A 144,179-nucleotide genomic window follows, 5' to 3' on the forward strand; every position below is an offset into this window, starting at 1 on the left:
TACTCACACTGTGGTATTTCAGTGGCGTAGTGAATGCGTTTTATGTCATGATAGTTCAAATATATCATTTAATTCAAAACTGATACTATGCTTGATATTGTTTGTAATAAAACCTGTGTGTGTGTCTGAACACTTTCAGGGTTCCTGCTCCTGGCACTGCAGTAAAAGCTCTTTGGCACTGACTCACTCACTTAATATGCATGTATTTCCCCCTACTGGCCATGACATAATACTGCACAACCACCTCGCCCCTTTTATTTCCCAGCTTGTGATACAAATCTAAGTTACTGCTGCAAAATAGAGATTTTGGCAGATAGTGGACATGCAAGTAACATTTTAGCATATTTATATAATGGATTGCAGTCAGTGGAGCATATCACTGGCAGCCTCTGGGGTTTATAGCTGTCATCAAAACAGGCTGAGACAGGCTGGCGTTGATTTGTGCCTCTGTTGTCAGGTGTCCCTGCATGTAATTTCTCCAGGATGTCCCTGTTTGATCCATGCTGCAAATTTGTACTCAAATAGGACGACATAGCATGCAAGCCATTCTTGTAGTGCATTTTACATTAAGCCTGTCATCCTGCTCTGATGTTAAGCTATTGGGAATAAAACAAGTGGGGCCTCCCCCTCTTGTGGTTTGATGCAATATTACATTGGCTTGAAGTTGCAGCTTTTATAACCGTGCCAGGTCATTAGAGCTCTTCATAACCATATTGAAGCTGAAACTGAGCTTGGGCTATGCATCACAATCTGAGATTCATGAAAAAGATGTGTGAAGTGCATGGGTATGACAGAGCAGAATATCACAGACACTCCTTTCTGTGAGTATAATGTGGAGTAATGTGATTGCCCGTGATCATGAAGACAATGTGTGAAAGGAAAGTGAAAGAAATCAATGTCAGGATTGAAGTGGTTGCCTTATTTCCTTTGGAGTGCACTGTATTGCTGATTGAGCGTTCAGACCCTTTCAGAACCAAGATTGCCTCTCCTCTTCACAGGCAGCTCCACAGCTTGGATTGACTCAGTCTCATGATGCTGGTAAAGATAGCTTTATTCTCAACAGGCTATATTAATTTAGCAGGCCCGTGTCTTCACCGAATAGCGGATGGAAAGAAGTTTATTCATAACAAAGGAGTTGGGGAATCAGAGTTTTATTATTTTTCATCAAAAACAGCCATTTTCAACCTCGCCTTGGTACAAAACAGCACAATAGCTAATGTAGGATTTTGCATTCTTAGCATTTGTGTGCATGTGAACAATTCCCTTCTTCCATCATACATGTATTTTCCTTTGACAGTAAAGGCAAGTGTTCAGAGTGGTGAATCTTTCTCCATGAGTTTCGATGTTTCTTCTTTAATCTCCTAGAAGGAAGCTCCTGGCGTCGGCTGCACAGCATGGGTGGCTGTGTGAGTTATAGCATGCAAGCTTTTTGGAAGAAATAAAGGATTTCACCCAATAGTGAAAAATACTCACTTTCAGAGCAATAGCATTCCTCCCAGATACTAACAAGATATGAAAAAGCTACAATAAAGAACATACAGTATCGTGCACAAGGGAGTATTGGTCCCTCAGGGCGACAGTAAAAAAGCCAGGGGAAAATGGGTTCTCTCCGCAAATGAAATTGTGAGCAAGGAAGTCTGGATCCATTTTTCCTCACCTTCCTAAGGGCAGTGAATTCATGCCTCGTTTTATTTTTCTCTCCCTCCTCTTGTGTTCTTACGTCATTGTGCATGCTACATTCTGCTGTGTGTTTGTGTGTATACAGACTATCATTGGGTTGAAGTTATGAGGGATGGAATTTATCAAAGTCAGTGGAGCATTGTGATGAAGGCTTTGTGAGGGAGTTTCAACCATGACTATAGCCAGGATTCCATGCAAAGTGGATAGTTTTCTCTTGCTTTTTAATGAAAATTCTCCCCAGCTATTTTGGTTCACGGGGTCTCAATATAGCGTTTACCTTTGCTGTTACTATCAGCTGAATTGGCCTGTGCCACCAACTGGAAAGGTTGCAAGAATTAAAAATCATCTAAAAGTTGTTTAGCACGCTGAGAATTTCATCAGGCTGTTTCCCTAAAGGTAGATTTTCTCTATTCAATTTGTATTTGTTCTATCCAATTTCCATTTTGAAACTGATTGACTCAGTGCTTCCCCATCCACCATAATCACCAAATAATGTACCTTGTTGTTATCAAGAGCCAGATAATGGAAAATAAAACAAATCTCAGCTTTGTTAGGCCAGAACATTACAATCATATGCTTGAGTTGTTTGTGAGGGAAACAATAGGGAAAAGGAAGAAAATATTATCTATGTAATAGCCTACTTATTCATGTGATTGCTTTTGTGTTTCTTTACCAGTGCTCTGCATCTCTGTGTCCAAATGACTTCTCATACCCAAGGACAGTCATTTATTCACAATAACCCAGCACATTACTGAAGATGGCACGGCTGAGACCGGCTATGATGTCCTCTGCTCCTCGCAGAATGAGCACAGCCCATTGCCTATGCATTTACAACCTCCAGGTAGAGCACATGATATACAATTGACATTAATTCACCACCACTGGAAATGGACCACGGCAAACACATTCATGATTGCAGCACAATGGCCTTGCGTCGCTGCATGACTGATGATACGCCATCAAAACTATTTTTTGATGACAGATCTGCTCTAACAGTTTTTATGCTGCAGGTTTGTCAGTGTTGGGAGGGTGGTAGACATGAGTTAAAAAAATAAGTATGCATCAGTACTGCACTGCTAGCAGTCATGTGTCAGTTAACAGATCATTTACATTCATTTTTTTAGGTAATGTTCAATTTGACACTTTGGAATTTCATTTTAAACTGGCAGTGGTTAATGACATTCACACTGCGACCACAATATGATTAGGTGGGATATAACTGCAGTTTCCTCAGGAGTGCAGCTGAGATTGTTGAGACAGAAAAAACCATTTAGTTCTGCATACGGAGAAATCTTCCTTTCACACAAACAGAAATGAGAGCACACCCTTAGGTTTAATATAGCACACTCATGCCAGGCCCCAGACAGATTTCACAACACATCATTGACTGCTGTCTAAAACCCCAGTAATATATTTTCACATTTATATAAGACTTGCACAACGTGATGGATAACATTATTAGACAAATACTCCACATCATTACTTTCATTATAATAGGAAATGCCAATCATCTCATACTACATTCTTCCACTTTCTCCTATACGTTTAAAACTAACAGATTTTTGCAACCCATTAGCAGCTTGTTGTAACACCGATAGCATCGTTCTCACCCACTCACACCTCTGGCTATCATCTCTGTATTTGTAAACTCTGGTCCTCTGCTGCTCAACATTCCTGACCACTCTGCCTTGCATTTCAGTGCAGAGTTGGGAGGAAGGTCAGCATACATAAAGCCTGTCAATGAGCAAACTGTCAGAGGTATTCTTTTCAGCTCATTTTGCTCATCTGGTTTATAGTTATGATGCACTTGGCACAATTTTGTTAAAGTTCCCTCCACACACTCCCTGCCTGTCTCCATTTGAGGCTCCTGCAGCATAGTGTCATCACTTTGTAACACTCACACTTCTATTGGCTAGCATTTCAATACATTTTACGTGATAGGCTAAGGGACAGGACATCTCAAAGTGGTTTACCAATCACAACAGAGCAGAGAAAAATGATCTGAAAGGCTAAAGCATAAAATGAACACTCATTTTACAGACATGCCGGATATTCACACCTCCAAATAGCAAGCCTATCTTTATGTGGAATAACATTTTACGCAGTTAGAGTACATAAATATAATGTTGCAAGGTTTATTACAGGCCTGAATGCTTATTACCTCAGTTTATTCAAACATTACCACATGTATTTTTAATCATGCATTGCTCCCAACAACACTGGCCAAGTTAATAGCAGTGCATAATAACCTCCATGATTAATACTTGATGAGTTTGTAGACACACACGCACAGAAGGTGCATTTAGCTTTATGTTTTCCTCTCAGTCACACTAAAAGGCATTTACATTTTAATCAACCCAAACAAATGGAACTGGAAACATATATTCTGATCAGCAGAAACCTGACCTCATGAGGTACTGAGTCACTTAGAGTAACTGTGCAAATTGGAGGCTGACCACATTAGAGGGCAATACATAACATGTTCAGCCATGGCTTAAAGGAGATCTAAAGAGCCTTAAACAGACAGCCCGATCTTATGCAATGGAGTATTGTTAAGGCTAGCCGCTGGCATTGATTGATAGTAATGACTCTGTGAGGCAGTGTATTTGATTAACAATATCTGATAAACAGGACCATGGTAATCCTAGTAATATTTCATATGCTAATGGAGGCACTATTATGCTTTTAATTTTTTCTCTCTCCTGTAGTGTGTTATATAGGTTTGGTCCTCCAGAGGAAGGATGTTGTAGGTTAGGGTTAAGATAAGGCTAAGAGTAGAAATGATTGCTTAAAGTGAGGGATAGAATATGACAATCCATATTCAAGCCAGCAAATTGCAAAATAGAGAGTCTAACTGTGACGTCAGATCCTATCAGGACACACTGACATACTTTATATTCTCTTATTATGCACTTTGTGTGACTTTCGATATCAAGAAAAAACCTTGAGCAAATAAAAGGAGGAATAGAGAAGAGTCATCATCGCAGAACAGAGGTTTATTGAGCTTTAAGGTCATGCCTTTTTATACTCCTTCACTGCCTTCCAGCTGTTCAGCATCACTGTGGGCAAGTTTCTTCAGCCTTGTAGAGGAACTTATGAGTCATGCATTAACAAATAATGGTTGAGAAAACCAGGCATATGTTTGAGACTTTCCAGGTGTTGATGGCTTTCACACTTCATATACATCTAAAGCACAATTTATACATAATATACTACGTGAACTATGGTAGATAGGGTGTTGACAACAATATATTTTTCATGGTGTGTTTTAAAGTTTAAAGAGTGAGGAAGGATATAAATGCTGAAATAATTAAATAACTGAGGAATCTGTCAAGAGTATTAACCGTCCTTCTACTTTTTCATTAAGAGATTAGGTGGCGGCTCATCTTTCTGTGTAGAATGGCATCTGCTGACGAGTGAAGGGCACTTATTATGAAAAATGTGTTGACTCAATCTACCAGCTCACAAGACGCCCACACACACACACACACACACACACACACACACACACACACACACACACACACACACACACACACACACACACACACACACACACACACACACACACACACACATACACACACACACAAAACATATATATTACTGACGTTGTTAATGAAGCTGGTATTGAATCATTTTTAAACAATAAGTGAGGAAATGTTAATATATTGTACACATCCATATGGAATGTCATAGTGTGCAACCCACTAATGAAATTGAAGCTACTCATGCTACTTTGCCATAAATCCATATCAAATGAATTAATGCTGACTTTTGCCAGTAGGGGGCAGACAATCAGTAACTGCCACACATTCAGTCACAAATTATGGCCTTACAGTACATATTAGCCAACAATTGCTACGCACATATTAATCAGACAAAGGACTACACAAGGAGCTATTTAAAACATTGTTATTTTGAGAATAACTGATGCTTTTAAGTCTCATATTAAATTGCCATTCAGCTCTATTTTAAACTGCTCAGAAATATTTGTAGCTGCTAGGTGTTACATTTTCCTCACCAGCTAGTAGCTACTTTTTTTCCTGTGTTAAATGCGAGCGGCTCCTACTTAACCTCTCACGTGTGGGCTGATAAACCAAAGAAATGAGCAAAAACAGCCTAAAAAGATCGACCGAGCTGAAGAGTATAGATTTTTCATGAATTTGAGCAACACCCTTTCATATTAAGCATATTTTGATGAATGTTACTATCCGAAACGTTGATTTATTCATGTTTAGAAAAAATATCTTTACTGTATGCATTATTAGCCCAATTAGCCCATTCATGTGCTTGGAAAGCAACTGGATGCAAGGCAGCGTTTGAATAATGTGTATCCTCATAGTGAGCATCGATAGCTTTTTGATCAATTCTCTGTTGGCTTGAATGAGCGTTACGTGGCAGTGTAGGCAGACCTAGACATCTGTTGGGATACATATTTTATAAGGAAGCCCTTCTTGCGGGCATAAACTCTCCAATAGTTTATGAAACATTTACCACAATCAGTGAAATGAAGCTGAGCAATCAGCAGGAAATGAGGGGAAAGGTGAGGGCTGGGGCCCTGCATATGAGAAAGGGGCCAACCAAAGCTCTTTGACACACACGCAACAGGGGACCTGACGCTGCAACACCCAGACTGTCTGCAGATTCTTCACATACTCCGGTGCTTTGATAAGTGGCTGCTCTTAACTAGCCCCATCTCTCACTTTGTGATTACTTTTATTCTGCCCCTTCAAACCCATTTTCCCTTGAGGATTCTGTAACAACACAGCTGGGTCATTCCTCTCATCACACTTGTTATTCTCCTCTTTTCATGCTTCTTGCTTAATGGTTTCATTATACTTAAAGAATGACACATTTTTGGATAAGTGGCATTATATTCGTCACAGGCAGGCTGTATTTTGTCAGGCTTGTCTCCTGTCACTAGATAACCTTGGTATTTTAGATGGAGCAACAATAGTTCTTTCTCGGATGAAATTGCAATATGACAGTCTCTTTTATTATCACTTTGTCTTGTCTTTGTCTCTCTTCAAAGACATGTCAGTGCAACAGTCTGTAGTTTAACCCTGGGATTAGTTTCCACTGCCATGTATCCTGCTGTGGACATCAACTCTGTCACACAACATGTAAACTGACAGGGTGCTTTTTCCGGACACTTATCCTTTTCCTCCAGTTGTTTGCACATCAGAGTGCGATTAGAGGACATTCAATACCAGGTCACTAAGTAAAATGTCCTTTTGCAACACTAATTACTGGACAAATAATTACAGTTTGTCAGTGTCAGAACCTTGTATTGGAATACAATATTAGAGATGTATCATTACAACAGAAAATGCCATATCATTTTCTTACACGATCTGACTTAATGTGTTTTGTATGTTTGAAATAAAAAGTTATTTTCCACCTCTACATCTCCCTCTGGTCAGATAATGAAATGAACTGTAGTCCCTGTAAAACGACTGTCTTTATCTTCCACTTCATCGTAGACTACAGATTACTATTATTACATTTCAAGTTGTAACACTCACACATTATCACTTACGACCTTGGCAGCAAACAGTGGCTTTTAGCTCTGGTATTGGTCTCTTTCAGCTCCTGAGGGAAATATCAGGCTCATGAGTGGTTAAATGCTCCACTAGTTACTAACTGTGTCAGTCTGCAGTTTGATCCCAAAAGGACAGGGTACAGAGGTTTTTTAGAGATTTCTGTCTGAAAAAAGATGCCTGCTGCAGCTGAATACGACGCTATAAGAGTAATGAGAGTGAACCAAACAGTGAAGCTGTTTGTCAGACAGCTAAACAATAAGCCGGAACCTTCTATAAAGCCCCGTAGAGCCGAGAAGAGCTCCAGATTAAGAAGATAATTCCCAGTCGGTTCTTTACTACAAGCTACCCCTTTCACAATGGCACATTGTTATTATTAAAAATATCGATTAGAGTTGCTTAAAGTGTCTCAGTAAATTACTGAAACTATTGTGACTCCATGGCTGTGTACTGTGTACAATATGCATTAGAGCTGAATCAATAAGTCCATTGATTGAAAATGTATCTGCAAATTTGACAATAGATTAATCATTTGAGTCAGTTTTTAAGGCAAAGATGAAAACAATTCACTGGTTCCAGATTTACAAATGTGAGTATTTCATGAATGAACTGAATAACTTTATTTATTTATTAACATTATTACAGTATGTTGGCCAAAACAAGACATTTTGAGACATCATTCTAGTCTAAAAACTGTATGATGGGCATTTTTCATTTTTTGCTACACAGACCAAACACTAAAAATAAAGGTTAGTAGATGAAAGACAAAGTACATTACATTTCAGCACTAACATACTAATTTCACTTATATGCTGTGGAGAAGGCAATCTGGTGTTAAAATATTGATGAATAAAAAATGGCCAATCTAGGAAATCTGTCCATTGATTTTATGCCATACAAGAATGTCTCTTCTTATTAAATATCATGAGCTTTTGATAACAAACGCATGGGATTCCCCGTTATTGGCAACATTGACGCGTCAAAATAGAAATCCATAAACCTCCCTTGACAGTGCATTAAACTGGACACATCCCCATGATTGATTAGACATCCAGCTGACAGATACCCAGCGATTGTTTACTGTGGTGGACCCTGGCAACGACCGGGCATTTATTGCTGTCTGGTCCAGCCGTATTTCAACATTGTATCTCACTCCTCAGAGCATGCTCAGAGCCATCAGCAAGCAGCTTCACAGCAAACAAACACTTCCAAGCAAGCGGTGATGGTTTGTTACCAAACTGCAGCACAGACCTGCTTGCCTCCGTTTCGGTTCTTGAAACTGATGTTTTCACTTGCAGTTATATTGAATTTGCAGAGAAAGCAATGGAAAGAAATGTCACTCTGGATAATTTATGAGTAATTATGCATCGCACTCTGACGATCAACATTTGTGTTGAATTCCCTTCAGGTTTGCAAGTACTCTTAGAGGAATAAAATCGACTATTTACCATGTTGTTATTGGGAAATGGTAGGCACGTACAACATTCAATGGATAATCACTTTGTAGTTAGTGTATATTTTATTTCGTACAAGATTTTTGCATATGAGTGGCTCAGCTTTTCACCAATCTCGTATTCATTATTCAAAATATAGAAATTTTCCCGAGATGCTTCTTGAATGTTAAAGCCTTTTAGATGGGAGATGCATTTCCTACCATCAGGTGCTGCTTAAACTCTTACACGACCTCATTATCCGTTTATATCACAGCAGCACATCAGGTGAAAGTGTCCCACAACATTTCCAGATGGAAACCACAAATAAACGATGATAACGGTGACATATACGCACCAGGAGTCCTTCCATCGGAAAGAATCAACGTCAGGCCGATGGAGCACCGCTTTCCCTCGCTGCGGTTTCTTAAATGTGCTATAATTTAATGCTTTCAATGACAGTGCTTTGCACTGTATCAAAAACAAGGCGCTGCCAAGAACACAGAAAGAGCAACATTACTTCCCCCCTTTTTCCTCCATTTTGTTGTCTGAAGAAAACATGTGAGTGTGATTAAATTTGTGATTTGAAGAATATTTGATTGTAAAATAGATTGTGTGAGGTTGTTTTTCGGAATGCCAGAAAACAAACAAATGTTTGTGGGTATCAGTTCTGCTTGAGCAACAGAAAAAAGGAAAGAAATACTGCATTTCAACAAGACATCTTTAGCTGTGTGGAGAGTGGGAGGATGTGCTCATTGAATTACTACACTTCTGCTGCTGCATTAAATAAAGAGCTTAGAGCATCGTTGTTGGTTTGAAACATTTGTATTCAACTAAATATGGCGTAAATGGGGCTGTGGGTGAGCTGGTACTCGTGAACAGTCACATCTTTTCATTTCCAATGAATCACATGGACCCACACAGGTCCTGATGATGTCATGGCTCTCCGCATCATTAATATTGAAAGGTCATTTCCCCCTACTTGGAAGTCGTGTCCATCACATGCAGGGTTCAATTTCCAATTTGCCACAAGACTGCCTGAGTCATTCCTACTATTTATCTGGAAAAAGACTTCCTAACAGTGTTATACAATTCCTTTGGAAATTAGCTGACTACTTCTTTTATTTTTTCATATGGAGCCTTTTACTTGGACAGGCAGCACAATGTACCATCTACTGTTGTACTGCGGTAGCCTGACATACTCTCATTATTATAGTGGAGTTTAAAATTGACTGACAATGTCACTAATTTAATAAATCCTAACTTCGTATGTGCTTTGATTTAATAAAAACACAATCCACTCCATATGTAATGTAACATGCTCTGACTTCAATAGTATATTATAGAGTAATAATCTTATTTCTCATAGGTGACCTGTAGTTCAGCTCATTTGGTACATTTCAAGTCACAAGCAACAACAAAAGACTGATTTCATTTTTATGAATCCAAAACTAACCCAAAAAATATGAGTGTTTCCTTTGCTTTGTAGTCTTCTAATTAGGAACCTAAGACTCCAGAGAAAGGCATAATGAGTTTTGAAACCCCAAATAACTCAATCTAACAGCCCTAAATCCTTCTATGCATTGTATTTGATTTTATTTCCATACCAGTTTCATTTGAAAAATATCTGATAACGTTTGATGGTATGCTTTTTATTCAAAGCTCAACAGACGCATTTATATCTACATATGCAGACTCTGTGAAAAGAAAAACATTACTTGGCTTCCAATAATCACAGATGACATTTGTTTGCCTGTGGCACAGATGTTCTCAGAGGTTGTTTAAAGAATATAGAAAAACCATACAGGAATTTCTGTCTGATGTTTTATTTATTGCCTTCAGTGCAAGTTATATTGTGACCTTGTGCATGTTTACTACTGACATCTACAAAGAGCACTCTGTAATGTCTATGCGCAGCACATAGACCATGGTTTTAAAGCTTTTGATTGCAATGCTTTATGATTCATTTTGTAGCTTCCTCCACATTCTTCACCTTCCTTTTAGCTTGAATCCCATTTTGAAAGCAAGAAATTAGGGCAGTAGCTCCCTGGAGAATTTTGGAATAAAACAAGGTTTCTGGAATAGTGTGTGCACTGTTAGTGACTCACCGGTGGGTTTTCAGTCTGTGGTCTGCTGGTAATTGCATTTCAGTCAGTGATCATTGATTATGTAAAGCAGTGACCACCAAATGTCTGGCACATCCGGCCCGCCAGACATTCTCATCCGGCCCGCACGACGGGGGTGACTGTGGCGTTGGCGGAGTGGTTACTGCGTTCGCCTCCCACCCATTTTTTTTTTTTACAACGTCGTGAGTAAGGTGCAGTACCGGAGTCCAACAGAGAGGCAGCAGCTGCGGGACAGTAGACTGCGTACTGCGAAACCTTCCCTCCCTTGAAGAAGAAGTGATCCTTCGTTGTGAAGAGTCTGCTTTGTGCGCTTCGCACCACAGCAGTAGCCCCGCTGCGACGGAGTCCAACAGAGAGGCAGGAGCTGCGGGACAGTAGCCTAGAAGCAGGGTTGGGTTGTAACCATAGACTGGTTGTAACGGAATACATGTAACGGCGTTACGCAGAATATAAAAATCAAGTAGGCTAACTGTATTCAGCTGGTGTTACATTTGAAAAACGAGTAATCTGATTAAAGTTACTTTCGTAAGCCTGAAGTGAATACATTTTGGAATAGTTATTGGAATTATTGGTGGAAAAGTTTCCTCACAAAATGTAATATTCATTACAGGCAGAACTGTGTGCACACTGCACAGCGCTGCAGCATGTCTGTGAGCGAGAGAGAGATGCAGCGTGTCTGTGAGGCCCCGCCCCCGCACGCAGTGAGAGAGAGATCTCTTTTAAAATATATTGAAAGTTAGAAACGGAGATGGTTGGATAAAATGTGCAAGATAACGTTTATGTAGCATTTATTTATTGTCGAAATTATGACATTTCATAACTGGATCAAATCAAAGTGAATGGCCTGCTGCTGCTGAATGCATGGGGCAAGTGACTGGAACAAGTTTTGAAAGTTATTACATCGTTTCAGATAATAAATTAAAGGTCCGCAGTAGCTGAGCGTGCTCCACTAGCATTGTGGACTATATGAAAATCGCTGGCCCGCGATTGTGTCTATTGGATACATTTTGGCCCTTGGACAAATGTAGTTGGTGATCCCTGATTAAAGATTATTATAAACATACAATTGTCTTCCCATCTATGAAACAGATCCGGAAACAGAGGTGATATGATCACCAAAAGATTGCAGGGAGTGCAGAAAGACAAATCACACAGAAAAGTCTACATCACATCTTTAATCAGTCAATCAATTTCATTCAGAGCACTGAATCACCATGCTGGATGGTCGCAGTACATTTCATGACAAGCCAATAAAATAATGAACTTTAAAATATAAAAGAACCCCATACAACCATAAACGTTTAACGGATGTTAATAGTGTAATGATCTGACTTTGTTATGTGGTAGGCTGCAATAAATATGAAGGACAGAACACAGAGCAATATCCTTTATAATAAAACAACCACATTAAGAACATCAGTGTTAAAGGGATGTTAAAAAGGTTGGAGGCTTGACAATGTTGGATAGCTGCATTGAAGTCAATAAAGGTAAGTTATTAGTCTTGATTTAAAGATTTGAACTGAAAGAGCTGATTTTTGTAATGAAGTTGGACTCGAAGCAGGACTTCAGCCAACTCAAACATTTCCAACCTCCCACTAGAAAAGTCAATGCCACTAAAAGTCGGTTGTATACTCTGTGTAAATCCGTCTACCCTGGCTTCATGAAGAAGCAGTTGTCTGACGTCAGACAACAATGGAAGCACACATTGTAAATGGTAAAACATCAACTTAGTATTTTCATGTGTTTAATATCACATATTTAAACCATTTCGCGTTTAAAGTGATATGTTTATTTGGTAACTAGTAATGATAAACAATCCTTGAAAGTTATCTTCTCTGCTCCAAATGTAATTATCGGAAAAAAAATTCCCCCAACATAATGTGGAGGCTCTACTGCTTAGAGTTCAATTGTGTGTGCACTTGCCAAAGAAACATCACTTTGTCACAGTCAGCCATAGTTTTTTGTTTGGCAACATTTCAACTGGGAAAATGCCAATCCTCATTTGTGTGGAATGTAGCATAAAAACTTGAGATGGCCACTTATAGATCTGAGTTTCCCGAGTAACAACAAAATCTAAGAGGAAATTATTCTCTATCAAGGTTACTCAGTGGTCCCACAATGGCATGTGATTGAAATACTGTGGGGGAGAGACCCCACACCAGAGCAGAGGGCAGCAGTTGGATACCTTGGCGTAAACCGGCAGGAGGAGCTCTCACTGCCGACAATGGGTTAGCAGCAGTTGAGAGCTGCGACCTTCTCCATGGTCCAATCAGATAAGCAACGCTTCCTTCTGACACCACGACATCACTGTCCCAACGTCTAACTGTAAACATGTCTGATGTGTCCTCCCATGGGACTTTTTGTGAAATCACTGCAATAATGTATGTTTCTTTTCACCTCTGTAAGAAAGTCACAGTGAACGGCTGCTATTGAGGGTAATCATCAGTGCTGCTGGCCTGTTGACTTTCCTTTCCACCCCTTGGGTATTGCCGTGGGAGATTGACGCCTACATTGCACCACACACATTTCCAATCATTGAGGTACAAGGTCTTCTTCGGGACGGGAGAGTCAGCAGATGACATCATGCAGCTTCATGGACAGCTGTCAGGATGAGTCAGGTTAATGGGGGCAGACTGAAAGTGGCTGTGTTTGTTTTGTCAGGGCTCAGAATCCTCCTTAAGTAAGGCAACTTCCAGTTTAGTCAATGTCAAAGAATGAGTAACTCTGACAGGAAGCACAACTGTACAGTAACTTCCATGTCTGCCAAACAATAGATAACACAATTATGAAAGAAGCTCACCTGTGGCTCTACTCAGGAGTGTTTCTCTTATCAGCATGGAGCACTGCCAGGACTGCAATTCAATAGGACATTGTGTTTCCTGAATAGAAATGTAAAACTAATCTATAGTATAACTTAGCAGAAAGATTAGAAAAAAACCTTTAATAACATAAAAAAAATATATTTTATCTTTTGGAACATTACATTATGACTACAAATACGAAGATAACATATATATGCCATCTTTTCTACTGTTTGATGCACCATAGTGCCATACACAGCAAACAGATTTGCTCATTATACATTCAGTGTGTGACAAACATGTGCACTTCCTCATAATGAGAAAGAATTATTTATAGCATGCTGTGCTCCTATCATTTGTCGGCCCAACAGGTACAAAAAGATTGAAGTTCAAGGGCACCCAAACTTGTCCTCTCAGCAAGCTGTTACTTGGACAAACATTCATAATTCAAGCACACAATTGCACCAAATATAATCCCTCTTCACTATTAATTGGATAAACAAATCTCTGCACTGTGGAAGGAGCAGGTCCCTCTGTGTATCTGAGTGAAATTAATATTGCACACAAGATAGTTCACTGATGTTACTCAGTTTGCAGGGAATTTGATATGCCCATTTAATGCATGACCCTTCCGTTTTGGCATGGTCAAAACTCTGTTGGGAAAACAATTAGTTGGCGAATTATTACTGCACAAAAAAAATATTCAGGAGCATCTTTCCAGAGGACAATTATATTCTGAGGCCTTTGTTAAGAGCTCTGTGAGTACATTTGTAAGCTTGTTCTCTTCAGGACTGTAATTCATGATGCACTGGTGCAGCTTCTTAATTAACACCTACTCCAGCCAACAAATAGAAGTGTTTGAGTTGTACTTGCTTGCAGAAACACCATTGTTGTTTATAATGTTTTGTCTGGCCACAGCTCTGAATTGTCTGCTCTTTTTCTTTGCCATTTCTCCACATATATAATTAGCATTATAACATTTCTACTTTCATTGCCTTGTCATATTTGATTACATGTGTTGGTCTGTAAATAGACTTATCTCTGCACAATAAAAAGAAAAGTTGACTGAACACCCACCAAAATGGAAAGGTGCTAAAAGGATGCAGGCTGAAAAAAAATGACGTGCCAATTTAAAAAGCAATCCAGTTACTTCATGAGGTAAAATCTATTAGCATGCTATGACTGTTTAAAGAGACAGTAAATCCATTGTGTGTGTGTGTGTGTTGTTTGTTTGTTTGTGTGTGTGTGTGTGTGTGTGTGTGTGTGTGTGTGTGTGTGTGTGTGTGTGTGTGTGTGTGTGTGTGTGTGTGTGTGTGTGTGTGTGTGTGTGTGTGTGTGTGTGTGTGTGTGTGTGTGTGTGTGTGTGTGTGTGTGTGTGTGTGTGTGTGTGTGTGTGTGTGTGTGTGTGTAAAAGTGAGGAGGGAGGGGTGGCACCTGGTCTCTTTAGATAATCTATTTATGGCTTCCACACTTCATTAGACCCCAAACCAAAATTACTTGGCTCCTGAATATGTTTATTAAATGTCTCAATGTTATTGGTCACAGCTGCAAACCATAAACGTGTGACTATATACTGGTCAGCTTATATGGTTTTTTCTTGACCTTGAAATTGTAACATGTGTGGCATCTGCAAGCCATTTCTAGCAATCTGAATAAAAGTATTATCTGAAATGTCAGTGCTGCTGAAGTTGGATGTTTATTATATAGTATATTAATAAAATATGAGAACCCAAAGCTTCAACCTGCTCATCGGGTGTTTGCACACGATGATGCAGCAGCTGACTTTTGAGCACCTTCTGTGGTCTGGCCTGTGGTCGTGTACTGAATTTGTTAAACCACATTTGAACCCAGTGACTTTAAAACACATTTTATCTTAGTTGATGAAAGTCATCAGATGAATGCAAAACAAAATATTATATTGGAGAAGGTGTTTATTTACAAACTAAAAAGAAAGAAACAGATCAAACTGAATTTGTCCTATGAAGAATTATGAAATTAGTTAATAAAAGATAAACTACCTAATAGTTTTGAAAGCACATCTGATTATTTGAAATTGACAGTGGATAAAATGCACCTCAAAGATAAAAGTCACAACATTTAAAAAGAGAAGTAACAGAAAAAATAAAATAGTTTCCCCAAGTGGATCCATGTTGCCTGAGAATGACATCCTTAACCTAAATCATTATTATTGTGGTGGACAAATGCTGTGTCATGGGGGTTTAAGCATATTATGAATGATCCCATTATTCCAAGGTTGTAATAATGGGATGATATTAATACATATTAATTTGTGTTGTGTCATGGTACAGCTAGACATTATTAGAAAAACTGAAGAGACATTTAATTTCCCTCCAACTGAAAGTATTACAATCCCTAACCATGAAATGAAAATAGGGTACTTTCTATGTTGCCTTGTGAAGATGACCAAAAATGAGTTCTGGATCAAACATTTCTCAATGAAATTAAATGACTAGACACAATGTGAATTTCAAAGAGTTTAGAAATACATCTTTAATAGTGTTATTTTACATACAACTTCAGTATTACATTGAACATGAACACATGAACATGTTCCATGATTATGAAATAGCATTTGTTATCACATTTTCAAATAAGCAATACTATATATATTTTTTATCTTTATAGAACATTGTGAACATACAGACATAAACTATTTTTGTGAAAAAAATAGATGTCAATTAAATGAAATAGGAAAAGTACATTTTATACATAATTTAACAAGTAAACGAAAAACTTAAAAACCTAATATTCCTTAAATCTGGGGCTACAGAAAATACATGTTTAAAATATATATATTTTAAATAAGGATAAACAATAAAACAATCATTTGTATTACATTTAACGTTGTAATATTTATTATATTATATTGTATTATATCATCCGGTAGCTATTGGGTAAACACACTTTTGGGAGTGAATTTGGAAATCTTGTCTACTGTGAAATCTATTCCAATACATTTGCTAAGGAACTCCCTCATTTTCAGGCATTTTAACTAGTTCTTCTACGAACTAAATGTTAATAAGGTGAAACTGTTATCCCACAGCTTGGCCCGGTGGTACACTAAAGACATAATTAAACCTTATATGGACACATACAGTTAGTGCCACGCCCTGAACACCTCCTTGTTTGCGGGCCTGCTGTGTCCTGTGGTCGCCCTGCCCCGCTGCCAGGAAGTTCAGGAACTCGGTCACCGCCCCAGCCTCTGCCTCGTCCATTGTTGGGCAATATTCTGCGACATCGAAACATTCTTCACCGAAACTTTCCAGGTAACTAACTGCTAAATATCTGCTCTTGTCTTTACTTATTGGAAAGTTTTTCGAGAGTAAATCCAGTGTGCGGTTAGTCACAACTAACCGGTCAGAGAGAGGAGGAAAAGGGAGGAAAACTTTTGAGGCAAGCAACTCCGTAATTCCCATTCCTCCATTTTGAACTTTTAAACTCCCAGTTTTGCTTGTGGATTGTTTTCGGTAAGTTTATAGCGTTAACTTAATACCCTATTTACAACATGATAAAAGTCACCTGGGCATCGCATTAACACGACAGTAAAGTGTTCAGTCGTGTTTGAATAGGCGTATGGAGTTAGCGTTAGTGTTTGTTGTGTCGGTTAGCATTAGCATTAGCAAGGTGCCGTGTTTGTACGTTAGCAGGTAACGTTTCCATACCGTACGGTGAACTAAATTGGCGTAACATGACCTATTAATTAGACCATTCCTGGTCAAAATCGGTTCATTCACTCAACACCAGTCTTTATTTCTGCAAGTCACAACGTTCACTTTTTTAAAAGTTAGACTAGTGTTACTTTAACTGGATAAAACCAATGTTAACTTGGGTAAAGTTAGCTACAACAGGTGCTACTTAACTTCAGTATAAGCGCCTGGCTATCGTTCGTTAACCTGAAACCCATATTGTTGCTTCTCCAGTTGTAATGAGTTTTATGTTAAGTATAGTATCACATCAAGTTTTATTTATATAGCACATTTATAAACGATTTTTGGTCGAGCCAAAGTGCTGTACATATAATAAAAATAGCCTACAGTAGAGACACTTTACAGCTAATACAATAGCACAGATTGTTCAGAATATCAGTATGAGAAAAAACGACACCCTTATCCTTAGTATCATTGTAGTAAGGGCGTATCTTGTTACGAAAAGGCATTTCAATGTTCATAAATACGCCATTTTGCTTGTTTCTTAGGAGAAATAATTGAGGTTAATTTGCTGAGAAATTAAAGATGTATATCACCCAGGTCATATGCATATACCCCCAGCTGTGTCTAGCCTTAAAGAACGTTTTGGTTTCTGTTGACCAGATTTTCAGATAACAGTCTCTGCCACACCCATACACAGGAAGTGAACGAGATATCACATGCGTTGTCCCAGTTACATGTTAGTAAACCAGTTTTGAATTACTTCCTTGGTAGAATCCGTTTTATTGAACATGGGCCATACTTCAGCAAATATCACAACCACTATCTGTATGGTTAGATGCTGACATAGACATTATTTTTGGTTGATTTGTGTGAGGTGAACTTTACTCGATGAAAAACCCTGCAGTAGTTGACAAGTCATTGTAAAATAAAATGTCTGAGTAGTAGTGAAGGGCTTTAACATTTGTTCCATGATAAAATGAGTTACAACTGTGCCAGACAATTTGCATCCATCCATACTGGCTCCCTTTTTTGATTAAAAGTTAAAAGGGGCCATAGCTCACAAGTATACCCCATCCAAATGTTAACTTTAGTCAAGATCTTTTGGCAAAATTGAAAGCACACCCATTCATAAATATCACAGTTCAATATTACTACTTTTAGCATTTGGTAGTCATCATTCACATGTTCTCCTGAGGCTTCTAATATGTAGGCCTCTATGGTGACAATGTAGGTTAGTGGCTGTCTACGACATTCTTCTCATAATGCTGCTGACCAACTTTCAGCTGAGGCCCCTCAGGGCTGGCTGATTATCCCTGGCCCTCCATGTTAGAAAGCTAATCAATGGAGTTGCAGTGCTGCCTGAAAAGAGAAATTGAAATTGGGCCATAGTTAGGGATGGGTATCGTTTGAAATTTATCGATTTCGATTCCGGTTCTGCTTATCGATTCCGGTTCTTATCGATTCCCCCGTTTCGATTCCAAAATTGTAAAATAAAGAGGTCAAACGTTTAGATAACAAAAATATATTTATTCTTAAAAGCTTTAACTGAAATTGTTACTAAAAAATATACATGCAATACAAATGTATTGCACAATAGCTGTGCTTTATTTGAACTGAGCTATGCCTGTGGCAAGCTATTAACAGGCATTACACTTTGCCTTTTATTTTTATTTTTTAGTGTAGTGGAGCCTCACTTCAGAGTGTTTACCGCGACCTATCTTTGGTGTTATGAAGTGACTGAGCTCGTGAAATGTCTACGGGAGGGCGGGGGAGCATCGCTGCGGGGCAACTGTGGACCTCTGTCGCCTGTCAGCGCAATTTATATGATGCCGTTTAAAAAAATGAAGGGCGGTGCCGGCCGTCAGCGTACCGAGCCGGCCGTCAACGGCCCGCTGACGACCGGCCGTTCTGTGATTCTCCAGGTCCGCCCTGTATTCCACCGGGTCACCGCAGCACCGCGGTGCAGACGGACCCGCTGGAATACAGGGTCTACCGCGTTTAGGAACCGTTAAGCAGAACCGAAATTGTGTATTTTGTATGGGTACCCGGTACCCGGCATTTTCTTATCGGTTCTCATCTAGAACCGAGTTTCGGTTCCCAACCCTAGCCATAGTGCTACTTTGCTCTACCTCTGGCAGGCATTCTGCAAGGAGTGGGGCATGGCTGGCTCAAAGAACGACCTTTATGTGGATTATGTCTACAGACCTTTTGGAGACTAGTCTAAACATCTTAAATAATGCTTTTATTTAGTAAGCAAACATTGTTCTCTTGGCCACCTAGCCTTCAATGTATAAAGTATAGCCACAATCATCTTGGCTAGATAGTCAGTGTTTTGCAAGGCAGAGGTGTTCATGCATGATGCAGTCTAAAAAGTGTTTTATCTTAGCATCTGGAGAATTAAAATGTACTCTTCCATCCTACTCATAGGTTTCAAACCTTTTTCTAAATTGTCAATTTGTTTATCCCTAGAGTTCCAGACACCATGACAAACATCAACACGGCTAACATCAACTTTAAATGGGACCCAAAGAGTCTGGAGATCCGTACTCTGGCAGTGGAGAGGCTGCTGGAGCCCCTAGTGACCCAGGTAATGAAAAACAATGTGCATTTTTATTTTGAATAATTACTCAGGGTCAGATTTAAAACAATAGCAAGTGATATATTATCCCACTTCTATTCCTGTCATAGGTCACCACTTTGGTAAACTCCAGCAACAAAGGCCCCTCCAACAAGAAGAAAGGACGCTCTAAGAAGGCTCATGTTTTAGCAGCATCTGTGGAGAATGCCACTGAGAACTTCCTGGAGAAAGGAGAGAAGATTGCAAAGGAAAGTCAGTTCCTGAAGGATGAACTGACTGCCGCTGTGGAAGATGTCCGCAAGCAAGGTATATTGAAAATGCATATTGCAACAGTGTGTGGTTTCCAGCATGTACAGAGTGCTTCTTTTGATAGGCGGGATGATAAATAAATCATAAAGTATGTACATATCATCTTCCCCAGTGGACGACCTTGAAGTAAGGATATGCTTTGAGCGTGATGGATTTCTCTTTTGCTATGGGGAATTCAGAGAGCCCATTAATAGAGGCTTTCATTTAAGCATGTAGACGGTTCACATTTATATTAAGCTATGCACCATTGTCCGTGCCTTGCCTTCTACCGTGATCAAATGTAGCCAGTAGTTTGGTATGACTGCCCTTGTAGAACATATTGTGCATTTATTTTATTTAACTGGTTCAGAACCGGACTATATTGTAAATAGAGCAACATTTAAATTGCGATGTTGGTCAGAAAATAAAGATATTTCACACTTAGGGCTGGGAAATATTATTAAATATAATCGTTTATCATAACAGTGTATTTGAAAAATACAAACAAAACATTCATTTTTGTTGTGTTATATGTTCTAAAATCCCACAATAAGTGTTCATTTGAGGATGTATGACATTAAAAAGATACTGGTGATTTAAATCTGTAATGGGAGCCTTTTCTTAACAATATTGTGATCATGATTTCAACCATATTGTCCAGCCCTACCCTATATCACTCAGCCCTGCAGTATAATCCCACTATAGTCATCCATTATAATATGAACCTGCCTTCACCCCATGCGTTTGAGCAGCATCTGACATTTGAAAGACATTTGTCATGAGCATACAGTCGGCTTGATTTATCCGTTATCCCATTCACAACAGTGGCAACAATGGATATTGAGTCGGCCTAAAAATACATTTGTTTTAGCCTATTTTCCGCAGCTAAAGATGGCTATACTGTCGATGACGAAATAAAGTAATCATATTTATGCACAGTATTGAGGGAAGGCTTTCGTGATCCGGGTATTGTTTAAGATGATCTGTTGAGAGATCAGATGAGTAGTCCCAGATAATTGTTTGACAAATTAACAACTTGTGAATCTCAAAACCAGAATGTACCCTCGAACTACCAGCCGGTTACCCAATTAAATGACCATTTGGCTTGCGATAGCATATTCCTTCATTCAACAACCACACTTGATAGTCTCATTTATTCCCCTCTGCTCCAGATATCTGAATGTCTTTTGACACGCCAGCAGACCGTTGAGACTGGGGAGCTCTGACTTGAGGGTGGCTGTTATCACCTTGTGAAGCGACATCTGTGTCACTGTGTCTTTCTCCCCAGATGCCCAGCGAGTTAGATGTCCCCTGCTCGAGCTGCGCTCTGAGTAGTTGGGAGGTAGATGACATGTTGCTTGATAGCCTGTGCAGTGCTCAGTGCCCAGGAATGTTACTGTAGTTGTGGTAAGCTGTCACTGGGCTGGAATTCACTCACTGTTGTTAGCTGGTGCCGAGGCCTGGCTGTCCGCTATGCCATGCTGCTCGGTGGAGCGTGCTTGGACTGATAATACGGCTATTGAGTGGAGTAACACCCCCCCACCAACCCCTCGATTCAGAAAGCATTTTCCACCCAGCTGTGGCTTGCCAGCTGTTTTAAAATGGTAGAAAAAAAGTCTGACATGATCATTATCAATGAGGTGCTGTACCCAGTAGTTTGAGTTAAAGCTTTGTGGACATGGACAGTTGAATTCAAAGTCAACATTTGAATGGTGCCCTCAGTGTTAAGTGTAAACCTACATGCATTTATGTCAAATATGTTGACGGATATTCAAAGCGTCCTTCAAATACCCTAATCAATGTTTTTAAATCAAATTAACGTTAAGAACTTTTTTTCTGAAATGTAGTGGATGTTTTTCCCCAGTTAACATATTCTGTTAATATCTTAAATCCAATTGATTTACCTCATAAAAAATCCGCAGACATTTTCTCCCTTTTTTGCAGATTATATTTCTATGCGCATCCCTTTCTGTCTGCCTCTGTCCTATCGGTCTTGCCCTTCCCTCCCTCCTCGTCTGTGTTTTTGTTGTCCTTCTGCTTTGTGTGCTTAATGTGTGATATACATTTGAATCATTTCATCAAGCACCTGGTGGGTTGCAGGTTAGCGTTAGATGGATGGAAGTTTATTAAAGGAGCACTGATCACTATCTGCCCCCTGAAAATGGCCTTATTGATTTTGTTCACAGGGGGGAATAACAGCCTGAAGGTGCAGACTGTGTTTGTGGTTTGTGTTGTCGATCATTTGCACAAACTGCTTTCGCTCTCTGTCGGGACAAAATGATCAGGATCTGTGTGATGTGAACAACTTTTTTGATGGCAAAAATGTTAGGATTCAATATAATTTCTGTCATGAATGATAACAATATATTCGGGTTTTGGACTGGTAAACCGGTGGAAAGATTAAAATAACACCATTTTGGTTTCTAAAAGAATATTATGGAAATGTGACACTATTTTTCATTATACATACAAAGAGATTATATGAATATTTGACTGATTTCTTAATAAGAATCAGTAGTAAATTGCACCCAAAGCTGCTGATGTTGAACTACTAAAGCCACAGACACTTATTTTTCACAGCTGTTTGTCCATTGGAAGGAATAGACATGCTTCAATGTAAAAAATAATCTTTTTAGGGAGAGAATGACATATATCTCTCTGTTTTGCAGCAATGCTTGCACACATCTGAACCACTGTTCGTTGAGTATAGAGTTTCAGTGCTAGTGGGCATGCATGTTGCTGGCGTAAGCTAACGTTGGGTGTATTAGCACAACAAGCAACATTTATCAGGGTTACTCACAGGTTGTCAGTTTACCTACCTCGGGGGGGGGGGGGGCCGCCCATGGCTTGTTATTGATGTTTCATTTACGAAGCCTAAGAGTTTATATTTTTCCAGACACTGAATTCTTCCGGTACAGTCAATACACTAACATTAACTTACTCTTATACCGCTCAGTGAGGTTGCATTTCAGACAAACTTCATGTGTCAGACAATTCATTTTGAATATCATTTGAAGTCGTCATTAACAAGAACTATCTTTATGCAATGTTTTGCCAGTAATAAACAGTCTTAAAACCAGCGTTATAATGCTTCATCTGTAAGATCTTTTTGTACATTGCATTAATATGTCTGCTATTGGATATCCAAAATAATTGACTGAAAGCAGGGAAAAGCCTAGATACGCTTCATATTGGAAGCAGGGAGGTTGAATAGTCTGGCTAGAACATGATGTTCTTACAAAGGTTATGAGCAAATGTATATATATATATATACTAGCTTGGACTGCTGTTATATAAACGCAGTCCAATTGACCAACACATATCTTTTGAGTATGTACTGGAGCTCAGTTAAGATTTGACCTAGATCTTAGTTAAAGGGGGCATTAATACAATTCAGTGCATGAATAAAAACATGGACATGGACAAAGCACATTTGTTTTGCAAATTACTTCAAGTTAGACATTTTGCTACTGATGTTAAAATATGTAGTTATTCTGAGTTGCATGACTCAATGGATGTTCAGACGCGAGGGCGGAAGAGTGGTGCGGTGGAGGGAAATAAGAGGAGCTGTAGTTCCAGATACATTTGGAAAACAATCTATCTAAGTTGTCAGTGGTCGCCTTTTGTTTTTACAGCACACATCATTTTGGGGGACTCAAATGTCCGCATGTGGCCAGAACACGGAAAACATTATAGAGGTCAAATCCAAGAAGTCACTTAGCCTTGTTTCTAAATATAGCTTCCTCGTTATCGCGGAGTGATAGAGTACACTGACACTTTAGCATCCACAGCACTCAGCTCTTACTCAGCGTTCACATAGCCAGTATATAAGATTTAATTCATAAACAAGTTTTCGGTGCTGCCTTTTTGCTTTGTAAAATGACACACCACGGCATTTGTTATATGCCTGTAATGTCACCATTGTTGGTCTCTGATTGGTTCCCATGCGTGGGAACTTGCCAGTCCCACAAATACCTATTGCCGTTACAAGACCAAAGGACGTGATGCGGGCTTTAGATGGCTGAAACCAGGTTGCTATTATTATTTTAGGCATTTGTATTAGCCAATTAGATCAAGTCATTTGATAGGCCTATTAGATCAAGACCTCATTAGAATCCAGTCCAATATATAATTATTGTCAAAGTGACGTAAAAAGGTCCTAATGGTTATGATTCACTACAACGTTATTGATGTCATTTAGTCTAGGAATAAACACATTTATTTCTGCCCTATCAAATAAATGTTTATAGTCCGTGCGGTTATTTCATATATGCTACTTATTTTTTTAATGAACGGAAAACATACTCTAGTTTATACCATATCAGGATGTATATCGGTGCCAAGACAAAGCTTTTCCCTTCATAGGAAAGTGAACAAGAGAAAAACAATTGTTCTTTTCTTTTGATCCCTGATACAGAAAAAGCCGTTATATAGGACTTTTTAGAATCTGAATTTGGCTATCTCTCAGCTGAAGTAAACTATTTACGGATGTACTGTCTTGTGCATAATGCGAGCTTACAAAGTTTATTTGTGTGTCCCGTCAACTGTGCAGGGCCATCCAATGTAGGACAAAGCATAGTGCTGGACAAACCAGACAGTGAGCCCTTTGTAGGGGCTGTGACCTCTTTTTTTCATTTGAAGGGGGCTGTGTGTGCAAGCAGAAATTATAACTAGACATTGAAGAGGTGTTTGTGTTTGTGTGTGTCTTTGTCGCTCTGTGTGTCACATGCTGACCTCTAAGCAGGCAGGGGGAACGTGTCACACTGTTGCCTGTTTCCCCACACTTCTCTTTGTCTTGGATGAAGACTTCAAAGCAATTAACTGTAGCCTGAAAGGAGTGTGACTGCTCTCAGACTTGTGCTGTCAGCTCCGGTAGAGTATTACTACGACTATTAGGAATAAATGGATTTTATACGTGAAGAATTTGCTCTGATCTAATGGGTAACAAAGGAAGATTCATTGCATTTGGTAAAAAACAAAGAGTTATGTGATATTGTGCTTTCTTTCGATCTAGTTTTTGTGTCGTATCAACACATCACATCCTTTTGCTGAGATATATATATTTTTGTTTTTATTGCAAAAGATTGAAAGTCTGTTTCCTATTTAAAGACTACTAAAGCTTTGAAGGCTAGTTCATAGTGCAGTGTTTAATTTGACAAGTTCAAAAGTGAGTCTTTGAACGTGTTTTCATCTGAAGTTTCATTTTCAACCTTGCATTTACATCAGACATTTTGTTTTGTCACTCATTCTCAGGTGATTCAATGCGGCAGGCTTCTGGAGACTTTGCAGAAGACCCCTGCTCATCTGTGAAGAGGGGCAATATGGTTCGTGCTGCTAGAGCCCTGCTGTCAGCCGTCACACATCTGCTCGTGCTGGCAGACATGTCTGATGTCTACAAGCTTCTACTGCAGCTTAAACTGGTGAGATAGCTTCATTCTTTTGATCATGTCAACAATCTTAATATAATATAAACAAACATTTGAATTAAAGGTGGGGTACGTAATTCAGAAACACTTTTTGTTATATTCCATGGAATGCTCTTAACATCCCGATAGCAATGAATATATTAAATGCTTTGACTTTAAATACATAAAAAAATGTCATCTGTGGAAGCCGTAGCGCTGTAAAAAGCACGACCAATCATCTGAGCCGGCCCGGCTAAAGTAACTGGACGGCCTACCTGCCTGTCAGCCTTCCATCTGTGCACAAACTTATCTCTGCCCTCATTGGTCATGTGCGTGTTCGTGTGTGTTGGAGGAGGGGCTCTGTAAGAACGTCTGAAGGAAGGGGCAGGTTTTTTCCGGCTGCGCACTTTCAAATTCTAGCACACTTGAGCTGGTTTCTCCATTCTTACCTACCCCACCTTTAAGTCATATTTGATCAGCTATCATTAAGAACACAATTACCAACTAAGACATTATTTTGAACACTGAAATAGCATTTAATGAATTATAGGTGCAATTTTTTTCCTATCCAATTTGAATCCAAAATGTTCGTAACTTTTATTTAAGAACTGTATTGTCTAACTTTCTCCTTCCTGGCTCAGGTGGAGGAAAATCTTGTGAAAGTGCGAAATGCAGGAACAGATCAGGACCTTGGGATCCAATATAAGGCCTTGAAACCAGAGGTGGACAAGCTGAACATGATGGCCGCCAAGAGACAGCAGGTAATATACCATTAGTAGAATTAATGATTTAAATAAACCTTATGATTATTAACAGGGGCTAGAAGGTTATTTGGTAACTGAATGGGCATTAGTGGTTATGTCACTCATAACAAAATAGGCCTTTCAACCCTAACGGTAAGTACATCAGTGGGAGGGAGCAAGCAGTGCTTAAGATGGATGATTAGATGCTGTAAGCATGAACAATCTTCTTATTACCACTTGCAATGAGGTGGACCGGTAGAGCAAGAAAAGTGCATATAGGCTTCATTCTAAATCTGACAAAACCCATTACCTTGTGATGAGAAATAGCGCATCGTTTTTCTCCACTATGGTGTAAGTGGTAGTCAACAGGAAAGTGTGTTTCATAATGCATTTTCAAGATGAAACAACTTCATAAGATTCTTGGTGCAGATCCTTGAGATGCATATGCCTAACCAATGGAGAAAGCGTACTGAAGGCTTTTTTTATCAGGACTGCACCCTTAAGGTCGATGATTGGAATCGGCCGGCGACCCCTCAGTTGGTGTGATGTTCTTCAAAACAAGTCATTCTTTTGTTTATGTTTAAAATCATTCAAGTCAATCAAATAAAGATTCAGTCATAAAGTTGTGTCATTGATTTTAATAGCACTTAAATAGCAAATAACTTCCTGGACTATTCCTAAAAAAAAACCCTCCAAGACCAGACAATTATTGTTATACAAAACACCCCCCTCTTAAATGGAGAACCTGCCAAAATGATCACTGATTATCCTGGGAGGAAATTGCTTTTACTTTTTTTATGAATGGGAAGATATGTTTAACCAAAGTGAAGGCAGGAAGTAATGAGGCTTAAAGACTGCTTTTTTCCTAAACGTATGTCTTAAGCAATGCTGGATGAAAGCTCTGGGAGAGTTCCATTTAGAGGGGAGGATTTTGTTTTGTGTATGCAAGCGGCTTTTTTTAATGCAATGAATCTATGCCAGCGATCTCTTCTCTTCTAGATGTATTTGTAATATAATGCTGAAGTCTGAATAGCAACGCATTAATTTGCAAAGGCATATTATAATGGCCTGATTATGACTGTTGTTATGCCGCAGGGGACAGAAATAAATCTGGGTCATTCTGAACAAACTCTGTCACACTTAGTGTCTCTATAAGGGCATGACAGGCCCATTCTGAATCTAAAGTACATTACCATCCAGCTCCCTGCAAGAATTCCATCCTCCAGTTCAACCCATTACTTTTTTCATCCTTTTCTACTTTGCTTTTCATCTCAATCCGCTAGGAGCTCAAGGACGTCCACCACAAGGACCAAATGGCTGCTGCTCGCGGCGTGCTACAGAGGAACATCCCCATGCTGTACACGGCGTCCCGTGCCTGCCTCCAGCACCCTGACGTGGCAGCCTACAAGGCAAACCGTGACCTGATCTACAAGCAGCTGCAGAGCGCCGTCTCTAGCATCTCCAACGCCGCTCAGGCCACCGCCACTGAGGACTCAGCGCTCAATCACCCAGCAGGGGGTGGAGAGCTCGCCTATGCCCTCAACAATTTTGATGTAAGTCAAATGAGTGGCTTACAAGTCACAACCCATTTCACGAGTCCAACCTGGCATGCAGGTATCTGCAACAACAGCATGGCTCAGTTCCAAATGTATGATAAACTATTTATTAACATGAGGTGGATGAGGTCTCGTTCAGAAAGGTTATATTAAGGTCAGAATGTTAGTTCATGGACTTAACCCAACTGAATCATAAAATGACCAAAAACCCTCCAAGGGCTCGGCTCGGGGTCGAGGTGGAAATTAGGACGAGATATGCGGACAAATTGGGACATGGCTTTGGGGTACATTGAATATGTTCCTGAGTCACTACCTATTCATTCCTTGATTTGCTTCTAAGTCAAATGAAGGATGTCTACACAGCTCTAGCTTTCATACGGACACATCACATGGTCTTATAAATATATCCTGTAAATAAAGAGTTAACCACTTCTCTGCTGGTAGCTGCTAAGCTCTGCTCAACTGTTGCTAGGTTGCCAGCTTCTAAAGCATACCGCTGGAGTACAGCTTGGAAACTCAATAAGTACCTCAATGTAGGAAATGTTGACATTTAGTACAGGGAGGAACCCTAATTTACTAAAAACACTTTCCGTGTTGCCGTCTAGTTTTTCATAAATTCATGCTCAAAACCTTAAACCCCTGTTTTATTCATTATTGGCCTAGCAAATTGTAACATGGTTGAGATTGAATTTGGTTAAAGATAGCTTACTATTTATAATAACATTTAACTATGAACTTATATAAGAGCAATATGACATTTATTTGTATCATAATATTGACATGAAACAACATCAAGGTAGCAGCTGGGTAAAAACGTTAAGCTAATCGTCTTAATGCTGCCTGGGGTGATAAATGCAAACATGATTACCCTGATTTTGTTTTCTTCTTCCTCTGACTTCTGTCAGACCTGCAACGCACCTTTTTTATTTACACAAGATGTTTAATATTCTGACAAATTCCAAAGACATTGAACAGATCCACAACAGCAAGATAAGTCTTGCTCAATGAGCTCTATAGAAGAACAGGTTTCTACTGTACCACTTTACCGCTAGACACATCACTCATCTTTAGTTGATCAGCAATTTAGTCATTTAGCGAGGAGCTGTGTGACTTGATGTGTTTATCCTGCAGCAAAAAGAAAAGTCTCACGTGACTGATGCAATCTGCATGCTAATGTTTTCCGTGCCCCTAGCCATATGATGCAATGTTTCATTACTCTTAGCCTTTGTTACTCTGTTGGTGCAGCACGGGATGGAATTTGGTATTTGTTTTATATATACAAAAGGAGAAACAACCATTGAAGTAAATAGATGTGTTTGATGATTACCTAATGATAGGATCTCAAGCAATTATCCGGATGCGCAGTTACACACATGTCATTTGCACTTAACATGTGTAATCCCTCTGTGGACATTGACAACATGAGTGCTGTGATAGGATCTCCCAGGAAAAGGAAACGCTGCACCCGAAGTGAGCACACGGGCAAAAACTAAATGCTTTGGAGAATATTATTTTATTTAATCTTTAATTTAGCCAAAATGGCAGCGTAGAATGGGTAATGTATAGTTGAATGTTGATATACTTTACCCTTTAGGCCCACCTTTTAGACTCTCCATTAGAGTCAGTAGCTCTTAACGAAAGTTAATCAAAAATGTACTTAAGCTTTTTAGGAAGCAAATGGAGTATTTCATCAAGTGAACATTCCTTTCCAAAGTAGTCTCAGTACTGAGTAGACAAAAACACGCCACTTCTGTTTTCAACAAATTAGTATTTTTAACGAATGGTAACCTGATGATTGTAGGTACAGAAATTCGATGGACTTGATAATGCAATAAGCCTCACTCACTAGATGTTCAATTCAATTCAAAACCTTTATTTATACAGATAAAACCCATTGAGATCATAGACCTCTTTTACAATGGTGACCTGCTTCAATTAGTTCCAAACATTAATACAAACATGACAGAAAACAAAGGACATTATATGATACTACAGTTTGTATACTAGTAGCATTTACAGACACCAATATTTTCTGATTGTATAGCGTCTATCCTAGCTTTAAAAACATGAAATGGAATCAAACTGCTTAGCTTCCATTCCTTTTGTAGACTGTTCCATGCTAGCGGCGCTGCGCATCTAAAAGCTGTATTTCCTAATACAGTCCTAGCAGTTGGCACATGTAATACAACCACAGCTTTAGATCTCAGGCAGTAGCCATTTACAATACGCTGTGAGATCAGGGAACAGATGTAAGACGGAAGTTTCCCTAACATTGCTTTATAAATAAAAAGATACCAGTGATTTAGCCGCCGTACAGTAAGTGAAAGCAACCCTGCCCTTGTATACAGGGTACAATGATGAGTCAAAGTCTTACAGTCTGTCACAAACCTTAGTGCACTATGATAGGCGGCATCTATCTTGGTGAGGTAATTGGCCGGCGCATTCATATAAAATAGATCACCATAGTCCAGCACAGGTAAAAAGGTCACAGAGCCTTTTCCTGGCCTCAAGAGAGAAACAGGACTTGTTTCTATAAAAAAAACCTAGCCTAACCCTCAGTTTTTTAAGCAGGTTATTTACATGCAGTTTAAAAGAAAGACAGTCATCAAGCCAGATACCAAGGTATTTGTTTGTATGTTCCTGTTTGCAGTGTTGAAACAACAATTTGCAAGATTTTGTTTTCAGGATCAGACTGATGTCTGGCCACTCGGGCTGAGTCGATTTACAGCCCTGGAAATGTACGTGACACTGTTATAAACTATAAAAGCATTTCCGTCTGACAGATGGTCTGCCAAATGATTAATCTATAAAACAAGTGTCAACAATGCAGTCTCAAACTGTTGCCTCAGTGATTATTTTACAGGTAGCCATGCCTTTCCCAGAGTAGCTCCCTTCTGTTGCCCAATTTCAAGTGCAAGGCAAAATTAGCAAATGAGTCAACCCCCCCCAATTCTCTCTATCTCTCTCACTCTCTTACTGTGTTTCCTCCTCCGTGTCTCTCGTGTGCCTGTTGCCATGGTGATGTGAAACGCAAGCAGAGGAGATCAGATGAGACGGAAAAGAGGGGGCTGAAGTTGGCTGTGATAGAGGGAGGGCTGCCTAATAAACCTCACTTCTAACAGATGAATTGTTTAATATTTAGTTGCAGCAAGGAGTCTGCTGAAGCCCAGAGTTGGTTTGGCATTGGGGATTTTTTACTTTAATTCTTTAACCGCCCCAAGTGTCATGTGGATACCTTAACCCTCTGCAGTGCCTCTCCAGCATGTCAACTAGTTGCCTCTCAGCACGCTTGCCCCTGTAAAATCACACATTCAAGTGTCCTCTCTCATGCTGCAGATATTAAAGAGAGGGCAGTGGTTTACTACGGCAATTCTGTGAAGAAAAGTAGAAAAGGATATGAAATTTAAAAATCCTTTCACATAAGGGATTATATAATTTAATATTCATAGGCACATCTGTTGTTTGAAATAGATCTTGTAGTCTACATTCCAGACATGATGGAGCTTTCTTTTCTGATTTATTCATCAGACCCTCAGAAGAACTTTCCTTTGCTGTGTGTTGCACTATTCCAGATGATTGGTTACATTTTATGACTTGTTTTTCTCTAGTCAGCGCACTGAGAAAGTGCGTTTTTGAAGCTGTATTCATCTTTAATGATTCAAAACACTGATTATCAGCAGAGCAGAAGAGCAAGCCTAGTCTTAAAGAGGATATAGTAAAACGGTCCCTCACCTTACTGACTAAAGTATTTGAATAACCACTTATCCTTTTCTCTGTGTGACACAGATTAAAAAGGGGCGGTCCTGAGTCTAATTTGGAGAGGCCACTAAGGATTTTCCACGAGCCAATCAGATATTCCGCTGACAAAGTATATGTGCTGAATGCGAGGCAATTCTTTTTAATTAAAGGAAAAAGTGACCACGCCTTCATTTCCTGGTCATACCATAGTTAGTCATAAAACGTACATTATTGCAGAGCTATTAAAACATTAGGCAAGTTGTGGTCGTTTGGCCCATAGGCAAAAATGAGACCGCTTAAAACATTCTTCTCTTCAGCTTCCCAGCCCCCCGTCAGTCTGTCAGATCAGCCCTTCCCCTGCCTGCCAGATTTCTCTCTTCGTGGCTTGTAGAAGGAAAGATCAATGTCCTATGATGACTTTTATCTTTTTTTCCCTCCCTGTGTAATTTCCCCTCTGACTCTTTCCTTACAGAAACAAATCATTGTGGACCCCCTTGCGTTCAGTGAGGAGCGCTTCCGCCCCTCCCTGGAGGAGCGCCTTGAGAGCATTATCAGTGGAGCTGCCCTCATGGCCGACTCTTCCTGCACACGTGACGACCGCAGGGAGCGCATCGTGGCCGAATGCAATTCTGTGCGCCAGGCTCTTCAGGACCTTCTGTCGGAGTACATGGGCAATGTAAGTACACCTTTCCATTTCCTACACCTTTCCATCACAGCCAACTCCACACTTTGTATCCTCAACACAGCGCCTCTCTCATTTCACTTTTAGATTTTGCATAGCCCCTCTGTTTAAGCAAGACTTATAAATACTTTAGTTTCTTGGATCCAAGTATATCCTAGTATGTAAAGACAGTAATGTTTATATTTGCAATCCATCTAATCACTTCCCATACTAAATGTCCTGAAAAGAACAATACCAAGAGTCTTCTAATTCTAAAGAGAAACATCACCTATTTGCATTTAAATCTTGTTTTCTTTTTTATAACCTCAGTTAAAATGGTTGATGTTGTTTTGGAGCGAATCAAAGTACCCCTCTCAGGTTATCGTGTGGGCAAAAGGTCCATAATCTATAGAAACAGGTCTGCGATCAAGCAGTCTTTTGTTAATCAAGTCTTCGTAGTTTATATATGTCTCGTAGTTAGGCTTTTGTCAGTTATGTTGTACAAGTTCTCTTAAAGTAATAGGGGCCAAAGGTTTTATATAAATACGTCCTGGTTTTATATTTATGGTGCTTGGTTTAAAGAGCCTTATATGTCAAACTGTAAGTAAATAAAGGCCCAAATCACAATGCGGTGGGCTCTCTGGGACACCGCATTGCTGCAAATGCTTAGCAAAACATTTGAATAATGATTGTTACTATTTAACTATGAATTAATATCAAAATGACCATGATTTGTTTTATGACGGTGCATACATTGTAATGGTCTTGCTTCAGTTAAAGAATACTCTACCCTAGAATCACTCTGTCTATTTCTCAGTCCTTCCTTCAACAAGCTCCACCCATCAAATGCTTTAGGCCAGGGGTAGGCAAGTACATTTCGCCGTGGGCCAATTTTTTGCTGAGCCGCAAGATGGCGGGCCAGAACATAATCAAAGCCTAATTCAAGGAATTGATGTTGGTAAAAGGGCGCAGCGCCCCTGTTCCCCGGTTCAGAAAAAACTCTATTGCTGATGACCCTCCCCATCAACACTCTGATGCGCAGTCAGATCCGCTGATTGGTTCACTGATGATATAGGCGCCCAATCCAGAGCCTCTGGCTAGACCCGCCCAAAGGGAGGCTCGTCCTCTCTAGCCCCATTTCAGTCCCAAAGCCAGGGCTATTATCTGTATTTTAACAGACTTATCTTTTAAATTGAGGTGTATTTATTGTTCTCTTCAAAGTTTATTTTTCTCTGAAATTGTAGGGAGGATGGTCCTCCCTTTCCTCAATGGACGAGCCTCCACTGAGTAAAGTAGAGTTATTAACTGGCAGTGTTATTTAACATACTTTTATTCTGATAAGTATTGTCAAGTTCTCTGGGTTTTTGGCATTTATTTGAGTGTTTGCCCACATTTGAGAGGCTTGAGGGACAACTGGAATCCTTTTTCCTTTTCTTTATTTCAACTTTTCAAGGACACATTAGGATTCTTTCAGGTTGAAAACCTTTAAAAAAATACCAAAGGACAAAATAAATCAATTACAGCAGTTTTGCTTTGCAATTTCATATATTATAAATTAATCAGTAACCAAGTATTTTACTCAAACTCAATGTATTTAATAGTTAAATAAGTACTTTAATTGACCTGGTTCCCCCCAACCACACATTTGCATATGTGACCCGCTCTATCGATATCAGTCGAAAGTCGCAACGGCTCATTTCAAAATAAACGTGGATCTGCGTAAAAAAATAGTTTTTCGGGGATCGGGTGTTTTGTTTGATTTTAAATAAACAAAGTCTTGGCTTTCAGAATATGACATTTTTATTTCCAAAATCACACGATAAATACATGTTTGAAGCTTGTAAAGGGAAGATGACAGCTCTCCCTCTTCCACAGCGCCGCTTCCCCTCCCTCCACTGACATTATGAATGTAAGCGGATATGTCGGAACAGAATTTATTTTACCGGACACATTTGAAACTTACCGGTCATGTTTCAATAATAATAATAAGAATTGTGTAGCAGTTTCCGTTAGCAGGTAATCACCGGACTAGGACCAGATATGCTGATGTTTAAAACTCAGTTAATGGGGCTCATTTTTATATTGCTTCAGTTTATAATCGTTACAGATAAAAAAATTCAGATTCATTTTTCAATAAATAATTCCACAAACAACATAATTATTACATTCAAACAAACTACTTGTAGTAGATGAAGTAGCCTACATTATTCAAAAGTTTACATTAACTTTGAATAATAACACGGGAGAAACGGATGCTCTCTTTTTCCCTCTCCCTCCCTCTCTCTCCTGACAGCCCGTCAGTTTCTCAAGCAGCTCGCTAAACAGTGGGCGGGGCTTCAGGTGATCATGCAGAGCTGCGTGTCTCTGTTAGACTCAGCAGCTGATCTGATCTCTCTCTCTACGGTCCGGTTATACTTCACTCTCGTTTATGTCCATATCGATCAGATCCAGCTCTCCTGATCGGCCTTTATAGAGAGCACCGATCAAACTATTAAGAGTGAATATCGGCCGCCGGTCATTATCGGCCGATATTCACTCTTAATAGTTTGATCGGTGCTCTCTATAAAGGCGGCCGATCGATCAGCGGCTTTTATGTTGTAAAAAAAATAATCTCAAAATAATATTTTATTAGTGATTCTCAAAATTACGGGCCAAATATTATTGCCTGTTGCCGACCCATGCTTTAGGCTATAGTATGTCAGCTTAGGGCCATATCCGGGTATAGGCTCAGCAAATTCCAGAAAAAGGAGATGGGATTTGTATTCAGAAAAATGCAGTCACTGGTCTGCCCGGGAGGCTAAAACCAGGAGCCAACACTCCCCTGGGCAACACCTTAGCATGCAGAAGTCCTACACACACTTCGTAATGCCTCTGTGTTAGTGGGCTGTGTGACCTGTGTGCTTTGTGATTGTGTTTTCAACTGGAAAACAATATTCCTTGGATTTGATGTGGACTGTTGGAGTTTTTGATCCAAATTTTGTATTCCTTTCATAATCTTCACAACCCTAACTCGCACTCTTCCCTCACCCAAATATATAATTTAGTGGTAGAAATTATAAAGTATAAGAATGTTTCATGTGTTATGGACAATGAGACAGAGAACAAGGGCTAACTTCAGTATAATGTTAAGGCAATGGAAGATGCCTTTTATCACAAGGACAGAGCAGACATGGATGTAATAAGAGCATAAGATGGGGAGTTTCCACAGCTGCATAAACATAAAGTACCCTTCACTACAGGCCAATCCTTCAGGGATTCCATTTTCAAACTTTTCTGCCAAATAAATCAAGTCTGGTGTGACAGTGGGTATCAAGTTCTGTAGTTTCTCAAGTACTGAACCTAGCAAACAAAAACAAAACACTTTGTATACACCATGGAAGATAACTTATTATGGAAAAAGTGAAATATGCTTTTATGCTTAACTTACTTTTGACATTTATCTTCATAAATAAAGTAATACTAAACAATTGGGTTTCAGCAACATACAAAAACTGTTTTCTTTTTGTCAGAATTAAATGTGGCATGAGGCCCACACTGCACTCCCTGAAGAATTGTCTTTTGTTCGAAAAAAACTAAAAAGCAAATTCATAGAGAAAACATACAGACTGGTCTTCAATATGCATTTTAAGAGTACAGGTGGGAACTTGTGTTCATATTACCTCAGGTAACAAGATAACATATGTATAAGTTAGTTCAGTATTGGACTATTTGTTTCCCATCTGAAAATCTGTTCCTGTAATCAGTGTAGACAATTTGACTTTAATGTTTGAATAATGACTGTTAGGACTTTATCTCTTACTAGTTCTTCCCCAAGATATCATTTTAGTAGAAAATGATAATGTCGCATGGGCTTTTTTGTTAAGAAGCAGCAATGACACTGAAAAACTATTATAATGTATCCATTCTGTCCCTCCACTGATCTCATTTTATTTTACAATATCTTTCTTCTGTCTGTTTGGAACGGCTCTGTTCGGCTGAATATCCTCACTGTAACGGCAGCCTTTCAGTGTGAGCCACTCACCCAGAGAAATGTCCTACTGTGGTGATTTCTTATTTAGTACCGTCTATAAGCCTGAACTTTATCCGTTTCCTGCTGTACTCGCTGTCTTCGGAGGTAACATTTTAAAGGGCACAGCTTTTCTATTTCATTAGTGAATTCTTACAGTGGTCCTGTGGCTGTTTTGGATGTTATGCCAGGTAGGGTGTGATGCTAGTGCATATTCAAGCTGTTATTCACACACTGCAGCAATCCTGCCAGAGCACAATTATCTTAATAATGCAAATTGGTTTACAATTTGTACAGATACCTACTATAGGCTTAAAGGGTGACTTCTAATTTTAGCATTACTGTCTAACTTGCCAAATAACAAACTTGTCTAACTTGCCTATAACTTAGTCAATAACCTTCCTAAGCCAAGAGGTTACTATAATGATTTAAATACAGTATTTTATGTGTATAGGTTATATTATAAATAGGCCAATTTAGCGCTGGTACATCCGCAGCATGGCTTCAGAGCCTGGTTATTTACTATAGCAGAGCATTTGGCGATGTCCTTAGCCTGCCTGCTTAATAAGTAGGCACATCTGCATCCAAAATCTGTGTCTTGGCTATTTACCAAACTCTCCATGAAGAGTCTGAAATCTCCAATGTAGGTTTTGAGGGATTTAGCTAAAATACACTTAAACATACAGGACCAAAAACACAACCTTTCTGGCTGATATGATATGAACTGCACATCGAGGTAGCACTTAAACATTTATGAATATTGCATTAACTCAGCGGTCTGGAGAAAGTGGCTTTGGTTTCTTATGGTAAAGTAGTATTACAGTAGTAGTCTGGCTGAGCTTGGTTGTCCTTTGGGGGAAGGCATTTGATACTTAATGGATATATATTGATTCATAGCTAAATCCCTAATATTTGTTTATGCTCTATGTGGAAAAGCTTTTTCTCTTTTAAGCTGTAATAATGTCTTATTCGCTTTCATGGGATGCACTAGATATGAGAAATAGAATAAAGGTACCGAGTACCTGTTTTCAATAGCATGTTCATAAAGGTTTTCAAGCATTTACGCGCTGATGGCTATTTTATTTGTAACCAGATAATTATAACAAAGTCATTGACTGTTGACAAATATTTTTCACTGGGCATTGACGGACAAAATGCTGTCGGATGTCAACTAAGTTTACATGTCATTTTGTCTCAATACTCTCCTGTCCATGCTCAGGCATTACAGCCAGGGTCTGCTCTCATTGCTCATCCAGAACACTGCCAGTTTATTTTAAGGTTCAGGCCATTCATGCAGCATCTCTGTTTTGCTTCAAAACAAGTTTTCTACTTGACTGGACTCCTCCAGCCCTTGAAGACTTAGGAACTCAGATTTACAGAGGAACACATTTCATCACCGCAGTGACGATGAGTGGACATGACAGGGACTTGGTTGCTCATTTGGCCAAATGAAGGGAACCAATGAGAAGCATAATATGTCCACCTTGTGCATTAAATGACCTTGGATAACCTCTTACAAGAGCAGCTGGCACGTGGTTATCATGGTGAGATGGCTGGTGTCTCAACCTCAAGCCTTAAAGCAAGGGCAGACAATGTGACAGGTAACCTGACTGCATCTGTGATTAAGCGTGGCAGACTAAACAAACCTCACATTGGCCTGATGAGGATGTGTTCGCTCTCATTCTAGAGCAGAGCTGAAGAGGTGCAATGCAATATGTAATTCATGCAGGAAAAGAAAAACACTATAGTGCCATACTTACCTCTGATTTGGCTGTATGTGTTTTGATGGCCATGATTTCCTGCGCGTATACAGTGGGGCAAAAAAGTATTTAGTCAGCCACCAATTGTGCAAGTTCTCCCACTTAAAAAGATGAGAGAGGCCTGTAATTTTCTTCCTAGGTACACTTCAACTATGAGAGACAAAATGGGGGGAAAGAATCCAGGAAATCACATTGTAGGATTTTTAATGAATTAATTGGTAAATTCCTCGGTAAAATAAGTATTTGGTCACCTACAAACAAACAAGATTTCTGGCTCTCACAGACCTGTAACTTCTTCTTTAAGAACCTCCTCTGTCCTCCACGCGTTAACTGTATTAATGGCACCTGTTTGAACTCGTTATCAGTATAAAAGACACCTGTCCACAACCTCAAACAGTCACGCTCCAAACTCCACTATGGCCAAGACCAAAGAGCTGTCAAAGGACACCAGAAACAAAATGGTAGACCTGCACCAGGCTGGGAAGACTGAATCTGCAATAGGTAAGCAGCTTGGTGTGAAGAAATCAACTGTGGGAGTAATTATTAGAAAATGGAAGACATACAAGACCACTGATAATCTCCCTCGATCTGGGGCTCCACGCAAGATCTCACCCCGTGGGGTCAAAATGATCACAAGAACGGTGAGCAAAAATCCCAGAACCACACGGGGGGACCTAGTCAATGACCTGCAGAGAGCTGGGACCAAAGTAACAAAGGCTACCATCAGTAACACACTACGCCGCCAGGGACTCAAATCCAGCAGTGCCAGACGTGTCCCCCTGCTTAAGCCAGTACATGTCCAGGCCCGTCTGAAGTTTGCTAGAGAGCATTTAGATGATCCAGAAGAGGATTGGGAGAATGTCATATGGTCAGATGAAACCAAAATAGATGTGTTTGGAGGAGAAAGAATGCTGAGTTGCATCCAAAGAACACCATGCCTACTGTGAAACATGGGGGTGGAAACATCATGCTTTGGGGCTGTTTTTCTGCAAAGGGACCAGGACGACTGATCCGTGTAAAGGAAAGAATGAATGGGGCCATGTATCGTGAGATTTTGAGTGACAACCTCCTTCCATCAGCAAGGGCATTGAAGATGAAACGTGGCTAGGTCTTTCAGCATGACAATGATCCCAAACACACCGCCCGGGCAACAAAGGAGTGGCTTCGTAAGAAGCATTTCAAGGTCCTGGAGTGGCCTAGCCAGTCTCCAGATCTCAACCCCATAGAAAATCTTTGGAGGGAGTTGAAAGTCCGTGTTGCCCAGCGACAGCCCCAAAACATCACTGCTCTAGAGGAGATCTGCATGGAGGAATGGGCCAAAATACCAGCAACAGTGTGTGAAAACCTCGTGAAGACTTACAGAAAACGTTTGACCTCTGTCATTGCTAACAAAGGGTATATAACAAAGTATTGAGATTAACTTTTGTTATTGACCAAATACTTATTTTCCACCATCATTTGCAAATAAATTCTTTAAAAATGTGATTTTCTGGATTTTTTTTTTTCTCATTTTGTCTCTCATAGTTGAGGTATATCTAGGATGAAAATTACAGGCCTCGTCTTTTTAAGTGGGAGAACTTGCACAATTGGTGGCTGACTAAATACTTTTTTGCCCCACTGTATTTCTGATTTTAAATGGCACACTGCAAGTCATTAAACAGTATCTAGCCATTACAGCATATGGGTTTGCACTCACAGCTGAGGCTGTTGGATGGACTCCTAACTCATTCTCTTTCTCGCTCCAATCCCTTCTGCTTCTTCAGGCCCTCCAGCTACAAGTTATGTTTACCCTGCTTTTCATTTCCTCTTCCTCTCCCTCAGAGTCTTTGACAAGCATTCGGCTGGATGTCCTTACCTGACCATCTTTTGAGTAAAACATGTCAAGGACTAAAACATGGGCTTTGTTCAAAATCAATCACTTAGTGTTTAGTGTGTTGGTCATGCTTTAGTATACACTTTCTGTACAGGTAAAAATTATCTATACAATGCAGTTAAAGTATCCTTGATTGTTATTTTAAAAATGATTGAGCCAACAGTGGTCACGAGTGCCAGCTTCTGTGTTACAACCTCAATAGTGTCACATGCATTTTTTTAGATTTTGAAGACGTCCCACTAAATAGTTTGCCACCATTATAGTATAGGAAATGTATCTCCCTTGAATGAATGCTGGTGAATAGAACATTTTCTTTCCGTTCAGAATGTTTCTCACAAGGATATTTTAAATAAGATCCAAGTATTACTTGACAAAGAAGAAAGTCATTTGAGTCAGCCAATGGAAGTGTATTAGTTTCGTATCAAAGTAGATTTGTTGCCATGGCAGGATGAAGGCTATGTTAAGACCACGATCAGATGAGACCACAGTTCTACAGATCTGACACACCTGCTCGCATCCTTATGGTCCATTAAATAAGACTGAGGACAAATCGTTGAATACAAAAGGTATTTGAAACCTACATATATTGTTTGAATAGGAGTATTCAATGGTTATATAAATAGTACTTTTGAAACGGCTCACAAATAAATGTCCTCATTATTTAAAAGTAGTTGTATAAGACAAATGAAAGCAGTCAGTACAGTGGATCAAAAGCAGTATTTTTGTCTTGTGTGGAACCCTCTTCCAAATATGCCAGATTAATTGTATCTAAAGAATAATGTAATACATTTTAGAATATATAGAAAGCGTGTATGTTAATGTATTACTTAGATAGGGCCAAGTGTTGAATTACCCAAGTCCTGTAGTGCAAAGTGTGTACTGTTATGATGATCATTTAACAAGACTAGAGCTTGTTTACTCAGCCGGTGAAGGGGAAAGGCGGCAGGGGCAATGTAGCCCCAGCACTGACGCGTAGCGTGGCCTCAATTATTCTATATTGTCATGACAGTTTGGCATGGCACGTGTTGAGTATAACTGTTTCTGCCACTTTGGATTAATAATGCATCTCAAGTTCCCAGCATCTGTCAGGGTTTTCTTTCACATAAGAGAGTGATGCTAGGTAGCTTTGACATATTAAGCCTCTGACATTTAGATTCCTTTAATGTGAAGTGATACATTATTATCTGGACCCGCATGTAAAGGACCCCTGCATCTCCCTTCACTGGTGGTTTTTTTCTGTGTATCTCAATAAAGTCCTGCCACTCTTGCGGCTTTCACACCAGCGCTCTTCCCATTCTAGATCCGTGCTAGAGCTTTTCTGATTCAGCTCTGGTTTCCCTTTTCTGCTCCCGCTTTGTTCACACCACACAGAGCCGGGGTGGTACTGCGTCATTGCCTCATCGCTTGCGTCATGACGTAACCGTTTACGTGCCTGCTTCATAGAAGCCAAACCGCGCGGAAATCCCTCACATCGACAACAATAACAATGGCCGATTGTATTGAAGCGCTGCTCGCTTTGGTTATTCGAAACGATATGGAAGGCATGGGACGACTTTACATGGGACGACTTTACTTGGAATTTTACAAACATCACATGCGAAATTCAAGACTTCTTTGCGGTCTTCCGGGGGGTTGATCCCGCCCATGCCCCTCCACCCGGCCTCGACATAAGAGAGACATAAGCGGGCGCCGCCTCTTAGCTCCGGAATCTTGCTTGCTAGACCGTACATTTTTTGGAGCTGGAAACGAACCGGATTCCGGAGCTAAGAGGCGGCGCCGCTGCGGTGTGAAGAGGAAAAACAGGTACTTTTCAGGCTCTAGCTCCGAGCCGGCCCTGAAAACACGTTGGTGTGAAAGTGGCATCTGAGCTCTTTAGCATTTCCCTTATGGTGCGTTCACACCGGACGCATTGCGATTTTTGGGGGCGACGTGCTTACATGTAAAGTCAATGCAGAGACGCATTGTATTGCGTCTCTGCATTGACTTTACATGTAAGCACGTCGCCCCCAAAAATCGCAATGCGTCCGGTGTGAACGCACCATAAGGGAAATGCTAAAGAGCTCAGATGCCACTTTCACACCAACGCGTTTTCAGGGCCGGCTCGGAGCTAGAGCCTGAAAAGTACCTGTTTTTCCTCTTCACACCGCAGCGGCTCTGCAGACACAAATTCGCTCCGGCGGTGCGGATGCAGCGAATGCCGCGGCGCAATTGAGGCGATTCAAGGGGGCCGCGATTGAAGAGGGCTGCGATAACTGCTCGAGTTCAATCTTTTCAACTCGAGCGTCAAATTCGCCTGACGCGTTCTCGCGGTAGCCAATCAGCGGTAAGGATCTCAGCCTGCTTTCACTGACGTTGGAATCAGGAAACCAAAACATCAGCCGTTAGCTGTTAGCACTCAGAGCTCACAGCTCCTCATATCTTTTCACAAACTTGACAAAAGTGAAACAAGTACAAACCAGACTGTCTGTGTCATGTAGGGATGCATACCGGTATCCGGTATTACCGAAATACCGGTTACTGGTGGCTACGGTATACCGTACCAAAATCAGATCCGGTTTCGATACTTTAAAAAAAAAAAAAAAAAGTTTTATCAAATTTTTTTTTAATACATTTTTTACATTTTAAAAGTGAGTCCGTGGCCCGTGATGGCGGGTGTTATAAATTAGATTGCATAATCGTTTTTCTTCATATTTTATGTATTTTTCATTGTTTGTTCAATACTAGAAAGGTAAAAGTCCCACAAATGAACTTTGATGGGATTTGTTTTCTCTCACCAGTGAAGGTAAATGTTGATTTTAAAGATGAGATTTGTTTGTTTGTATTTGTTCTCTAGTCGAATCTCAGGTTTAACATTAATTATAACGGTCTGTTTGCATTGACAAGATGTGCTATTCACGCGGCACACCTGATGGCGGGTGTTATAAAAGATATTCCATAATCGGTTTTCTTCATATTTTTTATGTATTTTTCATTGTTTGTTCAGTACTAAAAGGTCCAAGAAGTCCCACAATTGAATTTAATATTCATTTGACATGTTAACTATATCGTAAAGCGCTTCATGGGAGTAATTGTGGGATGATACATTTTCAAAGTATCACGATATGTATCGGTTGAGTATCGGTATCGTTCAGTGGTATCGGTATCGTAAAAAAGTCAACGATATGCATCCCTAGTGTCATGGCGAATACAGTCGCTGGTTTATTTACAGTTGCAAGAAAAAGCATGTGAACCCTTTGGATTCCTCACACATAGCGTTGTGTGTTCCTTCCAAACAACTCAACTTTAGTTTCATCTGTCCACAGAATATGTTGCCAGTAGTGCTGTGGAACATCCAGGTGCTCTTTTGCAAACTTCAAACGTGCAGCAATGTTTTTTCTGGACAACAGTGGCTTCCTCCGTGGTGTCCTCCCATGAACTCCATTCTTGTTCAGTGTTTTACGTATCGTAGATTCGTCAACAGAGATGTTAGCATGTGCCAGAGATTTCTTTAAGTCTCTAGCTGACACTCTAGGATTCTTCTTCACCTCATTGAGCATTCTGCGCTGTGCTCTTGCAGTCATCTTTACAAGACGGCCACTCCTAGGGAGAGTAGCAACAGTGCTGAACTTTCTCCATTTATAGACAATTTGTCTTACCGTGGACTGATGAACATCAAGGCTTTTATAGATACTTTTGTAACCCTTTCCAGCTTTATGCAAGTCAACTATTCTTAATCGTAGGTCTTCTGAGAGCTCTTTTGTGCGAGGCATGGTTCACATCTGGCAATGCTTCTTAAGAATAGCAATTTCAAAATTGGTGTGTATTTTTTATAGGGCAGGGCAGCTTTAACCAACACCTCCAATCTCGTCTCATTGATTGGACTCCAGGTTGGCTGACTCCTGACTCCAATTAGCTCTTGAAGAAGTCTTTAGCCTAGGGGTTCACATACTTTTCCCACCCTGCACTGTGAATGTTTACATGGTGTGTTCAATAAAAACATGAAAACATATAATAGTTTTTGTGGTATTAGTTTAAGCAGACTGTGTTTGTCTATTGTTGTGACTTAGATGAAGATCAGAACACATTTTATGACCAACTTATGCAGAAATCCAGGTAATTCCAAAGGGTTCACATACTTTTTCTTGCAACTGTATGTCCGTAGGCCGTTGTTGTGAGTGTGGACGGAGCATATACAACGTTAGCTTAGCCTGGTCGATCCGATCTCCATTCAGAAAACACGCATTTTAAAAGGCTGTCGCCTGCCGTCTGTCTGCAGACTTGTCAAAGCATTAATTCATGGTTTTTACTAACCGGTATCAGTATGTTGTTACTTCGGCATCATTTTGAAATGTGCATTACAATGAAATCACGGTAAAATAGGTTCATTTTGTTGTAGCCCCCTAGCCAGCGCGTCTTGTTTGAATGATGCGAGTAAACACAGCTGACAGCCGCGGTGAAACTTTAGCGTTAAGAGCGATTAGAGCGAAGCGAATATTCGCATCGCGTCCGGTGTGAACGAAGCATTACACTTTGCTTTCTCCTTGCTGAATCCTCTTTTTCATATTCTCCATCTTTGCAATCTTTTCCTTCCAGTTTGTGTCCCTTTCTCTCCCGACAGCTCACTCTTTGCGTGGCTCGGGTTGTCTTTTTGCCTTGGGCATCTACAGTGAGTGGCAGAATTTTGCTTTATCCCTATTCCTCTGTCTCATTTAAAAAAAAAAAAGAATAGGCTGGAGTTGATCTTGGAACATTTTCCCTGGCTATGTTTTACTGAGCTATGTGCAACCTTACATGGAATCATGATAAGTTTCAAGTTGAAAACAACTGCAAGTTCACTCTAATGGGGATTCAATTGGGATTTGACATTGCCTTTTTTTTGTACTGCTCATGAAATGTTTAAATAACGGGTATGATTTAAATCCTATAGGGTGAAAAAACAGTATAGATCCAGAGCTAGAAAACAGAGGATGTGGAGGATTGGTCCAGTGTTTTCCTTTAACCCATTATTTTGAAAAAAGTGAAACAATGCCCAAAGGGCTATACCTATTGCAAGACCAGTGTGAAAGCAGTTCAATTTATCTAGTTGTAATCTCATCTAAATGCATAATTAAAACAAATTAGACTCCACACAATGTAACAGGGAAAAGATTTAGTGTCCCCAAGGCTTTTCGTATATTTACACCCTCCATAAAACACTGGTCTATCAGTAACAACCGTTTCCCAGACCTGGCCCCTGATCTTTTGCTGGTGAATTATTTTACATTATATTACTTGCTTACCATGCTGCGAATGGATCTGGCCCTTCGTACATCCAGGATATGGTTAAACCGTACACCCCAGCGCGTGCACTACGCTCTGCATCAGCCAAACGACTCGCTGCGCCCTCGCTGCGAGGGGGACCCAAGTTCCCATCGGCAAAAACACGTGGGTCGAATGTACTTATTGTAAGTCGCTTTGGATAAAAGCGTCAGCTAAATGCAATGTAATGTAATGTGAATGAACTTAACCATGGGAAACATGCCTGCGGTTTCATATAAACTTGTCTGGCACTTTTAGTAATGGGTGTTTTTATTGGCAAATATGACAACCTTTGTCTATACAGGTTAATATGTATTTCTTGAGATTGATATTTTATTGTTTGCTTGTCTGAACCTTTACCCTTTTGTTATGCAGTCTGAAACACAATGAGTTGTCACCATGTAGAGCTGCAGCGCTGATATAAGTATGCAATTTGCCTTTCATCCTAAAAAGCTCTCCATTTTGGCACTTGGGATTACTTAATTGCTTTAAAATATCCCCTTTTTTGCACATGGCAGATGTGATGCTGCGGAGCAGCCAAATTCATTTAGCATTTTTCTTTTTAATTGGAGTTTTGTTAACTTAAAGGTGGGGTAGGTAAGAATGGAGAAACCAGCTTGAGTGCGCTAGAATTTGAAAATACACAGCCGAAAAAAATCTGCCCCTTCCTTCAGACTTCCTCACAGAGCCCCTCCTCCAACACACACGAACGCGCACATGACCAATGAGGGCACGAGATAAGTTTGTGCACGAGATGGGAGGCTGACAGGCAGGTAGGCCATCCAGTTATTTTAGCCGGGCCGGCTCAGATGATTGGTCGTGCTTTTTACAGCGCCACGGCTTCCACAGATGAATTTTTTTATGTATTTATTGTCAAAGCATTTAATGTATTCATTGCTATCGGGATGTTAAGAGCATTCCATGGAATATAACAAAAAGTGTTTCTGAAGTGAATTACCTACCCCACCTTTTAAGGAGTGAGGGAAAGTAGTTTTGAAGGTTAAAAGAATGAACCATTTGGTGACAATAGTATTTCTAGTGTCCAGTTCAGCTACGTGTCTTGACTTAATTTGGCAATATGTATGAACATGAAATTCATAACAGTAAATAAAGTAAATGCTTGAGGCTCCTATTTTACCTATTTTATTTTATTGCAACCAAGTATTTTTCATTGACACAATAAAGTCTAATGACAAGGGCATACAAAATGTGCGCTCTTGTCGTTTTCAGTTTTACAGTAGCTGTAGCGTCTTACCTTTATTTCATGCGGTCTTGCAGACATATTGGATATAATATATATTTAATTGAGTTTAGTGTTTTGCAAATATTATTCGTGTATATAATAAATGACTGACTAATAATAACTTTAATATGTGTAATTGTAAAGCGCTTTGAGTGCCTTGAAAAGCGCTCTAATACAAATGTAATGAATTATTATTATTATATAAATGCTCTTTAGAGGTGCCCAAGCTCAATTGTCCCTAATTACTGAAGAAGTAAAGAAATATAACCTTGTAACAAGCGAATCTTGTCATTTGTGACATACGGTAGTCATATTTAAAGATAATATTTACTATAATAATGATTTACCTAATGGAAATCCACTTGGTGTGTTAACTCAGACTATGGAACCTATGGTTGGAATTACCCCAACCAGCTGGCAGTTTATCAGACACAAATGAACAGCAGCATAATGGAGCCAATTAAAAACTACAACACAATCCAGAACAGAATGCTGTCTTCTGTTGTCAATATGCTAAATCCTTTTTTGCTTAATTGATTAAATGTTATGACCCATTTTCTTGAGACCAGTTTAAGAGAACAACACACTTCTAAAGACTCCCATGCCCTTTATTACATAATAAAGATGACAATTTCACACAATTAATTATATGTTTGTATAAGTCTTGTCATCTTTCATTGTTTTATAGTTCCTCATTCACAAAGCTGGCATATTATCACTAACTTGATATGGCACTTGTTACTTTTAAAACGAGGTCCATCTTCTTGGGAGAATTGTAATTATTTATTTAAATATCAAATACACACATGAAATAAAACCTAAACAATAAATAATGCTAATTATTATTTGTCAAATAGTGGTTAAAAATGACAAGAAATACAGAATGTGAATCTGCTGTTAGCAGTTGTGTTAAGCTGTTAAGATGATTTCAGTGGCTTGCGGTTGAGGTAGACAGATTTGAAGTGAATCTAGCTGTGAGGAAATCTCTATATGAGGGGGAGACGACATCTTGTTGTGTTTTTAATGCGTGCAAACACATTCACACACACTCATCTCCAGCAGGTCCCTTTGTACTCATCAGACAAACCAATGACCTTGGCAGTTCATTTATATTAAATTCTATTACATACGAGAATGGAGATTGCTTTACTTTATTATAGTATTACCAAATAACTAATTTGATATCCTTATGTAGAAAGAAAATCCATATTTATTTTCCTTCTTAAACAGGTACTTTCGTCACGTACTTAAGATGATTCATATTTATTTGTTGTAACACTTACAAATATCCATTCGAAATGTCCCGCCCAGGGGACTAGGGCCTATCCAAGAACACATTCAGCGCAATGTATTTCACCATGGACAGGTAGGTCACCATGCTATCACTGGGTTAACACACATAAACAGACAAACACTCACGTTTAGGTACTTTAAGGCCGCTGGAGGCTATGTGTTTCCAGTTCACCTGACCTGCATGTCTTTAGACTGAGGCACCTGAAGGGCATGCTCAGCAGAGATGAGGAGAAAAACACATTCTACACTGAATACAAACGGGTCCTTTTCAGTCAGAGTACGTCGTAGCGGTCATAGAACAATACAACGCACTGGTGTTTGTAATCAGGCCGTTTGGGGAGGTATTCGGGATAATGTATTGTGTTTGCTGTCATCCATTTATTTTGCACAGAAAACGTTTGTCTACACTTGAGGTGGAGCTGTCAAAGCTGTTACTTAAAGCAAGTGCTTTCTGCAGTGTGTTTTATGAAATGTTGTATGACATTTTGAACCATTTGCCTATAACTTAAGAGTATTGCTTTCTGTGTAGGAGGCAGAAAAGACAGACTTTCCATCTTGACTGTTCTTGTTCATACTGATTTTAAATGAAACAATGCCTCACAAAAGGGAGACAAAAGAAGGATTATCGCATAACTGGATCTCTGCCGACACTAAGCTTCAGTGACTGAGCCAATGGCTGATGCCTTCAGTCTTTATTATTAATTGCATATTATTCTAATAATAACGAATATGTTCCTGCTTTGAATGTTAATGCTTGGATGTTTGATAGCATAATATGTTTTTATATCTAGTAAAAGTATCTTAATAGTATTTGTAACAATCACGTTTACATTGCTTATTAGGATAACTGCTTTTCTTTCAGTATGGGCCATTTTAATAGTTCCTTTTAAATTATTGATAGTTCCTTTACATTTTTGTAGAACTATTTTGTATTTAAGTCTGTCACAAACTTTGCCTTAACCTTTTAATATGATACATTATTAATCTATTTAAATGCAAAGTACAAAGATGCAAATTAATAACATATTTTTGTGTAAGAAGCAAAGTTTTTGTCTTCAACAAAATCAAAAGGAAAGTTTTGGATTTTGCTGTCAGTAGTTTTACTGATCGCCGTTTCCAGTTTCCACCTGGATCCTCCAAGGATAAGGTAGAAGACTGATTTGAAATGTGCGGAGTAATACATATTTTAGGGATGCTGTACGTAAGTCCTGAAGTCCTTGAACTCTGCAGGCTACTGATGGCACGTAGTCAGACTCTTGAGTTTAGTGCCCCCCCTACCTGGGAACTCTCTGCAGGTTAATTACTGAAGCCTGATATCAAGAAAGAGCTGGCCATATTGAAGTGGTTCTTAGAGTTGGAGGGCCATGTCGGCCTTTATTCTTTGCGATGCCTTGTCTGACTGAAATGACAGACCTTAAGTATTTTATGTAAACTGTTATTCTCTCTTTTTAGCACACTGGGCTTTTCATTAAACGTTCTAAGGAATTGAAAGAGCTTGGATTACAGTTGTTTTGATAGAATTGTTGTGTTTTGATCCCCAGTCTTATCGGAGTCCTGAAATATTAAGCATCTGTCCGTACCAAGTTCTGATCTAATATAATTCCTCTGTTGGAAAAACCTTTGACTGCAAAAAGAAGACATTAGCTGAATTATGAAAGGTTAACGATGTCTTCCTGGATTTGGTATAGTATCCCATAGCGGGGCAAGCTTACTTTTGCAGCCTGATATTTTTTACAATACTGCATTTGAACTATGCAGGTTCTGATTATGATCAAACGGCTATGTATGCTGTGCAGAGTTCCCGTTAGAATATTTTTTCGCCGGTCAACATGTCCGTTAAAGTTTAAATCTTCCGGACAACATTTGAAAAGTGCCGGTCAAAGGTCTTCTTTGTTATTTATTGAGCTTTAAAACAAATTGATATGATTATAATATACATTATTCAAAGGTGTCTATGAAGCCTGATGTACTTATATGATTCTGTTTTCTTCAAGTTTGTATTTTGTTGGTCGAACGCACTTATTGTAAGTCGCTTTGGATAAAAGCGTCAGCTAAATGCAATGTAATGTAATGTGTTCAGTAATTTACAATAACACGGGAATAATAAACGGAGCGCTCTCTCCTTCTCCTGACAGCCCGTCAGTATCATGCAGCTCGCTGATCCAGTAATGAGTGACCCAACAGTGAAACTAAACATAGCCTATCTATAACTAGTTTAGGTAGTTTGAGAGGTAATTAAAATAGCTATGTGTGTGTTTTGTTCTGCTGAGTCGACACGCAGCTCTGCATAATCACATACAGCGGCATGTGATTATGCAGAGCTGCGTGTCGACTCGTCAGCAGCAGCTGATCGCTCTCTCCCGCCAGATTAGACTTCACTCGCGTTTATGTCCATATCGATCAGATCCAGCTAGTTCTAGCTAATGATAGGACTACCTGCTTATTAAAAGACACCTCAACAATAAGCGTCGCTATGCAACTGGGTGAGGCCGCAAAGTATAGCGCGGCATTATGCATTTGTTTACATGCCCACCGGAACCCCGAGGCATTACCAACAGATCGACGCACAATCAACCCATACAGGACATCTCTTTCTCCACATTAAGTGTTAGACATTAGAATGGACTATTCTTGTCTGTCACATAAGTGACAGACAAGAATGCGGTATTGCGCTAAGGGGAAATTATTTTGACCGGACACTTTGACCGGAGAGATTTAGATTTGCAGGTCTTCAGCATATTTTACCGGTCATAGTCCGGTAATTACCGGCTAACGGGAACTCTGATGCTGTGCAGTGATGGTGAACACCAACACTGGGGGTGGGTTCACTACTACAGCATTTAAAGACCCCGTGAAGTGTGCGCCTGTGCATGATCTGTTATGCTAATACGTACAAATTGACAAAAATTGTCCATTGGAACCCATATCAAAAGATGTTGGAATAGCAACTAATTTAACGAGTTTTGAATTTGCCGCAGGGAAATCCGCAGTTGACCTCCGCCTTCGTGGGCGTGGCTTGCGATCTACTGCGTGACGTCACGAGATGGTCGCCGCCGAAGTGTTTACATTCATCACAGTTTATTGTTTCTCTTTTTCAAAGTCGAATTTATCAAAGTTTTTGAGCGAGTATTTTACTGGAAAGTGTGTCGGAGTCGACTGGAAGTGATTGCCAATCGAGAAAACCTGACAATGGAGGCGACAGTGAAGAAAAAGGGAGGAAAAACACACGGGAAGCGATGCATTGCCGCTTGCTGTATTAATGTCAAGTCTGCCGAAGTGGCGATGTTTCTGTTCCCAAAAGATGAAGGTGAGCCTGGCTGGTGTCATTGTTTCGTAGATTCGTTGATTGTTCATGACAAATAAAGACCACTGGTCGATTCGAGAGAGAGAGAGAAAGAGAGACAGAGAGTTACAGGGTTGTTGTTAGCATCTGGTGCTAGCTCGGAGCTAACGGAGATTAGCTGTTTCAACAATAAGGAGAGGGAGAGTCCTCTCCTGTGGGACTGAGAGAGATAACGTCATCTCAGGGAGGTAAAAGACTCTGAGTGATTAGATTGTAAACTGTAGCCTAAGTTATCTCAGTGGGTTTAATAATTTCATAGTTTAATAATACTCTAGCACATGACATGTACATAAGCTAATTATTTCCCAGAGGCTGAGCCCAAGCAGAGATTTTAAACAAGGCAAAGGACCCTTCAGTCTTCACGCCCCCCCCCTATTTTCCAATCGACAGTGACAGCACAGTCACTGCTAACCTGCTAACCATTCAGTGTTCTGTAGCCGGTCAATGTCTTCCCCATCGTCCATGTCGTCGCCATCATCCTCCCCACTTGACGTCCCTGACGGCTCAAATCTGTAGGGTTCAATGATGTCCTGCGCTTCCTCATCGTCACTTCCATCTTCTGTGCCACTTTCCTCATCTATCCTGTCAAAATCAATCATTTCTCTCGCACTTGTATCACTTTCCAAAGTCTCCGCCATGTTTACAATCACAACAGGGCCCATCTTGTGACGTCACAGCCGCTATCGTCTGCAACTTCCGGTAGGCTTAGACGGCCGATATTATTAAAATTAATAATTAATTAATTAATAATTAAAAATGATTTTAGCCATGAACAGGCACAATGATATGTAAGGAATGAAACTGCCATTTCATTTTGCCGCAAAAACATGCACTTCACGGGCACTTTAAGTTGTTGTTTGTATTCTTTATGGTGAACATCTAACTTCTGGATCAACATTTGGTTGTGTTAAATAGAGACTGTGATAGATCTTGCAATATAAACATAAGACTTCCTCTGATGTGAAGAAAATTCCAAATTGGATTGTTTTTGCAAGTTGTATTACTTATCTTGAAAGAGTGACCGTTAAGTTTTAGAGTACTGGCACATGAGTTACTTTAGCTATTATCGTTGTCTCTTTTAGAAAATGTCAGTTTGAAGAACAGTTTCTCCCTCAAATGTGTGATGCACATCTTACATGGAATCTCTATACGGCATGTGGAGACATAACTTTGACATTTATGTTTAAACAAGCAACTTGCATTATGTGTTAGGAAGATCAAATTCATGCTGTGCTCAAAACCTATTTCCTTCTTTGCTACATGGTAAAATATGTCAACTTGTTTGTATCAATCATGTCCAATTCGCTACAGATTTTAAAATATATGTTCACCTTGTTACAAAAACTTCCACTGGCATTTCCATGTTATTACTCTTGCTTTGAGCCTTTTTGCCTAAAGATGTTATAGTTTTACATTTGATGAAAAAGGATTCAGAAATCATGTCAATGTTTCTTAGATGCTAATTATACATTTAGGAACAATCCATCAAATGTATTGTGACCTTGCAATAAGCCATAAATGCTTAGCTAGTTATTTAGCAATAACTGACAACTCATTAAACTTGCTGAAGACTAAATATAAATAACCTTTGTCAAATCTTAGTTATCTGAAGGTTGAACCGTCAGAATATTTCTTTCATTGCATGACGCACTTAACTATTGTTCTCAAATTGAAAGTCAGTTAATCGATTATTCACTATAGTCATTTACGTAGAAAAATCAACCCAATGATTTTTCTGTATCCACGTACTCAAATGTGTGATTTTCAAATGTCTCTTTGTTAAAGTATCATTAAGTCAATATATTTGAGTAAAAAAAGAAGCTATTTCAAGACACACATAGAATAAGTCAATTAATGTATAGCTATGTGTAAACATTTGATAGACAAAACAATTACAAATGAATTGAAACAAGTAATTAAGAAAGTTATTGATAATGAAAATAATCAATAGTCGCAGCCTCCAAGCTTCATGGACCCTTCTCCGGTAAACAACAGATTCAACGGGATAGATTCTTCTGCATCACCTGTTATTCTATTGAAATGTCCATATTCAGAAACTGTAGACACTGCATTCAATTAAGGGTTTCACAGAAACATCAGCTTTGCATAACAACATCATTAGGATTTGTATATGATCCACTTTCAATGTAGATGATCTAATCTTTCTGTTGACATGTATTGATAGAAGAGACTTTGATTCAAATGACTCCCCCAACCATGAGTGCATTAATCCGTGCCTAGCAAAGATTATATTAGAAATGGAAAATGTTTCTTTTGACAAATGCTTTCAGGCATTTCACATATACTGATATGCAAACCACTTCACCAAGGGTTGGGTGTGATTTGGTTTGCTAAAGACTTACACACTAGACCAAACTGCAATGAAAGACCAAACCAAGTTGTGAGCATTCATTAGTTAGCAAACAATCTGTAAATTATAACCATTTTATTTAAAAAATATATGTTTTGAGGGGAAAATGTTTTTGTTTTTTTCAGTTTGGCACATCTTATCCACTATACAGATATGAAATTGTACATATTACAATACAAAAGGAAATGGAAAGAGAAAAGCATTCATTTTTGCACAAAGAGATTGGGTAAGAGAGAGGGGATTGGTTCACTTGTTTTTTTCCTTTTTTTATTTTTCGGCAGGGTGGGGACCAGGGCTAGAGGATGACGAGAGGAAACAAAAACAGTTTACAAAGAGCCAGAGTGCAAAGGGATGCATATTTCTACAAATTTGTGGATTTTCAGTCATTTAGTACAACCGTAGTCTTGAACAGTGAAATGTCAAATGATTGACAGAACTCTATAGGAATTCCACACACACACACACACACACACACACACACACACACACACACACACACACACACACACACACACACACCCCCATTCTTGGTGTTATCAAAAATGAAGTCTCTTAATAATGTTTGCTGAATGACATTAAGAAATATTCAACTCAATTGACTTTTGAACATGCAAGACAGATAACAAGGGCAGTAGTAATAGCAGTGCGAAGCTGGAAGAAAACAAAATTTGAAACAAGGTGGAGGTGCTTGACTTTGGACATCATTACGATCAGTGTATGTTTTTCATTGAAAGCAAATGTGAAGTGTAAAAATGTTTGGTTTACACAAACACTTTCTTTGAACTTGTAGGCATCATATTATGTGTACAGAGACATGACTCAAGCTTTCATTTAGAAGATTAAAGCCAAATCTTGACACCTTCAACAAAAAGACAAATCCACAATTGTCACCTCTAGGGGGCGCTGTCCAGCAAACTGCATCCTACATTCTCAAAGCCAGGTTTCTGAGTTGGTTAAACATAGCCAAAAGTTGGGCTTTCGAAGAAAAGGCCATATTTAAGTGTACAGCTTTAAGGCCTCATGAAGATGCCATATTACAATTTTCACTTTTTAGAATTGTAATTGATATTTTAGACTTTTTTGTACTGTTCAAACACTGGATAGCTCATCAGTTTCTGCTGTGTGATCAGTGTGCATTTCAATCCCATGGTGCTCATTCAGTTTGTATCCTTTATTTCTCTACTACCTCCACTTGGCCAGAAAGATTGGTTGGTTTTAATAAACGAAGACATTACCCTACCATTGCCCCCTCTCCATCGTCCCATCAATTCCTCTCACCCCCTCTCTCTTTCACCCTGCCCCCACTACCAAACTGAACACAAAGAAGTGCGGAGCTGCGGCAGCAGCTTTAGTCTGATGCTAATGCACGTCCTCTCCCTGCTGCATACAAATGTGTCCTGACCCAGGCTTGCTGTTTGCTTATCACTGGATCTCCATTTGCTTTCAGGCTATTGACCGCAGTTTAACTTGACACTTGTGACTGCTAACCAAATAACTATTATAAGATGTTTCCTTTCCCGTAATCTGTTTTTAATAATGTAAACGGCATCCTTAACACGAACAAAGTCTAAAAGTAAAAGCTTCAATTTTGTTTTTAGGTGGTACAGAGAATGATTCGACTAGAACTATTTTTGAGTGGCTGAACAAGCTAAATGTTGCTGGATCACTGGTGTGGGTGACAGAATATTAGATTATTTTTGCCTTGCCTTAATTGGTTGAATGTTGGGCCTGTCAGACCTGATTAGTGTGTGAGCAGTAAAGAGCCTGGGCTACTGCTGAAAGCTTTTCTTTTCAGAATGAAATGCTCTCCTATGTGGCGTTTGTGCTGGTCATTACCCTTTCACTTGTGTCCCTTACACATCACACTAACTCCTCTGTATATTGATCTTATTATGGAATAGCAAACTGTACTTACTAGGTTGAGCTGTTGGAAATATTATGGTCACTGTGTGTGTGGCTTTCAGGGGCTAGAGAATCCATGTACACGTCATTGTAAATGTAAAGGTCTAATCTTTTTGTTCTTGATGTCCCAGAAGAGGAAGACATCCATGTGTCTTTGCTAAGTGTAATATATTGGAGATTAACCACATATGAACAATGCTTAGTGTTTAACCACAGGTTGAGAATGTATTTGTGAGCTCGTACATTGAACAAGCTGCAAAACTGCATTGCATTTACGAGTCTGATTTTAATAAGGTCATTTTTCCTATATATATATAATATAATTGAACATAAATTCTCAATGTCTGCTGTCTTTTCAATCAGTATACACTTGTGGTTGCATTTTTACACAGAATACATTTTGTAAGAAATTCAGATTTAAACAAGAGTTCCTTCTTTAGCTAAGGGCAGCTGTTTTTTGGGGGGATGCCCCCCCCCTATGAGTTCTGTAAACAACAAGCACTGAGAGGCCTTTGATCTGATGGAAGATTATAAACCCACCTAATTGATTCATGTCTCATTTGGTAAATGTAATATACATGTGTGTATACTTAACCGAATCTCATGGTTATTGTCTCCTCAAGAAGGTTTATATTTGATCTGTAACGAAACAGTAATGACATTTATTTTTCGGATATAATTCAGAGTTTTGGTTTTGGGGTCCTTTTTTAATGTATAATAGTTCTCTTTAAACAATGAAACTGAAAAACAAAGACATTATGATTGATCCGATTAAAATGCCCTCGTGATTGAGTGATTGGCTTACAGTGCCTGTGGTGCAGTTAGAAACATGATTTCAGATATTTACTTTAAAAAAGAAATGAGACATAAATCACATTTCTCCACCTAATGTATTCCGTTAGCAGAGGGCCATTTGGCTAAGTATTTTCTCTGTGCTCCAGAATATAGTGACAATGTGGAGACAAATCTCACAGTTATACAATTTTCTTGTTTAAAATGATTGCCCCTGCCTGATATGAACAACTTTGCATTCATAGAAAAATAAATGTGTGACTATCTCTACACCATCCCTAAACTGTCATGTCCAACCTCTGTCACTGTAGCACTCGGAATTTTTCTCACATATTTTTAAATCTCACTTGTAGAAATTATGCTTTTTACATAAACTGGAGAAAAAAAACCCAAAAAAAGCAAACCCTGTATCATCTGAAATGGTCAAATGGCAAACCATATGCTCTAGGAATAAATAAGAGTTCATACTTCACACTCTTTGTAAGGCAGTTGCTGACACTTGCACTGCCCATAGCCATTTATGATCACGAGTGCCCCTTCTTCATGGCTGGGCTCATACTCATTATAGGGTACCTGTGTAGCTAGATCTGCCATAGGCTGCCGCTGCTGGGTCCTCATCTGTCTGCGGTTCTGAATAGCCGAACAGTGGCGTATCCTGCGCAGGGTGGGAGGGCAGCACTTCCGTGAGATATACACAACGAAAATGATGAAAAAGAATGAACATAGAAGGGCCATAGTTCCAATGATAACCCTATGAGTCATTACAGTGTTGTCCATTGCAGAGAAGTCCTCTGTTACAGCTGCCTCTTCCGTTGTAGCAGTGGTTGCTTGAGCAGTGCGTGGTGGTGGTGTTGTTGTGGTTGTTGTGGTAGTGACTGTGGTAAAGCTCCCAAAATCCTCTGCATAGTCCTGCGTGGGGGTAGGCTGCATAATTCCAAACAGGGAGCTTGTCATCTCTGCAGCTATAGTAGCGTCCGTGGTTGTACTAATGGTTTGAACAACCGGCGCTGAGAAATTCTGGCAAAGCTGGAATCCATAAACGGCGTCAAGTATCTCCTCTCCTTGTGCATATTCAGGGCTATGGCAGAGGATGGAATGTTCCCACCTTCCCTTAAAGGTGCTGAGCCACGTGGCCAGAGAGCAAATCCTTTTGGTACATTCCCAATAGTTGCTTGACAGCCCAATAGTACCAAGAGACTGCCACATATCCATGACTGTGGGATCCAGACTGCTTAGTTTGTTGTTATCCAGCAGCAAAATCTTTAAATTTGGCAGCGTTTGAAACACATCAGATGTCAGGACACGGATCTCATTTCCTGTCAGGTCCAGTTTCTCAAGAGTGGTCCAGGTCCACTCCATGCCACATGTTAAGTTGCTGATTTTATTCCACTGCAGAAACAGAAACTGGAGGGCAACAAGGCGAGGGAAATGGGCCAAGTTTATCTTGGTCAGCTGATTGTGCTCCAAGTGGAGCTCTTTGAGCTTAATGAGCCCAGCAAATCCATTCCGGGCCAGACTCCGTAGACGGTTGCTGCTTAGGCCCAGATATTCCAGGCTGCGGCAGTCCCAGAATGCCCGGACAGGTGTGGTGCGGAGTAAATTGGAGCGGAGGTGGAGTATCTGGAGTTTCCTCAGTCCATGAAACAGTTCTGGTTCCAATGCAGTCATCTGATTGAAAGACAGGTCCAGTATCTGGAGGTTGATGAGGTGGATGAAGGTTGTGTTGGGCAACTTGGTGATACGATTGGAGCTCAGATTGAGGTCCTTCAGCTTGTAGAGCCCTTGAAAGGCATCCTCTTGTACTGTTGTAATCTGGTTGTGGTCTAAATGTAGCCATGTGAGCTGGCTGAAGCCATAGAATTGATCAGGGCTGAGCTCAGTGATGCTATTGTGGCGTAGCGACAACCCCAGGGCCCCTTTGTCCACACCATCTGGGGGTGCCTGAAGCCCCTGGGTGTCGCAGTAGAACTGCAGGTCCTCACAGCGGCATTTTTGAGGGCAGGTCGTGCACGATGCAGGAGGCAGCAGGCACACTAGGAGCATGCTGATCACACACAGACACAGAGCCGCTGGTGCAGGTCCCACCAATGGCCACCTTGAATGGAAACCTGGGTGGGTTCAAAGATAACAAAATGAACTGTGGGGCGGGAAAGCTTATCTCTGCAGAGCACTTATTACCAATTCATGGTGACGATTGTGCTTTTTGGATGTGCTCTCGTTCTTTCACATACAGGCATACATACACACAGCCGTTAAGATCTTTTGCATTGACAACTTTCCCAATGTATGTACAGATACTTTTTTTTATGCCGAGGTATAATTCAATTGTAATGTACTTAGATATTTAATGATGAATTACATATATGATCTTGACTTTGTTTCCACACCCTTGCTACTTATATTAAGCCTATTTTCTGCACATGTTGTGCTCTGTAATCTGGTTAAAATACTTATATTTATATTACTATCATTCATCAATTATTGCATATTTTTTTATTGATTAAACATATTTACATCATGAATAGTTAAGCCTTTAATAGAAAAGCTATTTAAAATGTATATATTCTGGACTCGTGTGTCGGTGAAAAAGGAAAAATGAATGGCAATCGCAGTAAATAGACTAGGCTGAAGAGCTTTTAGTCCTTAGCCTCCCTCGCTCTTACTTGTGTTCCCTATTCATGTCCAGACCTGCCATATAAAGGGACTAACTTACCCATTCTTTTGTGCACATCGGAGGCTGCATTCAACTGTCCTTTTCCGCAGACTCTTGGAGCAACCAGATGGAAGAAAAATCCAAAGGGAAAAAACCCTTTTGAGTAAGCACAAAAGGAATCAGCTTCTTTGGAAATAAAGCAATTCTGAGCCCACCTAGTTGAAACAAAATATGAAATTCCATGTCCCAAGATGAAGATTATTCCTCTTATTTTGCTTAGAGTCCTTGAAAATCCGTGCTCAGAGAAAGGGTTGAATCTTTTCCTTCATCCCACGAATCCTGGAAATAATTATTTAAATATTTTTTTTTTTAAGTTGATCAGTTGCATCCAGAGCGACTCCGGTGAACAGACCCCCCCCTCCTCTCCGTTTTTTCTTTTTCTTTTTTTTACCCTTTTGTTTCCCTTCCACCGCAATGGTGTCGGCTTAGACAGTCAATTGGAGATCAAGCCGTCCTCTTCATGGCTGTGTTCTTCCGACCCTAACTTGTTGATGGCAGCCAGAGATCCTGCTTACGACGCCGGCTCAGTCTCAGCATAGCCTCTGCAGAGCTGTGAGCGGAGCCCTCCTCTGCTAGCCGAGACGCAGGGAGAGAGAAAAAAAGCAGAGCGGGGAGTCAGGGATGTTATTCTGTGCTTTTTGTTGCAGCCACTCACTGCTACAGAGTGGTGGCAGCCTGGCGTCGATCATCACTACTGTTTCTCTCTCTCTTTTTCTCTCCCATACTCACAAACACCCTCTCACTCTTTTGCTCAGTCACTTGCTCTCTGCCTCATACACACTGCTTGTGCACCTCAGTCTCCCTCCACCGCCCCCCTGCATACCCACTTCCCTCATACTGGCTCGTCACCATCAGAATATTGATATCTTGAACGTGTTGCGGCAGCTTGCTGTTGAAATTAACCACAGCTTTAAATCTCAGCCTCGCCTTGCTGTTGTTCTGTATGTGCTATGTATGAAAGTATACCGAACACATAAACAAAATAACAACAAAGCAAAACGTAGGTCGTAACATGTGGCTCTTGACAACATAAACTTCACGGGGGGGGGGCGGCTGTGAGGTGTGCTGCATTCTGTTATCTCTGTACAGGAGTATGCTATAGCAATGCTAACATAGGACGTCTGGCTTATATACATAATTGACATATCCTGAGTGCAGTGCTGGCATATGATGTATGGCCAGCTGCCCCAAAGTTAAATTAGGCTTCCCCCCTGTCATAGGCTAGAACAAATACTTGTTTGAGAATGTGAAACAAAAACATTTCATCTGCAGAGCTTGTTTTTTTTTTTTAAGAAGGCTTCATTTCAGCACCATTTTAGAGTGCAAAACAGAAAGAGACTTTTCTTAATTATTTAATGTTGGTAGAGATGGGTGTGAGGGTAATTTCAATTAACTACATCTGAACCAGCCAAAGACTAGATATAAGAGGCATTAAGAGGAACATGTACTCTGGTGTTCAACTTTTGCACTTCAACACCTTTTATTCCACTCATGCATCATTTACTTAAACGTGACCTCAGATCGCTTGAGCCTGCCACACCCCTCTCTGATTTATACTCGTATATTACTCTGATTACCTTGCTGCAATGTATTTGATATGGATTTTAACTCTTGTTGCAACTGCTACAGGCAATAAATTATACCTAATGAAAGCAAAGAATTACATTTCCTCTGTGTGCTTTGGCAGGAGATGATACTGAAAGAGTTACTTATACAAATCTTATATCATTAGAATTGATCTGGATTACTTTATGCATTTATACATCCTAATTCATTTCATGGCAAGAGTTTCAAGACAAGACATGTATCTGGCTGGTACTTTCCAGGTTACTGGACCAGCATGCTGCTTTCATTCTCCACGCTCATTGTGGTAGACTGGGAGATGTAGAAAAAATGAGAAACTCTTACATCTCAAGGGGCATGATGGGATTTTACTCTATTTGATGTGTGGTAGCTTCCCATTTCCAATTCAAGATGTGTAAGAGGCAGTTGTTAAAAGAAAGAATGTGAAATTGAAAATGGACATTCAATTAAGTGAACTTGCTGAAACAATATCATAGTCAGTAATCATTTGACACTTGGAGCATACTTATTTTTCATAGAAATGTTCAATAATTGAGCGGACTAGTGGTTTGTAGAAAAAGGATGTTCCTAAATCTGTCCTAAAGGAGATGGATAGAGACTCACAGGTATCATAAAAGATGCCGCAGAGAAACTGCCTCCATAATAAGCACCTGAAGAAGTGCTTTGGAAGCCTCTGGCGTGGAAATGAAATATAGGCTAGGCGTGAAGGAAATAGGAGAGAGGGAAGGGGCAGAGCAGAGTCAAGCCCCACACAGCACTGCATCCAACCAGCACAAAATCACAGGGGATTAGTGCCGTTGGATCTCCCTGGCCCCTAACCATGTACACAACCCCCCAATGGGCAAAGGGCAGTGGGGGATGGGGCAGTTCAATGCCACCATCTTCCATGGTGTTGTGTCGCAGTTGATTGGAGCAGTATAGGGGGACGAACGGCCCTGAGACCAACTGTTTCTTTGCCTTTTCTCCATTGCCCTTTCCTGTTCATCTAATTTAGCTTTAATGTTATTATCCTCCAGTATCTGTCCATCTATCTGTCGCTCACCCTGTCTTTCGCCACCTCTTTCTCTCCATCTCCACATCCTTCCTGAAAGTTTTAGATTTTCCAACATTTCGCTTGAGCAGTTTGCAGAATGTGACTGAACATGCTCTCTGCTCTCGGTGGGACCAGTAGTTGGGGCTTTGACTGCTGCATAGTGCTTAGCGTCGTGACAACTGCCAATGGTGTTGCAGTATTAAGAGACATGATTTACACAGTAAGCCATGCGTAGTAAATTAAAACCTTTTAATCAACACCATTTTCTCATTTAATATGAGGAGATTAGAATATTATTTTTGAGTGTTATTGTAGATTATGAGTGGTCATGGAGTTTAACCTTTTTACAGATTAAGTGTTTTTTTATCGACAGAGAATTGAAAAATAGATACAAATGAAGAACTATCATTAGACTACTGCAACTCCCTCCTGGCTGGTCTACCTGCATGTGCCATCCGACCTCTGCAGCTCATCCAGAATGCAGCGGCTCGTCTGGTCTTCAACCTTCCTAAATTCTCCCACACCACTCCGCTCCTCCGCTCCCTTCACTGGCTTCCGGTAACTGCTAGAATCCACTTCAAGACAATGGTACTTGCTTACCATGCTGTGAATGGATCTGGCCCTTCCTACATCCAGGACATGGTTAAACCGTATACCCCAGCGCGTGCACTACGCTCTGCATCAGCCAAACGACTCGCTGCGCCCTCGCTGCGAGGGGGACCCAAGTTCCCATCGGCAAAAACACGTGGGTTTGCTATCCTGGCTCCAAGATGGTGGAATGAGCTCCCCATTGACATCAGGACAGCAGATAGCTTACACATCTTCCGGCGCAAACTGAAAACTCATCTCTTTCGACTCCACTTCGAGCGATAGAACTATTAACAAAGCACTTTTATACTAATAAAGGACTGGCTTACCTAAAGCCAGTTGAGTAGCACTTGAAATGTTTTGGCTCTATGAAACCTGATGTACTTATATGATTCTGTTTTCTTCAAGTTTGTATCTTCTTGGTCGAACGCACTTATTGTAAGTCACTTTGGATAAAAGCGTCAGCTAAATTAAATATAATTAGTAATCAAAGTGCAGAGTTTGAAAATATTGACATGACTGCAGCACAAGCCAAGACAGTCCTTGCTTTGTTGAGAACAGTGTTTACAAGTTTCCTACAATTGTTACAGATAATATCATTTCATTAATGCAAAAAAACTACAACTGTCAGTGCTATTGATCGACACAAATGGCTTCATACCACAGAAAATGGTTTGGGTCACACCAAGAAAAACCTTTTGAAATCAAGGATTCTTGAACCAAACTGTATTTGTCCCTTATCCTCTTTGGAATTATTACAGATTCAAATCTGCCAAAATGTTCCTATACATTGAATATATTATTTAGTTTTTCACTGTGGTATAAAATAAATTAGAGATCTGGGAATTATACTGGTAAAGGTATCAACTTCAACATTTCTGGTATCATGACATTATAAAAGATAAATAACGAGCAGACATAAGAATTAGTAATTAAAATAATGGAATCCGAGCTCTGTATCTCTCATTAAGAAACTAAAGCCTGCATCACAGCTTGAATATTGTGTTCTGTACAATATGCATGTAGAGAGCTGTGGTGGCAGGAAGCTTTGGCAGGATTTGGATAGCCTCTTTTGATCCCTGCGTGAATGCAAATTAGAATTTAAATGCAGTTTACAACGGCAGCACTTAAGAGGGTGTGTTGCCTATGAATTATAGCGCTGATATATATGCAAATCAGCACTTTTTTTAACCAAAAGCAGCTGTGCCTTTTTACTGATGTATTGTTTAAGTGTGTGTTATTTATTGAAACTGTTGGCCACTGTTTGTTTGTGTGCTCCAGTGTTCGCTCACAATGCCATCATGTGATGGGAATGATTCCAGTGTTTTAACAGAGGCAATGTGGCAGATTTGACAGCTGGACTAAACAATAGTTTCTAACAAATAAAAGGAACAGAAATGAATTGGGCTTTGCAGAACACTAGCTGCACTAAAATCTGGGTTAAAATCTCGCTGGAACTTTTTACATTCAAAGGACTGAATAGAGGAATACATAGATATATTTTCGTGTCTGTTAAATTACACATTACATCCTTCATGGGATTATTCATTTCAAAACAATGCAACAATTCTTGTATCAATACCCAAAAGCATTTAACAGCATTATGACTTGACCTTATTCAGTAAGTTCTCGAAACAATATTCTTCTTTTTAAACTTTGAAATACATTTTGAATTTGTCCTACTACCCTTGTACTTTTAACTAAAATCAATAAACATTTTCTCAACTGTAAAGTGAAGCTACACAATGTTTACTGAAATGTCCCTGTAAATTGAATTGGACCTTTAGCGCGATCACAATGTATTTCATTTGAGCATCCACAACAGATGTGTTTGGAACATTGCTGTCCCTGCACCTTATCCCTCTCTAATTCCTCTGCCATGTTTATGTTTCAGGCTGGAAGGAAGGACAGGAGTGATGCTCTGAACACAGCCATCGACAGGATGACAAAGAAGACCAGAGACCTTCGCAGACAGGTTTGTGCTGAAATGTTTTCTTTAAAATCCTACTTCAATATTTTCGCTTATAAAGTTAAACATCTAGGAGCTGTGTACAATGTAGTAGAAAAAAACAACTGCAAGTGCACATTTATTTCCCCCTATCACAAATGCATAGAGGCATATATTTCCTCAACAGTGCCCTTTTTATAAATATATATATATATTGTTTTACTTCACAGCTGCGTAAAGCTGTAATGGACCATGTCTCTGACTCTTTCCTGGAGACCAATGTTCCCCTGCTCGTCCTGATTGAAGCCGCCAAGAATGGCAATGAGAAAGAAGTCAAGGAGTATGCACAGGTGTTCCGCGAGCACGCCAACAAGCTGATCGAGGTAATGTCGAATTTTGAGTGCTTTCAGAAACAAAACCTCATGTGACACAAATACAGATTATTCATACTTTTTCTGTCCATCCTATTGATTTTTAGACATTTTAGCTTCTAGTAAACGTCAGTCTTCATCCAGCTTCTCTGTTCTCTCTTTGTGACTTTTTCTCCCAAAGATTACCTCTTGATAAAACTGTAGGATTACGGCACAGCAAAAATCTATCTGGGATTGTTTTCCCAAATTGAAACAAAACAGGAAAATGTTTTCTGTGGTTTCTGTCACTTGTGTGTGACACACGATGGAAGACACACATTTACACAAAGGGGATGCGGACTCTAATATGATGCTGTGAGGATATCGTGAGCAAACAAGCAAAACAGATAAAGTGGTCATAGCAACAGATAACATTTGAAAGCGCATCCAAACGAGGGAAATGACCACCACATAAGGATAGGTGCTCGCTCTGGGAAAATGTTGTCTTTGCCACAACAGGTTGATGTTCTGCTCATTGGACAACTCCACATGATACCTACAAGGATACATATCTTAAAAGGGGCCAGGTTCCTTCTGTTTACCCCCCCTTTCTGTGCTTGGTGTCACATCTCAAGACAGGGTCATGCTTTGGCATAGACTGGGATTTTAATGGCTCCATTGCTGTAACCCAGCAACAATAACACAGACAATGGTAAGACATGGTAAGCAACAAGCTTACGAAAACATGAGTAATCCTCAGTAGTGGTATTTCCTTCGTTTTCTTGAACACTTGTGTCAAAGCATATGTTGACATTTGAAAGTGACTTCTTCCCCCTGGCAGATGACCATGAGTGTAGCTGGAGCAGGGGGGGCAGTATAAATGTTCACTGGGGAAAGCAGTGAAGCATTAGAGGGAAAAGGGGACCACACAGGGGAGCAGACCCTGAAGGCCTCTGTGTCAGAAGTGGCTTTAAAGCATGACATTAGTGGACTCCCATAATGCTCTGGCACTACATCTACTTCTAACCCTTGGATGAGATAGACGAAGAAGCAGAGCTTTGATTGAAATGTTACATATGAATGTCATTAAATAGAGAATACAGTTTTTACTTGTTTAAAGCAGTTTTTCTCACAGTGGACTTAAACTCATTTGTATTGACATAGGTAGTGTAATATGGTGCTAATATAAGTGTTAGATAAAAGCTTCAAACATATTTGTTACGCCAATAAAGCAAAGTGTCTTAAATAGACCATTACAAGTCAACAATAAAACGAATATGAAGTGTGGGGAAAAACTACAATACAGTTCTATTAATGAATGGCAGGGATAGTTATCATAATGGCTGTTGTTTTACCTGGCAAATCTCTTGGTCTATATGGACCTAGCTTGATCTAATTCAAATACCCATCAGGTAAAGTATCTTTTGACTCACATACATTAGGAATGGTAGTTACATATCCAACAACGGACAAAGTGACACTGATCTCGGGCTGTTCATATGACATCAGGAGTTGTGCATGTGCAGGCTGCCTTAGGGCAAATGGTCCATTAGATCACACACATGTGTTTGAAAGCAACATTATGACTGACCCACATTCATTTATAGGCCCCTTTTAAGCAGCTCCTCATTTGTCACAATATTGTCTTTTTGAAACCTAGTGTTTTATATAATTAAATAAAGCATCATTTCAGGTCTTACTTTATGGGCCTCATTTACTTGATGTGTCAAAGCCTGCTGACACGCTTTGTGTATGCGATCAAACTACAGCCTGTCATTTGATGATGACAAAGTTCACTTCATCATACCCTTTTAAAAGCATGATAACACTATACATGTTTTTAGTTGATGAGGAAGGGAACATGAACTAAATGGGTTGAATTTCAATCATAAAAGAAAAACTATGGTGGGGGAGGTTGGTCAGTTATGTAATCTGTTAACACGGGGGAACACAGGTTACAGTCACCACAGCAGCTAACACTAGTTGCAGCACTGAAGACCTTTGCTTTTGGGATTCGGTCTGAATGAACTCACATAAACTCATAATATATTCAGTGTTATAAGGCTGTGTTAAAATGTCTCCACATCTGAAAGGTAACTATGGCAATAAATGTTCAAATTACCTGTTGCCAAATCCATTGGGTTTTTCTGTCCCATGTTACCAGGCATTTTGAAGCAGTAATATTCATCATCTTAAGAGCAGGGGAGAAAATAGACTAAGCTTTGTGTGGTTGCCTCAAGGCTATGTTCTCAAAGGTTCCAGGGTACTCAGGACTATGTGCAGAGTTAAGCACGGAGGTAGCAGAGGAAGAATGTAGCAGTGAAAAACAGCTGTAAAGACTTTGCATCAGTAATGTCCACATATAATGTCTTTATTTGAGGCTTCAACCATGGATGTTGGTGACATTAGATAAGGGGTTGGTTACATTAGATAAGGGGTTGGTTACATTAGATAAGGGGTTGGTTACATTAGATAAGGGGTTGGTTACATTAGATAAGGGGTTGGTGACATTAGATAAGGGGTTGGTTAACATAAATGTAGTTGCTTTTAAATGACATGCCACTAAGAGTTATAGAGATTTACAACTTGACAAGTTGAGATGCAGAGATGCCTCCCTTGAGGTGGGACCAGTCGTCCAATGGATTAGTAAATCCCATAGTTTACTGTGGGAACCCTCTTTTTTTTGTTTTCTTTTTAAAGCATTAGACAATCTTACATTTCTCATGTCTTCAATGTTCAAGCCTAATGCCTTAAGATGCATTATTTAAACAATGGAAGATATTTTTGACTTAAAAATAATAAGAACAATTAAACATGTCAGTATTTTAACATGAACACTAATACACAAGAGTATGGAACATGGGATGTATTGCTATTGGTTTTTTACCACGGTATTGAATTGGTGCTGGTATTTGGATCAAATTATTGTTATTTCTGTTGGGGAACAAAAAGTAAGCTTTTAGGGAGGTGCATTTTAAAAGAAATGTTTGCACAGACTTGGTAAACTCTGACGTCCCCTGACACTCAGAATGGCATGGTTACAGCATGCTTAGTGGAAAAACATTACTTTACTTGAGGGTAAAACATTCTTGTTTGGCTTCAAGCAATGTCCCTTTATACTGAAATGTCTTCGTCCCAGTGGTATCGTGGTGAGAGCAAGAGAAAGCTTATGTGAAAGATCATGAAAGTAAAAACACAGGTCTCTCCATAAAGTGGCAGTTTTTTCTTCATGTAAGCGCTCTCTCACCCAGCCTCTCGGGTTACTGAATGTTCTCTCTGTGGTCCCTGCATGGGTTTGCATAGTGATGGAGGATGTGTTTATATCAATGTTTCAGTGCGTCACCAGCGCTGTGGTATAAGTGTGTCATCAGGAAAACTGCTCAGGAATCTTTCAGGTGGTAGTGGACATGTTCATGTGGAATGGAAGACAATGAAGAGAGGATCCTTCACACTCTCATTCACTCTGCCAGTTATGCTTCCACCGCCAAAGCTTTAATGGATTTCTTTAATAACCAGTCTTATTATTATAGATTTGTCCCACATTTCTATGAGTTTATAATAGCATTTCATCTACCAGACCCCAGGCCCACGGGGAGTTTATTACGGCCAACACGAGCAATCAAAAAAAATCACACAGGTAAAGAATAAGCCATTTTGTAATTACAAATGTTAAAATGAATACACCAGCTGTGCATTATTAACATTATTGTCACCATGATTTAGTGTTATCGATTGGAACTGACATGCCTTTGAATGCATGTAGTGCTAAAATGCAGTGTCTCATAACTGTTTCACTCAGATTTATAATACAGAGGTAAAACCACGGCTCATTTTGCTGTGCGACCCAGATCTGGGTAATTACATAGTGGAGTGAAATATAACGGATTGATGGCTGAATGTACAAAAATAGGACATGGGTTGTAATAAAAAAAACAAAAACATTTCAGTTCTTGTTCCTGCTGTAGTACAATCAGGAGCCGTTTTTTTCCTTCTGTAATTGATTACGTTTCAACCCATTTTCTGTCCTTTTGATAATCCTGCTTTGGCACAGTTCCATCACATCCCAGTCATTCTGTTTCAGCATTGTTGCCGGCACATCCCAACCAACAAATGGGAAGAGTCAGACTTTTTTGTGAATATGATTAGATACATTATGTTATTCTGGAAAATGCAAGAATATTGAAAAATAATTGTGCCAGAGCATGATTTGTTGGTCTATACAAGAAAATATACTCACAAACCATTAATATTGGCAGCCGAGAGGAAGACTTGCTTAGCTCAGCACTCCAGGTCTCACTATTTTTTTTTTTTTAAAGTGTCAGGAATGTTTGCCTCTCTGAACCAGGAGTGTAATGGCAATGTGGCAGCCGTGTGATTTAGTCACGGAGCCTCGTCTGCGAGTCCCACAGCTACAACTCGCATTTACATTTTGGGAAATCTAAAGTTATTTAGGAAAAAATATAAAACTTGTATTTTATCTACTCATTCAACATCTTTTGTTTTCACTCCTGCTTCTTCCCTTCTCCGTCAGTGCTATGTTTGTGTTATTTTAGCAGCTTTATGAGTTCATCCTCAGCAGTGGGTTTGTATTCCACAGGGATGGATTGTGTTGCAGAGCTGCTCCATTTCTGATGGATACGTTCATTATGGTAGCCTGGGTTTGGGACTCCTCTCCAAGTTTAATTATACTTTCTTTGTTTCTCAAAATAAACTGTCAGTGTCCCTGTGTGTGGCTAACAAGTAGATGTGTGTGTTTCTTGTTTTAGGTGGCCAACCTGGCATGCTCCATCTCCAACAATGAAGAGGGAGTGAAGCTGGTCCGCATGGCAGCATCTCAGCTGGAAGCTCTCTGCCCACAGGTACCGTATCTGTTTTTGCCTGCAACTTACGCCAAGCTCATTGTTTGTGCACCTGTTCCACATTGTCCTTTTAATAATAGCACAAGTATCTGCCAATATATTCGATTAGTTTATACAGGTAGTGGAGTCAATAATGAAAGACTATAATTCAAATTGCAGCGATAACGATTGAAATCTCTTTTTTTTTTTACTCCAAATGTGCAGGCCTGCTTAAATGCGATTAAGTGTTTCATAACCAGATACAAATAATATTAGTTAAATAATAGGTCTAGTTTTCTTGAAATGTTTCGAATCTGGTTGTTACAAATACAATGCAGCCTAATGTCTTTCAGTGTTGTGATCCTGCATTTGTGCTAGAAAAGGTGGTGGAGAGAAATGGACACAACACTGTGAGTGGGTGTTGTCCTACTGCCCACAGTGTATTCATTTAACAATGATTAAATAAAATATGGAAAATAGTCACAAACCTGCCACATTAAAAAGTGGCATAGCTCGAGGTAATGACACAATCCCACGCTGGTTTCCCACCTGATTTTTGTTGTTAGTTGGATCATACAACCATGCCAAATCTAATTGCTACCTGGCATTGAATTCCACGTCTCTGTGCTGGGGAACTAGACATTTGCTTCTCCCTGATACGGAGAGGTACTGTGCACAAATAGGAACACAATACTTACATAACATATATCAATATAGGCCATTTATTTTCATATGAAGATGTGCATTTGTTTACATGGATCGACACACTTTGTGAAGCAAATGTAAACTAAAACGGAACAGTAATAAGACTAGGGCTGCAAGTAGTGATTACTTTCATGTCTGTACACCTTTCTGTTGTTTTCTCAAATGATTGATTAATTGTTGAAAAATCTTGGTCACTGTTCCAAAGCCCGAGATGACTTCCATTTCTGTTAACAACTCAAATCCATTCAGTTTGCTTTCATAGAGGCGTGAATAAACTATATTCACATGATATGATGCTGCAATCAGAGCCTTTAAAACAAATTAAGATAACCGATTAATGCATTATCAAAAGGTTGCCAATGAACTCAGTATTTAACAACTAATCAATTCATCTTTGCAGCTCTAATCAAAGCTGGAAATGTTTTGATTTCACAAAAGATGAAAACAAATCAATACCTCAAGTCTTTTCCATCTGTCCACTATTAAGCCCATCTTTTCAAACCCCTTACCATCTGAACTAGCAGTCTCATGTGTGCCCCTGCCAGCTCTCCATGGTGCTGCCACTCCTCCCCTTAATATCATCTAATGAGTCCCATCATTCTCCCAAAACAAGCAGCTATTAGTTTATTTCATTCACTCGTTCAAAACCCTCAGTGTCTCTGATCACTCCCAAGAATGACTTGGCTTCATGCTGCAGTCCCAACATTGGGGTGGCAGAGTGGGGGGGCTTCGCGCAATCAACCTATGCTAATGTTTTGCTGAGGGCTATGCTGTAATGGAGCTTTAATGGCTGTAATTGGGTGATTACAGGTGATTAATGCAGCGTTAGCCCTCGCTGCCAAGCCCAACAGTAAGGTGGCCATGGACAATATGGATCTGTTCAAGGAGCAGTGGGAGAAGCAGGTCCGCGTCCTCACCGATGCTGTTGATGACATCACATCCATTGATGACTTCCTCTGTGTGTCAGGTGAGTGGTACTCTTGTGCCATGTTGGAGCATCATCCCTTTTCTTACCGTCTTAAAAGATCAGTGATTATTTGTGATCTACTTTCAACGTAAAAGCAGACACTGTTGATTTGTTGACTGTGCTTTCCAGTCAGATTGAAGATGGATATACACAAAGCACTTTAGACCATTATGAAGAGGAGGTAAATGGCTGTAAAGTATCCATGGTATTAGTCTTTTCTGATGAGAGCTATGCATACAGAGGCTGATTGGGCTGTACAGAGGAAAGCACTGAAGCATCAGCAGCACTACGTCTGAAATTGACATCCTGTCACGTGTGTTAAAGCACACAAATGGTTTGTCGGGCGTACCCTTAAAGAGTTCTCGTTAAGCATTAAGCAGAGTGACTTCTCTCACCTCAAACCAAGGACGGACTGTGATTTACACAGTGGACATTTGCATTTTACAGGCTCAGCCCCATTAATAAGCAGTCAAAGAATTTGTCTTCAGCCCTACACATCCTGTACCGGAGCTTCCTTTTGGCCCTCTTAATTTGAGGATGAAGGCTGAGGGGTTTCCTGACATGATGTGTTTTATCAATATCCCTCACGTGTTTCATACTTCATTAAAGCACGCGTTTCTACTCTTTTCCATTTTGCACTATTTTAATTGTGTTTTTATTTTTTATAAATTGTCTTTTATGTCCTATATATATATATATTTTCTTTTTTTTGCATTGTTTGAGGAGCTCGGGACTTGATATTTTCATTGCCGTAACTACACTGTAGCTACTGCGCATATGACAATGAAGCCTTTGAGTCTTTTGAGAAAATACCATTTCAAGTTAATCTCCTCACTTATGTATTTGCACACAAGCAGGCTGATGTCATGTTTGGATTAAAGTGTTTGAGTAATACCAAGCATATACGCTGCTAAGTACAACAACATTTTATGTCCCCAGAGAACCACATCCTGGAGGACGTGAATAAGTGTGTCATCGCTCTGCAGGAGAAAGATGTGGATGGTTTGGATCGAACTGCTGGGGCCATCCGCGGCCGCGCTGCCAGAGTCGTCCATGTGGTCACTTCTGAAATGGATAATTATGAACCTGGAATCTACACAGAGAAGGTCTTGGAGGCCACCAAGCTCCTCACTAACCAAGGTAACACAGAAACTGCATTATGTCATGAGCCAGAAAATAGTTATGCTTATTTCTGCCATAACGGAGCGTCCACACTACAGCTTAAAAAAAAGCTTGGAGCTGGGCGTGTCTGAAGCTTGGGGATTTTATTCAAGCAACACGACCAACAACCAATCACATGAATCTCCCGCCCCCGACATACAAAGCAAAAACCCCCGGGGATTTTATGGGAGCAATATATATATAAACTCCCCAAACAGGCGAAAACCTACCAGTTTCACCCACTGTCTCTGCCACCTCCCTCCATGCCTGGTTCCTCCGGTTTGTATCCCGGTAGGTGAAGAGGGTCTGTTCATAAAAAACCGGGTGATTTGCTACGGCGATAATTAGTTTCTCCTCCATCTTTTTTTTAAATATAGAAATGAACGGCGGGATATCTATATAGACGCGGTTTGATTGGCTACGGCTTGAGCTGTCAGATTTTCCGAAACGGGATTTGATTGGCTGGCGCTGGCTACTCCGGCGGAGACGGACCGCTATGCTACCCACAATTCAGTTCGACGAAAAAGCGAGGCAACGTGACGTCACTCCATTCAAAGTGAATGGGCAGATTGAAGCTGTCGACGCTCTAGACGCTGTAGTGTGGACGGGCCGTAAGACTGCATTTACAAACATTGAAATAATTAGGATTATTCATATGATTAATATGTCAGCATTCACTTGGATACACCAGGAATGACTTCTCTAGCTCTTAAATTATTGTAGCACGTTTCCCTATTCTCAAAAGGTTGGTGACCCCTGCAATATAGTGACTTGGACTCAGAGCTACCTGAATAATAATATAGATCGCAACAAGCGTGTTTCCCAGTTTCAACCCCCAGGCGCTCCTGTGAAAACAGCCCGCTTTGGAGGTGCAGAGTTTCATCTGCTGATACGGTCTAGTTGCTATGATATGAAATATAAGCCAAAGTAAAAATGTCTACATATGGTGGAGTATTTGCTCTGGCTTTTACTCTGGATAAAGGGAAGGCTGATGCACGTATAGTGAGGTGCATTCAAAAGGGAGAAGCTGTGTTCATGAAGCGAAAAAAAGAATGCAATGGCCGCTCCAGGGATACCAGTCTGACTAGAAAGAGGCTAAACATGACTGCCTCTTTTCTCATGTGTCCTTACCTTACCTCGTCAGTAAGTACAACATGCTCTTTGAGTTTGATGCTAAATGTTGATCATCTGAACCTTCTAATCATGCGAGGGATGTGTCACTTTGTCCATTTCATGCCTGATATTGTGTTTTAAACAAAACCACGCCCTGATCTATCCCCTAAGTTATTTCTCTGAAGTCTTTTCTCTAAGAGCTATTTACCTTTTCTGTGAACTTTGAATGTTACTGGCATTTCTATCCTCCAGAATTTCCTTGGAAAGCTGCATTTTCTGTAAAGTGAAGTTGACTGCTGCTTTCAGCCCTTCCTGTATTTATTATTTTTGCTGCATTGTTAGATCCAGCCAGCTCTCACTCAACTGACACTACTGATTTGCAAAGCCGGCACTATGTAGTTGTCAGATTCCTCGACGATCTAAAGTTGTATTGGAGGAGTTGTTTTTGTCCATATTCTGTTCTTTTTCATTATCAGCCAATGTGTGAGTAGCTTCCATCACGAGCAAGCTAACAAGACGGCAGAACAATTTGTCGGGTGTCAGATCTGGAAACTGTTCTTAAGTGTTTGCCTATTAAAAATCAGGAAATCCAGGCTGTAGCTGAATATGGATTTTTATGTTGGCTTTCGTTTTTCATGATGTCAGCTCCAAAATAAAGTGATGGAATTCAGATTCAAACTCGCTCTTTAATGTCACATTTCTGCTCTGACATGAGCTGACAACCATGTGACAAATAAAGGCAGGTATTTGAGCATTATACCAGGCACGAATTTAAAGTTTTCATCGGTATATGTGCGGGAAAGTTTTCAAAAGTTGAATTGCATCAGTATGTGTGTCATTTCATGAGTTTGAATGCATTTTTCCTTTAATTAGAAAATGGTTGTAATTATTAATATCGTCCTTTCAAAAAGCTAATGATGACAAAAAAAGATCTGCAATCTTTGTCCTAACAACTGAATACAAAGTATTGATTGCAATGGAAAAATGCAGGGCATCTATTTGACAAACATTGTGTGTGCTAGTGTTGAATAATGTGTGATGGATTTGGTAATAGGGTTGTGCCACGGAGAGAGAAAGAAGAAAGCCCTGGAGTTCATTACCTTTACATTTGACAAGAATGACAATACCTTGTTGCTAATTTTTCTCTTTGAATGTGGAATCATTTCAAATCATCAGTGATGGGGAAGTGATCGCTTTGACTGAACCATCGCAGTACTACCAGATTTTCAATTTTCATTTGAATATAATATATACATAGAAGCCTTCAGGTCATAAACGCTCTGAAGCACAAACCCAAATCCCATGAAGTCCCAGCCCAATCCTAAATTATGAATTTGATATGCTATGAACGCATGTTCTAGGAGCCCTTTGGAGCTCTTATTATATCGTCAATGGGGCAAAGTACAAGCCTACTGGGAGAGCTATCTGAATTATTTTCTTTAAAATTCTGTTATGCAAATTGTGAATCTATTCCCCTGCGTCTTTTGTTCCCATACAAAGCAAGAAGGCAGTAAGTAAGTCACCCAACAAAATACACCCTTTTGAATTCATCATTAAAAGGCCACTATCTTCACTGGCACACTAAAACTCAACCTCGCCTTGCTTTTCTTTTAAAGCGATCATATATGATATCAAATATTATTTCCTCACTAGACTGATGTTGTTAATTGTTTATGTCAGGTAGCTTTTGATAACCTGCTTTCTCAGGAGGATTGTGTTAATTATGGATAATGAGGAATCTGAGCAGAGGCACGCTGCTTAAAACAATTCTCTCCTCAGTGCTAACGCTTTCACATTGGCTTGTTTTGGAGGGGGTGGCTGGACAGTTGGTTTTGACCATACTTAGCTCTGTTTTTGTTTGTTTTTTACTTTTTATATTCTTGTGGTTAAACACTTGCCCTCCCTCCCAAGGTGTCTGTTTGTTCTGTTATTTTAGGCTGTGCTTTCTTTGGTTATAAACCTTCCTTCTCTTAGTTTTTTTTGTAGCGAATCTTCATCAATATTGTTTTCTTTCCCTTCTTCCTCCCGACCTTCGTGTCACCTTCGGCAGTAATGCCGCGGTTCACAGAGCAAGTGGAGTCTGCGGTGGAGGCCTTGAGTGCAAACCCCACTCTACCTGTGGATGAGAACGAGTTCATCGACGCGTCCCGTCTGGTTTATGATGGAATCCGCGACATTCGCAAGGCTGTGCTTATGATCAGAGTAAGTTGCACTGTTTGTTTTCCGTTGGTTTTTAAGATTTATTTGTATTATCTTCCCCCTGTTCTGTATAACATCTGGATATAGCAAGAGGCAACTTTGACCTTTTCTTCACTAGACGATGGACAGAGTTGAAGCTGTCAGAAGTAAATAAATACTGTTCCACCTTATAACATGTATAGAGCAATCTGCCTTTGGACACATTAAGAAGCTGTAACTCCTAAAAACCTGTTTCACGGTTCAATCAACGGTACTCATTTAATGATTACAATCTTTTCAGGATTTTGTAGATAATAACATAAACATAGTAAGAGAAAATGTAATTCAAATAAAGCAAACATTAAGAAACATTAATATATAATAAAAATAAGCTGCATTAAAAAGAATAATACATACTTTTCCAAATACACACGAAAGCATGTACAAACATCATTAAATATAAATATTGGACTAAACAAACTAAAATAGAAATGAATGAGCTCTGCTGTTACACATAGATATAAATACTTACACATAGTTCTGTGGTCCAGATGCTCTTTTTAATGGTATGAGAGAAACTGTATGTGCGTGCAGGAGCCAATGATTAACTTGTCTCATGCTAGAGCATACCTAATTGACCAGTCTTGCAATCTAGTGCAACGACAGCCTTAGTTGTCTGCGGGTTAATGGCCTTTGCTTGAGGGGAACTATAACTGAGACAGATGGTAGTTGGGTACCTAATTGACTGACAATGAGCCAACAACAAAACCCACTCCAGTTATAAAAATAAATGGATAGTTCTTAAAGCTTTATAGTATAACTAGTTTGACTACTCAATATAATTAGATCCGGTATACAGTGGGGCAATAAAGTATTTAGTCAGCCACCAATTGTGCAAGTTCTCCCACTTAAAAAGACGAGAGAGGCCTGTAATTTCATCCTAGGTACACTTCAATTATGAGAGACAGAATGGGGGGAAAGAATCCAGGAAATCACATTGTAGGATTTTTAATGAATTAATTGGTAAATTCCTCTGTAAAATAAGTATTTGGTCACCTACAAACAAACAAGATTTCTGGCTCTCACAGACCTGTAACTTCTTCTTTAAGAACCTCCTCTGTCCTCCACTTGTTAACTGTATTAATGGCACCTGTTTGAACTCGTTATCAGTATAAAAGACACCTGTCCACAACCTCAAACAGTCACACTCCAAACTCCACTATGGCCAAGACCAAAGAGCTGTCAAAGAACACCAGAAACAAAATTGTAGACCTGCACCAGGCTGGGAAGACTGAATCTGCAATAGGTAAGCAGCTTGGTGTGAAGAAATCAACTGTGGGAGCAATTATTAGAAAATGGAAGACATACAAGACCACTGATAATCTCCCTCGATCTGGGGCTCCACGCAAGATCTCACCCTGTGGGGTCAAAATGATCACAAGAACGGTGAGCAAAAATCCCAGAACCACACAGGGGGACCTAGTCAATGACCTGCAGAGAGCTGGGACCAAAGTAACAAAGGCTACCATCAGTAACACACTACGCCGCCAGGGACTCAAATCCTGCAGTGCCAGACGTGTCCCCCTGCTTAAGCCAGTACATGTCCAGGCCCGTCTGAAGTTTGCTAGAGAGCATTTAGATGATCCAGAAGAGGATTGGGAGAATGTCATATGGTCAGATGAACCCATAATAGAACTTTTTGGTAAAATCTCAACTAGACGTGTTTGGAGGAGAAAGAATGCTGAGTTGCATCCAAAGAACACCATGCCTACTGTGAAACATGGGGGTGGAAACATCATGCTTTGGGGCTGTTTTTCTGCAAAGGGACCAGGACGACTGATCCGTGTAAAGGAAAGAATGAATGGAGCCATGTATCGTGAGATTTTGAGTGACAACCTCCTTCCATCAGCAAGGGCATTGAAGATGAAACGTGGCTGGGTCTTTCAGCATGACAATGATCCCAAACACACCGCCCGGGCAACGAAGGAGTGGCTTCGTAAGAAGCATTTCAAGGTCCTGGAGTGGCCTAGCCAGTCTCCAGATCTCAACCCCATAGAAAATCTTTGGAGGGAGTTGAAAGTCCGTGTTGCCCAGCGACAGCCCCAAAACATCACTGCTCTAGAGGAGATCTGCATGGAGGAATGGGCCAAAATACCAGCAACAGTGTGTGAAAACCTCGTGAAGACTTACAGAAAACGTTTGACCTCTGTCATTGCCAACAAAGGGTATATAACAAAGTATTGAGATTAACTTTTGTTATTGACCAAATACTTATTTTCCACCATAATTTGCAAAAAAATTCTTTAAAAATCAGACAATGTGATTTTCTGGATTTATTTTTTTTCTCATTTTGTCTCTCATAGTTGAAGTGTACCTAGGATGAAAATTACAGGCCTCTCTCGTCTTTTTAAGTGGGAGAACTTGCACAATTGGTGGCTGACTAAATACTTTTTTGCCCCACTGTATGTTGAAAAGTAAGTGGATTTGTTTTAACTGCATCTAATGTATCCAGCACCTAATTAGGTATTTACTTGGGTGAAATATAATGTGCTGCTTGGTTGTATTATGCCATCTTCCATTATTTTCAACACTTTAATCTTTTGAATTGGAATCATTAGTCTTGACAGCACATTTTCTGTTGACAATGGTGCTCAAAACGGTGCCCGGGCAACCATGAATAATGCTGCTCAGACAGACAAAACCAAAGGAGAGGGGGACCATTATGCTGTATTTGCATTATAATAAGCAATTGATTTAAGATGGAGGTTTTAATTAGCATTCTTGAGTTGGACTGCAAGGCAGAGAACTACATTCACTTTCCCTCTGCCCTGGCTCCTCTCTTGTTATCCAGATTGATTAAGCTGTTAACATTGGGCCTGTGGGGCGGGCTGAGCTCAACCTGGTGGGTAGGAGTGTGTATGTGTGTGAGTGCAGGCGTGCATGTGTGTTAAAAAAGGATTTCCCAAAAATCTTGCTTGCTTAGAATCAGGGTTGCAAAGGGGCGGAACATTTCCGGTACATTTCCATGGGAAGTTAAGCTGGGGAAGTTTGGAAATATTCCATATTGGAAACTTTCCATGGGAATGAATGGGAACTAACTGGGAATTGAGGGTAATGTAATCGAATTGTATCGTATCCAAGCATAAATATAAACGTTTTGTCATAAGAAAACATCCATGCAAAATGATACAATTTAATAAAAAAAAACATGACATTTCAACAGATTTATTTGTAAGTAGAACAGAACACGTTTTAATTATTTTATTAAACAATCATTTGTTCAAAAATGAACAAAAATGCACCCCCCCATCCTGTAGGGGATGTGGTCTCAATAGCAATGCAGTGTGCTATGTGCATGTGAGGAATGGCATGGATATTCAAGTGTACTTGAATGGCATCTGTTTGTTTTAGTCAAGATTATGCTAAAATATACTTTCCCCAACTATGTTTAAGTTCCCTATGAAGAGCCAACCTTCAATTTAGAAAATTCCCCGTTTATTCCCGTTAATTCCCGTGGAAAATGTCCATCTTTGAAAATTCCCGGAATTTTGCAACCCTACTTAGAATTCATCCGTGAGTTACATTCTGACATTGTTTGCTGAGCAAGAGATAGTGATGAGACTCAACTCAAACTTAAGCCACTATCTTAAAAGAAAAACGATGCAGTTCCCCATGGGTTTGCCAAGGTTTCTTGATCAGGTGTGTGAGGTAATTATCCCAGATTGTGGTGTTTATTCCGAAGGAAGGGCCTCAGATGATCAGCTGGATAGCTGCAACTTTGCTGCAGCATCTGCACAGAAGTCCACTTACACTCTCCTACCTGCTGTTGTTTGTAATGAAGTTGGGCAAGTGTAGCAAAAACCATGATTCCTCTCGAGAAGAACCCTTTCCCGCTGAACTACCCTTCAGTGGCACAGTTTATAGATGAAACTCGGCATGTTTCACTCTGAAATATGAAATATCACAAATCAGCTGAGTTTAGCACTACAAGGCAACTTCTGTAGAGGGCATGTCCACACACACACACACACCCACTTGCACATTCTCTAGCCATCTCACTATAAAGCTCACATGCACGCGTGGCACAGTGGCCCACTCTTAAATCAGAGCAGACAGTTGTGTGGTTGGGGCTACTTAAGATGGACAAGTCTTTAACTTCTGTAAGTGGCGCCCAGACGGTTCATGTTGGCCGTCCCCTGGATATGTGACAGGCGGACAGAGCCCTCTCCCCACCTACAGCGACATCAGAGAATATGCCTCCCAGACATCAAACTGTCTCAAAGTCAGGGTTGCTGCTGACAGTGACACCTTATGATTTGTGCTGTGCATCACAGCCCAAGGTGAATTTTCTGGCTCAGTCCTTAAAATGAAACCTGCTCCTATCGCAGAGGCTACCAGAAGAATGTCACAAAAAGAATTGTAATAGACATTTTGACTGTTGAAGTGTCCCGTTCACATCAGCAAGCAGATATGATATGAAATACTAGAGCCTTCTTTCAAGGGCTGTCGCAATGCTGTTATTACAGAACATTTATCTTCTTCTCTATTACACTTCAGAAACAGGTGGAAATTAATATTTCAGCTTGCAGGCAGACAGTGGAGGGTCTGAACATTCCAAAATTAAATATTGATTAGTGTTTAGCCACAACATGAAAAATTGTATAATTTGCTTCAGCAGCAGTGCTACCTTTTCATAACCCCTTTTAATTAAAACGGTAGCCTATTGTTGTCAAATCTCTCCAGTAGTGTCCCATCGGGTGCTCACTATGAGCTATCGTTTCTGAGCCTCCCACATTCATAGGTTATCTGTTGCACAGGCCACAGCAGGTGATATCTGCGCCCCACTGAGCAGCATTGTCTGGGTTGAAAGAGATGCCTATGAGTCACAGTTACAGCTTTGTATCCGAAACCCATACCCCCATTCCCCTGAGAACAAGAGCATCTCTACATTTCATAAAGCAGTGTAAGGTTGTTCAAAGACCTTTAGCTATTTTTAGACGTGGGGCTCCAAATCCATTACAGAAGGGAGGTATTGAGACAGCTGGATAAGCACAAGTAGCGGCACAGGCGTGATAATGCACCTTTATCATCTTCCCTGGGCCCGTATCACCACCAAATACATTTCCCTGTCAATCAGCATTGTATTTTGCCTCGAGCATGACCTGTCGAGATAGAAATCCTTGGGAATATTAATAGTTATGGGGGAAAAGCTTGATGGTGGCTTGTTTTGCATTCAAAGCTGGGGCAGAGGTGAAGGATCAGAGATGAAGTAGCAACACTCTTAAAGAACGGCTCATGCCTCACACGCCTTTCCACAGAGAGCAGCAACAGATGGGACTCAGAAGTATTTTGCCCCCAATATGTTTCATACCAGCTTTTTCTCTCTCCAAATGCACATGCTGCACATCACACTTGATTTACAAATGCATTTAGAGTTTATGGTTTCTTGTAAGGAGCTATGGGGAAGAAAACATGTATTCGATGCTGCCCTTGCTGCAGCGTCAAGGCATTTCTCTTAGATGGTAACCAGGTTGGTTATTTGATAGTGCTCAAAAGGCTGTAGTGTGCCAATATTCTTTTATGTTTTCCCCTAAAAACGATCTGTTTTTACTGACCTTTCCCTCTTGTTACTGCTCTCCCCCCCCCCCCCCCCTCCTCTCTCTGTTGATCCATTACAGACTCCAGAGGAGCTGGACGACTCTGACTTTGAGACTGAAGACTTTGATGCTCGCAGCAGGACCAGCGTGCAGACGGAGGATGACCAGCTTATTGCCGGCCAGAGTGCACGGGTAAGATGTCAATCACTTCTTGTGGTATTACCAGACATGTATTGCTCTTATCTCCTGCCTCTAAAATCGTACACTTTCAAATAGCATCAATAATACCTGATTAGAAAGTAACTACATATGTGAAGAAAAAAAAACGCCCAAACATTTGATTTGAATTTACTAATGAACCATAGATGTACTCTCTCTCTTGCAAATGTAATAGTAAATTAATATAGCTCGTTTAGATTAGAGGAAATATGTAATGACTCGCTTGGTACATACAAATATAGTTCAGAATACTATAATCACAGGACCAAATTATCACCAGGCTGTAGTTTCAGAAAATAATTGTACACATTTAGAAAATTAGTCACACCGTTTATTGAGGGTCGTTTGTGATTGTACGGTCATGTGAGCGCTTTCAGAGGCGCTGTTGTTCTCTAAAACACTCCACCCTCATACTTGCTGTTAATTACGCAGAGTTGGCTTAACGCCACCATACCTAACGTTTTCCCTCATACCACCACCACCTCCGTTGTGTGGAAAGCAGTTGCTACCCACAACTCACTGAAGTAAAATCAACACTTCAAGAGATCCAACTCCAATCTTGTTGTTGTTGGAACCAGTCAATTTCTGTTGCTGGTTGAATGTTGAGGTTACATTTTTCTGCAGCCTAGCTCATAACAATACAAATTAATTCTGTTGATGTTTGCCCTCTTTATAAAAGCTGGGGAAATAAAGTGTTTACAAAATAAAGAGTAATGAATTAATCTCAAAATTCCCTAATGGTGGAGCGACCCCTCAGTACATTTCCATTCTGTTTGTTTTGTTCTCCAAAGCTTATCCGGATGTTTTTTAGGTGTGGGCTTTTCATATTTGCTCTGCCCTGAACAGCTTTGTATAAGCTTAGGTGACTCTAGAGAGAGACTCCCATTTACCAGTAATGGAATGAACGCTCACGCCATGATATTCGATTTCCTGCTCTTAAGTGTCTGCCCACTTCGGCCTCACAAGCTCATTCATTGAATGTCTGATTGCCTGTTTGGAAACTGCCCTTTAACCGTCAAGCCCAAGAGGATTGATAGAAATGGCGCTAAACACATTTGCACATGATATTAAGTACCGCTAAACAAATGCCCTTATATTGATCTCCTTCTCTGGCCAGCAGGGCAAGGAGTTCAATAGATGTATATTTTTCCAGAAGCTGTCACGTAAAATTACTTAGTGGCTGTGAACCTCCTTTTGAACCCAGAACAAATCCCCACTTAACCTGGGCCAATCAGGGAAATGTCTACTTGAGAGCATTGGTGATGACATTTATTTACAGAAAAGAGACATTTTTTTTGTCTTAAGATGCAAATATACCAAAAACAAGAGACATACGCTACACCTTTTTCATGTGCACCAATTAAGTTGACTGCAGCCCAATTCAACAGCTGAGCTATTAATTCTGCATTTACAAATACAACGAAGTATTATCACAATTTCACCAAACTGTCGATCTACTAAGTTATATGGGAACAGTATGCCGGCTATACTCAATGCAAAATAGATAAATAACTCTTTACTTTTTACTTGTTCTTGGGCAACTGCACACATCATTGAATTGCCTGATTTAAGCAAGTGTAGAAATGTAAGAATAGTAGTATAGTGCACCATAGTGTCACAGCACCATGCTCTTCCATGGAAACCATAGGAGATGATGTAGAACAAAATGCCCCGGAGACAGCAATGGCCTCCCTAACAGTATGTTAGTATGCTAACCCTCTCCGCTTCCCATAATTCCTCCTCCAGGCTGTCATGGCCCAGTTGCCCCAGGAGCAGCGGGCGCAGATTGCCGAACAGGTGGCTAGCTTCCAGGAAGAGAAGAGCAAGCTGGACGCAGAGGTGTCCAAGTGGGATGACAACGGAAACGACATCATTGTGTTGGCTAAGCAGATGTGCATGGTCATGATGGAGATGACAGACTTCACCAGGTGAGTGCGGACAAACAAGCTTGGCTCACACCCAGGGCCTTTTGTCCTCTCTCCTAGCTGCTGATGGCCCATTTTTTAATTGTAGATATTTGTCCTGGCCTCAGCAGACATCTGAATGAGTGGTTTGTGTGATGACTGCACATTTGTTTACATATGTCATCCCACAGTCCTCACATTAATATTCCAATAATAGTGCCATTCAAGCAGAATGCCTCCAGGACAAAATGCATGTTTAAGTTAAGCCAAATACAATCACCCTGTAAGCCTACTTTTTTTCCCCCAACATTCGCCCGTATCTCAATATTAATGCACCCAGTTTAACACTACTGTTCATGCATCAACGCGCTTCATTTCCCCTAAGCAGCACTGTATGTAGAATTGTATTTTCTTGATTATTTTCCCTTCCTCCCCTAATCTTAATATGCACAACCATAAGCAGTGCATCAAATCTCTCTCTCTGGTACACGAATAAAGCTGGTGTGCACTGTAAATCTCACTCTGCAGAGCTGCTATAGGGTAGCCATGTTCCCCCTTCAATGGTTTGTTGGGACAATAAACATAGAGAAATTAGAAAAAACTAAAACTCTGCCTCTACTTAACAAATGTGTAACGGTGTTTGAATCTGTGGTTACAAGCAACTTTCAAACGTTTCGTATTTCAGAAGTATTGATTTAGCAGAAATGCAGTTTGTTTGGCAACTCTTGCTAGTTTAACCAACTACTTGAGAGAGATGAAACATGTATTTCTTAATCATCACATTGGCTTCACAACATCAAGGATCCAAATAAAAGTGAAAGCATGGAACGACCACCGAAATAAAAACAGAATATTAGAAGCGATGTTTAACTCCAAGATGAATCGATACTCTTGCTCAGACAACATTTATGTAATTTCTTCTCATCTTGCTAAATGTTTTCTTCAAGAATCCTGCAGCAAAATCACAACAAGAAAGAAGAACTGATATGATTTATAAACGGCATGTAATTTATTTTTTATTCATTTAGAATTTTATATTTAGTAGTTATGTAATTGTGTAAATGTATTAATAACATCAGAATTCATCCCTAGGTGTGGTTCTATTAAGACTTTCTGATGAGCCTTGGCCAGCATTTCTTAACTCTGCATGATCAGCTCAGGGGTTCCCAAAGTGGGGGTCGCGACCCCCCGAGGGGGCGCGAGATGATTACAAAATAGAAAATAAAATAAAAAAAACCTAGCTCACACAGTTTATGTGGAGGGTGTGAGGAAACATTTTGACTGTATTTGTATGACTGTGCCTTTTTTAAATTCCAGTGAATTACTCATGAGTACATTTTGTGCCTAACTCTGAGTCACATCCGTAATGACGGTGAAATGCTGCCTCTCAATCTTCATCCTTTGAATGGCTCAAAGATCCCGTCTCCTCGGCCAAAGACATAGAATACTGGGAAACTGAAGCCGAGTTTCAAATAGTAGCACAGCAAGGGATCCGACTGAGGTCACACAGAACCATGCCATTTTTCATTTGCTGCCTATTCATCCAAAGGACCAAGACAAATAAATGCTGCCACTGAAGACACACATGTCAACGGAATGCAAATCATGCGGATTCCACAGTGCCAGCTATGTTTCTTTATTAGATAGCCTCAGCTGTGTGTATATATTTTAAAAGGTTATTGATTGAGGTGACACCTTTATATCAACATACAGGCTGCTTCTGCCTCTGTTTTAGAGTATAAGGCAGACCAAAGCCATTCAAATGAAAAAGACCCTCAATTAGGATAAAGCCTATTGATGCCATTCTCAGCCTTATGGTTCAGTATCTGTACACAATGTTGCATAAATCCAAATGTAGTTCAAAATCAGGTCTGTAGGACATTTCCGAAACTACAAAGCTACGCTGGTAAAACACAAACAATTATAAATAATTTTTTTAGAATCCAACAAAGTATCTCAACACGTTGGTGCTAATCAGGTGTCCTTTTGCTAAATTGTGGTTGCGTTACTTTCGCAATTGTTATTTGAGTACTACTTAACAGTACACGAAACGATTCAAGAAGAGAAGTACTGCTTCATATTGTTCTGCTGACGAGGCATTTATTTTGACACTGACTGGATTTTAAACCCGAAAAAAGCCAAGCCTCTTATCTCCTACACATTTCATCTAGGATTTAGATCAATCAAACCTCCACTCTAAATCTGCTTGAAAGAACAGATGTGTTTAATTTGGAATGCCATCCCAAAGTCGAATATCTTCAGCGGCAAAATAAAATCCAAATTAAATTTACATTTTAGAAATCCACCATGGCTAACCTTTGCAACTGTCACCTAGCAACAACAACAACAATGTGATGTCCCAACTAGAGCTTAGGAGCCTTAGAGTGATTCTCCTGATTTGATGTTCACATCAAATCAAGTTTAGCATCTGGATTTGCATTATAATAAAACCTTTCTACGTTGGCTATTCATAAGTTACTTTATGTGTTCTTTAAATTATTAATGTTATCTGGGGTTGCTAAGTTCTGTATTTAGGGAGTATTTTGGGTCAAGCATTAATGTCTATGACCTTAGCGATCAGTGTAATAAGTACATTACATAATATATGTTCAGTGTTTGGCCATTAGAAATAGAGCTTTTAAAACAAAGCAATGGGAATGGCTTGTGTTCCTTTGTTTTTAATAGTGCTCAGTTTTGTTATTCATGGACTAATACCTCAATTTAGTATTGTGACTTATTTGCTGCCCTGAGCCTTTGGATTTAAGTCTGTATATATTAGGGGTGTAACGGTTCACAAACATTTTGGTTCGGTACGTACCTCGGTTTTTAGGTCACGGTTCTGTTCGGTACAGCAGAAAACATTATCACAAAACATAAAATATTTTTGTTTTTTTTAAATTATTATTAAACTGTGAATAATGTATTCACTCAAATAAATAGAAAATATAATAAAATAAACATTAAGGTGCAGCATTTCCATGAACTGAAATAATCTGTATTTGAACTTTACTGTACTAGTACTCACAAAACATAAACTATTAGTTTTGGGTTTTTAATTATTAAACTGTGAATATTCACTCGAATACAAAATATAATAAAATAAACATTAAGGTGCAGCTTTTCGATGAACTGAAATAATCTGTATTTGAACTGTACTAGCACCTAAGCAGCCAGTTTGACATTAGGACTTGCTTGTCATTGTATTTTCATGTTTTTTTAAAGAAAAATGAACTTGTCCACATTGCTTGCCGAAAGGGCAGATCTGCTGGCACTAACAATGTCTCCTGATGTGGAGAACACCCTCTCTCTAGGGACAGAGGTAGTAGCAGATACAGCCAGGTAGCGCTTTGCTAACATGGCAACATAAGGATATTTGGCGTTTGTAATAGCTTTGGCTCGGTCTGAACTTTTTGCGAGTGGTGGAGGCTAACATGCTAGTGGGAGTTGGGTTTGCACTTCAGTCTTTTTTCTTTTGGTACCGGTAATATTCACGTTCGAGTGATGCCTTTTCAAATGAGTGTGATGTATTGCCAGCCGCGTAACCAATTGTAGTTGAACAATGCCGACAAACAGCTTTGGTTCGGTCCACCTGTCTTTGTCCGTCATCCTTGTACGTAACTGTGAAACCAAAATGTTCCCAAACCGGAGACTTCAAGGCAAGGCAAGTTTATTTATATAGCACCTTTCAACACAAGGCAATTCAAGGTGCTTTACAAAAATGAAAGACATTCAGCCAAAGGCATTTAAAAACAGTAAAAGATAATAAAAGAAACATTAAAAGAAAAAATAATCCTCAAACTTCAATGATGCTGGAGGATTTTCGAGCTCAACTTTATCTGCGTTCGCCATTTCGACAGTTCCTCAAATTACTGACTAAATTTCAACGCATCCCTGTGACCAGCTCTCATAGTATGCCTCTCGTCCAATGAAATGACTTGCTCGCTCTATGACGCGTTGAACCCAATGTGACACAGCACCTGAGATTACTTCCAAAAAGTTGTTCACGTTCTCAATTTTTTACGTTTGTTATATTCGTTCGGTACACTTCGGTACACACGTGTACAGTACCGAATAATTTCGGTACGTGTACCGTTACACCCCTAGTATATATCCAAGTTTTATTGTCTGACAGAACACGCACGAATATCTGTCAGGATGGATATACATCTTCACAATATGCCTTGACTCTCTAGCACATAGAAGGTCAGTCACTGGCTAATTCAGCCACTGCCCAAAAATGATTGCTCCCTTACCTTGAGCTGGCACAAAGCCCTGCCAAGGTTAATGCTGTGTGCCGTAATTGTTCTGGACCTCTCTCCTGACAAATCGTCGACTCCTGCATCGCTTATGGCTGTGTGGTGGCACTCATGAATAAGGCATGTGTGGCTTGGAAACATGCAACATATTTGGTAGCCACCTGTCTTCGAGCATTCTGTGCTGCAAAGTGCTCGTCCCTATGTGGCTTACACCCATTTGGAGGCCTGCAGCTGTCAACAGACCCGAAGTCCCCCCGGTTTCTACTCCGTGTGCAAATCCACTACAAAAATGCCTCAAGGGTTTCTTCCTGTCAGGACTCTTTTTGTCTTTATCTGTCGACTCTTTGTGCTTTTCCCTATCGTTACATGGCGACCTACACAGCTGGAGAAGGTGAAGAAAATGAGCAGCTGGCACTTAATATCTCTGGGCTAAAGCAAAGGATATTTTTAGGAAGGGAACAAGTGGTTAGGGAGAAATCAGTGGTTGCTGGGTTTTTGTAATGTGAAGTGTTTATATCGTGTCAAACTACAACACTATCAATACATCAATCAATCAATGTTTATTTATATAGCCCAATATCACAAATGTTACATTTGTCTCAGTGGACTTCACAGTTTGTACAGAATATCAGTATGACAATACGACACCCTCTGTCCTTAGAGCCTCACATCGTACAAGGAAAAACTTCCAGAGAAAACCCACAGTTTAAAGGGAACATGGGAGAAACCTCAGGGAGAGCAAGAGAGGAGGGATCCCTCTCCCAGGACGGACAGACGTGCAATAGATGCCGTGTGTAAACACTATACTAGCAACACTCTATTAAACATACTCATGCTGAGTCTTTTTCCCAGAAACGCATCACAATGCCTCTAGCTCTGTCTCTAGGGGTTGACTGGTCCCCGGAGAGCTTCCAGCTTGTGCTCTGAAGCGTGGCCTCTTCCACTTGGACCCTGACTAGCTTTACAGCAGAGCAGCAGAGGCAGTGCAAGAGAGGGGAAGGGTTGGCGGGGAGAGGGAGAGAGTGAGAGAACAGTACACAAAATTCCATCTGTTCTGGGTTGGATTGCTAATTTTTTAGCCTGGAGAGAGCAGCTTTGAATCCAATTTGTACCTCTTGCCAACTGTGTCCCAGAGTCCCTTGTGGGGAGAGAAAAACCCTCGGAAATGGCTGACAAGCTTAACAGTGGGTCAGGTCAGGGCTAGACTGACCTGTGTTGGGACGGGCTTAGCTTGGCTCCAAAATGGTCAACGATGGATGTTTAACATTACCACAATGACAAGCCTTTAAATGGAATTGTAATCTCATCCGTCTACTTTCAATTATCTCCTTTTATTCTTTGGCTCTGTCTTTTGTCTGTTCTTGGGCGAAAATAACCATACAAATGATGAGCTGCTGTGTGTAACGGTTTAAAGGGAAACCAACTGTTCTCCTGGTAGACATCATGACAGAACGCACTGAAACCAGTCGGGTTTACGTCTTATCCTTTAATTAAACCTCTTGAAACTGCTTTAATAGAAGGTTCTGGGTAGATTGAACTGCTCATTTCCACTGTGATAGAAAACATATGGCACTGGTAAGCACTACAACATGATTGCCTACGAGGCCATCTTGTTGTAGTGCTTACAGGGTTTCTTCACAAATTATGAAAATATTAATAGAAAAAAATATGCTGCATGTTTCTTAGACATTTCACTAATGTATTATATCAATCGTATGCTGAAAACATGTGGGATAAAATGTGTATAACACCTGATTTTGATAGCGGGGTTATTGTGCTACAAAAGAGTGTCGTACAGCAACATGGGCCCAGTCTTTAAGGACGGCCCTGAGAGTGAAGACTGCCCCTCTAAATGTAATTGTGTGTGGGGTGTGTGTGTGTGTGTTTGTGTCAGCGTACACATGTATTTCTGTGATGATTCCCTGAACTATTCCTATAAATCACGCTTCTCTATCCATCCTTGCCTCTGACTGAAAAAATAAAATGAAATAAAATCCTTCCAAAACAAACAGCCGCTTCATAACTGAGATGGTGCTCCTTCATATTGGATGAGATCAGAAACATTGACTGATCTTTCCACTTGTTTTCTCCCCAGGGGGAAAGGTCCACTGAAGAATACGTCTGATGTCATCAGTGCTGCCAAGAAAATTGCCGAGGCAGGATCACGAATGGACAAGCTGGGCCGCACCATCGCTGACAATGTAAGTCGCTAATGAACCTCCGTCTCAAAGGGTTTCATGCACACTACACCTTTGTGCTAGGGACTCCAATATATAATTGGAATTGCGCTACGTTGACACTGCCGGGCCACGATAAATTAGCAACAAGTGCGGCAACACATGGCACAAATGAAAGAAAAGTACTCATTTTTGTGGATGACATAACGCTAATGGCATGACCATTGCAAAATTAAAAAGTCATGAAAGATGTTCAATTTGGAGCTACACATTAAGTGATTTTCTTCTTGAAATATTTCCCATCATCATATTAAATATATTTCACTGGTATGAATTGGCCATGAATGTGCTCAAAGAATCAGACAGATGTGTAATTGCTGTGTTGGACGATACATTGTTTATATCCCTAATCCTGCGTTTCATCATTCTGATAGTCACTATTTAACCCCAAAGGTACATTCATTATCTACTAAGTCATACATGTTCCGACTACTGTACGCAAGTTGACAGCATGTGTAGAGTTGAGTAAAGTTTTTCATTACACAAATGCACAACTCGTTCTCCGCTCCCGTGTTGCTGAAGGAACTGACATTGTTGCGTGCTGTTGTGCTCGCGCAGGGTTTAAAAAAGCAAAGCTTTCATACTGATTGCATCTTGACACGGCTTCCTTTTGGGTTTTAAATGTTGTCCTTAACAGTGCTGCGTGGAAGTCACATTTAAAGACTCAGAGTAGGAGGAAACTTTTGTCCTGTGCTCATTACTTAAAGAGTTGTATACAAACATATAAAAAACATCCTCAGTGCTCAAAGTTCAGTTTTATATCACATTTTTTCTCATTTGCTCGTTTAGGAGCAAATTCAAGTAAAGTCCCACACAGCAGGGCCCTTCAGATGTTAACAACTGTCATGATATGTGTTATTCATGAGAACCCCCCCCCCCACAAGTCTTTGCCAATTTCTTTCAGGATCAAACACTCCCCCCCCCTCTCTCTCTAATTCTACCATCTCCCACTCCCCAATTCCCGATTCCATCATCTCTCCACATCTATCCCTTACCCTAGTGATTAGGGTCCTTGACATTGGGAAACACACATTCAATTATCCATGGCCTCATATTTCACTTAAATACTTGCACTGTACCTCTCCTCAGGGAGTCCCTGTACATGATTTATCCCCCCAACTTATTCATTTGTCATCTCTTAGGCAGAGAATGATGGTCTCCGTGTCTGCAATATGTATACATTTTAGTGTTAAATCATGGAAGAGTTAAGTTGTGATGTTTGCAACAAGACATGGTTGTCAGATTGAGGTCTTCTCTCGTAAAGACATTGGTTTCTTCTGTGGTTTAGATGTAGCAGCTGTGGGTTTCTTCCATTTTTATCCGAGAACACACAGTCGCTCAGAAAAGCACACACTGGCTTTAGATGTTTGCTGTAGGATTCCAGTTTTGATAACATTGGTGGCCTTGTCGCACTCTTTTGCTCTGGTTGTGTTGACATATCTACTGATATGTTGGCAAAACGTTGAAATAGCATGAAAAGTCTTTGTCAAGTCGGAGCAAGTCTAGTGTTTCAGGGCTGACTACAACACATGGATTTGTAATGATATGCTTGGGTCATTAGCCATTATCTGTTTGAACCTATTTAGCAGCGTAATTAAATGTGTCTCCAAACAGTCCATTCGTAGATGATGTAGTTTTACATCATAGCTTTTTTTTTTCCACCGGCTGTTTGTGTGACGAGCAGAGGTGTGTGGAGGCTGCTGCGGCACTTGTGAAATACATTCTGACATTTGCAACTAAAAAAAAACATTCCATGGTTATAAAACATTTATTCCATAACTTATCACATTAAAACGAACCTTTGAGATGTATCAAGAACCTTTGTCTTTTTGAGACATGACAATGGAATTCAATTATGCCAACACGTCATGGAAAGATCTGCATTTATATCTCTCATAGTCTCACATAATGAGCCCTGCACGTTTGACCTTTTATTTATGGTGACCTCGGATCTTTAATATTGCAGGAGTGCGTCGATCACAAAGTAAAACTCTTATCTGTTGTGACCTAATTGCATCCGAATAATCTGAACAGGGAATAAGCCGTTCTGGAAAGTGAGTTTTTGTATGCCTCACTGCTGCTTTTCAAGATAATTATTCACTTTAATGAAAACAGTGTTATCCCCTAAAGCAGGGGTGGGGAACCTTTTTCCTCTCAAGGGCCATTTCAATGTTTTCAACATCCTCCGAGGGCCGTACAAATGATTGACCTCTGCTTAAAAATACTAAAATCACAGCCCACTCATTAGGCCTTTCTTTCAGGCTGTGCAAAGAAAAAGCAACCTCTGAATCCAGATATCTTACCATGACTCGCGCATGCATGCACGTGCACGGTTGTGGCATGACCACCAAAACAGAAAGATATGGACACAAGATGTGTGCAAATGTATTTAGACTCCTATGTGGACATGATTTAAGTTGGGGGGACCTAACCTCCTCTTGGTGGACCGGGGGGCATGCTCCCCCGGGAAGATTTGTTTTTAAATGTTGAAGTTAAAAGCATCAATCTGGTGCACTTTGAGAGCAACATTAGGAGATCTATGGAAACATCTCTCAACACCCAGATGAAACAGAACTGGAAGCAGATTTTCTTTTTCTTTATGGATATTTTACAAATCACTCTCCTTTCAAACTGTATTCTTCTTTATTAATAACAACTTTTTTTTACTGTCATATAGTATTTTATACCTGTTTACTTTATTCTCTTGTTTTTTTATAACTATAATGATCATATAAAGAAGTGCCTTTACCTCACTGGTTGTAGAAAAAGCTTCTTATATTCGTTAGCATAGCTAGCTAACCAGATGCTAATAACAACAAAGTTATTGACTGTATGATCAGTATGACAGATCGCCACTGGGCTTTCAACTAAAGACACAGACACGCAGAAACTGCGGCATGTGTACGGCTCCTTATGGGTACTGCAATTTTTGGAAGTGTCGGAGCGGAGCGGCGTTCTGGTGCTCTCCGTCAGAACTACACCCCTGTCAGACGAGACATATACCACGTGATGACACAACGTGTGTTCAAGGACCCTGACCTTGGCCAGGAAAAACAGGCACTCACTTGTTTAATTATTTTGCGGTCTAGATTGCTTTAATTTTTTTCTTTTTTGCGTATGTTTATAAATTACCTCGAGGGCCACACCAAATGGTCTCGCGGGCCGTATACGGCCCAGGGACCGGAGGTTCCCCACCCCTGCCCTAAAGAAAGTGTGTGTGTGTGTGTGTGTGTGTGTGTGTGTGTGTGTGTGATTTGGGGTTTTTGAAGCACTCAAAGTATGAATAAATAAAGAGCTTTGGCTGTTGGAACAGAAGTATTTGCCAGGAGAGAGGACCCCTCCAGCCTCTGAACCCATCCAGCTGTCCCTCTTAGCCTCTAGCAGAGCAGGCGACACTCACCTGGAACACATCAGCCACGGCTCCCAGGGATGGACATTGAGCGGGGCGATAGGAGAGGTAGAAAGAAGGGGGAAGTGTGTTTGTGTTGAGAACAGAACATCCCTCCTGAGAAATGCATCCATTAAGAGTGCTTCGCCTTTTAATTAGCAGTTTAATTGCCAGGTGGCAAAAAATTGTTATTTATTTAGCCAGGCAGTTTATATTAAGGGCTATATCTCTAACAAAGCAGGATATGCCACAGGCCCTCTTACAGCAAAGGCATTGCATGTTGGAATGGTCTACTCCAGCAGCAGGCGTTAAGGGAATCAGCACCAAGCTGCACACACACTGACAGTCAGATCAGCAAAGGCAATGCTGGGTCTGCTCATTAACCTAGGCATATTAATCGCTTGTGCTCTGTGCCTCTGCCTGGAGGGCCTATGAGGGTTTAGTCCTCATATAAAACACATCGGCAGATGGTCCCAGACTGATGGCACAGCCTGTACAAGACTGTCATGACGTGCTTTCTTACAGGCAGATTGTGTTCAACTGGAATGTTTAGGTGGACAGGGTCTGGTTTGGGGTTTCTGAAAAACAGTTAAATATGTGTAATAGAGCCTTATTAAAGTTTAAAGAAATGAGTGTAGTGCAGAGATGAGCTGCAGGATTTAGGTCAGTGCCGTTCAAAGGTCTGCACTGCAGTTTATTAAGAATTTATGACCCTCCTCTGCAGGGCACCTTATGAGAATTCCATCTGAGCAGGCTGGTAAGCAAATAATGCTATGTAATTGAGATTTATAATGCAAATGTGTTAGCCACTATGTTAGCCCATACATTTCTGCTGCTTGCCTGCTCACCACATAAACACTTGCATGCACACATACAAACACATGCACATAAAATAAGGCTTGCATATTTAGAGAATGGGCATGTGCTTGCTGTGTGTGTGTGTGTTTGTTGTGCAAGCTTTCTTCTCATGATGTATACTGACATACATAGTGTACTTTTCCAATTTGCATTCAATCAGTGGCTCTGTTGCTGCTCAGTCTAATCCCGGCTCTGGCCCTAGACGCTCTACGGCAGACAGGGCTGTAAATTACCTACTGCAGTGGAGGAGCAAAATTAACCCGATAGCCTACAAATTCTCAGCTCAGCAGTTCAAGGGTCAGCCAACTGTAGTTCAGCCAAACCGAGGGAAGCCCACCTTGTGTGCTGTTTGAGAAAATGTATCAACTCCTGATTGATCAATTAGAAAGGCATTTACCAACGATAATTCAGTATTTTAATGATATAATATGTCAATCCTGAAGGTCCAACATAGAGTTCGTATCAGTGTGGTTGTGAAATAGCATATGACTGTTGAATTCATTGTTTTGTGCTGCCTTAGTTTAAATCAACCTGCAGTAGCATTTCTGATGCTGTGAAGCAGTCGGGAATCAAGTTAGCCAAAAAGCAGTCAAGGGTCAGGCCAAATAAAAGTCTGAATGAATGTATAAATGTTTTAGCATGCCTGTTAGCACTTATCCTACGGTAGCAGCCGTGTTAAGTTATAAGTTTTGCTTACAAGTACAACAGTGAAACGCCTGACTGACAGGTGCAGTCTAACCATTAAAACATGATGAGGGACATTTAATTGGTCCCTCTGGTTATCTCCAAAGTCGGTCTTTTGGGCGTGCCCCCAGCTTGATTTTCTCCCGTCATACCCAGACTCTGTCTGCTTCACTGTCACATTAACATTCCCAAGTGCCACTGTGATTGAATTGGCCCCACGGAAATATACAGCATCTTTTTAGCAGATGCAGTGCGGAGAGAGGAGGTCTGGCCATCATCATTCTGTTGAAATGGATCTAATTGATATTGGTAAACCATGGCAGATTTATATTTAGCCATCAACGGTAACATAATCAGTACCAGACAGACTAAATCTAATGTACAGCACATTAACTGTAATGCCCATTAATTAGGCTGTGCACAAAAAACCCAGCACACTCAACACACACATTCTTCAGAGTTCTGAAAGGAAGTTCAAGTTTTGATCCAGCGGTAAAACAGTTTTCACATTTTATATTCTGTTGGAAAAATGTTCTTATTTTATAGTGTGTTCATTTTGAAGCGTTGCGGGATTAAAGGTTGGAATAGTTTCCTATCCCTGCATTGCCCATCCTCTTATTCAGTTTCTGCCTAAAGTAACAGAATGGTCTTTCCAGTGCTTTGTTTTCCTTATATCTCAGTCACACTATTTTGACCGTTGGCACTCGCCACACTGTAACATATATACGTATATCTCTGCGTCCCTGCAACCCCTGTGGCAGTTTAGAGGTGTAATGACAGATAAAGGTTCCCTGTGGCTTAATCTAAAGCTCTTCTCTCAGGCACTGTAGATTATCCACAACCCTGTGCCGTACACACATGCAGACACATGTCTGTTTGACCCTATCCCCCGGTAGATGTTTAGTATGTCAGAGCAGTAAAGCATCATCGTGCCGGCTGGTCTAAGGTTTTGGTTTCCCTTCTAGCTATAAAACAATCAAGCAACACAACACAGTGAAGCTGACCTGAATGAAGGTTTTTGTATTTGTTTGAGGTTTTCTTTTAACTTTGGCAGGAAACAAAATTAGGCTGTCACTAAGTTATTATATGGGGGGGATTTATACGGTGAAGGCATAGTTATTGGTGAACTTGTGAAAATAAAACCATATATTTAAGCCTCTAGCTATCCAATAACCAGGCCAAGGTCTAGAGCATAAAGCAACAGGCAATGAATGTAAACACTAAGCAAAAACCCTCAAAATCACCTCACTGGGTCACCCTCAGTGGGTGTATCAATTCTCTCATGACGGGGTGGGACTGAAAAACCAAAGTTATTAGAAAAGGCCTCTGTTTTCACCGCCCTGGAGCACCAGCCAACAGGTCGCAGGCAGCGGCACATTAGGATGCTGCCTTGTCAGTAAATATTGGAAATGGGCATTTCCTCTGGGTGATCGTCCTGAAAGGTCAGTCCGGGCGGAAGCAGCAGCACAGTGGCTCTGCCTCTGTTTAATAGAATTCAGCGGAACTGCATGGCATTTCCAATGATGGGACCTGACCTTCCTGATCATCATTTATATCATGCACATTACCCAGCACGTAGCACAGTGAAACCCTTTTGTTCAACATCCTGCTCTGTTATTGTTATTGCCTCATTTCCTTTTATTTTGTTGGACGGTCTGTTAAGTGAAAAATGTGTTTTTGGTTCAGTCAGTGCTTCTCTAGAGCAGATGTTTGGAAAGTAACCCTAGTGGTCTGTGAGTAGATCTGATGAAATACAATGACTTACTTTAAAGTCCAAATACAGTGTTTCTCAAAATACCTTCAAGCCCAGTAGAGAGTAGCATACATGTTGTTTTCAATATCAAAACCAACTTTTATTTTAAATTCATATATTATCATATCAATTGGTTGTTAGTTTGTTCAACCATTCATATTGACCACAGTGAAAATGTTGCTTTTGAAGGCGAATAAATGAGTCGCAGCAGAATTATTCATTTGATAAACCTGTTATTTTAGAAATCTTTTTTTTAAAATTCTTAGGCGCTTTCACACCACAGTACTTTTCCCACAAAGGTTCATCAGAACTTAGTTCATGAGAACTCTTTAGTTCTCATGAACTAAGTACAGATCGTGTTCACACCGGAATAAGTCCTTGGGGGAGGATTAGGCAAATTAAGCCGTTGACATCACTTCTTCTTCTTCTGCTTTGGGTTTACTGGCAGGCCACAAACAACTTCACGGCGTATACTGCCACCCAAAGTCCCCGCCCGGAAGTCCCCGGAGTTAGGGACTGGCTTCAGTAGAAGCTGCTGGGACTCCCAGCAGCTTCTACTGAAGCCTTCCGAGTAAATCGCCAGAACGCCGACACCTCCTCATCTCCACCGCTCCCATGTTTTCTTTTGTGTTGCCATAAGTTAGTCTCTCTGCGTTTGTGCGCTGGGCTAATGCGAGGTTAATAAAATGGCCAGCCAATCAGACATAGGAAAATGTTTCTCCCACGAAAGTCCCTGCTCTCTAGCAGGGACGGAAAAGGGGGTAAAAATGGTTCTGAAGAACTCATTTTAGTTCTGGCTCTTTTCGGTGTGAACGCGACATTTCGGAACTATATCGGAGCTAAAGTGGGAAAAGTACTGTGGTGTGAACGCACCTATTGACTATTTGTCATTTCAATTGACTGTTATTTGTAATTTGGTTACTCTTGGCAGCAGATTTATTCTTTTGTTCATTTGGGGAGTTTTCTTATATTAAGTAAGTGGTACTTAGTCTGAAGTGAGAAAAACAATGCTCTTAAGCAATAGCCTAAATGCCAATAAATGCTAAATAGAACAAGAGCTACCCACACACAGCTAGAAGTAAAACCATCATGAATATAGAGCTGAAGACAATCAATTAGCAAATAAGAAGAATAATAATGAGCTACCCTTTGACTCAACTTTGATGTTTTTACATGTATTTTTTTGAAAAGGCACTTAAAGTCAGCAGTGAAAAGGCGAGCACAACAAGAAACTTTGACATTTCTACCTTTTACTGCGGTCTGCTTTTGAAAGAAGGTGACTCACCTTCTCTATTAGTTTAAAAGATATTCTGAGTCTTGTGTGGAAGTCTCCAGTGCCTCTCTCCCTGTTCTGCCATCTCTCAATAGTAGCTGACCAAGCAAGGTTAGCTGTCCCAGGCCATAAGTGGCCACACAGCATGTAGGGAGAAGCACAGGGGCTATATCATCAGGCCTCAGGAACATTTACAGCAGCAGCCAGAGACGATGGGAGGAACACAATTACAATGATGGGCTCTAATGGTGGAAGTCACTATTAGAAGAGAGCATCGCTCACCGGGAACACGAGCGATGATCCTTCTCTTTTTCACACCAGAACAAATTCTGTTTTGTGAAACGGAAACAAATTGTTTGAATAGTGGGGATAGATTTTCAACATGACTGCACGGTTATGGTGTTAGCACAACCGGCAGATGCATTAACATATAAGTTGAACAAATACACCCACATTATATGCCCCATTTATTATTTGCACTATTAATTATTCATACCGTTGAGTATGAAAGCAGAGGAATAAAAAGGTTTTCTTTGTGCGGTTTGAGTCACCTACTGGTTTGTAGCACAGCGCAGGTATCAGCTTGTGAACAGCGCGCGGCTTAATCACACGCAGTGCTTCTATTTGCATTACCCAAAACAATCCAAGGTGTTCTTGTCTCTTCTCTGTGCAACTTCTGTATTCACATGTCACACTCAGAGCAGCCTTTGCAGAGTTTCCTGAGTGCTGAGTGAAGCCAGCAGCTGAGCTGAGTACGAGCACAAGTGATGCTTTCACAGTGCCCTGCGCTCAGCCGTCTGAATTCTTCCCCGAGCCCTCATTAGCATGGCTGCTGCATTCAGCCTCATCCCAGGTCTGTGCTACTGCTCCCGCTCTCTCTCACTTGCTTATACCCCTCCCACAGTTCAATCCTCCTGTCTACGTCCCGCTTCCCTAGTTGGATTTAGCCCCCTTATTTACTCCTCCAAGCTGTTTCCCCTCTGGCTCATTCTTCATCCTCGTCTTTTTCTCCAACTACCTATTTTTCTCTGGTTCTTTCCTCTCTCTCTTTAAAAAAAAGAAAACACTTCCTCCCACTCCCTCTAGTCTGTCAGCCATGTATGATGATGATCCCCTCTAGCTCTCTTTCCCCTCATCTCCTCTTGCATACCTTCTTTAATAGAATGTCAACTCTTACATTTCCCTCCTCTCTCCTCAGCCCATCCCTCTATTAATCAGCAGTGGACGGTAGTGACAGAGAAGACTTAAGGTCCATTTTATGAACACTGTCGGAGGACATCTTTAGAGCTCTCCATAAGGAAATACATCATTTTTAATGGTTTAAGTAGGATTTGTTTGTGACCTTAAATATGTGCTTGAATACGTTGAAAGAATATTGATTTATTTGTGCTTCACTTTCTCGTCCTCCTACTAAAGCACCCCGCCGCTCTGAGGTATGATGTGTACAAAGGGGCACAGTTGCTGGCTGGGGAGAGTGTGTAGATGCATGCATGGCTGTTTCTGGGAGTGTGTGCACTGTATTCAGCAGAGCGCTCTACACACCCACCAGGGATACAGACGCGCTCAGCAGGATTAGAAGCATCATAAGTCCTAGACTCTTTGAAGTGTGGTAAAATGTTGATAGCAAAGTTATTTCGGTTTCCTCCGTTTGCATAGAGAAACAACATCTGGGGTTTCCTCGCCCTGTGTGGATTTAGTGCACGATAATAGCGGTCATTATTGAGAGATGTCAACTCTGTCATACGCTCCGTTATATCCAGACAAAAAGCCTCTTGAGTTTGTCTAGACTCATGCAAACACTTGTGTTCGTCAGCACTGACCTCAACATTTTCCTCTCTGCAGAGATTCCATCAATTAAAAGATTGGCTGCTATTACCTCCCTTTCACCTTTTTCCCTGCACTCAGAATTAAGCTCTGCCAAAGGACTCCTCCTTCAGACTGCCAAGCACCTGCAAATACTGGACTTTGGAGCCAATATTTTCTCTTGGCTTGCTCACAGACATGGTCACCCAAGTGCTTTTCACAGGTAGAGTTAGTTTAGTGAGTGTGAGAAGCTGCCAGCCTCTGATTATCTGTAACGAAGTCCGTCTAATGTAATGATCATCGCTGATATATCCTTAGTGTCGTGTCTCTGAGATCTACAATCGGATGCAAAGCATCAGAAACCCATCAATGTGTCCTAATCAACATGCTGGCAGGGGGCTTGTTTAGCAAACGAAAGAGATTGGAAATGGTATTTAAAGGCAGGGCTCGAGTCCTAATTATGATGAGATGAAATAATTCAAAAGGATTGCCAATGCTAAAGGAAATACATTTGTGGAGCTCTTTGCATGCTGCCACTTTCGAGTGGGTTTTATAATCATTTATTGGGATTTCTTGACGTTGATGGATTTTTTATGGCTCCAATGTGTTTTGTTTTGATCCCAGCTGACTTTTGGCAATATTACAATGCATGGTTGGGAATAAGAGACTTTTTGGACTAGGTTTTGAGTACATAGTCTCTGTCCTTTCACAATTTAAGCTCTGATCCGTTGCATGTTTCCTCCGAGTACTAATTGTATTTATTGAAGCCGGTTAGAGTGCTTCTCCAGTGCTGCGCGTTTAATTCACACCTTGTTGTCGGGTTGAAGGCAAGAACCCACATTAGTGACAGGAGGTGGGATGATGACTTTGTTACATTTTGAAAACATTACTCATCTGCGAACCAGGGTGCTGGTAACACTTCAGATCATGTATTTTTGTTTCTAAAAAAACTTCACACCAGATTAAAACTGTTACCCAAAGGTAATTGATTGACAGCCGTGTTTGCCTCCTAATAGAATTGGCATGCTGTGTGACTTGATCGTGCTTAACCCTGTGCAGATGAGTTATCAATCTACCAAGTTGTGGGCGTGCGTTTGTCATTTTGGCCCCTAATGTGGGCGTCTACATTACCTGTCACACTGCTACTAACTCATCTTGATAAAGTGTGAGATCATGGCGTCTGTACAATCACATAAATATTCACATTGAGTAGTAGCAGCGAGTTCCAAAAATGGATTCATTGTACAACCAGCAAAAGCAGGTAGCATTGGAACCACAAACCTGTGTATGCTCACATACTAAGTGATGTGCACACGTGTTGACGCCTGTTCTCTCTCCCTCGCAGTGCCCCGACTCCACCTGTAAGCAGGACCTGCTGGCCTACCTGCAGCGCATCGCCCTGTACTGCCACCAGCTCAACATCTGCAGCAAGGTCAAGGCCGAGGTGCAGAACCTGGGAGGAGAGCTGGTCGTCTCCGGGGTAAGTTCAACACCTTTTAAACTACTGAATTTCAACCAGTAAGACATCGCCGTGGGACATGTTCCAATTTCACTAAGTCAGTCCAAAAAATATGATTTACTTGCTGCAAATCAAATCCAACAGTGCCATGTTCCCAAGGAAGCTTAATCGTCAACTCCAAACAAAACACCTGTCACTTCAAAAGAACAACACAGACCATTTTCTGCCTGCGTAAACAAACTGAGAAATGGGTAGCTGTTACGAGAAAAACCACAAAGAGAGAGCTCTCAAAGCTAGTTACTTACCAGCTGAACTCGTAGCCAAATTGAGAGACTCGTCATTAAATATGATTCTGCTGTAGAAGGCTACAATGTGTCATTTTGTACCTTTTTGGGTTGTTGATATTCCGCAGGATTTATTTATTGTAAAAAATGAACCGTGGCTCTAAAAAGGTTGATAATAATCACTGAACTAAACCATGGACAGTATGTATGTGATCTTCATTGTAAAGATATCTTAAGAGTTCAAATGGAAGTGGGGCTGGTAGCAGCAATTCAGCTTCAAAATGATTCGCAAAAAGGGGTTCAACTTTACTGTAAGTAGGAAATGCAGTCTGTTCCTGAAGGAAGGACACACAGAGTATTTTGGGTAAGAAGCAATGAGGTAAACAGGATTGCGATTGTTGACAAGGAAGTTTCTCGCAATGCCCACATAATTAATTAAAAATACTAAGACTTAGTGGCATCGGCTGTTGCATGTGATTAGCTAATGATTCATTTTCGGCACTGTGATCTGCAGCTTATATTTTATATCAAATAAACAGATAACAGAAATAATGGCTTTCCTTGTGCTGGACTATTGTTGGCCAACTGTTTCTTAACCTTTTTGAGCTCTTAAGATAACACTGAACAAGGCCAGTGTTTACAGAACCCTGGAGCATGAATGAACTACTTACTTGCCCCTCGGATCTTTAATGATAGGTTACCTTTGTGTGCAGGAAATCATCATTTCCATCCTCTTTTCTGTAGGGCTGAAAGGAGCCTATGCTTCCAACTCTTGAAGTCAAGTGTCACCACTGTCTCTGGGGCTATTCAATTGTGGGGATTAAATTAGAGTGACCCATATTCTCAAATCTCTCACATCTGTTCTTAGTCCAGACCAACTCTGTGGTTGGTTGGTTAGTTATTCCGTTAATCATAGTTTCTCATTAAATTGGAAAAGGTTAAAAGGACAAACTTTTTATTTTCAATTTACATTCAATTTCATTAATTCCAAAAATGTTCCTTTCCACAGTTGGACAGTGCCATGTCTCTCATTCAGGCCGCAAAGAATCTGATGAACACAGTCGTGTCCACCGTCAAGGCCTCCTACGTTGCCTCTACTAAGTACCAGAAGAACAAAAACATGGAGGCCCTGAATATGCCGGCCATTTCCTGGAAGATGAAAGCCCCCGAGAAGAAGCCCCTGGTGAAGAGAGAGAAGCAGGACGACCAGACCAACCGGGTGAAGAGGTCCTCTCAGAAGAAGCACATCAACCCCGTGCAGGCTCTCAGCGAGTTCAAGGCCATGGATAGCATCTAGACTCCCCTTTCAGTCAAGAGAACACACATATTGACCAATGAGTTTATATATAGATAGAGCTTGTCATTCTATCAAAAAGAAACGTTTTTATCCTATTTGTTCCACTTTTGCATAGGCGGCCATTATATTCCTACACTGCCTCGTTTCTATTCCAGATGTTTGGATTTGCTCTAGTCTGTAGCAATAACTGTCTCTCCTTTGGAAAATACAGATAGAGGGAAATCAAACTGACTAATGCATTAAAACAAATATATTTCCCATGTTTTATTTCATGTTGATGGAAGGAAGGTTTTTCACTACAATGATTGATTAGGGCAAAATACCTTCTGTACTGCAAATATGTACTATGCAAAATCTGTTAGCTTTTTTTAACTTGAGGAATAACTGTAGTTCATTTGGATGTGCTGGGCTAACTGGTAATATTTTAAATGTGTTTTGGTTCAGGCATAATGAACCAAAGTCACAATTGTTCCATGTGTACCTTTTTCTAACTTTATACGTACATTGTTATGCCACTATACATGCTTCAAATAAGTCTAAAGAAAACATTATATGTTCTGTGCTGAGTGATTTATACCCCTGTACTGGTAAATGTCATTTCTTTATAATTTAAACATCTCAAATTCATTGTATTTTCAGTTTTTTGTTTTTATGTATCCTTGCAGCAAACCAAAGGCAACTGAGTATTTTCCCCCAATCTTCTGTTTTGCTGCATAACTTGGTCAGACTTTGTTTATTGGCCTGGCCTCCTGAGAGACTGGGAGAACCCAGTGGGCTAAACAACGAGAAGACCCAGTCATTTCTTTCCAAAGCCGACAAGCTTCATTAACCGTCAATGAGACCAAACACCTCCACGATTTAAGCTGTGTTCAAATGAAGGGATCAATATGTTTCCCTCCACTGCTTAGAGGTGCAAGGAAGGGAGGGGATTTCTTCTACTTTAAACTGCTTGTTTTTTCCTTGTCCTTAAGCTTGAACACTAATCAAGGTATTATGTCGGGCACAATCTTTATAGAAAACTAGAATGAAGTTGCCAGGAGTTGGAGCTTTAAAATGAAACGGGAGAGAGTTTGTTTCCTTTTTAACTTCAGGTAAAAAGCAGGAGTTTTCCAGTCATACATCGAGGTGCATTGTTGTTCAGAGGCTTTGAAACCCTGCTGTTCTGCTCTCGGGCTGAAATTTGTTTTGCTCGTTTGACATCGGTGATCTTTAGCAGTGAAAGATATGATTATCTGTTAGGTGGATTTATTTTTATTTTACTGTAGAACTAAACATTTCGACAGTTTGTCTTTTGCTGTAATTGAGTTTGGATTTGAGTGATATCAACTATTTTGCTGTGGATTTTTTTGTTGAGAGCTGACTTATTAGTGCACACGTTTCTTATATTCATGTGCCTGCTTTATATCTTAATAAACAATTAAAAAGGAAACCACTGTTTTTCTCTTTATTTATCTGATGGGATTATCCGCAGACTGAAGTAATGTTTTTCTATCCTCCCTTCAACCTTCTTTTTATATGCTTTGTTTTGCCATTATACCAGATTGATGTTGTCATAACAAGGAGAGTGTAAGCCCTAAGGAATCATTTTCTCTCAAAAGTCAAATGAATTTTAGCACCCCCTCCAAATATGCTGCTGTGTATAATGAAGGCATTATATTATGTATACATGCCTCCCAAGACTGCGTTATTGACTTCAGGACTATACACAGCATGATCTTTTAAGTAATTGGGTTGCTTTACTTTTGTTAGTTATGTTCTCCTAAAGAGAAATAAGTGCAGCTTTTAAAATCAAACACATTCCTCAGTCTTTAGGTGGTGTCTAACAATAGCCTGTGAACAAAGTGCCCTTATGACGATAAACATGTGAAGCAAGAAAGTATTTTGAACAAAGTGTGTATTTTTCCAAACTCACTCATAATTGACTTAGCTCTGAGGAGAAAAAAACATTCTTTAAAGTTTTGTTTTGACAAAAAGGCAGAGGCAGGTAAGCTTAAGTATAACAAAATGTGTTTCTTTCTGATTGTTCTTTGAGCTGTCCTAACTAATCTACATACACTTTTGATTTAGATCTCTTAAGTTTCCCAGAATAACTTTGAACGACCCACAGAAAATGCTTGGGAAATAGATGGATAGCAGTAGAGTGATAAGATTTCCAAACCCTGGCCTGGTGACTTTTGGCAATCAAACCGCTCATGGAACGCTGCCTTACTTCAGGATGTATTTTACAGATTGTTTTATCACATCAAATGTAAATACATTGACACTAATAAATAAAGATACCTACAAAGCCACAAAGCCACAGGGGAAAGTAACAGAAAACAAAGACTCATAGTATGCTATTAGACAGGGTCCATTTTCACAAAATCAGAACCCCGAAGGCATTTTGTGTTTATTTATGCTATACAACATTTCTAGGGGTAGTAAGGGGTGCTGATAGTAAGGGGTGCTGAATCCAAATCTGCTACATATGAAGCTCAAAAATGTCCCAAAATGCCTCAAAATTGAGAAATCCAACATGGCCGCCACCACCAGCCTGAAATCTATTTTAAGTATATCTTTTTTTTGATAGACTGGTTGAGAAAATCAGCCTGCCAGACTGCATACTGCTGACTGTTTGTTGTTAACAGATTGTTGAAACCATAACCGGATAATTGTGAACCTATAACTGAGAAAAAAAGTAACAAAGGAACACAATAAGTGTAAGGATAAGTAACGTGTATTCCAATGTACCTGTACTTGTACTGACCATAATCTGTCTATTCTATTCTATTCATAAAGAGTCACATGGAATGTATAGAGGCATGCAACTGCAGGAAACATGACAACACCTGGCGGAACACTGAAGAAAACGCTGCTTTTTAAAAGTGCCTGCCTTTTGGCAATTTCCCATAGGGTTTGATGTAAAAAGGCGGTGTGAACAGGCCCACTCCTTCTTCATTGCGTTAACACTGGATGGCCTGAGAGCTATAATTTGGGTTTATTTGTTGTTTTAATATATTTTTACATTATTATTATTATTATTATTATTTTGTAATCATTGATATATGGTGGTGTTTTATGAGATACTTCAATGAGGTTTTTACCATTTCAGTATGATTTGTATTCTTATTGAGCAAATAAAAGCATCTATAGGGCTTTGTTGACGGTACTGTTGCTCCACTGTAGGCCTAATCGTGTCATGTTTACGTTATGGTTTGGTGGCCAAATAAAAATTGTATTAAAACACTTTCTAAGCAAGCCTTGGTTGAGTCTGACAACTTGTTTATCACTAATGACCACCTTTTTCGCTATACATGTATGATTTCAAGCTGACTATTCACATTTGATCGAAAATCAGGACGGTATGTTAAATTCCCCATGTGTGAAAACATATAAAAACACATTTAATTCTAGTTTGTACCTTGTTTAGTCAAAAAGTAATGTACTCATAGATTTCAGCCTGGCGGTGGCGGCATGTTAGATTTCTCAATTTTGAGGCATTCTGGGAAATGTTTGAGCTTCATATACAGCAGATTTGGATTCAGCACCCCTTAATACCCCTAGAAATGTTGAATAGCATAAATAAACACAAAATGCCTTCAGCACTTTAAATAAGCACATTTTCGGGAAATTATGCAGTCTATATGGTGCAAAATGAGAAATAGGGTAACTTTATCTCAACATTACTGACCATCTTCGAGACTCATCTGAGATTTAAAACTGGAATTGTACTTGAGAGGTGTATCAATTAATTAAAAGAGTATAGGACACTCATGTTACATTATAAAGATAGTGCTGTTGACCTGATCATTGTTGGCCCCATTCTCCAAATGGTTTTAAATTGCACAATAGTAAAGGTATTTAGTAAAAATGTTTAAAAAATCCGTGGGTGAGCTTTACATGTAGGTCGTAACATCCATTGTGACCCTTGTTTTGTTTGGCCTACAAAAAAGGTAATTTGTCTAAAATAAAAAAATAAAACAACAGGGATTACAGCTGCAGCAAAACATGAAAGTGAAATTGAAGGATGCAGTAGGAACGAATAACAAACATTTTTCCGCACATATATATATTATATGTAATGCTTGTTGTCACATGCAATGCTTGTTGTGATAGTATGTAATTAGTCGGTATGTTGGAAATATTTGGACGGTTGCTGCCCACTTTTTAACTTGCTTTGACATTTATTTTTCAAACCACTTCCTCCCTCAAAGAGGCCCTTTGCCAGGCTGCCATTGTAAATAAGAATTTGTTTTTTTAATGATGTGCCTGCCTGAATAGAGGCTGAAAAAACATTGAAATGAAACATCAGTAATTCTAGCTTTCTGAGAGGAAGTAAAGGAGGTGTGAAATTATGGGGAAAAAAATTCTGGTTGTGTATTTTCAAAACGATCACATATCAGAGTTTGCATTTAGATATAACGATTTGTTTAAACTAATAGGAATAATTAGAAATAATTATAGAATAAGCTTTTATCAATATATTATGCAGTGATAGACCCCTTTTTAATGGAATACTTTTTCAGTTGCAGGAAGAGCACGTGTGAATACAATAGCCGCTTTCACACCGCAGGACTTGCCGTACTGTAATACCACGGCACTGAATCCGCCAGGGGGCTAGTGCCAATCGCATTCACACCGCAGTACTTTCCCTGAGGCAAGATTACGCTGACGTCACTTCTTCTTCTCTGGGTTTACTGGCAGGCCGCAAAACCACTTCACGGCGAGTACAAAAAAAAAACGAGAGAAGAAGAACTACACGGGGGAGGGGGTATAAAGCCCACCCGCTGTATGAGGCGTTTGTTTACTTTCCGACCTCAGACATGATGGAGTTCATAAGCAGGGGTGCACATAACTTTTTTGCCCTGGTTCTCAAAGGAGCACCTGGAGATGTTGCTTGGTGCTCATCCTTAAAATGAAATAAACCGTAACTTTTGAGGGGGTCTTGACTTTATTTGCCAGACACACGGCACTGAACACACATGCAGAGGTGAACACAGAACACACATGCAGAGGTGAACACAAGACAACATTAGCACGACCAGTAATCCTACAAGCATCACTACCCTCCTCTCTGTCAGACATGGTAGCTGATGATGGAGGCCTACTACTTTCTCTCTGGTTGAGTCTGCGATTAGCTTCTTGCATCCACAAGTCAACAGCTGGTTTTGGGTCGAAAGTCTCTGTTGTGATCATCTTAGACAAGTGGATGTAATCAAATAAGTATGTGAACATAACCAATAACCTACCATAGCAAATAACAAATGAATGTAACTTATTTTATTTGTGTTGTTCATTCATATCTTATTTTACCTTAACATTTATTTATTTATGCATATTTTTTTATCTCTCCAGTTTTAAAGGATATTTTAGTTTACTGTCCTATAGTATACATTGGAATGATTTCAAACCTGTTTATCCCAATAATTATAAAGGAGTGCCTTGGAAATATGTGTTTACATAAATTGTGACCAAACCGTTTGAACTTAGACTAAAGTGAACTATCTAAACACTCCGAGTCCTTTACCTCACTGAGCTGTAGTTAACTTATCAGCCTCTCAGTCTGACTGGAGAGGACTCTCCCTCTACATCATTGTAGAAACATCTTCTTCTTCCGTTAGAGCAGCTAGCACCAGATGCTAATAACAACAGCGCCGGAACCGGTGCACCCTCCCCCTCCCTCTCGTCCTCGCTCACTCGCACTTTGGCTGTGAGCTGCGGGCGCCAGATAAGCCAATATCCCCCATTTTCATCACTTACAGCGCCCATTGTACAGGGCAAATGAAACGTGTAACCGGGGTGAAAAGGGTGTTACATTTACTTAATTGTGAATATTGTTACATCAAGGCCGAAAATTAGGATGAGCCCCAACGGTCAAAAATTTCCCTCCCAGAGCTGCCAGCGCAGCCCCTCCCCAGATCTGGCGCCCTAGGCGAACATCTATTACGCCAGCGCTACGGGCCGGCCCTGAGTTCATATCATAGGTTCATATGCAACTCGCAAATATATTTCTCTCTCTCTCTCTTCTCTTTTCTCTCTTCGCTCTCCTCTCTTCTCTATTTTCTCTTTTCTCTTCTCCCTTCTCTCTCTTCTCTCCCTCTCTCTCTCTCAATGTTGGTACGCAAATGCGCCTTTTTTCAAATGACACGGTGCTCTTTTTTTGGCGGAGGTGCGCATGCGCACCTGCGCACCAGTTATGTGCAGCCCTGTTCATAAGGGTAATTTACAAATAAAATACCCCATTATAACAATGGACTTTATCTTTATGTATTTATTATATATTACCCCCTCAGGCTGATTTTGGAAAAGGACATTAACCCTTGTTTGGTGTTTTTCCCTTATTTATCTAAAACAAATGACATGATAAATGACTTGTGTTTATGTGTGTAAGACTTGTGTTTCTGCCCCTGCCATTGCTGCACAAGGTTGCAACATTGTAGATAAATTCAACCACCGACACCTGTCTGCTCTCACATTCTTCTATTCTGCAAATTTGGGGTGGGACACAATAAATAAAGCTTCGCCAGTTTGTTTGTTTTATTGCACAGTCAAGACATAACAATAACGGCATCACGCTGTTCCAGGTGTGTAAATTGACGTCAATTGAAGTTAAATAAAAGTGTGAAATGTAAAATAAAGTGTAAGTAGTTTCAAAACAATGTAACAGTGGCAATATATATATAGCAGCAGACACACCTTAGTGCAAGTTAGGTGTCAGTATTAAAAAACAGTGGCAATATATATATATATATATATATATATATAATAACAATAGAAAATCGTTACCACTCTTATTATTGTGGTCTTTAATGTTGTTATAGTCCTGCCTGAGTTTCTTTATTTTTACCCGGCATCCGTGTGCACTGTGCACGATTCCCAGCTCAAGTAGCTTTTGCGAACATCGCTCAAAAACATTTGGAGTTGGGAACTGCTTTCCGTAGAAGCTGCTACATCCCGTCCTCAGAGTAAATTGGGAACTGCTTTCTGGAGAAGCTGCTGCATCCCGTCCTCAGAGTAAATTGCCAGAAGCGCCGACACTTCCTCATCATTCCACCGCTCCGGTGTTGTAGTACGTGTGGTCATAACTGCTTTAAAGTACAAAAAAACCACTCGCTCAGGTGTGGTTTTGTAGTAGTGATGTGTCGGTCGCGAACGAGCCGGCTCTTTGAGCCGGCTCTTTTAAGTGAACGACGGGAGCCGGCTCTCGCCCGCGAACGAGCCGTTTTTTGTTTTGTTTTTGCGGAGGGATCTAGATCGGCATGAAGGCACATTATGCAATTTGCACATTATCCCGCTTATTACACATGGCCACATTCTCAACAAAGTAACGAAATGACTCCCAATATTAATTTAAATGCTTTTATGGATTTAGAAAAGGGAGTGGCTATATACAGGACCGTCCTGTACACAACGCCAAATGGCTATATACAGGACCGTCCTGTACACAACGCCAAATGACTATATACAGGACCGTCCTGTACACAACCCTCTGAAATGGCTATATACAGGACGGTCCTGTATATAAGGTCTCTGAAAGGGCTATATACAGGACGGTCCTGTATATAAGGTCTCTGAAATGGCTATATACAGGATCGTCCTGTAAACAGCTCTCTGAAATGGCTATATACAGAACGGTCCTGTATATAGCCATTTCGGAGCTTGTATGCAGGACGGTCCTGTATATAGCCATTTCAGAGACCTTATATACAGGACCGTCCTGTATATAGCCATTTCAGAGAGCTGTGTACAGGACGGTCCTGTATATAGCCATTTGGCGTTGTGTACAGGACCGTCCTGTATATAGCCTCGGCCTTTAGAAAATGATTTTATTGATTTAAAAAATAGTTTTATGTATTGATTTAAATTGACATGCATCCGCTAAGAAAAGTAGTCCGTTGTTACTGTTTGAACTAACGTAGCAACGGCAGGAACTGCTTCGATAGTGTTTTTGAGGAGCTTTTTGATTACATATTTGAAAACATCGTTGCTTGCTTTAAAAGTAGCACAATTCATTATGTCAAACCTTGGAAAGTATCTAGATATCCCTGCCCTAATGCCAAAGTAACTGGCAACTGAATATGTGTCACCGTTTGATGTCTATGTCTGGACCGCTGCGTAAAAAGGAGGGTTTCTGCCCCATTACTTATCTTCTTACTTCTATAAGAATAAAACACGGAGGACGGAGATCTCTTTTTGTCCCCCTCTTCTGCCCGCTGCAGCCCAGCAGCTGATCTCAAAGCACGCTCCCCTCTCCTGCAGGGGGTCGTGGTCAGCTGCAGCTCACAGAATCAGCCCCCTGCAAAAACAGCGCTGGAAAGAGCAAATAGAGCGAAATGAGGAATGGCTAAAATGCAGGATCTTTTTGGTATTTTGAAAAAAAAAACTATATTTATATACTTTATATAGGTCGATACAGCCCATTTTTTAAATAGTTGTTATAAGTGTTGCTATCTGTTTTGTGTAGCGTGGTTCTACAAGCAAGTCAATGCATTCATTGGGTGGTATCAGAGAGTTACACGGGTCTGTAAATGCAATGAAAACAATTGGCCACAGCAAATCATTTATTCTTTAACACACAGTGACGTCACGAGCTACCCACAATGCAACACGCGCCATATAAATATATATAAATGCGCCATTTTCCTGGAGGTGCTAATATCCTGGAAGTGCAAATATAAACAGCTAGCTAACTAGCCAGGCAGAGCGCAGTAGGTTTTTTTTCTGAATTAACGACCGAAGAAATCGCTGCATGTCTTCGGATTACATCTCTGGACTTGAGGGGTGTGCTTTAGGTCGTTACCAGCGTACACTAGAGCTGTGTGGGTTGTTACAGACTGCCTGCAGATGTATGGAAAAACGACAGTGGCCTTCGTCGATTTTGGCTGCATCTTCGTCTAATTTCTGGAAACACCAGGTGAATACCCCACTTCTCACAATAATATTATCATGCCATTACATATATGTGGTATTTTAGAGTTGACTAGATATTGATTAAGGCAATAGACTATGATATTCAGTACAGGAAGTTTAGCAACACCTAGATGGTGTACGGCTGCTTGCACCTCGCGTAAAACGGCGCAGACCGGAAGTACGGTGTCACGCTCGGCCCAATACCCGTATGTGTGTGTGAAAGATGTAATTTTTACTTTTGAATACTTCAGTACAAAGGATGTATTGAATAATTTAAGTGATATATGTGTACACATATAAATCATTAGTCAAAACAGGGCTACATTTGATTTAATTAAAAGGTATAATATGTGGTAAACTGAAGAGCCGTTTGGGAGCCGAAAGAGCCGGCCCTTCTTGGTGAGCCGAGCCAAATGATCCGGCTCACCAAGGAGAGCCGGAATTCCCATCACTATTTTGTAGCGAGGAAAAAAATGGCTGCCTAACAAAAAAAAATCAGAGTCTAACGGGGCGTGGTTTGCAATTCGCCCAGCCAATAGAAATAGAATAGAAATTGGCACTCTTTTATCACCAGGTTCGTACCACCTCTCTAGCAGGGACTGAAAATGGCCAAAAGAGTTCCCGGCACTGAGTAGTCCCGGCGGTGTGAACGCGACATTATTGGTACTACCGGAACTAAAGAACCAAAGTACCAGGGAAAGTCCTGCGGTGTGAATACGGCTAATGGCACGATTCGAATTAGCGTCCCACTAAGTTTTATCAGTGAGTGAGCATGTACAATAGTGTAGCGGTTGAACTAACCTCACTAAATGGAATGCAACCCTAATTAACGTTATCAACCTCACCTGTGCTGCTGCATTACCCGCTAACTCACAATGACTGTCATTAAAAGCGTCATAATACAGTTATATACTTTTATTATTTTTGTTAACCAAAAGTTTTAATGTTTACGAGTTGCTGTAGCATCCGAGGAAACAAAAGGGAGACGAGTAAGGGAGTTTGCACAGTTTTAATGCAGCATTGTTAGTACAAGTGCTAGCATACGTTTCAGTGAAGCTAACTCCCGGCTAGCTTCCATACTAGCCGCTGCTTCTCCGAGGGAAGCATTGCGACTGACAGGACAACCAATGTAAGTGTAACCAGCCCGTTTCAATAAAAACGACATGGTACCTTTCACTGAAGTAATTGAGCTATGGTAGTGACAGAAATTATGCAGCTAGTGTTTTCACAGAGTGGACCCAGCCAGCATGCCCCGACTTTGTACGTCTTATACTCACTTCACTTTCATGAAATGTCATTTGGACTGGTAAAAACATGTCATGTTCTACACTCTGTAGTGTAGACCAATCCTGGACTGTTCATCCTGCTGACCTTTCAGAGAAACACGACCTGCAAGTGCTGTGTGACTGACAGTTCATGAATGGACGGCTGTTATACTGAAATGGTTCAACACCTACACGCTGCCCTCAGAAAATGTAATGGTAAGTAACTACTTTTATAATTTTTGCTGGTTTTATTGTCCTTCTTCTCTTGTGTTGTAAATCATTTTTGAAAATTGCACACAACAGCTGCAGCCTGCTTTTTCTATGTGCTGCTAATGGCTGAAAGACATGGATAACTTGTTTATGTATACTACCTTCTGTGGTGTGCTGTCTTTTGATGTGGTTATGTATAAGATTTGATCTCAAAACCCATTGATGCCCTTTGAGTCTGGTTGATTCTCTTTGTTCAGCGACCTTGTAGTCTACCGATACATGTTATGTTTTGTGCATGTGTTAGTATACTGTGAAGTGGTATTTGAAAAGTGCTATGTATCTATGAGGTTGGATCTTTCAGGTTGAAAGTACACAAGAGTTTTCCAAATGCAGCTCCAAGTAAAAGTTTGAACACAAGACTTGTTATATTGTTTTTGTTACCATACTCGCTCCACCACAAAAAGTTGAAACTATCCTCTCACTCCAGAAATGTCACTGACACCGGGTCTTGACATCTTCACTGAACTTTATGAAATGAATCAGTATGTGGTACCATACTACCAACCATGCACACGCTGTTTACTGAAAAGAAGCAACAAGAGAGATGGAGAGGAGGCCACTAGTTTCATAAATACCTTTCCAATAGTACACCTTCATTATCATGAAAATACTTTCAAAATGTAGATCTCCATATCACATCACTATTACCACTGGCCCTGTAAGGAAATAATCTGCTCCCTACAATGTTAATAGATTCAGGGTGCTTTGAATTAGTCTGCCGTTAGGAAATAAGCACATTCTAAAAATGTAAAGGCCTCACACATAAGTTAATGATGATAAATCTCCCATATATTTCAGTAAGTCCTGTGTGTCAAGTATTTGACTTGGGTTGACAGGGTGTTTTTAGTGCGTGAAGAAAATGAACCAAAAGCAAGTAGACTTTCCCTTTCACTCGACCATGCAAAGGTGGAATGTAGGTTACACACATCATAGGACAATAAGCAAACGTTCCTAGAAAAGTGATTGATTTGTCTTGTTCGGAATCACTCTTTGTTGTTCTCTGCCCCATCAGTGCCTGCCTAATCCACAAAGCCGTATCAAAAAAGTTGTTACCCCTTGGAGGTCACGATGGGAACTTTTAAATATGCTTTTACATTTCATTGCAATATGCTTGCTTCTTCCCTCCTTACTGTTTGCATGCAATAATAGCAGTTAACAATACTTTCCTAGTTTTATAAAGGTATTTCTAAAATTCCATAAAGCAGAAATCCAGCTTTCCTCGGTCAAATTACAGTAACTGTCATTTTTTAGATATATAGGCTCATAAAAGATGACATGTTTTAGGTTATTTAAAACCTAAACGTGTTCTCGTAGGGTTACATCAGTGCCAGATAAATAAAGCCATGTACTACATTTGTTTCACACTGTTGTTTCTATTTAATCGTGGGATTATAGTAAACCTTGCTTGAGGCAGAGCTGTCCAGTCTAATGCGGTGCTGATCACTATCTGAGCCTGTTTCCTTTTTATAAGTAAGGATTAGTTCGGCTCAGAGTCCAATGCACAACTTCAGCTACAGATGAAATCTCAAAGATCTGTTGCTGAAATCCACTGATCTGTGAGGTCAGTGGAAGGTCAGCCTGATCGATTAATCACCAGAAATGCCACCCAGAAGCATTTTCCATACAGTGCAAGCATCAGATGCTGAGTTTTGCACAGCAAGCAGAATGGCTTTCGAGTCAGTCACACAGTGAGCGCAAATGAAACACTGAAGCTGGGAGACCCGCCCACTGACTGATGTACATTCTGGTTTTCTTAAGTGTTGATAAAGATTATATGTACAGATATTTGCTTTATTGTAATTCTAAAATATTGGTTAGTTTGTGAACCGAAAAGTGCTCCAACACTAGAAGCATACCTATTTTGAAGGTAAAATATGTGATCTTTTCCCTCATACATTGGTGACTTGTCAAGGTTAAAAATCAAATTGCACTATAAAAAATTAAATAAAGATAACATCGAAGACTGCATTCCTCCTAGGGGGATTCGCATCGTTGTCACCTTTTTCATCCCTGATAGTCTGCACGCCAGTTTAATATCTGGGTGTTAGGTCATTGAGGACATAGAAGCAGATCAATGAGCAGAGATGTTTGTGATGGTATTGGATTTTTTATGGGATTTTCCTAAGGTATTCAATTGACTTTATTAGCTAAAGACATACATTCCTACTGGTATGTTATCCATAAACTGTTTCTCAATCGATTGTCTATAAAATGTACTCTTATTACGATAGATATTGATATAGTGATATAAAATTACATACTGTGATAGAGGATTTTATTCATATGAACCATCCCTAGCTGAACGCTTTTTATACAGCTTCAGCTCTCACCATCTAATCTGTAGTATAATGTTTAAAAGCAAACACACAAAAAACATTTAGCAAAATCATACATTGCCATGGGTTTTTCTAGAAAAATATAGTATGAGGGCGCTAACGTCACTTTTGGCCAAAATTATGGCCCGCCCACTTTCCGGCAACATTTAAGCATTAGAGCAAAGCGGAAAATAATTTCTTCATGTCTTAAAGCTGCGGAGTCATATATTGCTCCTCAAACAACAAATAAAACCCAGAGTTACGGTTTTCTTTACTTCCTGAGTGAGTGGAGCAAAACACCCACTAACGCAGCGTCCACACAGCGGCCTGCGTTGAAGCTTGCCGGCGGGCGTGTCTGAAACTCGACCAACACATCACATGAATCTCCCGCCCCAGACACACAAGCACGCGGTTTGATTGGCTAGAGCTTTTACTGGCATATGATTTGATTGGCTGACGCTTCCGCCGAAGCTTCAAAAGTAGAACATTGCTCAACTTTTGAAGCGAGCAACGCTCCCACAATGCAGTTCGGCAAAGCGTGACATCACCCCATTCAAAGTGAATGGGCAGAAACGTTGAAGCTTCAACGCACGCCGCCGTATGGACGGGCCGTAAGAGTTAGACCTAACACACTTAGCTATTTTATCTACCTCTGGAACAAGCTAAACTGTCACTTCACTGTCGGGTCACTCATTACTGGATCAGTGAGCTGCATGAGACGATACTGACAGGCTGTCAGGAGAGGGAGAGAGGAAAAGAGAGCGCTTCCGCTCATGTCTCCCGTGTTATTATCCAAAGTTAATGTAAACTTGAATATTGTACTTCATTTGAATGTAATAATTATGTTGGTTGTTGTTTGTGGAAGCTCCAGTGAATGAGCCCCATTAACTGAGTTTTAAACATCACTTTAAATGGAAGATCCCCATAGGCCCCGCCCACTTGATCGGATCGGCGATCGGTATCGGCCGATACTGATTCCGGCGATCGGACCCAAAATTGGCGATCGGAGCATCCCTAGTCATGGAAAACACAAATTGCATTAAAGTTGTCTGAAGCATGTCTAAATGTTATGCATAGTTTATACATGGCAATGCTTATTGTCACGCCCTAGCGCAAGGACGGACAAAGGAAGGAGACCACACATGATTCATCCAATTGAAGTGCATTTATTTAAAGAAACTAAATTAACTATGAAGTCAGTTAATCAGTAATGTGTGTAGTGTGTAGTGTGTGGGTGTGTGAACATGCATCAGTATATAAAGAAAGCCCAAACAAACCAAGGTCCAGTAGAGCCAAGCAACCCAAGAGGAGAGAAAGACTGACTGACACCCATACTTGTAGCTGAGCAGTCAACCCAAATCAGGTGTCAGCAATCTCTCCTGATTTGGGGAGTGGCTAACCAGGGACCTGAGTCTAAGGCCTAGGGGCCGTCACACCTCCCCCCTTAAGAATGAGGTAGCACCTCAGATCCTGAAACAAAACAAGAACATTAGACACAATTTTCTTCCAATTCATAAATCCGAGTAACACGTTTCAGAGCACATACAAACTGCATTATAAGCCTATCAAAAGTGATACTAGGCAAAGAAGGAACTATGACAAAAAGTACAGGAGGTGACTAAACCCGGTTTAGTGTTTCATTGCACTTACCTCATGTTTAAGCCTGAACCCACCCTAATGTCCCCAGTCGAATACACCTCCATAAATATGGCAGGTCCCCAGAGACTAGTCCTGACATATAATAAGAGGAAGGGTTCTCCTCTGCTGTAAAACAGGCAGTGTTGGGACTAACAGTAACTAGTACTATAACGCATTACTTTTTAAATTCAGTAACTCGGTTACCGTTACTACATGGTGCGTTACTCCGTTACTGCGTTAGTCTTTTTTATATAGTCAACAGCCAGGCGAACAGAGATGAGAACTGTACTTAAGTACAGTACTTGAGTAAATGTACTTAGATACTTCCTGTGTCACATGCGGAGACGGGCTGTGGGCGTGTTTGTGTTGTTTACTAACAAGACTATCATGGCGGCGGCGGAGCTCAAGTCTAGTTTCTCCACCTGGAGATATTCTCACTATTTCACTTTTGTCGAGCACAAAGAAAATAACGTTTTAGTTAAATGTAAGTTGTGTCTTGGCGGGTCAAAGATCCTATCTACTGCCCAAACCAGTCATTCAAATCTCTTAAAACATCTGCAAAAACAACATGCTGGGACGAAGCTAGTAGCTAAGACCACAGAGACTCAGCCGACGCCACTCCACCTCCACCTAAGCAACAGCGGCTGGATTTTAACCGAGGGACTGCTAGCCAGGGAAAAGTCGATAAAGCCATTGCACGGTATGTTGTAGAACACATGCAGGCTATTGCTACAGTGGAGTCACCCGCTTTCAGGGAGCTAGTTAGCATGATACCATGTCCGGGCGGCACACGGCATATGGGACGGAACACTTTTTCCAACTACCTGGAGAAAGAATATACAAAAATGGAAAGCCAGCTAATATCGATGCAATCCAGATTGCATATAATGCATGTCAAGTTGATCAACAGATTGTATTATTCTCCAATGCAATAACAGTACTGAAATGAAGGCTATAAGGGCATTAATGGGAGCCCTTTTTTTAAGTAACTAAAATGTTACTTTTCACAGTAACGCATTACTTTTCGGTGTAAGTAATCAGTAAAGTAACTGAGTTACTTTTGAAATGAAGTAACTAGTAATGGTAACTAGTTACTGGTTTTCAGTAACTAGCACAACACTGAAAACAGGAGACCTAAAAAGGCTTCGTCGAGTAAATGAATACAGTGGGGTTATATGAGACATTTAAATGCAGATATGATGCAAAGGTGACAGCACAGACCAGCCCTTATGTCAGCCCCCCTCCCGCTGCTAGTTTCCTCCCATTTGTGTTTTGCTGTGTCACTCAAACTGCTGTCGTCGCATGACATGTTCGAATGAAGTTTTATCAATCACAGTGGTCAAGCGTGACAGTTTAATCAATAGAGTAAGTCGACCAGAGATTCCCATTATTTTAAAATTAGAGGACCTAAGCTGGGGGGAGGGGGGGTGCGGGGGTGGAGTGAGGGAGAGCAGGTTGTTGAGTAAGAGGTGGGTGGGCTCAGTAGCTTTTGAGCTATGCTGTTCATAAACGGGAGTAGGGAGGCTTCTGAAGTATTAGCCCTGAACCATGTGTGGGGGATTGGCAATAAACACAGGCTGCTGGACTGGCACATCTGTCAGTGCCATGTAGACGTCTCAGATAGATAGGCCCGGCACTGTTGAAGTATACATGTTAAATATGACTGGTTGTAAGGACCAGTGAACCACAACATACAGATGCCAGAGTGCTGGCATGCCAAATAAGGTAGTCCTCACTAAAATGTCAATGGCATTACACAGGATCCAAGAGTCCATTGAGTCCAGCAGGACACCAGGGAGACTGAGTTGTATTGCTCTTCAGCGCCCACAAACACATCACAGCGGCTCTCTTTTATCTGTTGTGCTTAGCTTCTTTGTTGTAGAATAATTTGACGGGTAAATGTTTCAGATGTCCAATATCAAAATGAGGTAATGGATAAGAGTCAGTTCAACTTAGTTGCTTAACAGTCACAGCACAGACAACGTTTAGTCTCTCCTCCTATTTAAAAACACTAGAGGCAACTGGGAAGAGTAGAGACTTAGAAGTAAATTGGATGTCCTTAATCCAATTTGAAGGTCTTTATCAGTAACCCTCACCTTTATGAGTTTAACCTTTGCAGGGTGTCATTAATAATGACATATTCACATTAATAAAAAATGTTTTGCTTGGAGCAGTCTGGAGGAAAACGGGTTCCAGACATCCCTTAAAGCCACAGCTCCAGGTTGAGCATTTGGGAACATTAATTACATCATGGCCAGCACGAAAATATTGTTAGTGTTGTAAGGTACTGAATTGTACAGTATATTGGCCTGTGTCAGGTTTATAGTGGCCCGGTAACCCACTTATCAGGTTTAATGGAAGTATTGTCCTTTGGGGGATTTAATTGAGCTTTTCTCTGTAGAAGTGTAATTAGTGATGTGGTATGGGGCTTTCAATCTCCTCCCCGATCATCTCATAAAGTTTGGAATTCCTCCCATGCATGCCGGTCAGAGACTTTTATTGTGACTGCTGAGTCTTACTGCCAGTCTCTTTTATAGGCATGAGTCTGCCAATAGTGAGTCATGTAAGCTAAAGACATGAAGAGGTCTGTGCTGAGAGCACTACCATTCAGCCTCTCAGCACTGGTTATAGTGGTAAACCATTGGGTGCTGCTTTAGTCAAATTACATTTAGAACTAGACTTTTCATTTTGCCCTCAAATAGGTATTTGTAATAAAAATTAAGCATTGACTACAGGTTGAAAAGTAAAAATAAATAGTAAGCTACATGTTGAAATGCCTATTCAAGTCATGAAAACATAGCTCTTTTTTTCTATATAAAGAGTGTTGATCACAATTGTATACCTTTTTTCTTTTCATGGCACAGCCTTTGAGACCAATTACATCAAATCTATATCCCAAATCACCTCTCTAATGTGAGTGCAGGCTACTTATCCCCGGGGCTGTGGATCTGAAAAACCCATTGTAGAGTTGGATGGTATGTAATCCGGTGAAATGGTGCCAGCATTAAAAAGAGCACTATCTTTTCATTTGAAGTCACTTTTTATAAGCAGCTCCCAAGGAATCACAAAAAAGGCAGTAAAAAGTAAGAATCCGCAATGGCACAGACATGGGTAATTATGTTAAACTCCTTTCTCAACACAAGCTTTGAACAAGCCTAATACTGTAACGGCTCGTCCACACAGCGGCGTGCGTTGAACGCTTCTGCCCATTCACTTTGAATGGGGTGACGTCACTTTTAGCAGAATTGCATTTTGGGAAGCGACGTGGAGCGTTGCTGGCGTTGCTCGCTTCAAAAGTTGAGCAATGTTCAACTTTTGGCGCCTCGGCAGAAGCGTCAGCCAATGAAATCCATTTTATGCAAATCTGCCAGTACCAGCGCTAGCCAATCAAACCGCGTGTATGCTGGGAGAGACTACGCAGGTCATTTCCTCATATTCCAAAAAATGGAGGGAAAATTCATTATAGCGGTAGTGAATCACCCGGTGCTGTATGATCAGTCTCTGTTCATCTACCGGGATACAAACCGGAGGAGCGAGGCATGGAGGGAGGTGGCAGAGACAGTGGATGAAACTGGTAGGTTTTCGCCTGTTTGGGGATTTTATATCCAGTTTACTTCGTTTTAACATTGCTATTGCTTTGTATGTCGGGGGCGGGAGATTCATGTGATTGGTTGTTGGTCGCGTTGCTCGCAAAAAATCCCCAAGCTTCAGACACGCCCAGCGTCAACGCACGCTGCTGTGTGGACGCTCCGTAAGCCCTGCAGTGAGGGCGGCTGTCATTGTATTGCAGATAAATGGCTGGGTGAACATGTGTGTGCTGTCTGGGACGATTTGTGTGATGTAATTAGATGTAAAATGCTTTTTAGCTGGCTCTTTAATTGACTTGAGGATGGATTGATTTGTGGCTATCAGGTTTTCCCTCATGGCAGGGTGTTGTCTTCGGTCAAGGCCAGTGGATTATTTGCAAACACCTAAATCCAGTTTCTGGAGATGGACTTGTTCGATCAGCTCTTCAGCTCTCTGTTGTGTGGAGGGGATTTCTTCTTTGACCTTAAGGAAGAACCGCTTTCATTTATGTTCCTTATTCTAGGGGTTGTGATTCCCTCAGTGATATTCTCCGGTGCTTTACTTGAAATACATCCTGACAGCTATATAAATGGACCTCCATATTAAACATTCAGTTGAATACCTTTGCATAAGGTAACCTAGCGCATAAGGTAACCTAGCGCATAAGGTAACCTAGCGCACAGTCAGATCCAGGGATCTGACTGTGCGCTGGACAAGCATAGCTAATGCTCAGGGGTGGCCAAATAAAGAGATGTGTCACATTCCCCAATTTTTGTGAAAATTTGAATCAAAGGTGCTGCATGAGGGGTGGAGAAGGTTAGATGGAGAGAGTAAGGGGAGAAGTGACGGTGCGACACATTGGTACGCAAGCCTGTGTCTCATCCTTAAACCAATTGCCTTCCTCAATACTCTGGGGAGTGGTCTGATGCACCGTTTCCTTTCTCTGAGTAAGTGTTTGTCCTGCTTTTACAATTAGATCTCGCTCCCAGCTGCAGCATTAATCAAATAGCCAGACATATTCTCAGCATTTGAAAAGTGAGGGAATGTGTCCTACATGTATCTGTGGTAACAGGCTGTGAAGCAGCACAGTTATTTGTTTAGTAAGCGTCTCACACATACTGTACACAGATTTGAGAGGTCAGGAGGATTGCATGGAGCTCTGAAAAGGAACCAGATTGAAGGTTATTTATATATGGTACAGGTAAACATGCTTGTGACCTAATGATTTGAATAATATTTCTCTTATTTGCCTTGATTTTAAGTATTTTGCAGTGTGTTTTCAACCATACAGAAGAGCAAAACTGTTATTTCCTGGAAATATTGTTTTGTAGAGCACACAGTGAGTGTTTTGGATTATAGGGTGTCCTCAAAGTAGAACCTTGAAGGTAAAAAAAAATACTTTGTGAGTTGTTTTTGAGAAGCATTGAGCTCAGCACTTCATAATAGAGTCATTTTGCAGAGAAAGCATGGTCCTCATAGTTCATGGTTCCAGTATTGTGGAGTGTGTGTGTTTCTCTCTTCATAGCATAATATCAATAGAAATCCACTACAATCACTTAATGTACTCTACTGCCCCACTCTACATATGGGCTTTAAATGCTTTAATCGAAGACCTGCTCATTTTTATTGGTGTTCTTTATAGGTAAGGTTAGTGATGATTTTAAAATGCACTCAGTGATTTGTGGCTAATTAGGGCGAGAGTTGGTTTGACCACAAAAATGTATGTTTGCTCGGGGGCAGTGAGTTGGCTGGTGGTGAGGGCCAGCGGGACCACTGGGAGCCAAGGCTATATAATATACTGCTGATGAAAAGAGTAGCATGTAGTTATTACCATACCAGAAGGGAGAGCAGTATTGTGGTGTCACAAAGAGATGATCTACCCATCGAGCAGTTGCCTCTGTCACCATGGTTACTTGTGAAAATTGTGACATTCAGACAGGAGCGTGCATGACAACCAATTTATTAGTCTAAAATGATTTCTGATGGAGCCAGGATTAGAAATGTTAGAGTGGGATAGTGAAGATATAAATCCCTAATTGTTTTGTTTCCACCCGTACGATGCTGTGGGTGCTGGTGTCACATGTCAATCATTACCAGCCAAACCTGCAACATCAAAGGATCTCAGTTTATTATTCACTACGTAATCCCCCCTCAGTTCTTAACGTTATCTGCTGAGAAACCTGTCCCTTCTCACAGGAATAGTTTATTCTGTATTTTTCCCACTAAGAGTTATTTTCTGCCAACTATATGAGCAGCTATTTTGCTGTGTTGGTCTAAATGATCTGCATCCAAATGGAAGCGGCTAAAGCAGCCCTCAGGTGGGGAGTTAACACTTTATGTGTATTTCAATATTTAATGAGCTAAACGCCAATGCTTCCAAAAGAGTCTCGTAAAACTCTGTGAAGCAAATGAGTTCTCGCGGACAGGAATTTTATGAAAAGGATCTTCCCGCACCACAAAGTGGATTATGGCAGGAACACAGATCGGACAATTATTTTCCATCACGTGAAAGCTCTTATTCATGGTCAAGTGGAGGCAACCGCAACAACAACTGTGGTTAGTGTGCTTATTTGGTTTGTGCAACTGAACTTTATTTTACATTTCTTGGCTTTTTCTGCTTCTATTCATTTTAATTTTGTGCCAGACTGATGCTATTCTATTTTTTCTTTTTGCCAGCTTTAGCCCCATCTGAAAATGTTAATCCAACAGATGTATTCTTTATGAATGTAAGCTCTTAAACTCAAGTCGATAGGAGAACTAAGTTTCAGGTTACCGATATCCAGCATGATTCTATATATGCTTTAGCATGTATAACATTTGGCCAAGACAAATGTTAGCCTTGGGTCAATGTTGAATAACTAAATACAAAATGGGCCTCAGGCATGATTAAATAGTTGTGGTACAAGCTGGGAGTAGATGAGAACATGCAGTGATTCATATCTCCAAACACAACTGCCTGTTTTTTAGTGCACTTTTTGTCAAACATCTGTAGTTATCGTCTTGTGCTGAAAAAAGCTTCTCCCCGATTGTGAGACCAGACTGGTGCATTAAGAATGAATAAATTCCATGAAGGGCAAGTTTAACCTTTAGAAAACCAATGCATGCACTTCATGCCTATGCTGCTTCTACTTGATATTACTTTGTAGGTTAATTAAACCATTGCATTCTTAAGACCATTGCTATTCTTATTGCCCATATTACTGCTGTCATGTATGTTGTGATGTCTTTACGCCTGCAGTAAGGCCACTGAGCATGATGAGCAAATACAGGCATCAACGCCACTGAACTGAAATGATCTCCAAATACACTGAGCAAATAAACCCTCCATTGTAATGAGCTGCTGTGTAGGCTGATTTTATTAAAAGTGATATTAAATAATTTCTCTGGTGATGGCGCCATGAACTTGGCTCAGCCTCACAGCGTGACCTGTTGCTATTTCCTACGCCTGATTTCAGTCGTCATGCACACTTGACAAGCTGTATTCATCAGAAGGGGAGTATTTATCTTTCATTAAAAAACAACCATTACATTGAGATTTGTTCATTTACCAGCCCCCACCCCTCTCTCTCTAGTAAACCTCTACAGCGAGAGTGAATCGGGTTGATTGTGCGTATATTTGATGAAGCACGGTGCAGAACAGAAAAGTTAGGCTCTCCTTTGGAAGAGTGCCTCAGGAGCAGAGGTCGCGTTAACCGAATATTTTCCGTCTATGACGGATTTTTTTTAACATCTGAAAGCAGTCCGTCATTTTGACAGATTAGAACAAACTCGGAACAGCGCCAAAGTTTCCCCGCAGCGAGGCTCCGGTGTTATGCATGCCTGCCAAAAAGGAAATTATACCGTTTCCAAACCCAACTTTGCCGTACAGATCATTGAAATGTCTGTGAGTTTTGGCTTTACGCTGTGCGCACTCCTACGAGGTGTAGTGGGCATGCATAACACGGCGCTAACAGTTCACGAGCGTGCGCCCCGCCCCCCGTTGACAGTTCACGACTGTGATTTCCCCCCCACACCCCCGTTGACAGTTCACGACCGTGCTCTCCCCCCCCCCCCCCCCCCCCCCCCCCCCCCCCCGGTTGACAGTTCACGACCGTGCTCTCCCCCCCAGAGTGTAAAGGTCGACGGGTAACACTAAATTTTGACGGAAATGTTACGATGACGGGCAGTGAAAAAGTCTAGCGCAACCTCTGCTCAGGAGTGTCTGCTTTCTTGCCTTGATCGCTCCGTGTTCCTCGAAGTCTGTGTAATATGGACGACAGTTCAATATAAAAGTGGTGGGAGGGAGTACCATTAAATCTGTCTAAGGGTTGAGTGAAATTGTCATGGCAACACGCGCACACACACAAACAAACACACCAACAGTCCTTTCGTGTTTCGCCTGGAGATTGATTCAATTACACATAAATAGGCTTAGGATGAACTCGTATTACAACATGATTCAACCTCATTACCTTCACACTGCTCTGTGGATGATGCTGCAGACATATCTGCAATTTACTGTAACCCCATGGAATTTATTTTCAATATGGTATGACAGACATGATGATATCAAGTCTTTCTGTCATGCAAGAGGATCAGTAAATGTTTGCAGGCTTCCCAGCAGCACCTTAGTCCTGTTGAACTCAACTGAAATAAAAGGGAAAGCAAAACTTATTAAGAGATGCTGCAATTACCCTGTCAAATAAAAGAGATAGACAAATATCCCTTAATGTTAAGATGCTTAATTTAAAATGTAATTATTGTTGGAAGTGTGTGATTTAATAATCCTAATCTTGTCATATCCTCAGTCAGCCAGCCCTTAAACAGCCCCAGCCCCCATCAGCCCGTAGAACAGCAGAGTGCTGACAATGCAGCCGCCGTCACACTGCTTTTATAATAGCATACATCAAGCCTTAAACGCTTCAGAGAAACACTCAAACATCTGCGTGCGGGTAATTTCTGTTGCCCTATAGATTCTGCCCAGACAGACAGAGTGCAAAGTAATAGGTGTGCAGCAAAATGAAGAGCACACACGGTTTCTAGAGGCAGCCAGTGATTTTGAACGTAGAGAATCAGTGAGTCGGTGGCATCTGCAAAGCCTCCTGCTTTTGTTCTTGCCCCAGGCGGTGCAACTAACTTGAAGTGCTCCAGTATGTAGAATGCTTTTCAATGTCTCAATGTAAATACTTCATAGCATGCTGAGTGGCTCTATGAATATGGGAAAAGGATACAGACACAAGTTTAAATTAAACGTTACTTGAAGCAACCATTTGCAATGCATAAATGTGTATTTTACGTTACTCACGCCCATCTGACAGTTTGTGAAAAACAACAAACGGCTGGCTTCATCTTTGAATGCATTCCGTTTTATGCCACTTGGTTTGATCTATTTTAAATGAAGTTTTAGTGAGGGTGGTTTAGTTTGCTAGAAAACATTACATTTACAGTCAGCCATAGCCAGCAAGTTGCCACCTGAACAGCACTGGTGTTCAGTGTGACAGCTGCACTGGCAGCCGTCGCTGCACATCATAACTGATGACATCACTGAACTCAGTGCCCATGACTGCAAACATCTCTGCTGCTTAATGACCTGCAATAACTGCGTTCAGCCCATCTTTGCCTCCAAAATGGTGAAACAAGTCAAAATATATATCCTCAAAAGCTTCCGTTGTATCCGTAAAAATGAAATCCCGTAGAAGCACATGCATCGCCGTGATCATGTTTCCCTTGTAGTCACACTTGTTCGGTTGCTGGCAAAAAATCTGAAAATTGAAATGGATGAGCTCCTTTAAGTTCTGTTGGTTGACATGACAACTATGCCCTGAAATAAATACACATGGGTGCAGTCAATAATTAGATCAAGCTCCTTGTTAACACGACTCGCAGTGTTGAAGGTTGGTTGTTCCATCTCTGCAGCCAAAGTTGTACATTGTTGAAGTAATGGCTAATTCTGATTAACGACAGGACTGATCACTCAAAATCGAATGTCTGCTTTGTTTATTTGTGTGGCACTCTTTACATTTTTTACTACTCCCGGCAGTGGCTCAGTCAGTAGGGGCTTGGACTGTGAGCCGTAGGGTCGCCGGTTCAAGTCCCCGACCAGACCTACAAATGGAGTGTGGACTGCTACTTGGAGAGGTCCCAGTTCACCTCCTGCCCTGCCGTGGTGCCCTTGAGCAAGGCACCAGACATCCCCCTTCCCCCCTTACTCCCATTGCTCCCCGGGCGCTGTACAATAGCTGCCCACTGCTCCTAGTACTAGACTCCTGGTACTAGGATGGGTTAAAAGCAGAGGCCACATTTCGCTGTGTGTGCTGTGTGCTCTGCATGTGTGACCATTAAAGAGGGTTTCATCCCTCCCAATATTATTATTATTATTATTATTATTATTATTATTATTATTATTATTATAAAGTGTTTGGTGCTCAGAGGATAGCAGTTGTATTAAAGTCCTGCTGAAGCGCCCAATGCACTTCATCACTGAGTATTTTCTAAATAAGGTCCATTGTGGGTAAGTAGCTTACATCATTTCCATGGATATTTTCATTTATGTTTCTTTTCACTGCAGAGGATACATGCAAGCACCACTTAATGAAGGAGTTAAATCATGAACAGACTAGACTTAAAGCCCACTACTACTGGCCAATTAGCTACTCCACCAGGGTGTGATCTGAGGCTTTGCCTCTGGCACTTCTCCCTCTCGTTCTGCTCAGAGAGTTTTGTGAAGTCCAGCGTATCACCCCATGTGACCTGGGTCTTACTCTTTGTAGCCTTCCAGTTGCAGACCGACAGTGATGCATTGGTGGCCGCTGGCAGAGATATAGAGATAAATACAAAGAAATCTGTAACACTCCAACCTAGAGTCCATGTCTCACTTATTGATTAGGTCATGCACCAGTAGATCTCCATTTGCCTCGACTAAAGTACATCATGCTTTCCTTGAGGATGACACTGAGGATTTAGAGATATGAACTAAACCACTTCAAACTCATGTTTACACAATGGCAACGCAAGATGAAAGATGTGAAACTGTGAAATAACATCTCCTTGAATTGTTCATGTAACGTTGTTCAGATATTTACTGTGCTTATTCATATGTATCGCTCTTGTGCTGAGCTCTCACAGAAAGACTTTTGTACTGCGGGAGTCATGTGACAATGTACAATGTCAAGTTGCTTTCATTGTAGCTTTGCTGCCAAAGCCCAGTAGTGTTTAAACTGGATCATAGCAGAGCAGCAGGGATTGATTAATGTTTAGAGCTGCTTTTTCACTGTGTGGTTATTACATTGCCATTGCGTCAAAAAGTCCTTGGACATAAATCCTCCCCTACCATTAAGTGAAATATAATGCTGGAGAGGATCTTTATACAGAAATGAAAAAAGCAAATTACAGAAGGATATAGCGAATGAAATGTAGGTCTTCATATGCACAACATGCATTGAGACTGTAATTCTCCTAAGGTATATAAAGAGGGAAAAGGTAAGAGAAACTTGACATGCAAAAGTGCTGAATGAGTCATCCTTTAGCGTTACCTGCCACTGTGTGCATCGACTTGTCCTCTATACAATGAATTACACACTGAACCATACAAAATCACAAAACCAAAAGTGCATCTTTCAACCCTTTGTGTTGCTGTTGCATCACATGGTGCTTTAATCTCTGCTAAATATATCAGCGCTGTGAACAGATCACTGCATTCTCACAGGCAGCTCAAAGCACAAGCCTCTGCATCTTATCTGGAGGGTACGCTCACTTTTTCACAGATTTAAGGACTTTGGACTCCTCATCTGCATTTATATAAGCAACCATAAAAGCTGGTTTCTGGTCTTTTGACTCCCTCTTCCTTGGACAGTCTTGAAGAACAGGAATAGAATTGAGATGCTGGCACTAGCGACTCACTTGACGGAGGCAGCAGCTGCATAAACAATGCTTTATTTCACATCCTCTTAATGTTTATTCACTGGCTCCCATTCGTACACTGATAGTGCTGAGTCACACCCTCATGAGCACGCTCTCTAATTATTCTGTACCATAGCAACCGTAACTTGGCAATTGCTAAACCTCTTCCATTTGAGAGGTTTGGAAAAATGTCATTATTATTTTTCTATTTATCTTTTCAAACTTAGGAAAGTATGAAAGTATAACCAGCAGTGGCTACATTATTATTATTATTATTATTATTATCATTATTATTATTATTATTATTATTATTATTATTATTATTATTATTATTTCCTATCTTGCAATCTCTCTGTAGACCCTACCCCACACAATCCTTTTTCTGATCTGCTCATTTAAAGTTTTTACATATTAAGTTGAATCATTCAAATTGACTTGAGTGACTTGTAAAGGCCTGGTAATTTCATGTAAAAATATATCAAGTACATTGTTTCATTAAGGTGTAGGCTATTAAAAATGTTGTAAGAGACTGATATCTGATGTCCTTTCTGCACAGCCATGCAGCACTGTCTGGAAGAGAGCCACTTTGAGTTCTGGGCTCTCTGACAACTAGTGATACTCTCTCTCCACTGATGTGTCTTATACCACTAGGACACACAAAACTGTGAATAACACAGGATAAAAATACACTCATTCATAACAACATTATGCTTATAGGTAAATGCCAAGATAATTTGTAACTGTTGTCAGAAATGTCACTGCTAAACAAATGCGTTACTATACACAGCCTTGTGCCCAACTGTCTTATGTTACGGTGCCTGAAAGAAAGAAAAAAGGTTTGCTATTTGATTCCCTGGTTATTCTGCTTTCAAAACTGTGCGTGGATTTACAGAGCACAGACCTTACTGTGGCTTTCAAGCTGTGAATAGTGAAATCTCCAGCAGAGGTGGTTGGAACTAGCTGAAGCTCTCTGCGATACAAATTGAATGTTCCCAACTAGTACAGAACCGCAGCCTAACCAAATACCATACAGTTGTGGATTTGTTTGGTTTCTATTTTATTGCAGCTACTAACTAAAGCATAGTGTGCACCAGAAAAGCACTCTGTAGCACAGAAGAATTGGCTCACACATATAACAGCAGCCCAGCTGCCATAGCTGCTGTTATTGATGAGCCATCGCTTCCTCTGCACACGACAATCATTGGGAACATGGACACCGCTCATTAACAGCGTTTTCTTTTTTCTTATAAGTCTACTGTCAACAAACGCATGTTTTTTGAACCACTGGACTGTTTTAAGTTACCATATCTATTTTTTATAATACTACTATTCATATTAGTAATGTGTAATCATGGTAATCCTTTCATGCTAGTACAAATGTCAAACAACTGTAGCTCTTCGCTATTACTTATAAATCACAGGCTGCAAACACCTGGTTTAGAACAATAGAAAAGTGTTAACTTTATCATCTTTATTTGCTTAATTTGAGCTTCTATCCATCCGTGGGGTTCCTCTCTTTTTGTGTGTGTGTATTACAGGTCAACTTGCAATGTGTACAATGGGAATGAATTGTAACAGTAATTACATAATTGTTTGTATAGTAGCCATGAGTGAAAGCAATTGTCTCAGGGCATGCAAACCATTATTCAAGAGAGCAACAAATAAGAGTAGCATTCAGAGTGGAACGTGTAGACATGGATGTGTCCTGTATTGCGAGAGAACTGCCTGCGGTGGAGGGTAAACTAAACAATTCAGATGTGGACTGCAATTAACCATTATTTTCATTATCAATTTAAATGCTAAATATTCTCTTAATCAATTGACACTTTTGTGTATACAATGTCAGCAAGTAATTAAGTCTTTAAATATATATATTTTTCTCAATCAAGAACCCAGAGTTATTCCATTTAATAAAATGGAAGAATAGAACAAATCCGAAATCTCCTTATTTGAGACGCCAAACCAGCACACGAGATTTTCAGACAAAACTAGTTATTTGGTGAACACCAAATAATGGCCTTACTACACCTGGTCAAACAGCCAATTAGAAGGAATAAACTCTCGAGAATTCAAGAAAACGCCCACAAAAGAGCTCGGTATGAACATGCCCTCACGCCTTAGGCGCATTCACACCGCAGGACTTTCCCTGGTACTTTGGTTCTTTAGTTCCGTTAGTACCAATAATGTCGCGTTCACACCGCCGGGACTACTCAGTGCCGGGAACTCTTTTGGACATTTTTAGTCCCTGCTAGAGAGGTGGTACTAACCTGGTGATAAAAGAGTGCCAATTTCTATTCTATTTCTATTGGCTGGGCGAATTGCAAACCACGCCCCGTTAGACTCTGAATTTGTTTTGTTAGGCAGCCATTTTTTTCCTCGCTACAAAACCACATCCACACCTGAGCGAGTGGTTTTTTTGTACTTTAAAGCAGTTATGACCACACATACTACAACACCGGAGCGGTGGAATGATGAGGAAGTGTCGGCGCTTCTGGCAATTTACTCTGAGGACGGGATGCAGCAGCTTCTCCAGAAAGCAGTTCCCAATTTACTCTGAGGACAGGATGCAGCAGCTTCTACAGAAAGCAGTTCCCAACTCCAAATGTTTTGAGCGATGTTCGCAAAAGCTACTTGAGCTGGGAATCGTGCACAGTGCACACGGATGCCGGGTAAAAATAAAGAAACTCAGGCAGGACTATAAAAAAATTAAAGACCACAATAATAAGAGTGGTAACGATTTTCTATTATTATATATGTATATATTGCCACTGTTTTTTAATACTGACACCTAACTTGCACTAAGGTGTGTCTGCTGCTATATATATTGCCACTGTTACATTGTTTTGAAACTACTTACACTTTATTTTACATTTCACACTTTTATTTAACTTCAATTTACATGCATACGACACACCTGGAACAGCGTGATGCCGTTATTGTTATGTCTTGACTGTGCAATAAAACAAACAAACTGGCGAAGCTTTATTTATTGTGTCCCACCCCAAATTTGCAGAATAGAAGAATGTGAGAGCAGACAGGTGTCGGTGGTTGAATTTATCTACAATGTTGCAACCTTGTGCAGCAATGGCACGGGCAGAAACACAAGTCTTACACACAGGGGCGCCGCCAGGGATTTTGGGCCCCATGAAAATATATCAAATTGGGCCCCCCCCACCACCAGGCCCAGGCCACGCCAACCAAGCACAATTGTTAACCACACCTCCAGAACCCAACCCACTCATTTATGCTTTAAATAACTCTACCTGTACAGGCTTGCATCTATCTTGTAGTCCAAAACTAACCGCACAATATTTACTGACACTGAGCTGTGAAAATATAACACTGCAGACGTGGAACATTCTGCTGCAGTAGAATTCACTATTTGATATAACACTAACATTCCTGACAATAGATCTCAATAGTCATCTTTTATGGTGTAAATGCCTTTTTAATAGGGATGCACGATAATTATCGGCCCGATAATTATCGGTCCGATATTAGGAATTATGACGTCATCCCGATAAACCCGATACCAGTATTAATAGCCCCGATAATATACAATATATTTTTTGGGTAAAAAAAAAGAAAAAAATACTGCGGTGTGGGTGGATTGGGATGAGGGGCGCTTGTTTTTCACTCGGCTCCTCCCGTTTTGCCAGTACTGTGGTATTAGTGGTTTAGGAAGAGGGGAGTTCTTCACAAATCCAGCGCTCCCTAACTCATGCCTGGCTGTGACGTAAATGGTGTGCGGTCGTGAAGCCAGGACAGTAAACAAACATGTCGTCGGTGGTATGGGCGTTGGAGCTATGTGCAACTCAAGGCATATGCTCGAACCGGAGCTGCCTGGACGCTGCAATCATGTTGCGCACTATCCGTGCTGAGTGTGCTGACTTTTCGTACAATGTCCCACTGTCTGGCTTCCTGCATAAAGTCAAGTGCTCGACGCAGTTGTGGCGAAATGTTGCTCCTCTGTTTTCATTTAAACAGCTCCTTATCCGTTAGCGCAGCTAGCTAGCACCAGATGCTAACAACAACAATGCACGTAAGGTCTCTCGCTCGCTCGGGCCACACATACACACACCCTCCCGGTCCTCCAGATGGCCAGTCGGTGCCTTTATATATAAAGTCTATGGTCGGTGCCTGCCGGTGAGCATGGAAGTGTGGTCTGCCACAAGCGGGCGGCAGGAGCGGGGCTGTCAGCATCAGCTTGTAGATGGTATTTTAAACTCGATGCGCTCTGAAACTACGGGGCGGCCAAGGAAAAAAAATACACATGCGTTAATCGCGTTAAAATAATTAGTGGCGTACATTTTTTTTTAGTATCGGTATCGGTCTTGAGAAGCAGGAAGTTATCGGTATCGGTTTCAAAAAACCAATATCGTGCATCCCTACTTTTTAATAATAACATTTATGAATGGAACATTCTCAACATGAATGCATAAATCCAAATAAATATAACTTAAATATACATGACCTCTTAATTTAAAATAAAGTGAACATCACCACCAACAAAATCATTTATAAAATGCTATAACACAAAAAATAACATAAGCAGCAGATTTTAAAATTAAATATACATACCAACTACAAAATAAGCAGGTATTAAAGTGGAACACAACGGAAATGAAAAGGCCTGATGGTGCTGCCAAATCAGAACCTATTACCAGTTCTCAGTATTTTTCTCAACATGCATCAGAGTCCTTGCTCAGCCTCACTCACCAAGAGCCCAGCGCCTAGCCTTCTTACCGGCGAAGTCACTGATTAAGTCCTTGAAGTCCAGCTTTCTAGCTAACTGGCTTTCAATGGACAGCATGGCAAGACTGCAAAGCCTGTCCTGAGACTAATGGCGCGTTTCCACTGCAGGCCTCGCTCGGCCTCGCTCGGTTTGGTTAGGCCTTATTAGGCCCGGCTCACTTTAATGCTGCGTTTCCATTACAGTTTAGAAACTGGGGTAGTTACTATAGTAACGCAGTGTAGGCGGAGCCGTGATGTCATCTTCAATGAGCGCCCCAAAAAACAACACAGCCGTTAGCTCTTAGCACTCAGAGCTCACAGCTCTTCATATCTGTTCAGAAACTAGACAAAAGTTAAACAAGTACAAACCAAAGACTGCCTGTGTCATGGCGAATACAGTCGCTGGTTTATTTATGTCTGTATAGGCCATTGTTGTGAGTGTGGACGGTCGGAGCATATATAACGTTAGCTTAGCCAAGCTACATTTAGAAAACACGCATTTTAAAAGGGTTTTTCGCCTGCCGTCTGTCTGCAGACTTGTCAAAGCATTAATTCATGGTTTTTACTAACCGGTATCAGTATGTTGTTACTTCGGCATCATTTTGAAACGTGTATTACAATTAAATCACGGTCAAATATGTTCATTGTGTTTCATCTCTCTCTAGTTTAGCATACTCAGCCCGACTCAGCCTGGTTGTTCCTGGCCCTAGAACCACGATTTAGTCGGGCCAGAAAAAAGGTGAAAAAGTAGCCCCGGGCCAAAACTAGGCCAAGTGGAAACTCAACCAAAAACGGGCCCCGCACGGCTCGGCACGCTTAAAGCGAGCTACCCGCTGCAGTGGAAACGCACCAATAGTGGACCTCAAATAGTTTTTGATCAATTTTAGCTTACTGAAAGCTCTCTCACCTCCTGCAACAGTCACAGGCAGTGTGCAAAATATACGTAAAACAATGCACACAAAAATGCTTTGCAGCTGCATCTTGTGAATTGCATTCAGGAGACCAAGAGGGGACAAGTTAGTGTGGAAAGTGGCAGCATACACAGTGTTCAGGTGTCTTACTTCATTTTCAAACTCAGGTGTAAGATCTCTTGAATACTTCCTGATCAGTGGTTGGCAAACAGAAGGGACTTTATCCTCAGCAATCTGCCCAACTTTCAGAACAGCAGAAAATTCTTCCACAATACATTGAGTGGCGCGGAACCTAGTGTCTAAGTCGCATATGATCTTGTCCATTGCAGTAAAAAACACTGTGTTGCGGAACACCGTTGCTGCACTGTCCTGATCTGTCTTCTCTTGAGAGGTCTCATCATGGAATCACTTCCTTTTCCTCTTGCGACAGTGTTCCATGCTAAATTCAGGTGCAACATCCATTTGAGCAGCAATCAGTGTTGCCTCAGACAGGAGTGACTCCCATGCATCTCTAAGAGCCTGTATCTCTTCCTTTAAGTCTCTGATATTGGCTGTCTCTATGTCGAGTGAGATCTTCCCAGACTGGAGAATTGTATTCCTGTCCTCAATGCATTGCAGTACTTTTAGCCAGACACTGAGGAGGACGATAGTATTGAATGACATGAAGTAGGTCTTCAGCCCACTAGCATCTGATCTGGCCTCACTGGTGAGACTGCATGTCATGAGTATGCTATCAAGGGCCTCTATGACATCAGGTAGGTGTCTTGCTACAGGTTTAACAGCGTGGATCCTTGAACTCCAGCGGGTATCGGAGAGGCGATGCAAAGAGCAACCTGTTTTCTCTTTGTAGATGGCCCATCGCGCTGGACTGGCACTAACAAGTGTGTAAAGGCGATTGATGCAGCCAAAAAATGTTGACACTTCTGTGCTTGATTCTGCAGCATGCACACCTACAAGATTTAGGGTGTGGGAGGCACAAGGTGAAAATGTAGCCAGATTATTTTTTTTCAGTATTTGGGTTTGGACTCCCTTGACTTTTCCTGACATGTTTGCCCCATTGTCATACACCTGCCCTCTGCAATATGCAATGTCTATCCCTTTGTCTTGAAGCACATTTTCAATAATCTCGGCTATCTCACTCCCTGTCTTTTTGTGGAAGTCCTTGAATTCAAGGAACCGTTCAGTGATCTCCCAGTCATCAGTTTGTTTGTTATAATAATTCACATATCTTATGAGCACAACATTCTGCTCAGTATGTGAAATGTCTGGTGTAGCATCACAGATGACTGAATAATAAATAGAATCCTCCCTTTCCTTTAGAATTGTTTTCAAAATTCTTCTGCCACATAACTCAATGAATTCATTTTGAATGTCAGAGCTCAAATAATGTGTCAGCCTGGTTCCTTTCTTTTTGTCCTTAACTTTTTGTAAGTGTTCATTCAACAGTGGGTCGTAATGAGCTAATAGCTCTAGTATGCCTAGGATATTGCCATTGTGAATGTCATTCAGATCTTTGGTTTTACCCCTGAAAGGTAAATTCCTTGATGCCAAGTGCAGTGTTACATCCAGGATTCTCTTCAAGAGAGCTCTATTTTTCTCAGTTTCTATTTGTATCTGCTTCTGCAACTGACAGTCAATGCCGATAACTTCCATTACAGATTGATGCAAATTCTTCCACTTTAAGTAGCAGTCTCTGTGTGCCTTATTCTTCTCATGGGCCGGGAACTTATCATACATACGACGCCACTTCACATCAGACATTTTATATCCATGTTGACTGTTCAGTACCCTAAGAGAAGGTCTTTTTTGTTCATGGGAGAAAAGCACACATGGGATGCAATATAGTGCATTAGTGCTTTTGCTGTGAATCACCCAGTCTCTCTTCACCTTTTCTCTTCCATTTGCTGCCTTAGTATACTGCAAGTATTATGGGAATGCCTTTCATTCAGAATCCTGTAGCATATGTTGGTCTTCATCTCTTGTTGTGGCCAATTTCCTAACTATAGACTCCCTGTCCATATTAGTCATATTTTCTGGCCACAAATCTGGGTCATTTGACAGAAGATTTTCTTCCTCAGAATCTGTGTTGCATAACTTGTCATTTACAGCTTCCTCACTTTGTCTGTCCTTTTCCTCACTTTGTCTGTCCCTTTCCTCACTTTGTCTGTCCCTTTCCTCACTTTGTCTGTCCCTTTCCTCACTTTGTCTGTCCCTTTCCTCACTTTGTCTGTCCCTTTCTGTGCACCTTCTCTTGTCTTCACTGGAGCCTTCATCCTCATCATCTACACTGGTACTGCCACTGGCACTGTCACTGTCCTTCACCTCTTCCACACACCTTCCTGACAAAACTGAAGAGGGTCCTGGCTCTGTAGAGTGTACATGACACATATGATAATATATTCTTTAATATAATAATATTAGTATTAATATCATAACCAAAATGTCGGTGATTAACATTTTATTTACCTAATACAGACTGATCACTTAACGCTTCAAACATCCTAAATAGACTAAAAGCAGTTTTTTGTTTTATATAGATCATTGGCTATGTGGGAAAATACTGTGTTTGAAATGTATAATTGAAATGAGATGTTTTTGTTTTGATATATATATGTGTTGTATTCCAGTCTCCCTTCAGATATGTTAAGTGGCATGTCATTCAACACAATGCTGCTCACCTCCTTCAGTTGGGAGAAAAGCTGGTTCAGGTTCAGCATTATGGGGGGACAGGGCTGATGAGCCTGAAGATGGATCTGTTGGTCCTGGCACCAGGGGCAGGGACAACTGATTTAGTATGAATAGCTGCTAAACATGTACATGCATTAATGTCAGCTAAAAGAGCAGTGAAATGAAAAACCTCTGAATTTTCTGTGAAGATATTAACAATAATAATAATAATAATATATTTTATTTATAAGCGCACTTTTCATTTGCGTAAACAAAACTCAAAGTGCTACAAAATTTAAAATTAAAAAGGGTGAAAGAAAACAACAAAAACAATAATAAAAAAAACAATTTAAAAACAACATAATAAAAGCTGTGACATTCATGCCGGCATGGCATAATGTGGGGGATTTAGAAATCTAGTTAAAGGCTATTCTAAAAAGATGCGTTTTTAGGCCTTTTTTGAACGCCCCCACAGTCTGTGGTGTCCTCAGCTGGTTTGGAAGGGCATTCCACAGTCTCGGAGCAGCGGAGCAGAAGGCTCGGTCTCCCATGGTCTTCAGTTTGGTGGGAGGAGGAGGTTTGCCTTTACTGAACGTAGGTTCCTCGTGGAGGTTTGTGGGGTGAGCAATTCCTTGATGTAGGAGGGAGCATTTCCATATATGCACTGATGAGTGAAGAGGGTGATTTTGTAGTCAATCCTGAGTGAGACCGGGAGCCAGTGCAGTGATTTGAGGATGGGTGTGATGTGTTCGTACTTCCGCACTCTCATCAGGATCCTAGCAGCTGTGTTTTGGATGTATTGCAGCTTCTGGATGTTCTTGCTAGGAATCCCAATGAGAAGTGCGTTACAGTAGTCCAGCCTGGAGGAGACAAAGGCGTGGACAAGCTTTTCAGCATCTGGCAGACTGAGTGTGGGGCGGAGTTTCGCAATATTTCTAAGGTGGTAGAAAGAGGTCTTGCATATTTGCTTGATGTGGGCCTCAAAGGTCAGGTGAGGATCCATTTTAACTCCCAGATTGGTAACCGTTGGTGAGAGTGGAATGTTCTGACCGGAGAAGGTGATGCTGGTGATGGCGGATGAACGGACCTGATGTGGAGTGCCAATAAGAATGGCTTCAGTCTTGGAGCTGTTTAGCTGGAGAAAGTTAAGCTTCATCCACGCCTTTATCTCCTCCAGGCATGTGGTTATTGTGGATGATGGCAGAGGTGCAGAGGGGGTTGGGTTTGCTCTGATGTAGAGCTGTGTGTCATCAGTATAGCAATGGAAAGATATTCCATGCCGGCTGATGACACGACCAAGGGGGGATATGTATATGGTGAAAAGGGTGGGGCCGAGGACTGATCCTTGGGGGACACCGCAAGTCACAGAGTGAGTTCTTGATTTAGCCGCTCCCAAGGTGACGTGCTCAGTCCTCCCGGTGAGATAGGAGGTGAACCAGTTTAAGGCAGAGTCAGAGAGTCCAATTGTAGTGTGAAGACGGTGGAGTAGGATGTCATGGTCGACGGTATCAAATGCTGCAGTTAGATCCAGGAGGATGAGGAGAGATGGAGATCCGGTGTCAGCTGTCATCAGCAGGTCATTGGTCACCCTGACTAAGGCAGTTTCTGTACTGTGGCCCTGGCGAAAACCAGACTGGAATTTTTCAAAGAGTTTATTCAGTGTTAGATGTTCCTGGATCTGAATGGCAACTACTTTCTCCAGTACCTTGGATAGGAATGGCAGGTTGGAGATGGGTCTGTAATTGGCTAGGACTTCAGGGTCTAACAGTAGCCTACTTAATGTCAGCTTAGTAAAAAAAAAACATTACAATTTACAATGGACTACGCTTAGCTAACAGACTAATTTCCACCACTCATGGACCACACCCACCTTTTCTTGTGAAAAACTGGGTTACATACTGTCGCCCTTTAGTCCCTCTCTCCTGTCTTTCTCTCCTTTCTGTTCTTTTCTTAGAGCCTGATTTTGTGAGTCGTTGAGACATGTTACAACACACGTACGTAGGCTACTAGCATCCCTCCTCACATGCTTTCACTCTGCTAGAAAGTGCCGTTTCCGCGTTTGGAGGCAGGAGTCGCAGGACCAAACCATTACATGTAAATAGAGGGGGGTGTACAGAGGCTTTGGATAATTAACTTTTGGAAGAAAATAAGTTAAATGAATCGTAAGTTTAGTGAGTAGCCTACTACGCAATATAACGTTATATTAATGTTAATTATTGATGAAAGGGTACTTACATTTTTTTTCTTAATGTTCTAAACATTTTGGGGCCCCCTGCTTGTCACGGGCCCTTAGAATCGTCCTAACCTTTCACCCCCTTACGGCGCCCCTGCTTACACACATAAACACAAGTAATTTATCATGTCATTTGTTTTAGATAAATAAGGGAAAAACTTAATGTCCTTTTCCAAAATCAGCCTGAGGGGGTAATATATAATAAATACATAAAGATAAAGTCCATTGTTATAATGGGGTATTTTATTTGTAAATTACCCTTATGAACTCCATCATGTCTGAGGTCGGAAAGTAAACAAACGCCTCATACAGCGGGTGGGCTTTATACCCCCTCCCCCGTGTAGTTCTTCTTCTCTCGTTTTTTGTTGTACTCGCCGTGAAGTGTTTTTGCGGCCTGCCAGTAAACCCAGAGAAGAAGAAGACGAAGTGACGTCAGCGTAATCTTGCCTCAGGGAAAGTCCTGCGGTGTGAATGCAGCTATGGCACTAGCCCCCTGGCGGATTCAGTGCCGTGGTACTTTAGTGCCGGCACTAAAGTACCGCAAGTCCTGCGGTGTGAAAGCGGCTCTTGTGTCTTAGAGTATCGCCTTGTCCGTCTCCAGGGCTTCCTCTTGTTAAAGATCCCTGAAAATGTCACTCTTTTTCCTTCACTGACGGTCTTATCTTGTTTGTTACTGCCCAGTCTCCGAGCTTGACTGTGTCCAATGCATTCCACACACACACGCGCACGCACGCACGCACGCACGCACGCACGCACGCACGCACGCACGCACGCACGCACACACACACACATACATATACATATATAGGCACAGACTCTGAGTCAGTCACATAACACTACACACAAACACACTCACTTTTCCTGTCCTGCCCTGGCCCGAGGGTTTAGTTTGATTCATGCCTTTTGTCAGAGTTTGAGTGGGTTTCAAAGAAATAATGGTGTGACTTCTCTGGGAGTGTGGTGCCTTCCTTAATTGGTTTCTTTTCTCGCATGTACATCACATTTGCCCTTGTTCACTTGAAATCACACATCAAAGGATCTAAAAACTTCTCTCCTGCAGTGTCCACTTCAAGTTCATACCACTGAGGTCCAGATAGGAGCTGCACATCCTAAAATGTGAGGAAGGGGATGAGGAAAGCAACAAATGATAGGCAGCCAGCATAACATCTACAGTAAACACGTAGTGTACACAGCATCAAGTTTATCTTCAACAAGTTTGACATAAACAATGTCTTATGTGCATCGATACAGCATATTACTGTATAATTGTTTCGATACACAGGCACTAACAATGAATCTTTTACTATTGCAAATAAATATTAAATATTTTTGTTAACAATTTATTTCATAGGATTACAAGATGTTTTTTCTGATGTCAGACAAAATTAAGGTAATTGGTCAAAACAAAGATGTAGATGTCGGTGACAAAAATCTGAAACATTCATTTAAAACTTTTATTGGCAAAAAAAGATGCATCATTTAAAGTTGAAAAAAAATATGAAATTGCAATATGTACACACCGGCCACTTTATTAGGTACACCTAGCTAGTACCGGGTCAGACCCCCTTTTGCCTTAAGTCCTACCTTAATTATTCGAGGCATAGACTCAACAAGGTGCTGGAAACCTTCCTCAGAGATTTTGCTCCATATTGACATGGTCGCATCACGCAGTTGCTGCAGATTGGTCGGCTGCACATCCATGATGCGGATCTCCCGTTCCACCACATCCCAAAGGTGCTCCATAGGATTGAGAACTGATGACTGTTGAGGCCATTTGAGTAAAGTGTCTCATTATCATTTTCAAGAAACCAGTTGGAGATAATTATAACTTTGTGACATGGTGCGTTATCCTGCTGGAAGTAATCATCAGAAGATGGGTACATTGTGGTCATAAAGTGATGGACATGGTCTGCAACAATACTCGGGTAAGCTGTGGCGTTTAGAGAAAATATCCCCTACACCATTACACCACAACTACCACCAGCCTGAACCGTTGATACAAGGCAGGATGGATCCATGCTTTTTATGTTGTTCATGCCGAAATCTGACCCTATCGTCCGAATGTCGCAGCAGAAATTGAGAATCATCAGACCATGCAACATTTTTCAAATCTTCTATTGTCCAGTTTATTGAGGCCATGCGAATTGTAGCCTCAGTTTCCTGTTCTTGGCTGATAAGAGTGGATCACGGTGTGGTCTTCTGCTGCTCATCTACTTCAAGGTTTGATGTGTTGTGTGTTCAGAGATGCTCTTCTGCATGCCTTGGTTGTATCGAATGGTTATTTGAGTTAATGTTGCCTTTCTATCATCTTTAACCAGTCTGGCCATTTTTCTCTGACCTCTGGCATCAACAAGGCATTTTTGCCCAGAGAACTGCTGCTAACTGGATATTTTCCCTTTGTCAGACCATTCTCTGTAAACCCTAGAGATGGTTGTGTGTGAACATCCCAGTAGATCAGCAGTTTCTGAAATACTTAGAACAGTCCCTCTGGCACAAACAACCATGTTCAAAATCACTTACATCACCTTTCTTCCCAATTCTGATGCTCTGTTTGAGCTTCACCAGGTCATCTTGACCATGTCTACATGCCTAAATGCATTGAGTTGCTGCCATGTGATTGGCTGATAAGATTTTGCATTATCAAGTAGTTAAACAGGTGAACCTAATAAAATGGCCTGCGAGTGAATACCAATACATGGTATCACGATACTCAAAATGGTGCACATTTTCTTTCAAATCGTTAAAAGTAGCAAAGTATAATTGTGTGCATGAAGTATGACAGCTTGGCATCATGAGGCCTCTGTAAAAGTCCTGCTCACGGTTTTGAAATGTTATAACTGCAATGACACAAACAATAGTTTTTTACATATTTTAAAAGAAGGTCCTTGTTTTAAGGTGATTTTACCGCATGAAACTAGGTTTGGAGCCCCTCTATAAACACACTGTAACAAAACAGGTGTCAGTAATTGTTCTTCTAATGTTACTTGACGCATGCCTTTTTAAATATTGAAGAGACAAGATTTTCTTGTTCAACTTGATGCAAATACTGTATGGTACAGGGCGCTTTGTTTATGCAGTCCAGCAATGCCTCTGCAAACAATTCTAACTTTATGAAAGAAAAGCAGATCTTGTTTAATTGAATATAGAAAAGATAAGTAGAGAACACCACCCTTCTCATACAAGTAACACTATTGTGTTTGCAATTGGTATTTGATTACAATTATAAATGAATTCTCTGAAAGCTGTTTTAGTTTTTCACTAACCCACACATCAGACATGGCCATTTAAGAGTTAGTCATTCAAAACGTGATGTCATGGGATAACACTAAACTGTGTGCTAAACGCAGAAGATGTTGCTCGGAAGACAATTAATCATAAATAATTGAATAGATAATCATAATGAAATAAATGTAATGTACACAGCTGGTGCAATCACTGTCTTGAATGATGGGGAACATATGGCTGATACACGGTGGTTGAATTAAAACGGAGAGGTTTTTCCTGTCACTAGCAAACATGAACGGTCATGTTTTTATCCACTCAGGTGTGAAATTGCTGCTGTAGTTGGCAGGCCTGTGTGGGTTAATGGACTCTCTGAGGTCCCACTTCTTATCCTTATGCTCTACCCTGGCTAGCATGAGCAGTCCGTATCACACAAGGTGTGGTGGCTTCACAGCGGCCACTTTGGTGATAACAAAAGATTTGTGAGAGTGCTTGTGTGCAGGAATGTGTTCAAATGCGTTCACACATGGCGGCAAACTTCCCTGATGGATCTGCCCAAATGGCCGTAACTCCTCGATGGTCACGCTGGCTCATTTACTGGATCTTCCAAATGAGGACAAGATAGTGTTCCCCCCCACACTCAGAATGATAGAACTGGCCGTTTAATGGCCGGTTGTTTTAGGGGAAAGGGGCCGGGAGGCATTAAAATAGCTCTGCACCTGCCCGTTCTGCAGGGCTCACATCTCACTCTGCTCTGCAGTCAAACGTCCAGGTTGGAGTCGCTGGGTTGCCAGTCTCATCTGTGCATTGATCGCTCTGTTTTGGATCCTCTTTCATCTATAAATAATGTAGTCATCAGCAGAGTGTGCTCCCCCTGTTACCAGCACCGGTGAGGCAATCAGCCCTACCAGGCATGTCACGCCTGTCGGTGATAATTGTTTTATGGACGCCACTCTCACTTTCTCTCCCAATGCTTGGCTCTATATCTCAGGCAGATTATTGCACATATACTACCGTTGAGGGCTCAGTCCTCCTGCATCTGAAATTCCCTCATACCTACCCCATGACGGTGTTCATAAGATCACTAACACCGCATCAAAGGCCACTGCTGATATCCAACTCCACTAGAGGGGTAAATAAAAACAAGAGTTGACTCTCTTGTCTCGTACTTGCTAGAATATTGCCCAAGTAACACTTGCTAACTCTCCCTTACTCACTCTCTCTCTCATTATCAATGCTTGGTTGCATGTCTTACCCAGTGTACTGTAAATGCTTTCAATAGCAATCTGGGAGGGCTGAGAGTGTTGTGATTTCCATTCTGTTGCACATTTCTCTCTGCTGGTCTCCAGAGAGAGTCGGGGGATTGCCGGGGCTCCCCTGAGGTTGGACACCAAGCCCCAGGCAGTGTGAACAGATTAAGTCCAAGATGGAAATTCACATTTCTTCACTTTTTCAACTTGATATAATCCATACTGTTGTGTGTATGCCATGGGGCAGGAAGGGTGATTGCTTTGTCAATTTACAGCACATAGTAAATAACTGTAAATATAAATTCTGTCATTCATGACATGTGCTCACATGCAATGTCTAGTGGAGTTATCTTGAGACATTAAATGTTATGTAATGGTAAAGTTCTTACACTGGCACGAATTCAAATTAAAGTATGCGAATGATGCAGGAATTGCATAGCTGCCATGACTGCTTAGAGATGTTGCAGCATTTCTGTTATTGTAAGCATTGGACAGCCTTTACAGAGCACCTGGCACATTTGGTATACCACTGTTTAAATTCTTCAGAAGCCCTACGTTTTAATCCAGTTACATCTGGTTCTTAGACTATTCACAAGCCAAAGAACTGTGTGAATATCACATAAAAAAGCAGGATTTATCCTTTAATCTTTCCCTTCATTGCAGTGCCACTTGACATGGACCATATCCCATTATGTGGCTTTGTTGTTAGGATTAGGGGCAGGGTTCTTACTAATGAAATGTGATATCTTAAGTAAGACAGAACGTAGTAGAAGAATGATTGAAGCAATAAGAAGAATTGCTTGGACTCACGTGTTTGTATCAGCAAGTATGGATTGACTCTGTTTTAACATTACAATTTAACATACTGCCAGTTTACAATATATTGCCCGAAATTAGAATATGTTCCCACGGCTGGATTCCCAGTCACACACACACACACACACACACACACACACACACACACACACACACACACACACACACACACACACACACACACACACACACACACACACACACACACACACCACCACACACACACAACACACACACACACACACACACACACA

At 40.6% G+C, this 144,179-nt stretch overlaps 2 protein-coding genes across 3 annotated transcripts; one reads left to right on the forward strand and one right to left on the reverse strand.

Annotated features, from left to right (window-relative positions):
* The first annotated feature begins 16,711 nt into the window (after positions 1-16,711).
* ctnna1 (catenin (cadherin-associated protein), alpha 1) lies at positions 16,712-103,699 on the forward strand. Of its 2 annotated transcripts, none has more exons than XM_034232574.1 (18): positions 16,712-16,867; positions 19,721-19,838; positions 19,940-20,135; positions 25,371-25,537; positions 26,164-26,283; positions 27,549-27,818; positions 32,032-32,235; positions 63,893-63,973; positions 64,177-64,329; positions 69,063-69,155; positions 70,650-70,806; positions 71,746-71,946; positions 75,131-75,282; positions 80,937-81,047; positions 82,821-83,002; positions 89,330-89,435; positions 100,576-100,710; positions 101,983-103,699. In XM_034232574.1, the coding sequence occupies exons 2-18, from the start codon at positions 19,734-19,736 to the stop codon at positions 102,268-102,270; spliced, it is 2,721 nt and encodes a 906-aa protein (XP_034088465.1). In that variant the 5' UTR covers positions 16,712-16,867; positions 19,721-19,733; the 3' UTR covers positions 102,271-103,699. The 2 variants fall into 2 exon arrangements, with proteins under 2 accessions (XP_034088465.1, XP_034088464.1); XM_034232573.1 differs by having other exon boundaries at positions 16,765-17,068; positions 101,983-102,270.
* lrrtm2 (leucine rich repeat transmembrane neuronal 2) lies at positions 53,637-59,526 on the reverse strand. Its single transcript, XM_034232575.1, has 2 exons — positions 58,794-59,526; positions 53,637-58,188 (listed from the first exon to the last, which is right to left on the reverse strand). Exons 1-2 carry the CDS (start codon positions 58,795-58,797, stop codon positions 56,543-56,545), a joined length of 1,650 nt encoding a protein of 549 aa, XP_034088466.1. The 5' UTR covers positions 58,798-59,526; the 3' UTR covers positions 53,637-56,542.
* Positions 103,700-144,179: the final 40,480 nt, after the last annotated feature.

Source organism: Gymnodraco acuticeps, unplaced genomic scaffold, assembly GCF_902827175.1.
Source record: "Gymnodraco acuticeps unplaced genomic scaffold, fGymAcu1.1, whole genome shotgun sequence".
In the NCBI taxonomy this organism is placed as follows: Eukaryota; Metazoa; Chordata; class Actinopteri; order Perciformes; family Bathydraconidae; genus Gymnodraco; species Gymnodraco acuticeps.

Excerpts from the sequence above, each read along its gene's own strand:
- ctnna1 (XM_034232574.1), top strand. The coding sequence starts at position 19,734 with ATGACAAACATCAACACGGCTAACATCAACTTTAAATGGGACCCAAAG. Across the intron at positions 27,819-32,031 it reads ATGCCCTCAACAATTTTGAT|AAACAAATCATTGTGGACCC; the intron begins GTAAGTCAAATG and ends CTTTCCTTACAG. Across the intron at positions 69,156-70,649 it reads TGGAAGCTCTCTGCCCACAG|GTGATTAATGCAGCGTTAGC; the intron begins GTACCGTATCTG and ends GGGTGATTACAG.